Below are 144,179 nucleotides of genomic sequence, written 5' to 3'. Positions count from 1 at the left end.
AGGTTATATTGTTATGGATTATTTTAAGCCCCTCTCCCTCCCCCCTCCCCGCTCCCCCTCCCTCCCTCCCTCCCTCTCTCACTCACACACACACAAAGACTAACTTCGAGAGAGAGAGAAGATTGATACATCTAGAATTTCTCATTAGTATAGAAATTTGATGAAATAACGATTCTGGGGTGATGATTCTTAGCCAAATCAGACATTGATGTGCTCCAGTGGATTGTCTTTCCTAGCCATATATATATATATATACTTATATATATGGTCTGGGGCAGCTTGTAAAGCCTGCGAGTAGACACCTTTTGTAGAAGCGCATCTATGTGATGATAAAACAGAGAAATGGTATCAGACTGACCAGAGTTTTTTTATTTTTATTTTTAACCGATAGAAAACTGTAAATTATATGTGAATCCTGCAGTTAGTATTCTATTCCTAGTGTGTTATTGTCTCTTGTTCTAGTTCACTCGTGGTACCGTATCTTGTAAACAATTCAATTATCTCTGGGTAACAGGATATCACATCTGTTGTCTTTAACTAATCATTACACTCAAAATTAGGTTATGGTATTTAGCTCATATGTTCCATTGTGCCAATTAGGTGCGAATTGTCCCTTACTTTGGCACTAGAAATTAGTGAAAAAATTAAAGCTGTTATGATGAATTGTAATATTATTATTAGTTGAGACATGCTCATATTTTACACAAGAGTCCCATTTGTAAATTGCATCCTAAATGATAGTAACTGTAAGTTGATTTTACATTAGGAAGATACATTATCTGCACTTTTCAGCACATTCACAAAGATTAAGCATCTTTTGCTAGTTGCTTAGTTGAATCCTGCTTCGTTTTAATTTCTTGTCTGTTTACAGACTCTCCACCAAGGTTTTGATGTATTGGGTATTGCTGTATTGGGGATAGAGGCTATTTAGAGATATTCTGAGTGGGGCTACTAAAACCAAATGTTTTTAAAGATGTAGACTAAGTTAAGTTTCAGTGTATCAATATTTAAGCTTTTCCGAAAGTGTTTTGAAAATTTCAGACTTGACATTTCTTAGTTGATCAGAACTACATATTTGTTATCAACTTAAATTAAATAAATTTCAGTTTCTTTGCTAAATTAAATGAATGTAAATTATAATCAAAGTTTGTGGTGTCTGTGTTCAACATTTTAACAAACTCCTGTAGAATTATGACAATGCAACTGAAAGGGTGGTCTATTCTTTGTTTTCGCAGTGAATAGAAGCTTCCATGCAACAAGCGTAAAGAGAATGGGAGGACATGGACACGATGAACCATTCTACATGCATTCAAAGCACATGTATAACTTGGACATGATGAAACATCAAGCATTAAAGATGAGTCTTGGCGTGTTCACTGCCTTCAGCATTGGTGTTGGAGTGCCAATCTATGCTGTGATCTTTCAGCAGAAGAAGACTGCCTCTGGTTAACTCATCTTATCATTTTGGCTTCAGCTTTAATAACATACCATTTTGAATGCCTTGGATGGAAAGTAGGATTTATATATTGATTGAATTTTCAGTATTTGCTACTTTACTTGAATGACTAGTGCTTTGTTTATCTCTGCGATCCAACTCAGAGAAGAAGTTCATATTGCTTTTGTTTTAAAATAATATTTCTCGGCTGCTTGTGTTTTGATTAGTGCTTTGTTTCTCTCTGTGATCCAACTCAGAGAAGAAGTTCATATTGTTGTTTTTCCAATAATATTTCTTGAGGACTTGTGTTTTAATTATTCGTTTACAAGTGTTTTTGGTGAAATGAGGAGGAGAAGTCTTCTACTGTTGATTCAAACTAAATTGGCAGACCATAGTCTTTCAAATATGAACCAGATGGCCGGATTTCTTTCAAACTAAACTGGCAGACCATATTTTGTCGAATATGAACGAGATATGGTCAGATTCCTTGAGTATAGAGTACCGTGACTCTATAAGCCGTCGCTCTTTTGATTATGGATTGCTAATCTGAGCATCTAGTTTGTCACTTAATGATGCCCAATGATGGACAAAAATATCTTAGATATTAAATTCATTTGTAGAACCATGGCTGCAAAAGAGCGAGTATGAAAGATGAATTTTCAATCGTCGGCAAACAGCAACTGCCTCCAGAGTAGGGCTGCAAGCCGATTTGAATTATTCGGTGTGGCTTATATCAGACTCAAAAATATGATGCATGTCTTATATCTGTTCTGAGAACGATTCAAACCTGACGAAAAAATTATATTCGAACAAAATATGATTCTAGATATGAGCACTCGTATATCTGCTCAAATTAGGTATCATATTATTTTTCAATTCTACATGAATACCCAAATATGATTTATGGTTCATATTTGATTTGAACGAGTATATAGATTATAAAAAAGCCCTTATATTTTTAACCTCACGCATTTGTAACTATATAGTCATCATTTTATAACCATTTAATGATTTATTTAAGTTTAAATTTTCATAAAATATGAACTAATGTATATTATCTTCATATATACTTAATAAATTATATATACATACATATAATTATAAGCATTAATTTATAATTATTATATTATTATAGTATTATGTTTATTTAGACTAAATAATAATTATTTGAATAATTGAAATAAAAACGATATCTAATGTAACTGAATCATATTCAACTCATATTCGATTTAGATTCGAACCCTAAAAACACGGGATCAGTTAATATCTGAATAATATGATCTCGGACCCAAATCTAAACAACCTAAAAATTATATGATCCAATACTTTAGTATAGGGGTATTTGGGATCATCCAGATCATTTTACAGCCTATTCTAGAGTCTTGACAGTAAACTCCATTCATCCTTTTGTTAAAAATTCATACAACTAATAGTTAACTCTTTCAAATTACATTGAGAAGTATGAAGAGCTAAATGACACATGCATGACACATTGTTGGCCGCGCAACACCCACCAACTCCACATTAGTATGATATTGTCCGCTCTGGACCGTGGCCAAGCCCGCACGGATTTGCTTTCGGGGCTCCTCACAAAAGGCCTCATACTAATGGAGTTCTTTGACTGCTTATATTCAAGATAAATCTTCTTTATTTTTCCGATGTGGGACTTGGGTTGAACCCACTCAACAATCTCCCCTCAATCCAAGAAGCACTAATCTTGCAACCCTTATAGCGCTGCTACTCATCGGTTCCTCATCTTGCGGGACACGCCGTCCGACCACCTTAGTCGGAAAGACTTTCAACACAAGCCGTCCAAGACCTCCGATCATAGTTCCGGAGAGCCTCCCCCACATCACACAACTGCAGCCCGCAAACTGAGGATCAACTTCTTAACCATCGGCACGGATACCACTTGTTAGGCCGCGCAACACCCACTAACTCCACATTAGTATGATATTGTCCGCTCTGGGTGTTAGAAAATGGAAAGTTTAAAGCATATTTTTTAATATGTTCTTGATGTAATTTCCGGGACATTTTCTTAGTGAAATCCATTGAGAAATAGAGTTGAATACAGTGGCTTGAAAGAGCTTGAAATGAGAATGTGATTCATTTAATCTGGACAAATGAATCTAGTCAGTATATCTGATAGATACAGATTCATTGAATCTGGACAAATGAATCTGGCCAGTATCTCTAACAGATACAGATTCATTGAATCTGGACAAATGAATCTGGTCAGTATATCTGATAGATACAGATTCATTGAATCTGGACAAATGAATCTGGTCAGTATATCTGACAGATACAGATTCATTGAACCTGGATAAATGAATCTGGTCAGAATGTCCGACAGATACAGATTCACTGAACCTGGACAAATGAATCTGGTCAGAATGTCTGACAGATACAGATTCATTGAACCTGGACAGATGAATCTGGACAGTGTGTTGGTGGCTTGGCCTCACTATAAATAGTGAGCCTCGACACTTGAGTTGAAGCACGGGAAAAACACATACACCATTCTCATTCTTCTCTCTTACACTCTCACCATCTACTCCGATATATACACATATACATACTGTTCTCGGGCGAACTGAGGTGTTGATCGCTGTTGATCGTACTCGTGTCTGTGAGCGGTTCGGTCTGTGCTGTTTTATCCTGGGAGCGATATTGCGACTACCCATCACAGCGTAGTGGGGCAATAATCACTTCAAGAACAGTCTAGTCTTCATCGAAGGGCTAGGCGACTCAGCTGTTCTGTATACTAAATTCTAGCGACGGTGTAAGGTGCGCCTTTCTCTTCTTTTCTCGTAATTTCTCAGTCACTGATTATTGTATATACAATCTTCGTGCATGCTATATTGTTGTGGTTTCGTTGGCCTACTCTTGTTTATATAATATAACTGCTCTATACATTGTTGCTGTGATTTTCACTGTGACTCCCAACAATCTTGAAGTGATTATCTGTTATATTGTGTAGTAAGCAAGATGGTTAATGAGATTGCGGATTCTGTTGTTGGTGGTGGTGCTGGTTCTGGGTCTGGTGTTACTAGTAACATCGATTGGACTACGTATCGTTTTCCACAGCCCATTGATTTATCAGGTATTCCTGATAAATTCGGTGGGGGAGTTTCTTTTTCTCGTTGGCAGAAAAAGATGAAACTGTGGCTTACGGTTAAGGGTCTGTGGCCGGTGTTACAGTACGAGAAACCAGTTGTGGTACAGGAAAAGGCTGAAACCCTTAAAGCCTATGCTATGTGGGAGGAAAAGGATGGGGTGGCTAGGGCTGCTATTCTAGCAGCCTTAACGAACACTCTGTTCGATGTTTACTCATCTGACTCCTACACTGTTAAGACCTTGTGGGAGAAACTTGATCAGACACACAATACTGACTCGCAAGGGTTGGAAAAGTATTCTGTGGCTAAGTTCCTGGACTTCAAACTGGTGGATACAAAATCCATGACTGAGCAGGTGCATGAGTTTGAGACGTTGGTGCATGCTTTGAAGGAGTCCGGAATGGACCTTCCTGAAAAGTTTTTGGTTATGTCTGTGATTGAAAAGCTCCCTAAGTCTTGGGAAGAGTTTGCACTCTCCCTGAAAAGACAGAAGGGAGAGATCACTTGGACTAACCTGATGCTGGACATCTCTGTGCAAGAGCAGCACAAGTCCAAACAGGGACATGTGATGCCAACTGAATCTGGTAGCTCGAAGGTCAATGTAGTGACTGTGGGACAGAAAAGAAAGTCTGTCGCTAAGAAGGTGAACACTAAGCCCAAAACTGACAAGGGCAAGGCTAAGAAATCAAAGGCCAACAAACCATGTTGGTCTTGTGGACAGGTTGGTCATTGCTGTAAAGAAAGCAAAGAAAGCTGAGGTGGTAGCACAAGCAAATACTGTGCTTGGAACCACTGATGGGCCTGTGCTTAACATGGTTGTTGGTGAGGCTGTTGCTTCTGAAACCAATGACGGGTATGTTAAGTACAACCCTGTACTATTTTCCACTTATCTGTCTAATGAGTGGTTGATTGATACGGGAGCTAATGTGCACATTTGTGCTGATATTACTCTGTTTGTATCTTATCAACATGCTCATGGGATGACAGTGACGATGGGGAATGCTAGTGCGGCTCAAGTTCGTGGAATAGGAAACGTGGGCCTGAAGTTTGCTTCAGGGCATGTTCTATCCCTTACTAGAGTGCATCATGTTCCCGAGATTCGTAGAAATATTATTAGTGGAAGTTGTTTAGTTAAAAATGGCTTTGAACTTTCTTTAAAGTGTAATAAAGTAGTTATTACTCAGACTGGTGTGTTTTTTGGCAAGGGCTACTTGTCAAACGGCTTGTTTTTAATAAATGTGGAGCCTGTTTTAGGCGGTTTTATTAATGATATTGCTTCTCCTTCTGTTAATAATATTGAATCATCCGATTTGTGGCACTCTAGGCTTGGTCATTTAAATTTTGGTGCTCTAAAGAATATGATGAACTTAGAGTTGATTCCAAAGCACGCCATTGATAAGAAAACTAAATGTCAAGTATGTGTGACAGCTAAACTAACAAGGAAACTTTTTCATAGTGTGGTTAGGGATTCTGACTTGTTAGATTTAGTGCACTCGGACATATGTGAATTTGGTGGTGTGTTGACTAAGGAACACTGTAGATATTTCATTACCTTTATAGATGATTGTAGTAGATATTGTTATGTTTATTTGCTTAAACATAAAGATGAAGCACTTGAAAAATTCATTAGATTTAAAACTGAAGTTGAAACACAAACTGGTAAAGTACTTAAACGTTTGAGATCTGATAGAGGTGGTGAATATACGGGAAACACCTTTAATGAATTTTGCAAGAGCAATGGTATAATTCATGAGGTGACTCCACCATATACACCTGAGTCTAATGGGGTGGCAGAACGAAAGAACAGAACTTTTAAAGATATGATTAACAGTATGTTGATTAATTCGGGGTTGCTTAAGTACATGTGGGGAGAGGCTCTGAATACGGCTTGCCATATTCTGAATAGAGTCCCTCTGAAACATATGGACAAGACACCTTACGAATTATGGAAAGGCAAGAAAACTAGTATAAGGTATCTTCGTGTGTGGGGGTGCCTTGCTAAGGTACTTGTCCCTGAACAGAAGAGAAAGAAACTAGGGCCGAAAACTGTTGATTGTATCTTTCTGGGCTATCTCGAAACCACTACAGCTATGAGATTTTTAGTATTAAAATCTGACATAGATGGTATAGTGGCAAACACGATAGTTGAGTTTCGTGATGCAACATTCTTTGAGGATGTGTTCCCTATGAAGACTGGTATACCTCAAAGTTCTTCTAGTGATGATCCTACTCGCACATCTAGTTCTATTCCCGATCATGTGGAAAAGATGACAAATGTGGGGGCAGATCCTGCTAGTAGCTTTACTCCTAATGAAGTTGAGGAACCTAGAAGGAGCAAGCGTGCAAAGGTAGTTAAGGACTTTGGAAGTGATTTTATCACTTACAATGTCGAGGACGAACCTTTGACTTTCCGACAAGCCATGGATTCTCCGGAATCTAGGCACTGGAAAGGCGCTGTGAAGAGTGAGATTGACTCTATTGTTTCTAACGGAACATGGGAGTTGGTTGACCTCCCTCCTGGGTGTTCTACTATAGGATGTAAGTGGATCTTCAAAAGGAAGATGAAACTAGATGGCTCAATAGATAAGCATAAAGCTAGATTGGTGGCAAAGGGTTTTAGGCAAAGAGAAGGTATTGACTACTTTGATACATACTCTCCTGTTGCAAGATTGACAACAATCCGAATGCTTGTAGCATTGGCTTCAGTAAATGGTCTTATCATCCATCAGATGGATGTAAAGACAGCTTTTCTTCATGGTGATCTTGAAGAAGAGATTTATATGGATCAGCCTGAGGGATTTGTTGCATCTGGCAATGAGAGAAAAGTATGTAAGTTAGTCAAATCCATCTACGGCTTGAAACAAGCTCCTAGAGACTGGCACAAAAAGTTTGATGACACTGTTTTGACTTTTGATTTTATAGTTAATGATAATGACAAGTGTGTCTACTATAAGGTTAAAGGAAATGAACATATTGTGTTGTGCTTGTATGTGGATGATATACTACTGTTTGGAACCAATATTGAGATTATTAACGAGACAAAGAATTTCTTGAAAAGACACTTTGAAATGAAGGACATGGGTGAGGCGAATGTGATTCTTGGACTCAAGTTGACTCAGTCAACTGAGGGAATAACCTTGTCACAATCTCATTACATAGAGAAATCTATACTTGAGAAGTATGGTTATTCAAATTGTAGAATTGCTAGTACACCATATGATCCTAAAGTTGCTCTTATCAAGAATGCTTCAGGTGTACCTGTGTCTCAGTTAAGATATTCTCAGATTATTGGAAGTTTGCAATATCTTGCTAATGGTACTAGACCAGATATATCATATTCTGTGTCTAAGTTAGCAAGATATACAAGCTGTCCAAACAGAACTCATTGGGATGCTCTAGATAGAGTACTTAGATATCTGAAAGGCACCATATATCTTGGGTTGCACTACAGGAGATATCCGAGTGTGCTTGAGGGATATAGTGATGCAAGTTGGATAGCTAAGAAGTCTGGTTCCAATGGAGTGACTGGATATCTGTTTACCCTTGCGGGTGGAGCAGTATCCTGGAAGTCGACTAGACAGACTATAGTAACTCGGTCTACGTTTGAGGCCGAGTTGTGTGCATTGGATGCCACGGGTACGGAGGCTGAATGGTTGCATGGACTCATGTCTGTGTTACCTGTAGTAAGTCGTCCGCTACCGGCAATTTCTGTTCATTGTGATAGTGTTAGGTCCAATCAGACGTAGAAGGGGGGGGGTTGAATACGTCGTACCAATTTCTTCGATTTAATTTAATTGCGGATAATCTTTGTTTCAGTCCATGTTAAATCAATCGTAAATAAATAACTCCAGCAAGTCGGGGAATATTCTTGTATTAGAAATAATCCTCGGGTGCTACAAATCCCAACACAAGTGTCGGCTGCAGAGACTACAATCACTCTATTACAAACTCTCGATAAATACGATCTTCTAATTTAACTCTCGAGAATGTGTATAGTGTGTGCACTTACAAAGTGTGTAGTTGTTTTCAAATGAAAACATCAACCTCTATTTATAGGCTTTCCAACAACTAACCATGGTTAACGAGTTCGTCCTGGACGACTTGAGTTCGTCCTGGACGGATTCGATTAATCAAAAATAAACTAACTCCTTACAGTAGTGAAAGTGGCGCAAGTTCTATATACACACATATATATAACAAAGTTGCGCTTTGAGCACATATATATGTATATATATAGAAAGTCAAACATTACCAGTCAATTGTTGCGCCTTAACATGTCTTCGCTGTTGCTTTGTTTTTCCAGTACTTGGAGAAATTCCAAGTAATTAAAGTTGCGCTTTAGACAAGTCAAACTTGGCGCCAGGAGTCAAACATTGCGCCTCACATTGCACTCCTCTAGCTGGGACTTAGACAAATTCTTCACACACACACTGCTCTTAAATCATGGTTAGTGGCGCAACATTTGACTTGGTCAAATGTTGCGCTTTGACCAAAGTCAAATGATGCGCCTGAGCATCACTGTGTGGACTTAGCTTGATTTCCATACTCCACAATCACACTGTGATGAAGAGAGGCGCAAGTTTTGACTTTAGTCAAACCTTGCGCCACATCTCTTCATCAGTGTAAAGAATAGTGACTTAGAGAATTTTCACAAGTGTTAAACATGCACCACATATATGCATATATATATATATATATATGATTAATTGTGTTAATTTAATTACTTGAATATATTTTTACTCAAGTAATTCACAATTAAAAATATATGTATATATATATATATATAACACTTGAATCCCTGGAAGATTTATTCTGATCATTTAACTGACTTGATCAATGATTCGTTGATCGAATCCGCTGAATACTTTCGTACGTCCTGACGTCCTGTGCACTGGTCTGGTTCACGAACGACTCGAACTGAAATAATTCTTTGAATCCTTTGCTTGATGATATACTTGATCAGTCATTCCGGGTTAGGTGTTGCTTCGATAAATTTGATTATAAATAATCAAATTAACTATACTGGAATCTTCTGGTCTTTGATACTTGATCTTCAGGCAATCTTGATAGCAGACACATTGAACTTTATTCTTCACTGAGGCTTGAACATATTAATGAACTTCTTTCAGTGGACGGATGCTCGTCTCAGATATCTTGATTGTCTTTGTCTGTTCGTATCGAATCTCCAACCTGTAGATTCCTGTATTATACTTACGTATTGTTTCCTGTCTTTTGTTGTGTTGAGTTATCGTAATTACATTTACGTTACATTATGCTTTACAATCTCCCCCTATTTGATTGTTAGAGTTCGACAAACAAATCCTTTAAGAGGATAACTCAACTGACACAATGAAAAAGCATACTAATTTAAACAGGAAATAATACTAAGTACAGTCTGGATTATATCTTACATTTTCCAGAAATCAAAAGTAAATACAAGTAGCCATTTGTTCCTCTAGCCTGAACTAATCTGTCCTTGGTTTCTTGGCTCTCTCATTAAGCAGCTTTTGCTCAGCTTTCCTCTTTGCAGCTTCCTCTACTCTCTTCTGAGTAAGCTTGTTTTCAATCTCTTCAATCCTTGCTGTGATGGTACTCAGTGCCACTTGCTCCAGTGTATTCTCAGGTGGAGGTTGCTCTAGATTTTTCTTCATCTTCTCTAAAGTTTGCAGGTGAACCATGTTCTTCAACTTCTTAAAAGTGACATTCATCTCCATTCCTTCAATTTTCATAATGATCCTTGATGGATGAGCACGAACTCTAGAAGTGTTGTGGACAGTCTCTACAGCTTTTCTTATCTCCAGAAGATCAATCAAATCTTTGAGCACACTCTTGTCTTCTTTTACCACTGACCACTTAACAGCTGCAACTGCACGAGTGATTCTTTTGGAATTGAGTTTTCCAATCTCTGTGAGTGGTATAGCAGTGACTTCAGAGTCTTTCTTCTTCTTGAATATTACAGATGTAGGATTGTAAGTAACAACAGGTGCATTTGGATTTTCAGGAATTTCAGGGTTGAGTGGAGGCAGTGGATATGGTGGTTGACGATTGATGGCTGATAAGTCTAAGTCTCTCAGAGCAGCAAAGTTCAGACGATAAGCATATAACAATTCAGCAGTTAGTCTTCCCTTGCTAGTCCTTGAGCACTTCTCCCTGACTTGAGCTTCCAGATATTTCAGTATACGAGGATTGTATGTTGATAATGCTTCATCAGTGAGTCCAATACTCTGAATCATACCATCCTTGAAATACTTGATAACTGAAGGCTTGTCATGAATTTCAACTCCAATATCAGATATCCAACCTTCCACCATATCTCTGAATATTTCATTATGCTTTCTGCCGGTTGAGATGATCTTGTTTCTTACCACAAACAGCTCAGTTAAAGAAAGATCTCTGAGAAACTGACTTGACACATGCTTGAGTCCATGGCCTTCTCTCTGTAGCTCAAATGATATGTTCACCATCCATCCTCTCCTGGGAAGAACAGCAACAGACACAGTAGAAATGATATCATTTAACACCTCGTGATAATCATGTAAATCTTTGTAGTTGTTCCTGAAGGAGTCAAAGATATCTTTTACTTCGTCATCATCATTATCTTGAGTGACCTCTGGAAAATCAAACACAGATCTAGCAGCATCCCATTCAGCTCCTTCTTTATGTAAGTTGGCAAGTCTCCTTTCCCTTCGAATCCGTCTTTGGTTTTCTAACTTCTCCCTTGCTCTCCTTTGCTCAGCATAATCCCTAGCAACATTAGCAATGTTTTGTGGATTTGCAATTTCAAACTCTTCAGCAGGAAAGATGTCATTGTGATATGCAAGTTCATCAGCAAAGACTTCAGCGTCTGGGATTTCTCATTCTTCAAGATCTTCATTCTCAGCACCAACCATCCTAATCACCCTGTCATCCACAAACTCAGGGATGTATTCATCATGACTGTAACTGAATTGATGCCTAAGAGCAGAATCAATCAGTTCTTCAGACACCCCTGATATCACCCTCTTTCCCTTTGCTTTTTCTGCTGCTCTCTCCCCCTCAGTTGAGTAATCCTCTCTGGAAGGTTGAGATGCCTGCAACTTAGCCTCCAGGGCAGCCAACCTTTGTTCCATTGATGATTTGATTTCTACCAACTCCTCCCGTAGAACAAGATTCTCAGCTTCTAAGTGTTGAACTTTGAATTTCAGAGCTTCAAATTCTGTCACAGATACAGTTGGAATGGCAGATTCAATTGTAGGTTGGGATGTGGGGTTCTCACTAGCACGTTCTGTAGGTGTTTCCCTCGTTTCACTCAAAGCTAGAACACTCAGTGGGTCAGAGGGTTTCTGTATAGCAAGTTCTGTTGGTGTTTCCCTCTCACTCAAAGATATTCCAGCATCCTTAGATGTACCTGCAGAAGAAATCTTCTTAGCCTCTTCTAGAGAGGTCACAGAAGGTGCAATGAAGGTTCGTAAGCCTTCGTCCTCGGTTTCCTCGTCAGATGAATCTGAGTCATAAGAAACAAGTTGCCGACCACTTGAAAGTGGTGAGTCCTTTGATGGATCCTGAGTTGGAATCTCAGGGTGGGTAGACACAGGGCTCGAAGGATGTGATCCATGAATTGGCGAAGCACCCTGGTTTCCCACAACTGCCTTTGACGGCGAAAGACTTTGTGACAAGTCCTCTATAACTGGCACACTTCCTGATACGAAGGGCTCAGAAACAGATTGCCGTTCACCTTCGAGAGGTGAAGAGTCCTTTGAAGGATCTGGGAATGTTCCTCCCAGGGGGGTAGACAAGGATGTCAAAGGTGGCATTTCATCCAAGTTTCCCCCAGAAGCCTGTGAAAGCACTTGACCCTGAAAAGGATCAGAAACAACAGTGTCTATCCCTGACATGGACGACAAAGTGTTCGCAACCGTCAATTCTTCAACTGTGTGTGCAACCTCACTGTGCATTGGAATAGTATTTGGCTGAGGTGGTGAAGAAATAGACATATCTGCAGTTGTCTCAGGTTCTATTCTCCTTTCTTGACTAGGAGACAGAGCTGCAGTTTCAGAAACGATCTCCTTATGTGGTGCACTTAAGGCACTTTCTCCCTCTTTCTCAGAAATAATAAGTGGTTGGCTAAGGGGTAGAGATGTTTCTGCTTCATGTGTTTGGGAAGTGGTGCCTTGGTTATGAATTTGGGGGATTTCAAATTCACTGGCACGTGGAGGAAGTGGAGTGAGTGGATTAAGATCCAGTAAATTCTGGACCCAATCATCAGGTGCACTAAATGACAAATTGTCAGAGTCAGAAGGTATACCTGATGAATGCAGGGGATTGTATGTGTTGGTGAAGAGTTCATCAATGTCCACCATCACATCATCAGTTGGTGCAGCTACAGTGGATTGTACAGGACTATTTGCTTCATCCTCAGAATCAGTAGAGTTGTCCTGTAGTGAATCCTCTCCATCAGATTGATCATTAGCTTCAGAGGAGACATCTGCAGCATCTTCCACAATCACTTCTTCTTCTACAGGAATATTTTGAGCCTCAGGAACATTTTCTTGAATGAGTGGCTCATGAATTGGTTCATCATGTTCTTCAGGGACTTCTTCAGCAACAACAGGGGCAGCAACAGGTTGAATTGGTGGTGGAGGCACATTTTGATTCAGAAAAGCTTGCATGGCCTCAGTAATCACTACTGGTTCATTGTTGGTGTATCCTTGATGATTCTCCAGCATTGATATCACCCTTGTAGTCATGAAGGAACAGATGACATTGTCTATATTTGGATAGACAGCACGTTCAGCAGGTGTCAACATCTGATTCAGCACAATCTGGAAGAAACGAGGATATAGAAGTACATGTCTGTTCTTCCTCAGAGAGTCCTGAAAAGCTCCCATAATCAGATGTCCCAGATTGATTCTTGAGTTTTGAGCAATGGCAATCCCAATCTCCTGATTGAAGTTGGTAATCCCATGGAATCCTCCAGTTTTAGGGGCAAACACATGGGAGATGGAATTAAAGAAGAAATTCCATTCCCTAGGCAGGTGCTTGACATACATCTTCGCTGGAAGATCACCATTTGGCTCCCTCTGACAGTGGATAGCATAGAAAAAATTAACTCGTTCAGCTCTGTCAGGAACAGCTTCAAAATTTTCTCTAGGTAGCTGGAGTGCAGTGTTCAGGGTATTCTCAGTGATAGAAAGTGTACGTCCCTGAATTGTGCAAGTAAGTCCAAGTACTTGTCCTGCATTTATAACAGAAAGAGAAGACAAAAACTCTCGTAGAAGAGATTTGTTAAGATTAACTGATTCTGTCATTGCAAATCTAGCAAAAGAAAATTCTGACATATATCGAACCCAGCGTCGATAATTCGCTTGCGTAATTAAATTATTATTCTCAACAATTGTGAAATTTGTTTTCGGAATCTCAAAATTTGCAGCCATTTTTAATTAAAATTAAAAATGATTATAAATTTTGTTTCACGAATAAACACGAACAAATATTCACTTTATGTCACGAAAATAATTAATTAATAACGCTCCGAAAAACCCTAATTCCAAGAATTTCAGATTTCGATGAAATTAAGGTATGTTATACTGCTTGAAATTCTAAGAATAATGGTATCGGTTTCGCAAATTTTCGATGCCAAAAACACGTAGAAATCTGTCCTAGAATGTCAAAAGTTTCAAGAAACCCTCGTCGAAAAACACCAATGGATCGTTATAAAACTGGTATGGGTAGAAAGCTTTCGTCTCAGGGGTTCTAAAACTGGTCTCAGATCATAAAATGGACAAGGTTTGATTGTGTTTTGGTTCGATCAAAGAACTCGACTATTCGGAAAAATTTGAACAGGGGTGAGAGGTTTTGCGTGTGAGTATGCGTGTGTGTATATCAGTTGAAATAATGAATAAAATTAGAAAAGAAAACTGCTATATACGCGCATGACCAACAGAAAAACTCTAAGTGTGTTGTCCAGTGATACACAGTGAAACCCGAGGCGCAAATTGGTTAAAGACCAATTTGCCCTCCATAGCATGTGCAGTACAAGGCTGAGGCGCAACTATTGAATTGTCGGTTTTGCCCCTTATACACATACAGTGTATAAGTGGCGCAAGTTCATTTTGAACTTAGAAATTTCTAAGTTAAAAGAACTCAATACAGCCAATAGGTGTACTTACAAGGCGCAACTTGTAAAAAGACAAGTTTGCCCCTTATAATACACAGAAACATTGGCGCAAGTTCAATTGGAACTTAGAACTTTCGACAGAAAATTCAATAACGCATAAATTCAACAATTTATCAAATGATCTTGATCAAAACAAAATAATTCAATAAATTAATGAATAATTCACAATTAATTCAAATAATGTTAAACCAAATTAATATTAGTCAAACAATAATTAAATTATTATGCTGCAGGTATTTTAATTACAATTCAATTAATGGTCAACTTAAAATAATTTGAATTGCTCCAAATCCATTAATCAAATATAATTAAAATATGAATTAAATGAACACTAATATTCATTAATTGAATATAAGCACTTAAATAATTCAAGAAAATTAATTCTAAATATCTACCACTTAGCAATTAATCACATAATCACATAAAATCATGCAAATCATGGCAAATAATTAAAACTAATTATCAGATAATTATGTAAAATACTGGATGCACTTTGTAAATTCACAAGTCCTGAAAATATGTACATTTTAAAACTTGTGAACTTACGAACAAATTGCAGTTATTTCTTGTCTAATTAATTAGACATATTTAACATCCCAAGTTCACCAACCAGTCTAGAGAAAGTGGATTCGTCTAGTGGTTTAGTGAAGATGTCTGCAATTTGTTGATCAGTAGGTACGAAGTGTAACTCTACTGTTCCATTCATGACATGCTCGCGAAGGAAATGATACCTGATATCAATATGCTTTGTCCTGGAGTGTTGAACAGGATTGTTGGCAATGGCAATGGCACTCGTGTTATCACACAGAATCGGAATTTTATCCAACATGAGTCCATAATCTTGTAGTTGATTTCTCATCCACAAGATTTGAGCACAGCAACTTCCAGCAGCTATGTATTCAGCTTCCGCTGTAGACGTAGACACGGAGTGTTGCTTCTTGCTATACCATGACACCAACCTTCGTCCAAGAAACTGACAGCTTCCTGAAGTACTTTTCCTATCAATCTTACATCCTGCAAAATCAGAATCTGTATAGCCAACCAGATTAAAACCTGTATCTTTAGGGTACCAAATCCCTAGATTGGGGGTTCCCTTAAGATACCTAAAAATACGCTTAACAGCTATAAGATGTGACTCTTTAGGATCAGCCTGGAATCTAGCACATAAACAAGTTGCGAACATGATATCTGGTCTACTAGCAGTTAAGTATAAGAGAGAGCCAATCATACCTCGATACTTCGTGATGTCAACTGACTTACCAGATTTGTCCTGATCAAGTTTGACAGCAGTTGGCATAGGGGTTTTGGCAGTAGATGCTTCTTCCATTCCATATTTCTTCAGAAGATCCTTGATGTATTTAGATTGGCAGATAAAAATACCGTCAGGCTTCTGAATGACTTGAAGTCCTAGGAAGAAGGACAATTCTCCCATCATGCTCATCTCATACTTGCTCTGCATTAACTTAGCAAATCTCTCGCACAAAAGATCATTAGTAGAACCAAATATAATGTCATCGACATATACTTGTACAAGAATTATATCATCCTTATGCTTTTTATGGAAAAGAGTTTTATCGATGATACCTCTGGTGAAACCATTTTCAAGTAAGAACTTGGAAAGAGTGTCATACCAGGTTCGAGGGGCTTGCTTCAGGCCATAGAGTGCTTTGAAGAGAAAGTATACGAAGTCTTCAAATTCCTTGTCTTCAAACCCAGGGGGTTGTTCAACATAGACTTCCTCTTCCAGATCACCATTCAGGAATGCACTTTTCACATCCATCTGATATACTTTGAAGTTGGAGTGTGCAGCAAATGCTAAGAACATCCTGATTGCTTCAAGCCTAGCAACTGGAGCGTAGGTTTCATCATAATCAATTCCTTCTTCTTGTGAGTAACCCTTTGCAACCAGTCTTGCCTTATTCCCCGTAACAATACCATCTTCATCCAGTTTGTTTCTAAAAACCCATCTAGTGCCAACTATAGATTTTCCTTTAGGTCTTGGCACCAGCTTCCATACTTTCTGCCTTTCGAATTGATTGAGTTCTTCCTGCAGTGCAGATACCCAATCTGGATCACTTAGAGCCTCTTCAACTTTCTTTGGTTCTGTCTGAGACAAGAATCCAGCAAAGTTGCATTCATTCTGAGTTGCTCTTCTAGTCTGCACTCCTGTGTCTGGATCACCAATGATTTGTTCAACAGGATGGTCTCTACTCCATACCCTTTGTCTTGGCAGATTCAATCTTGATGATTCACCAAAATCATAGTTGTGTTGAGTGTGATGACTAGTAGATCCACTTTGACTTACTCCCCCTGAGCTGATGTATATCCTATTTGATGATCCTCCACTTTGACCACTGTGACCATGATGATCATTTGTATTGTTGCCAATACTTCCTCCAGATGGTTCAGGATCAGCATTCTCTTCATTTGCATTAGGATCTCTTATATCAGCTTCAGGTTCATCTTCTCCTAAGTAGATGTCTTCTAAATTCTCAAACTCCAGAGAATCAGATTCATTTTCCTTTTGAAGACTTGGGAGTCTGGTATCATCAAATCTTACATTGATGCTTTCAATCAGCTTGTCGTCATTGATCAGATAAACCCTGTAGGCCTTAGACTCCAAAGAATAACCCAGAAAAATGCCTTCTTCAGCTTTGGCATCAAACTTTCCCAAATGCTCTTCTTTTAACACAAAGCATTTTGCACCAAACACATGAAAGTAGCTCAGTGATGGTTTTCTGTTAGCCATTACTTCATAAGGAGTTTTATCCAAATCCTTGTTAATCAGGGTACGATTTTGAGTGTAGCAAGCAGTGCTTACAGCTTCAGCCCAGAAATAGATTGGAAGTCTTGATTGACTAATCATAGTCCTTGCTGCTTCAATCAAGGTTCTGTTCTTCCTTTCTACGACACCATTTTGTTGTGGAGTCCTTGGAGCTGAATACTGACGAGAGATGCCCTTATCAGTACAGAAGTCATTAAGAACAGCATTACGAAATTCTGTTCCATTATCTGATCTGATTGCCCTTACTGGCAGATCTGCTTCCTTTTCAATCTTCTTGATATGATCAATGATGACGAGTGCTGCTTCATCCTTTGAATGTAAGAATAATACCCATGTGTATTTTGAGTAGTCATCGACGATCACAAGAGCATATCTTTTCCTTGATATAGAAGGAATGTTGACTGGTCCAAACAGATCCATATGAATCAGTTGAAGGGGTGAACCAATATCAGTCATGCCTTTGCTCCTGTGTGATGCTTTCTTTGACTTCCCTTTTTCACATGCATCACAGAGTCCTTCTTGACAGAATTCTTTCTGTGGCAGTCCTCTCACAAGTTCTCTTTTGACTAAAGAGTTCATAGTCTTAAAGTTCAAATGTGAGAGCTTCCGATGCCATAACCAACTATCATCAGCAGAGGCCTTGGTGTAGAAACACTTGACCTCCCCCTTACTTGCTGAGTCTATGTCGGCTATAAACAAACTTGATTTTCTTACACCACGAAGTGTAAGATCCTTGTTCTTCCGGTTCTGGATTAAGCAAACTTCCTTCTGAAAGATTACGTCGTATCCTTTGTCACAGAACTGACTGATACTCAGTAAGTTGTGCTTGAGTCCTTCCACCAGAGAGATATCTTCAATGATGACATTTCCAACTTTCAGCTTACCATATCCCGTTGTAAAACCTTTGCTGTCATCTCCAAAGATTACAATTGGGCCGGTTCTCATCACCACATCTGTGAGCAGGGACTTTTCTCCAGTCATGTGTCTTGAACAACCACTATCAAGAACCCACACAACTTTACTTTTCCTTCCTGTGCCCTGCATTCACAAATGGATTAATTTTTCTTTGGTACCCAGACGTTCTTGGGTCCAGGTGGTTTAGTAGAAACAGGATTATCAACAGAAACTGGTTTAACATGTGCTTGTTCAGGGGTGACTGGACTCTTCTCCTTTTTAGTCTTAGCAGAAGTGCTTTTAGACTTGGAGTTGGGAGTTTCCTTCTTCTTAGAAGGACTAGCAGTCTTTGCCACAGGGGCAACAGAAGGTGCAGGCATATTCATATTCATGGTAGATGGTGCAGAAAAAGATGCATTTAACATGGTAAAACATGCAGACATCATATTCATAGCACAGAGCATGCAACCTACTCTACCACATGGCAAATGAACAGCATTCATGTTAACAGTATTAGGCATGCTAGAAACAGAATTATCTACTTTAATCACTTTACATGCATGAGTAAGATGATTAGTAGAATTGCAATTATTACACACCTTTCTAGCATTAGAATTCCTAGAGTTGGAGTTCTTAGGATCTAACTTGCCATTCCTGTTGTTCTTCTTTTTGTTGGAACTAGTACTTCCTAATCCAGTTTTATCTGAGTCATCTCTGACATGGGAATTAGAAGGTACTTCTTGTGATTCCTGTTTTACTTGAGGCTTAACAACTTCCTCATTTTTCAACTCTTCCTTGATGACAAGGTCTTCTTCTATCAGAGGTTCTGTTTGTGCCATTCTAAAGATAGGGGTCTTGGTGTTCTTCAGAATTTTAGGTATATTTGTTCCTTCAGGAGCATTCTCAGTTCCTGCTGAAACAAATATGCCTTCATTCTCTTTTCTCTTCTTTCTTTTGGCTCTTTCCAAAGAACTATAGTCAAGGCCAATAGCAACCTTCTTATCAACCCTTTGACTATCCAAGATCTCTTTCTGTAGAAAGGCAGAATTCTGATAGGCCCTAAGCTTAGTTTCTAGGTCAGCAATCTGAGACCTAAGGGACTCCTCAATTTCTGCACTACACTTCTCCTTATTCTCTAGATATTCAATTCTATCTTTAAGGTTAGTGTTTATGAGTTTCTCTAAAGCTAATTCATCTACTCTTTCTTCAAGTTTAGCTATCTTTAGAGAAAGACTACTGTTATCTGATTCTGAAGCTAATAAACTAGTGTGCAAGTTATACATCTCTTGACCTAGTTCATTTATAGTCTTTTTATAATCAGCAGTAGTCATGTCATCAACAGAAATTTCAGGAGATACCTGAGATGGAGATTCCTCGACAGTGTCAGCCATTAATGCAAAAGCATAATTGCTCTGGACAGGTTCATCATCAGAATCTGTGTCATCCCAGCTTTTTCCCTCAGCAATGTAAGCCCTTCCTTTGTGCTTGGCCACCATTGCTTCCAACTTAGCTTTTAGCTTCTCATTTTCTTTCTTCAGATCCTCATAAGAATTCTTCTTATCATATGAGTTGCTTCTGACAGGAGCTGCTTTGGGTTTCCTGCACTCTGTAGCAAAGTGCCCTAAGTCATTGCAGTTGTAGCATCTGACCTTGCTCTTGTCATACATGTTTGGTTTGAAACTGCCAGTACTCTTTGACCCTGACCCTGAGTATCCTCCTTTACCCTGAAACTTGTTCCCTGAAGCTTTCTTGTACCGGGAGTTCTTTCTGAACTTGATATGCTTGAACCTTGCAGCCATATAAGCCATTGACTTATCTTCCAGCTGCTCCAGCTCTTCTTGAGTGTAGAACTCATCCTCCGGTTCTTCAGAAACTTCATCAACTTCAGCTTCTACAATCTCAGTAATGGTAGAAGGATAGTCAGCTTTGATGGATGAACAATCACTCTGAGCAACAGTGTGATCATTGATACCATATTCAACTAATTGTTGATAACCAAAGTATGGTTGATCAGCAATCAGTGCAGTGGTCTTCTGTAAGGCCATACTCTTGGATTCTGTTGATCCACCACCATATATAATCTTTCTCTGTTCAAGTTCCATCTCAAACGTCTTCAGTTTTCCAAACAGCTTTTCCAAAGTCATAGTCCTGAAGTCGCTTCTTTCCCGGATGGTCTCTGTCTTAACAACTAGATGGGGTGGCATCACAAATGAGAACTTTCTGTTTATCTCTTTCTGTGGATAAGTCTTTCCATGCAGGGTGAGTTCATTCAGTAACAACATGAACCTCTCGTAGATTTGAGAAATGTTCTCTCCAGGTATTGCCTGAAATGCTTCATATCTGGCAATTAGCATATCGTATCTGTTTTCCCTGACTTCTTCAGATCCCTCCATCAATGCCTCAATAGTGTCCCACATCTGCTTTGAAGTTTTCAGACTTAGTATCAGATGTGTCATTGTCTGGGTCATTGATTCAACAATTATGAGTTGCAGATTATGATCTTGTGCAACATATTCCTTATCAGTGTCAGTGTATTCATTTTTCTCTTTGGGAACAGACTTCTATGGAATACGAACACCATTTTCAACAGATTCAGGAATAATCTTCATAGGCACAAATGGACCATTTTCCAGAATCCCAATGAACATGGGATTAGCAACTCTGATGTACAGCAACATCTTCATCTTCCAGTTGTTGTAGTCATCCTTGTCAAATGGAGGTACTTTGATTCCTAACTTGTGTGTCGACATTGTTATCAGATAAAATTACGATTGTACGGACAGCTAGCTTTTCAGATTGGTTACGGATCTCAGATCTGTATATCGATCAACCTGGCTCTGATACCAATTGTTAGGTCCAATCAGACGTAGAAGGGGGGGTTGAATACGTCGTACCAATTTCTTCGATTTAATTTAATTGCGGATAATCTTTGTTTCAGTCCATGTTAAATCAATCGTAAATAAATAACTCCAGCAAGTCGGGGAATATTCTTGTATTAGAAATAATCCTCGGGTGCTACAAATCCCAACACAAGTGTCGGCTGCAGAGACTACAATCACTCTATTACAAACTCTCGATAAATACGATCTTCTAATTTAACTCTCGAGAATGTGTATAGTGTGTGCACTTACAAAGTGTGTAGTTGTTTTCAAATGAAAACATCAACCTCTATTTATAGGCTTTCCAACAACTAACCATGGTTAACGAGTTCGTCCTGGACGACTTGAGTTCGTCCTGGACGGATTCGATTAATCAAAAATAAACTAACTCCTTACAGTAGTGAAAGTGGCGCAAGTTCTATATACACACATATATATAACAAAGTTGCGCTTTGAGCACATATATATGTATATATATAGAAAGTCAAACATTACCAGTCAATTGTTGCGCCTTAACATGTCTTCGCTGTTGCTTTGTTTTTCCAGTACTTGGAGAAATTCCAAGTAATTAAAGTTGCGCTTTAGACAAGTCAAACTTGGCGCCAGGAGTCAAACATTGCGCCTCACATTGCACTCCTCTAGCTGGGACTTAGACAAATTCTTCACACACACACTGCTCTTAAATCATGGTCAGTGGCGCAACATTTGACTTGGTCAAATGTTGCGCTTTGACCAAAGTCAAATGATGCGCCTGAGCATCACTGTGTGGACTTAGCTTGATTTCCATACTCCACAATCACACTGTGATGAAGAGAGGCGCAAGTTTTGACTTTAGTCAAACCTTGCGCCACATCTCTTCATCAGTGTAAAGAATAGTGACTTAGAGAATTTTCACAAGTGTTAAACATGCACCACATATATGCATATATATATATATATATATATATATGATTAATTGTGTTAATTTAATTACTTGAATATATTTTTACTCAAGTAATTCACAATTAAAAATATATGTATATATATATATATATATAACACTTGAATCCCTGGAAGATTTATTCTGATCATTTAACTGACTTGATCAATGATTCGTTGATCGAATCCGCTGAATACTTTCGTACGTCCTGACGTCCTGTGCACTGGTCTGGTTCACGAACGACTCGAACTGAAATAATTCTTTGAATCCTTTGCTTGATGATATACTTGATCAGTCATTCCGGGTTAGGTGTTGCTTCGATAAATTTGATTATAAATAATCAAATTAACTATACTGGAATCTTCTGGTCTTTGATACTTGATCTTCAGGCAATCTTGATAGCAGACACATTGAACTTTATTCTTCACTGAGGCTTGAACATATTAATGAACTTCTTTCAGTGGACGGATGCTCGTCTCAGATATCTTGATTGTCTTTGTCTGTTCGTATCGAATCTCCAACCTGTAGATTCCTGTATTATACTTACGTATTGTTTCCTGTCTTTTGTTGTGTTGAGTTATCGTAATTACATTTACGTTACATTATGCTTTACAGATAGCCGTACAACTATCGACAAGATCAGAAGTGCCAAGTATAATGCTAAAACAAAGAGACACATCCAAGTTAGACTTAAGTCTATAAGGGGTTTGGTGTCTGATCGGACTATCGCTATTGAGTTCATTGGAACTCAAGATAACATAGCTGATCCACTGACTAAAGGGCTTGAGCATGCTGTTGTCCTTAAGTCAAGGTTGGGGATGGGACTGATAACCCATCATGATTCATCTACAGCGGGAACCCAATACATCTGAGAGGAGATCCCTCAAAGTGTATTCAATGTGGTAAACAAGTTGTAAGGGTGGATCGGTAGTACCTTTAACTACAATGTAGATACTCATGCATCTGAGTCTATCCCCTGCAAACCTAAAAGGTACTGACACTGCAAGTATAGCAAGAGTTTTTAGAACTCTGAATGGGGTCAAGTCATTTGACGAGATGGTTGCAGTACATCTCTGGAGATGCCCAGCTAAGCGAATGTAATTGTGAGGTCGCAATTAGAGGAAAGGGTTATTCCTTGAAACATTCGACGAACAGGATCGAGACACGACCATTAATGTCTCAAAGCCGTAGATCGGCACCATAGCCTTTGACTTGTCGTCGTCTATGGAGTGTGGTTACACCCAACGGATAGAGATTCAAGGTGAAACAATCCATCTATATCCGGTAGCCATCGAAGTAGGGGACTTAGGAGGGTTCAAACCCGGAAGGGTACCTACTCTGAAAAACAAGTCATGATGAGGACTAATATGCATATCTATATGGATTTGTGGGGGATTGTTAGAAAATGGAAAGTTTAAAGCATATTTTTTAATATGTTCTTGATGTAATTTCCGGGACATTTTCTTAGTGAAATCCATTGAGAAATAGAGTTGAATACAGTGGCTTGAAAGAGCTTGAAATGAGAATGTGATTCATTTAATCTGGACAAATGAATCTGGTCAGTATATCTGATAGATACAGATTCATTGAATCTGGACAAATGAATCTGGCCAGTATCTCTAACAGATACAGATTCATTGAATCTGGACAAATGAATCTGGTCAGTATATCTGACAGATACAGATTCATTGAACCTGGACAAATGAATCTGGTCAGAATGTCCGACAGATACAGATTCACTGAACCTGGACAAATGAATCTGGTCAGAATGTCTGACAGATACAGATTCATTGAACCTGGACAGATGAATCTGGACAGTGTGTTGGTGGCTTGGCCTCACTATAAATAGTGAGCCTCGACGCTTGAGTTGAAGCACGGGAAAAACACATACACCATTCTCATTCTTCTCTCTTACACTCTCACCATCTACTCCGATATATACACATATACATACTGTTCTCGGGCGAACTGAGGTGTTGATCGCTGTTGATCGTACTCGTGTCTGTAAGCGGTTCGGTCTGTGCTGTTTTATCCTGGGAGCGATATTGCGACTACCCATCACAGCGTAGTGGGGCAATAATCACTTCAAGAACAGTCTAGTCTTCATCGAAGGGCTAGGCGACTCAGCTATTCTGTATACTAAATTCTAGCGACGGTGTAAGGTGCGCCTTTCTCTTCTTTTCTCGTAATTTCTCAATCACTGATTATTGTATATACGATCTTCGTGCATGCTATATTGTTGTGGTTTCGTTGGCCTACTCTTGTTTATATAATATAACTGCTCTATACATTGTTGCTGTGATTTTCACTGTGACTCCCAACACTGGGCTGTGGCCAAGCCCGCACGGATTTGCTTTCGGGGCTCCTCCCAAAAGGCCTCATACTAATGGAGTTCTTTGGCTGCTTATATTCAAGATAAATCTTCTTTATATTTTCGACGTGGGACTTGGGTTGAACCCACTCAACACACATATGACATGTTAAATACGGCAAAATAAGGATTTGAAATAAATGACATGTTTGCAAATTGATATGATGCATTATGAAACACAAGCATGTGTATGTGAGCTTTGAAACAAGTATAAACATGTAATGTTTAGAAATTACAGTTTTACGATTAACAGAAAGATGATCTACACTACCACACTTAGAGCAAGTCTTTCGGGGGATTTTTTTTTATCAGGGGTGTGATCACTCTTCTTGTTAATGCCTACTTTGGCATTTATAGAAGTCTTTTTCTTTTTGTTCACATATTCTATATTTTCAAACTTGTCATTTAATTGCTTGTTGGACAACTGTCCTATGTTTCTTCTCTATACTGATTTGATTTTACTACTTACACATATGAAGTTTTGCTTATGAGCCCAAATTTTTCATTAAACTTCTCAAGATTTTTTCATGAACTTCTACCTGATTTTTCAACGGGTAATTCTCACCCGCTGATGGATTATCTGTTAATGGATGATCATTATCCGTCGATTGATCAGTTTTATCTCCTAACATGTTTTGATTTTTACCCCGGGCTTGCTTACTCATCTTTTCCAGAATCTTAGTTGAGTGCATTCTCTCAATAACATTCCTAGAGTCCTTTCATTTAGTAATGCTTTCGTTTTCTCTTTTCAACTGTTTTTTCTTCTCTTTTCAGAACCACCACTATATCTTCTCTCACCTCTGACAATGCTAGAGTCCTTCTTGTACTTAAAAAATTGAAGCAACTCAGACTCTAGCTTGTCATTTCTCTCAACCAATAAATCATTAGCCCTTTTAATTCTGGTATTTTTTTTGGTTATTTACTAGCGGATTTAATCCTTATTTTCTTATTTCTTTCTATAGTGGAGATAGTCGCACATAATGACAGACACAGCCATATTATTAAAAGCTTGTAGTAAGAAAGGATTTCATTCTAGCGCTCGGAAATAATATTTCAGAGTTTTCGTATGTTCGATATATATCTTTATATAGTGATAATTTACGACCTAATATAATCTATAGGACTCGTGTGGATAAGTCCTATAAATTATATTAAGTCGTAAATTATCACTATATAAAGATATATATCGAACACAATCGAAATAATACTAAAACACAATTAAACAATTTAACTCAGCTTTTATTGATTTCGTCAAAAACTGAATACAGCAGCTTAAAAATAATCTCTTAGTGATTTATATTCTGATCACTAAGAACTGCTAGGTTACAAGATAAATGTACTCGCATGTCAACTCATCTAGAGTAAACCTAAGCTGTGTTTATATACACATTTACATGATATGTTCTAATTGATCTCATGATGATCTTCTTCTGATAATATATCAATCAATAACTATCTTCTGTTGTCCTGAGCTGTCCAATCTCCTTGAAGTATATCCTCCTTGAATAGTCCAGATCCGTTCCTAGAAATCAGGCACCTTTATCCTTTGATCAGCATAAACTCTGATATCGTTTGCAGGCCGTAAACTCTGATTTTCAGATAAACCCTGATATACATTTTCTGAAACTAAACAAGTTAATTAGCCAGGTGATCATCACATATGTAAATGTAACAACTTATGTTTTTAAATCAATCATTATCCAGAAACATGTTATTATGAAGTTATGTGACTAGAAATTGATTTTCAGATAAATTTTGTTTTTTCTTGTTGTAACTAAAACCAATTTTTTGGTTGTTTTTTAATTCGGACGGTGATCCAAAAATAATATACGAAAAATTCTTAATTTCAGAATTAATAGATTTATATGAAAAAAGATCATATATAACATTTTATAAAATTATCTTTCTTGTTTGGCATGGATATACTTGAAAATCCTTTTGTTTTTGGTGATAAAGTAATCGATCTTTTTCATGGGATCATATTACTTTCATTTATTGTAGTTCGCCTATATATTATTCTGAAGATAAATAATTTATTTCTAAAATAAAAAATACAATTAAATATTATCATGTAAATGAGAAATTATTTTCGGAAATTAAAAAGCGGTCGGATTAATTAAGTAGAGAAGAAGGCAGAATTTGAAGTTTGGCGCCTCTCCTCCCTCCCTTCCCCCTTTTCAATCACACAAATAAACACATTTCAAAAATTGAATTGAAATTAGGGTTTCAAATAATAAATATTCACTCTGGCATCACCATGGCCTCGTCTTCTACCATCCAAATCATCGACGATGACGACGATGTAAGTGTTTTTTATAACCACATCTACTAGTATCATCATCTCATTCATTTCTAATCATCATATTCATTTGCGTTTCAGGATTTTGACTGGGAAGCAGCTGTTGAAGCAATTGATACGGCTTGTCACACCACTGTTAATCCTGTTTCTAACAGCAATCCTATTCATAAACCACCCCCTGTTAACACTAAACAGTCCACTCTTGATAAGTTTATCGGGAATCGAAACCCCAAACCCTTGCCTAATTCAGCCTTTGTCCAACAAAGGGATGATAATTCTGGCATTAAGATCGATCCCGAAGCTGCTCAAACATGGATTTACCCAGGTCTATTTTTTCTCTTTCCATTCTCATTGTTTACATATTTGCATATGCTTGTTTAGTTCAGAATCTCGGGATATTTAAGTTACTGTTAGGATGTTTTGCTATGTGTTTAAGATGTACACGTACGCATGCCTTTAAAAGTAGAGCGTGTGTGAAGATTTTTGAGTGCATTTTGTAAAATGTAGTTACGACACAATTGTTTTACTAGTCCTTGTCATACTCACAAAGTGCAAGAGATACGTCTTTGACCAGGCAGAATTATTAAAGAATTCTTTATTTAACAGTACATTTTCTTCTACTGAGCAAATCGCTTTTGCATAAGTTTACTTCTAATGCTTCTTTACGAGTCTTGGTGAATTCGGACGGAAGCTATTAAAATTATGTTTTATCGTACCCTACAGATGTTACTGAAATTAGGTTATATCTTTGCAACTTGCAAGTATTTGCCCTTTTATGCCAGTAATCCTTTTGTGCAGCAGTAGATTTGGTATATGATTTTTTGCCAATAGTTTTCCTAACAAGGATACCCATATTTTTTCCACAGTGAATATTCCACTTCGCGATTATCAGTTTGCTATAACCAAGACGGCTTTATTCTCGAATACTTTGGTCACATTGCCAACAGGACTTGGAAAAACTCTTATTGCTGCTGTGGTTATGTACAATTACTTCCGTTGGTTTCCAGAAGGTACTTCATTATTATGACTTAGGGCTTTTGATCGTTGGTCGGAAGAGAATTGGAAATGGGAATGAAGGGTATGGGGTTGGGGGTTAATGGGAATAGGAATGATATGAAATGCCAAGGTGTAGTTGGGGAATGATTTACCCATCAATGGAATGTGTTTCCCATTTCAAGCAACTAAATTACTGAACCAAACACCAATGGGGTAAAGGTTCTGATTTCTGGTAACCGGGCTTATTAACAATGAACCAAATGCCCCTTAACATATTTGTATAGATATATAGTTCCAATGTAGCTCGTGAGAAGTTTCATTTGCTCATTTAAATATCACATATGCATTGCAATCAAATAAAATTTTAATTATTTTTTGGTCAGCATAGTGCTGTGTTCTTCGAGCAAGCATAAATAAACTTTCCGCCAATTTAGTAATGCATTACTATACTTTTAATTGATTGTATAGAACTCATATGATATTCAATAACATTTTCTGCTATATAAGTTGTCATATTGCATGTCCTGCATGCATTTGATTGTTATTATATTTGATTAGTATTGCTGTTACATACATAATTGAGTTCCCATATATCTGGGTCGCGTCTTTTGAGTGTTTGACCGTTTGTATGCCCCCTCAAAGTTTTCACCTTTAAGTTCCCAGTAATTTCGAAATGAAAATCCCAACCTTCAAGTGCTAGCTGCAATGCTATCTTGTATGAACCATCCTTTACAAGAAACTATCACATATTTACTTCTAACCATTAGTAATGCATCCTAGATTTGTTGGGGCCACTTTCGAAATCTAAACAAAAACTTTCTGAATGATATTAGTTCATAAGCCATCTGAATACTGAGTGTAAAGTATTGTTTTGTAGATAAATATTGAAACATTTGATAAATTGTTTCCTATTTTTCCCTTTCCAATGTCTAATGCTATTTTACAAATTATTTACATATCCTATGTTTTTTTGAACATAGAACTAGATATAATCATCTACTCTATGAATATATTTGCAAAATTTATTTCAATGTTAATCTACCTTGAAATGAGTGTGGCAGTCGGAAACTTTGACTCCCACCTTCAATTTAAATGATTATAAGAAACTGTAGCATAAAAGTAAAAAATTTCTTGTATTTTGTTGCCATTTGTTTTAGAAGTTATAGATCTTCTTGTTTGGTGACTCTATGACAGGTAAGATCGTGTTTACGGCTCCTTCTAAGCCACTTGTTACACAGCAAATAGAAGCTTGTCACAATATTGTGGGAATACCACAAGTAAGCCGCATATTTGAGTATTTTTGATGTCTTGTTGAAGTTGTTTCTTTACATATATATATATTGAACGATCCACTTTTAACCTGATTGCAGGAATGGACGATTGATTTGACTGGTGAGATAAGTCCCATTAAACGAGTCTCCTTCTGGGAAACTAAAAGAGTTTTCTTTGTCACCCCCCAAGTGCTGGAGAGAGACATTGAATCTGGTGAATTGCTTAAAATGATCTTTTCATATACTTCTTTATTCTAAAGAGTGGATCTTAAAACTTTATTTGTCATGCTAGTTAGGTATTAGAGCAAGTCCAGTGATGGATGCTAAATATGAAATATCTATGCTATTGCTATAATAAAGCATCGAAAAGTGTTTATTGATGTTAAAATAAAAGTTGCACTCCAATGCTAGTTTCATAACTAGTTTCAAATTTAGCTTTTTTTTTTTTTTTTTTTTAACTTTTACTAAATCTAATTTACTTTTGATATTTGTTGATGTACAATATAATAATTGTGTAACTTTTAATATCCATTCATAGTTGTTGATGATGTGGCAATGGAGGATGGATCCATCCTTGATTTCAAATTTAAAATCAAGGATGCATCTTTGCATAGATGCATTCAAATATAGCACCCCTTTGGAGTTGAGTTTTATAGCATTTGATGCTATAATATAGCAATAACACCAACTATAGCATTGCATTGGACTTGATCTTACATGTTTAATGTAATCTTGGCTGGCCGTATTCGTATAAGCTTAGTTTTAGGTTTTTTTACAAATATATGTTATTGACCTTTCCTAAATGTGACTTATAGATCAATGAGTCTTTTAAAACTTATTCTCTTAACTAGTTGTTTCCAGTACTTATATACATGCTATTTCCTTGTTAACGGTGTGAATAGTGTATGTGTTTTTTAGTAAGTTTTAATGACACGAAATTGGCACGTTTACTAACACAGAATCAAAATTTGACATCCGAAATTGCCACCCCCATGTATGGGTTTATGGCTGTCACCATAAGAATGTAGTTCTAGATCAATCCATAGTTCTTAATTGCGAGAACCACAATGAAACTCAGGGGTTTCCTGTTGCTTTAGCGCAATGTGAAGCGCGAGCTTCATCATGGAGTAGCACTGTAAATAAAAGTCAACATATACAATGACTAGATGCTCTATGCTTCACAATGCTGAAGTTATGACATTGTCTGTGACAAACAAATTTAAGTCGTCTGTAGTCGATGGTACACAGTTTGCTTTCATTCTTTATAAATTATCTTCTTCTAGAATAATCTCAATATCTCTTGGAGCATCCATGTTTCAGTTTTTGTTACTTCTCTTTGACAACATGAAAATATACGTCAGTCATGTGACCTTTCTTCTCAAAAGTGCAGTAGAAGCACTTAGCTCTACCTACTCATAAGCGGTGCTTCCTGGATTTATTAGAAAAGCACAAAACAAGGGCTTAAACTTGCTTTGTGCTTAAGAAAGTTTTACAAAATATGGCCCGTCACTTTGATGCGGCACGAGTAATCTTATTTAGTTAAGGTCATTCATCAATTTTACAAATTAAACTTGCATTTTCTAAAATGTCAAAAAAAAAAATCCCTATTGGAAGTTTATTGTATACCTATATGGCTATATCTATATTTGCACAAAGCCTGTCAGGGCCTCTGTTGTATCATCTGGTCCACTATTTTCTGGATTTCTCGGTACAACCACCGGATCAGCTATAGATACATTTTCCTTATACAATTATCTATACAAATTATGAAAGTTTGAGAGACAGAGCGCGAGGGAGGGAGGGTGGAGGGAGGGAGAGGGAACTGGGGCCTTTAAAATTTACTGGCAAAAAAGTTTTTATAAGCGTAAAGTAGTTAGTTGTGTTCACCATTATCAGGACACACAATTAGCTTCTTTGCTTTGACAACATGATGGTTCAAGCTTACGCAGATGTAAATCTCCACCTTTAAGATTCTTTTTTCATCTCCTATATCTTAAGTAGCCTGCCGGTCTTCTTTACCAGGATAGACTGATAGTTGTAGCTGCACATGCTACTTTGCATTACCTTTTTCGGAAGCTAGCTTCAAGGAGTTAGTCTGACACTTGGTATTGAAGTTAACCTATTTGTCTATTGAAGTCTAGATTTTGGACCATCCAAGACCTGCGTGCAAGTTGGTTTATATTTTCTTATAATGAAAAGAGTAAAAATTTGTGACAAAACTCATTCTTAATCTCAATGAGATATGTTTCTTGTTTAGTTTAATCTCTTGAGTTTAGTAATGCCATCATCTAATGGCCAACCACACAGTATTCATTTGTGTTGTTAGGTCGATATATGTACTTGGTATTATTTAAATGGTTCAGCTACTTTTGGTAACTTTTTGTTACCATTTAGTAAGGGCCTAGGGTCTAGGGTTAAGTAATGCCTTCAAAGCTTTCAACTGGAAGAAGTTGGTGGTACTATACGTAATAAGTTGCCATTTCTGATGAAGTGTAGTGGAAGTTGCTACCAGCTCTTTTTGTTTAGTAATAGGAACAAGAGTGGCTGCTAACAGGACCTGTGAATACATATTCTAATCTAGGCATTGTATTCCATATATAGCTAAGAGGCAAGAGCTAATAGGCCGCAGGGGAAGCTACTAGTTTATGCATTATCATTCCATGACTTTGTGGTTTATGAAGAACTTTTGTAAGCTATTTGCAGCCAAGTTACCCGGACTCGGGTATGGGTGTCGGATACGGGTGTAGATCCAAGTGTCAGACCCTTGGAATGATACCCGAGTTATTATAGTTTCCCTTCAATTCTTGGAGGGATTCGTGATTTCTATAGTTTTATTATTAAGTTATGTCTTTAGTATCTGTTTTATGATGGTTGTAAGTTTTTAATTATACTAAATCCATTAGCCTTAATAATGCTATCTCGGTTTGATTAATGAAGTGTTGTTATGCAGGTACATGTTTGGTGGAACGCATAGTTTGCTTGGTGATTGATGAGGCTCACCGCGCCACCGGGAACTATTCATATTGTGTAGTAGTTCGCAAGGTATGCGTTTATTATCTTTCCGGTCAACCCCATCTACGTGTGTTACCAACCTCCCCTTCCCCCCAACCCCCGGCTCCACCGCACAAGCATTTCCTTTTTTAGCGTGAGAACTTATCGCTTTAATGAATATGAACAATGCTTTTGGAGAGCATAGATGGAAAGCCGGTGAAGTGAGTTTTAAATTCATTGTAGCTGAGAATCTCAGGACATAATTTTTTTATTTTTTTTGATAGATAATTCAGAGCTCCAACATGTCCCTATCTCCTTTCGACCTTACAGTTTTTTTTATCTGGTATATGTATGTATACTTGAGAAGAGGTTTAGAAAGGGATATTTCACATATTAACATATTTACATCAATTTTTATTATATTGTGATATTGTAATTCTTTATGATATTTCTAAATTTAAATATTACATTGTTTGACAGTGATATCGAATATATTGAAATATGTATGAATGTATTAGAGTGACATGTAGCCATTTGTCTCAGCTTAAAAGAAGTACTTATTGCTAAGTGAGAAGTTACTTATAAGTGAAAAATAACTTTTAATTTATGTGTTTGGAAAATTTTATAATATTTACGAATTATAGATATAACAACTTGACCCTATTCTAATAATACAGTGTTAGGTCCTATAAACTCACTATATAATCTGATATAGTGATCACAATCTGTAACACAGTAAGACAATATAAGAGATTGAAAGTAATAAACTCTTATATTCACAAAGCTTTAATGGTTACAAAAACTCTCTCAGTGATTTATAATGTATCACTAAGAGCTGCTAGGGTTCTTAACAATGTACTCGATAACTCAACTCATATAGAGTAACCCTAATCTGTGTTTATATAGACACAGTTACAAAATCAATCTTTCAGCTTCTTCAAGCACCGTAATCATTTGTCTCTTGATCTCTCTCAGCTCTGGATCTGAAATTCCAGTTTGATAAATTGCAGCTCTGAGATCATAAATCTTGTTCTTCTTCAGGAAGAGCTAGAAGAAATTTGAGGTTTGAGTCTTCAAGATCATATTCCTTGTCCACCAGAGATAAGTCATTTAACAGTTTGACAAATCTGTCATACAGATCTGTCAGAGACTCACCAGATTTTGAGTCAAAGTGCTCATACTCCTGTGTAAGGATTGTTTTTCTGTTTTTCTTAATGGCCTGAGTTCCTTGACATCTGGTTTCCAGAGCATCCCAAATTTGTTTAGCAGTTTTGCACCCAATCACCCTATTAGACATTGCATTATCAAGGGCACTATGCAACAGATGCTTCACTTTTGCATCTTTACTGATAGATGAGATGTCCTCTGGAGTATAATCTTTCTTTTCTTTTGGAACCATCTTTTGAGGTTCATCTGCAATCCCAACAGAGAGCTTGGTAGGCATATGTGGTCCATCAAAAATCCTGTCAAGGTATTCTGGATCAACAGAGTCTAGGAATATAATCATTCTTTCTTTCCAGACTGGATATTCAGATGCTTTAAGGATTGGAACTCTAAAGGATGAAGCTTGTGATTTTTCAGACATGATTGTGTTTAAGATCTCACTGTAGTAATCTTAACAGACCTGGCTCTGATACCACTTGTTAGGTCCTATAAACTCACTATATAATCTGATATAGTGATCACAATCTGTAACACAGTAAGACAATATAAGAGATTGAAAGTAATAAACTCTTATATTCACAAAGCTTTAATGGTTACAAAAACTCTCTCAGTGATTTATAATGTATCACTAAGAGCTGCTAGGGTTCTTAACAATGTACTCGATAACTCAACTCATATAGAGTAACCCTAATCTGTGTTTATATAGACACAGTTACAAAATCAATCTCTGATTTGATATCCTATAAATCAGCTAATAAATCTATCAATCAAAGATTGCTCCAGTTTTCTGTTTAGTTTCCATAGCCAGTAAATCACTCCTCCTCTTCTATCCTTCCTTGAAGTATATCCGCTTCTGAGCTCTTTCCACGTGTAAACTCTGACGAGTCTTGACTATGTAAACTCTGGTCAGACTTTATCAAACTCTGTCAGACTTTATCAAACTCTGTCAGACTTTATCAAACTCTGATCAGCTTCCAGATTAAACTCTGATGATTCCTGTTCTAAAACAAACTTTAAGAACATTAGTAATCATCAATTATATCTAACATACAGTATTATAAATTATCTTCTAATGTGATCTTATACATATTTGTCAAGTCTTATTTCGAAATAAGATAAGTCACTAAAAGAAGTTAAGATTTTAACTTCTCAGATTCTGGCTTAAGAGTTAGAAGTTGGCTCATGACTTCTTTACACAAACGGTACGGGTAAACTGATTCTGACTTATAAGTCTGATGCCAGCAGAAAAAGCATCTGCCAAATAGCCACGTAAATTTTGTGTTCCAAATACTTTCACAAGAAAGTATACTATATGTTGACTGACTCACACTGTATTTCCAATTGTTATGTGGTTTCTAATCAGAGAGGTTCTCATTTATCTGAGTAACTGATATGTATATGTGCGACATAATGATGTAATTATCAGACTACCCTTGTCAGGACTTCTGTATTCTTTGCATAGAATGTAGCTGTCTTAGGGCAACCACAGCACACTGCTACTAAACACAAAGGAGGCTTCCTTTACTCTAAGATTTTTCTGTAATAGTTCCTATATTTTGTGACTTGTGTTTTGCTTTATATTTTAGTTGCTAGCTGATAATGTGCAGCTCCGAATATTAGCTCTGTCTGCTACACCAGGAGGTAAGTCTCATTTCAGCAAATACGACCTTACATAGATTAAATTTTGGATATTATTATTTGGATCCTTATAAAAGCTTTTCTTTAGCTAAACAGCCGGCAGTCCAGAAAGTTATTGACAATTTACAAATATCTACGCTAGAGTACCGAGATGAAAGTGACCATGATGTGCTCCCATATGTGCATGAGAAAAAGATAGAATTGATAAAGGTACTTTTCGTTCTGATATAAATGACATGGAGCACTCACAGTGTCATTTTGATGTATTTGATCACCAACTCTATGATGCTAGGTTGCTATGGGTCAAGATGTTGTTGATGTTGACAGTCTTCTCTCAGAAGTAATTCGTCGTATTTGCAAGAAGCTTTGTTCGTTGAAAGTGCTTCCCTATAGAGACTTCCAGACAGTTCGTTCCTTGTCCCTAGCGTTTTCTTTTATTTTTATATTCAGCGTGCATAGATACGACCCTTCATTAGTTCCTACTATTGTAGTTATTAATCTTTTATCCCGTGCTTTTGGTATTGCCAAAACTGAGTTTGTTTTTGCCGATTCAAGCAACTTGTTTATCTGTTATTTTGAAGGAAACAAGTGTATACCATGTGAATGTAACGTGCAAGGTAAAAAGTTAAGGAACACACATTTATACCTAAGACCCAAACCAAGTGGAAATGCATTCCTCTATGTGAATGGTATAAGTTTACCTACAACAGTATATTACACCATATTCTCCATCCAATTTTATAGGTCATCCCACAGGAAGACTGCAGTATCAGCTAGCTGCAATGACATGTTCTAACAAATATATGACTCAAATTTGAGGGTCAGTATATGTATAAAAAGTTAGTGGTGAGTAGTTAGTAGGGAGGCGGTCTAGGTTTGTGTTTCTTTTGCCATGAATGGCATAAGGAAGATTTCAATTAAAAAGCTGGGTGAGGCAAAAGAAAAAGTCAATCCGTTATTTGTTTGCCATAGGAGAAAATGTAATTTTAGCAAACTAAATATGTAGGTTTTGTGCATGTAATTATTTGGTCAGAACTCCAGCGTGTCCTTATTATGCTAAAATGTAAGTTCAGCAAAAACTAAATATGTTGGTTTTGTGAGTGTAATTATTTGGCCAGAACTTCAGTGTGTCCTTATTATGCTAATTTCCTTTCCTTTTATTTAATTTTTTAACTTTTGCTTGTTTATCTGTGTTGATATGTGATAATTTCTTCAAAAACTTGTGTTCCATGATCAACAGTTGAGCCCGTGCGATTTGTTAGCTTCAATGGCTAGATTGCATGAAGCCCCGCCTGGAAATGTGCCTCAGACAAGACATGGAGAGATATTTGGAGAACTTGGCCTTCTCCTCAAACTCATCTATATTCGGAAGTTACTTACAAACTATGGAGTTGGGCCAGCATTGGAGATGGTTGAGGATAATTTGAAAGAAAAAAAGTATGCTTGATTCAGACTGGCAATATGAATCAGTTTGTCGACATGCTAACATGCTCTGAATAACTTCACTACGACAAAGATAACATAGAATGATATTTAATTATGAAAATCGTATATTTGTGGATGCAACAGATTTAGCACATGCAAAATGCATACGAAGCATGAGAACTACATCTACCTAAACCTTATATTAAGCTTATAGTTTTCATTATTTTTTTCCCTTATTTATGGACACATGAAAATATATGTGTAGCTTAAAAGAGGACAGTAGCGGTACAGTTCACTGTATACTGCATGTCGAAGGTTTAGAACACAATTAACCTTGGCTAGGGCTTAGTCAGTAATCTAATTCAGAATATCTGTATGAATACCCTGCTTTAGGATGCAAGGATCAATATGCTGTTTCCTAGATCAGTTACAGTGCAAGTAACTTTTGATAATCTATCTTCAAGAGGAGAGGCAAGCTTATAAAGTCTAAACTGGAATCTCTCTAGTATAGATACTCGTTTTAGGTTGCATATTAGCTTGTTTACACATAGAATCCCGGTTGTACCCTGAATTTCCTTTTTGGACACCTCTATCATTTGCCTAATTCATACTTGCATTTTAAAATTTTCTCTGATAAAAATAAGAAATTTTTAGTTTTCCTACGACATGCCATACTGGCAAGATGTCCATGTGCATAAAAGACATTTTTCTTTAAAGTGAATTCTGTGTATAGTATTTGTGCTCTATATTCATGATTCTCTCTTGCCTTGGACCAATGAGAATTTGCATATATGTTAATCATTTACTATTTACTCTAATAGTATTTGTGATTAATTTTTGCAGGAACTCTCTTAATCGTTTAAATAAAAATGAAGATTTTCAAAAATTTAAAATTTTGATGCAGCAGAGCGTGTGTAGCGGTGCAACTAGTCCTAAACTGTCAAAAATGTTGGACATACTGATGGATCATTTCAGTATGTTTATTAAGTTATAGCTTCTCCATGGTTTTTATATAATTGCTGATCTTAGTTTTGCCTATGTTTATTGGTCTATATTGGTAATTAATGATTAAACTTATTGTCATGTTTGGCTTGAAGGAATATGAGGTAGGCCTTTAATTAATGAAGTAAAAGAAATTAGAAGTGGAACTAGTAGAGAAGAATGGAGGAGACGAGTGAAAACTGATACAAACCAAAAAATAGTTAAAATTTCATTAAATTCTCATTCGATTCTGTTCTTTCCATGCATATAGAGCTCAAGATAGCTTTTTTACTGCTGATTTCCTGTTTTTTCTCCTTTATTCTCCATGTTACTGTTATTTCTTGCTCCTCAGTTAAGAAAAGAGAGTAATAAGGTGAAAGTGAGTTGGTTGGGTGTTAATACGAACTAGGACCATGGTCACCATCTGTGCTAATAGATGTCAATATTTAGTCTTCTTTTCGTGAAACAGATTACTTGGTCTTAATAAGAGTTGCTGAATTCTTGTGAATCTAGGAACATGTGTTTGTGTGTGAAACCCTTGGTTAAAATGTGTTTAATACTCTCTATACAATTTTTGTTTGGATAGAGTAAATCCAACATAAGACGATATATCCTGCTCTCCTATCTCATATAAATATGTAGTATGTATGGTATATAGTAATCATGAAATATATTTTGAGCAATATACACACACATATACATTATGATAATTATAATTTTTGTTATGTTTATTATATGATAATTTGCATGTACTACGTAATGGAACAACATGATAGTTATGAAAAATAGCTATATGTTTATTATTCTTTATTTAAAGCTGAAAGGAACTTTCAGTCGTACAATTTTTGGTTATAACCAGTATATCTATTGTTTATAATAATTTTATAAGCACACACACACATACACAAACACACACACATATTTATTTATTGTAATTTATAATTTTGTAATCCTTATGAAATATATAATTAAATAGCAAAGAAATTAGCATCAAACTATAAGATATTAATAATGATACTTTATTGATAATTTTCTGTTAACCCTACTAAAACAACATATTATATAAAGGCTCAGCCTAACGAATATCGCTACCCGCCTACCCTAGTCCTTTATTAACGAGGGGCCGAGCCTCAATGGAGGAAAATGTTTGCACGAGTGTTAAAATTTAGAGCATTCTCTTTAGTACCATTGTGTAATTGACTTTTCCCACTTGTAGCATCACTTTATTTTCTCCCATCTGTTGTCGGGGTACATTTGGTTTCCCTTCTATTGTATCTTCTTGTTAAGCAAAACGTTATAGAATTGATTTTGGACTCTAACACAAATTGTAAATCATGTAAAACACTTTTTAAACTCATTTTAACCAAAGCTTGACCATGAATATCTCACTTATTTTAAGTCCGTTTTACAGGATTCAAGGGTCTATTTTATGTGCCTTCTCACAAAAATTTCAGATAGAAATTTGTTTTAGTGTCTTAAATCAATTTCATAATGTTTTGCTTGACAAAAGGGTACTATAGATTGATAACCAAATGTATAAGTTTATCACTGAATCCACTGATAGAAGCAAATAAAGTGATGCCGCTGGGAGAAGTCAGTTTTACAGTGGTGCTAAAGAGAACTTCCCTTAAATTTGTTGTAGTTCTTGCCAAAAGAGTTACAGATTTAATTATTACTTAAAAAGATATTTCTTCTATTATTTAAATCAAAGTCTTTCACTTGGTCATGTTTGTAGTTCCACGAGACAAGTGATTATTTTACATTTATATCTACAGTTCGTTACTGGTTTCCTGGCTGCATGCTAAGGTGGTAACCAATTTGAAAAATACTCCAATCTGTCCGGGCTTAGCATCATTATAGTGTATGTATATATATATATATATATATATATATATATATATATATATATATGGGAAGGTTCTGGTACAAACTTACAAAATTTTTTTGTTCAACACGTATATAACATGAGTTCAACATTTTCTTAATATTTTTTGTTGAACATCGATTAAAATTGTGTTGGAGAAGTACATGAAATAATTTTTCAATGTAAGAACTAAGTTAAACGTATTATATAACCAATATTTATGTTTCTATACCCTACTACCCTACCCAAACCCTAGAGGTATAGTTTAAACATCTTTATGAATATATTCAACACAATGATAATTAATGTTCTACACCCAATGTTGAACCCCGGTTACAAATGTGTTGAATGCACAATTTATTTATGCGTTATTTTTAAAATTGTGATGTTTTTTCAATAATTTTCAACATAAATACTTAATATAACTAAGGACTAACAGGTTGGGAGAATAAAAAAAATTCAAAAAAAAAAGTTTGTAAGTTTGTAGCTCAAAAAAGTTTTTATTTGATCCTATCCCTATATATATATATATATATGTATGTATGTATGTATATATGTATCTTTCTATAATAGATTAACTACTGGTAAAATCTCATATAGACATAATTTACAAGCAATGTCCTTTTGTTCACTCTCTGAAATATAGTAGCAACAACGATTTTTTCATTTTTGGATACAAGTCTGAAAAAGTAGCTTAATTCACATGCTAGTGTAGGCAAATGGCCCTTTCCACATATTGCCAACTTTTTTTGCCTGCATGTTTTTGCTTAAACCTAGTGCTCTCCAGTCCATGACTTCTTGTCACAACTTTTGCTCTCAGTTGTGGGTGAAATATTAACAACACAAATAACCCACTTTAATACAACAGAGAAACCCTTACGCCATGTTTGTTTAATAGGATTATTAGCCTATTTACTTTAGCTTTCTTTTCTATTTAATCCTTTAAGTTATCCCATGGCCATGGACAAAAAAATACAAAATTCTCGTTCATTTCCATCAGATTACTCTTAACCATATGATATATAAGTACAAATTATTGATTATCCAGAGATTGTACTCAATTGATTGTCTATGTTGGGTTTTTGCTAGTTAAGACCTGATGATACCACAACTTCATTTAAACATACATTTCAAACATGTTTTTGTGTATATATATATCTATATCTAACTGCCAAATTTGCTCTCTGGTGCAGAAACAAGTGATCCACTAAACTCAAGAGTTATTATTTTCTCAAATTTCAGGGGAGGTGTCAGGTATAACATTTATTCTGAATATTTTATTGTTTTTAAATTTGCTGGAACTGTGTACATATCCTGGCATAAATAGGAACTTATTGCTTATAGTTTGTTATTTTTTTATCTGGAAAATACATGAATTTCAGGACCATAATGGATGCACTGGCTAATATTGGGCATATAGTTAAGGCTACCCAATTTATTGGGCAGAGCTCAGGTTAGTAAAACTTTGTTGTTTGTTCTTTTGTTTTTTTTGGTGCATTGAACTCTCTTTGCATCTTTATTCTCTCTGATCTCAATGTCCTGTAATTCGTCAACTGTTGACATAGTTAATCAGGTACTGAAGATATTTCTTGACTTGTGAGTAGGTAACTTAATTAGAGCCTGATCTATATATAGTATACAACTTGGTGGACTAGTACCTTTAGCCTTGGTATTTAAATCATGAAGTGCATGTTTTTCTTTTCAAACAAGAATTATGGATTCGGTCTATATTCCTTCAGTTGAAGGATACAAAGCATAATCATTGTCTGTTTGTTTCCCTCTTGTTTACACAACTATTTTGTCTGTATGGATGAACACAACATGAACAGTCTTAAGATACCTGTCTAATTCGCTAACTCTTCTTTTGACTCTTTGCTTTGGAGTATATAATTTTCAACATAGGTATCGGTTAGCATTTTCCTGTTGAAATAATGTTTAGCTTGAGCTTTTTGCAGGAAAATCATCGAAGGGCCAGTCCCAAAAAATTCAACAGGAGGTTTTGCAGGTAAATTTATGAATAGTTAATTCTTCCATTTCTGTAGTGGCCTTACTGGTTTTTACCTACAGAAATTTCGTGCTGGTGGGTACAATGTAATCGTCGCAACATCAATTGGGGAAGAAGGCCTTGATATTATGGAAGTTGATCTGGTCCTATGTTTTGATGCTAATGTCTCGCCTTTGAGAATGGTCCAGCGCATGGGGAGGACAGGAAGAAATCATGCAGGTCGAGTTGATATCCTTTTGTAATAATTTAAAGTCCTAGGGGTAACTTATGACTATTTACCGGATTTTATCATTATGGCTTGTGTAGCATGTACTGCAAGGATTCTGAGCTGTTGATACTGCGATATTATCCTTTTCGACATTATAGTGGCTTTTCAACTGAAAGTCCTTAACAAATTTTACTAGTTTTGGCTTGTGAAGGGCCAGAATATAATGGCTACTTACGAAAGCGACAAGGTTGCAAGAACATGAACAAGCACCTGCGAAATGGCGGAAGAACAAGTTTTAATTTTTATACTAGTCCAAGAATGGTAACTATAAGATAGGTTATTCTTTCAGTGATTGTTACTATCTTGTAGATACTGTCCTGTGAAAATCCAAATCTGTTTCTATTGCAGATACCACATATTTATAAACCGGAAGTTCAGTATGTTGAGATGTCAATTAAACAATTCATCCCTCGTGGTAAAAAGGTGCTAGATGACCACAATGTCCAATTGCCGATATCTGAATCTAAATTGAACGACAATGAGATGGAACTGCTCAAAAAGTTTTTTCAGCCTAAAGATAACTTATGGAGACCTTCCCTTATTGCATTTCCCCACTTCCAGGCATTTCCCTCCAGAGTGCACAATGTCATGCATTCATTCCGATCAGAAATGTTGATTGATACAATGCAACGTTTACAAGGATTATCATATTCAAGGGACAGCAGAGCCTGCTTGGATCAGGTCTGCTCTTGAAATATGTGAATGCATGCTAATTTTATTTAATTTTCTAGTTGATTGTATGCTAGTTTAATCTTATTCTCCAAAGTATTATTCTTACCTGCTTTTTATTTGTTCAGGTTGAAGCCAATTCAGATCTGAGCGTCAGTATTGAAACTGCTGTAGGGTATGATAGCATTATAAATGGTACACTAATCCTTGACATCTCAAACTTTATATTGTGAGATAGTATTGCGATGTATATCTTGTTAGCTTACGAAAGGATAGCTACTTCTTTTGGTGCCATGCTTTCAGAATTTTATCTGTACGAGCGCCATATATACTTTAAAAACCTGCATCAGAAATCTCAGACTTTTACAAATTAATGTTTTTCTTACAAACGGTTTTTCTATGGTGTGCCCATGGGCACATGCTAAGCACAAAACCTTATAAGTTTGACTCCTTTTGATTGGATCCTATTCTTTAATAATGGTGGACCCCCCTGCATATACAAAAAACACATCAATCAAAATGAGCCAAATACATAAAATTTTGTGCTTAACATGTGCCCCTGGGCACACACTAGACAAACCCTTTTACAAATTATCATTACTATTTCTTTATTATCGATATATTATAATCTTTGTTATAGCAATGGTTTCATGGAACTTCTGGTACACAGAGAGTGTCTACTTTAGGTGTCTTGGGGCTTCACTGCAAAGATCTTTTCTTCACAAAAGCACTATTATATCTTTAAACAGAGTTCTTCGATGAACTAACCTTCTTATAGTTTGATAAGAAGGTTCTTGTATGGACCAGCCTATTTTATTTTGGATACTTAGGCTTTTCCATTTCCTATTGCTTTTGTAAGAAGGCAAGATTTTTGAAGCAAAAGGAATACCATTGCGAGTCTGAAAACTAGAATAAATGTCACCTTGTAACTGTATTCTTTTCATTTTGGGGTGTCAGCTGTGTGCATAAAAGCAAACCTAATCACCCCAACTTGTAGAGTTTAGTGCTATGTCTATGAATACTATATACTGATAAGTTGACGGAATCAAACTTAAAGCTAAAAGTTTCACATTTATTGGTTGGTCAGTTTGTTATATAACCTCAACTCTGTTCTATATGAAGAATAAGTTTATTAGATAGAAACAATAGAACACGAGGGCTCCTCCTGAGAACCAAAAAAACTAATCAGACACCAAAATAAAAATTTCTCCACTCCTGACACCAACAAAATTATATTTATTCCAGGGTCTTCTGATACTTAAATGGTAGCTAATTATGAGCCAGAAGCACAAAGTCCTAGAAGAGAATTTTTTTTTTGGGTGCTGGTATGCAGGGAGTATTCTTATGTTAATATGTGGAATTGTGGATCGTTGGGGCTCTAAGATATCTTATATTTTGCTATGTATGTACATGGGTCAACTTATCAAAACAGGTCAAGGTATCTTGACACTACACTATTGATCATAGTCATATTGGGCTTATATGTCTCAGCTCTGATGCAAAATAAATCCTCTAACTACTTTTATGGTCACATGCATGCTTACGTGTATTCTGTATATCAATTTTTTTGTGCGTTCTGAGTAATGTGACTTGACCTTTTGCGTTGATGATAATCTTAAACATCTAAGCCTTTCTTCTTCACTTTTACATATTTCTTTTCTCTTATTATGTTTAAGCTGTGACAGTCTATTACAAATTAAATCACATATGTGTGTTTGGATTGCATTTCCAGAAGTGCATACTTACTACGATCGAAGGAAAGAAAGCTCACAAGGAGAACTACCAGAATCACATGTATCAACTTTGAACCCTTCCAAAACAGAGGAGAAACTATGTTCTGCTTGTTCTCAAGGGGCAAAAACTTCTGTCCACTCCTACTTGTATGGGTCAGATTTTGTTTCCGTTGATGTTCTCGGCAAGGTCCTTGTTCTTTCTGTTCCACTACATCCTTTGAAAGATGTTCATTCTAAATGTACAAGTGCAAGCAATGCTGGCTTACAAAACTGTTACAAGGAAGATGCAGCTCAGGCCGGGGATTCACTTGCAGAGTGCGGAAGAGAGGCTAGGCGAGAAAATTACTTCAATGCTACACCAACAGTACGGGAGGGTATTAATAGTGTCGATGTGGAGTTTTTCCACTCTGATACCCAACAAGGAAGGTCGGTAGATGCGGATTGTAAAACTTCCAAGACCTTGATTTGCAGCAGAAATTTTGTCATAAAAGAAATCAGTAAGGCGCTACCCGTTGGGGAAAATAAAACAGCATTGATATTAAGTGATGACTCAGCCAATGAAGACGAAGATGCTGAGCTTAGTCCTCGGCTAACAAGCCTTCTTAAAAGTGGTGTTGTTCCAGAGTCTCCTACAAATGATACTGGTTTGTACCTATCTCCGTATTTTGTTTGATTGTTTTGCATCTATTGTACCTCTTTCTGAACATTTTTCAATATTGTAGGAACTTCAGGAGGTAAATTAGAAGAAGAGATGTTAAGTCAAGATTGTGATCCAACTTCTGAACTGCACACTGAATCGATATTACAACATTCTGTTATTGTAAGGAATAATATTGTTATCGAGGAAAATAACACCGGTGAAGTACTCCCTTCATTTGCTAAGGATGAGTTTCATTCATCTGCAATTAACAGGAACAATGTATCTGCTGTTGATTGTTCTGTAATTCCAGTTATGGAAGAAATTGAATCTCCAGCGGAAAATCCATTACACAATAGTTGTAGTGAAGAGTGGCAGTCTTCTTTTGGAGCAAATATAGAAAATGTTAATCATAAACAGAAGTTCAAAAGATTGCGCAAGTACGGAGATCTTCCAAAAAGGCGTCCAAGGGAAACTAATGAGTATGAATGTATAACTGATGCAGCTGAATTAGGTAGGGGTGCACTATTTATATTACATAATGTGAATTTAGGTGTTAACCTTGTTGTTGCACATGTGTTTTGCTCGATTTGGCATACTTGTAATGTGATTATGCATTTCTTTTGATGCAGCTGAAGTGGGAACATCTGCCTGGAGCAACGTGCATAAGCATAGTAGAGGTACACTATCGTTTTTGTGAATTTTAGGTGTTAACATTGTCATCGTGCGTATGTGTTTTCCCTTCTCAGACTTGGCTTACTCATGTCTATGTGCTGTAGTTATGTAGTTTCGAGCTCCAATTAGTTGCAATTGTTCTATGGAACAAGTTTATGGTTTAGTGTTCCTCAACTTCCTCTTCATGTTTAGGTAAGAAGAAGATGACAGAAGATGTTAGAGTCTTCATTGAAGATCAGGCAGAGTAAGTTGATTAGAAGCTAAGCAAATTATGATTAAAAACTCCATCAGACACATTACAATAGAATCAAACACATTGCAATAGAATGCAGTTAGACATGTTAAAGATGCTGATTTTATGATTCTGTGATTGATTATGCCAGGGTATCTGGAGAAATTCCAGTGTCGGAAGATGAAGATGATCAGGAAAATGGTTCATATAACAATAGTTTCATTGATGATAGGAGTAACCCAACACCAGGATGTACTTCAGCTGAAGATAGTGGAAGAGATATGATGGCTATTTACAGGTTCTTAATCAGCTTTACCCTGCAATCTGTGCTCTTTCATTGTTATATTTTATATTGTTTCTGCTTTCCTGCTATTCTCGAGTATTTTGATTGTGTAAATTTTAGATGGGCAGCACTTGTAATGATCCAATAGTTGCTAAAATCAATTCATGATTACATATGATAAAAAGATGAGTGAAAAAAAATGAATTCAATTCAGGTAATAAAACTAGTTCACACTACTGATATTAATTGTTTATCCTTATCATCCCAAATAAATCCATCGATCTTTGCCTTGTCACTTTTGTCAGTAATCATGTCTTCAGTAAAGTTATGAACTCGTAAATTTCATCTTGCCATGACAAACTCTTGGTTATCCTTGTACTGGAGGATGCATCACCCTCATTCCCGCTCAGCTGATATGTGATTGGACTGATGTTTAATAAATGAATGAAGATTGCCACATCTAATTTAAATCTATGTTTTTTATTTTTCCACATACACCTTATATATTTTACTAATCAACACATTGTGTAATTTGCTTTTCAGCTCTGTGATCATGAATATTCAGTTATTTTGGGAATCATGCTTTTCGAAAGTTTTGCATTTATATATATATATATAGGTCAATGATCAAATACAAACCAATTCTACAATCACTATTTACAACTAACTACAGGTTTCACGAGTTTATACTGCATTAATCACTGTCTCAATACTAGCAAAATCATCAATATTTATTTTTCATAATTGATAAAATTTACTTATGTTAACTATTGATGGTCGATTATTGATGATCAATAGTAGTTGTTGACGGTGGAGGTGTGTGATAGTGGTAAGTAGTCTCTAGTTGTGATAAGTTATAGTGGCAAGTAGCGGTGACTATTAGTGATAGTATGCAATGGTGGCAAGCCATAAAAGGTGTTTGTAATGGTGGCATGAGTCCATTGTTGCAGTACGATGATCATATACGTTGTTATATATATGTATGTATATATTTGTATTTGAGAGATGTTTTATATAAGATAGTGATTAGTGATGTACAAACCGGATTTCTGTAGTAGGCTAATTTGGTTTGTATTGGAGTAAGAATATAAACATACATACATACATACATACATACATATATGTTTATATATATATTCTTTCGATGAGATAAATTGTCTTCTAATTTACTGCTTAATTCAAATTCTGTACACTGATGAATCGGGTAGGCTCTTAAAACCTTAGACTTGGGAAGTCCTTGAAGCTGGCACTTGGAACAGATTGGAATTAAGCTAAACTGAAATGCCTTAGAACAAGAATGTGATGTGATGAATAAACAAATTAGTTTTAAGGTCAAGGTTAGCTACACTTTGAAGGAAAGAACATTGGTAGAAGAAAACTTTATCAAGCATGGTTTCATGCATCTATTCTTTTCAAGTAGATTGGCAGGGACTGAATTGCTACTGCATTTGCAGGCGTTCTTTACTGAGTCAATCACCAATGGGGAGGCCACCAATTAGTTTCATGGACTGGAGTCCAGATTCTCTAGTTAATAGGACCCAAATAAATTATAGTGGCAGGTCAGAAGGGACAGATCAGTCTCTCCAAATACCCCAGGCTTGTTCATATCTTGAATCTACTGGTCGGAATCCAGCATCCTCCCGGTTGAAATGTGAAAAGAATGCAGAGTCCATGTCTAACAAAAGTCGTGATACCCAAAAGGAAGTCGAGAGCATTGCAGGAAGTCGAAAAAGGAAGTTGAGTCCTTGCCAAGTTGGTCCTCTCCCTGTGCAAAATCTTGATGGTAAATTTTTGCTTCAGTCTGAAGCCCAAGCCAAAGACCGGTCTCATTGGATGAACAAAGATAGTCCAGTAACAATTGAATTTGATGATGATGATCAGTTCTATGATGGTATTGATCTAGATGCACTGGAGGAACAAGCTACTAAATACCTTAGAAGCAAATCCAACCTGTCAATGCAGAATCAAATGAAGAATCTTGATCCCAATAATCATGCTGATTTGCGAGAAGAACCTTCATTTGATCTACCTTCATTTGATCTTGGAATCTGAGGACATGTAGTGTGGCCATAGGAAATATCATCAATAAATGCCTTGTTTCTTTCTACAGTATCGGTTGAAATTTGGGTTTCGTATGTATGGCTTTTGTGATGTTATAGTAAATTATTCATAGAAAGCGTGGCAAAGGGTCTGTTAGTATAGGCATCAATGTATCATTTTTGGCATGAGACTGCTTCTACTGTAATGTAATTATTGTATCGACAGTGGAATGATTGTGCTTAAAAATTGCAAACTGTAAGTACTACTCCCTCCGTCTCTTAATACTTGCGCGTTTGCCAACATACATTTCTTATCTTTAATATTTTTAATTTCGTATTAGTATTAAATATAAAAATTTCACTGTATTAAAGTACTCATAAATACGAATCAAACAAGATCACTCATGACTATATTTTATCTTATAAATTATGTATAAATTAGTAGTCAATTGCTTACAATAAACAGTGCAAAAAGTCAAAACAGGAAATGTTTTTTGGTACGGAGGGAGTAGGATTTTGTTACCGGTTAAACATGTTTGTTGACTGTAGACTTCTTTTTCACCAATCTAGCCTTGTAAGATAGAGATTTGACCAGTAACAACCGAGAAACATTAGGCCCCTGCAAAAACATTAGCTACTGGGACTTTATATCCTTTTTCTTTTCATATTAGTCTATCACCAGTTATATTTGTTTCGTTTTTAAAAGTTTGATTTTATAAAAATTATATAATTTACACCCATGTTTATACACTTGCTGATTGCTAATTTTATATTTATAAAATAGTATTTTTAGTTTTAAAAATTATCTTATTTTCAAAACATTTAAATAAAATTTGGGAATGAAATTAATTTAAAAAAACTGTATCATTTAATGTTAGATATAATTGATGATTACTAATGTTCTTAAAGTTTGTTTTAGAACAGGAGTGATCAGAGTTTAAGTTGGAAGCTGATCAGAGTTTAATAAAGTCTGACCAGAGTTTGATAAAGTCTGATCAGAGTTTACATAGTCAAGACTCGTCAGAGTTTACACGTGGAAAGAGCTCAGAAGCGGATATACTTCAAGGAAGGATAGAAGCGGAGGAGTGAATTGATGATTATGGAAACTAAACAGAAAACTGTAGCAATCTTTGATTGATAGAATACATAGCTGATTTATAGGATATCAAATCAGAGATTGATTTTGTAACTGTGTCTATATAAACACAGATTAGGGTTACTCTAGATGAGTTGAGTTATCGAGTACATTGTTAAGAACCCTACCAGCTCTTAGTGATAATATATAAATCACTGAGAGAGTTTTTGTAACCATTCAAGCTTTGTGAATAAGAGTTTACTGCTTTCAATCTCTTATATTGTCATTCTGCTTTATTGATTGTGTTCACTATATTAACTTATATAGTGAGTTCATAGGACCTAACAAGTGGTATCAGAGCCAGCTCTGTTAAGATAACTACAGTGAGATCTTAATCACAATCATGTCTGAAAAATCACAAGCTTCATCTTTTAAAGTTCCAATCCTTAAGGCATCTGAATATCCAGTCTGGAAAGAAAGAATGATCATATTCCTAGACACTGTTGATCCAGAATACCTTGACAGGATCTATGATGGACCACATATGCCCACCAAGCTCTCTGTTGGGCTTGCAGATGAACCTCAGAAGATGGTTCCAAAAGAAAAGAAAGATTATACCCCTGAGGACATCTTGTCAATTGGTAAAGACTCTAAGGTGAAACACCTTCTGCACAGTGCCCTTGATGATGCAATGTCTAATAGGGTGATTGGGTGCAAAACTGCTAAACAAATCTGGGATGCTCTGGAAACCAGATGTCAGGGAACTCAGGCCATAAAGAAAAACAGAAAAACAATCCTTACACAGGAGTATGAGCACTTTGACTCAAAATCTGGTGAGTCCTTGACAGATCTGTATGACAGATTTGTCAAACTGTTGAATGACTTATCTCTGGTGAACAAGGAATATGATCTTGAAGACTCAAACCTCAAATTCCTTCTGGCTCTTCCTGAAAAATGGGATTTGAAAGTCACTACAATAAGAGACAATCTTGATCTTGGAGAAATGTCTCTTGATGATGTTTATGGAAGACTGAAGACTCATGAACTTGAGATGGAGCAGAGGAGCAAACGTCATGGAGGAAAATCAAAGTCTGTTGCTCTGAAAGTTCAAGAGGAAGCTGCTAAGAGCAAAGGAAAAGCTCATGTCACAAAGTCTGACATTGAGTCATCAAACTCTGATGACTCAAACTCTGATGTTCCCTCAGACTCTGAAGAAAGTGATGATGAGATGATGCAATTAGCAGCATTGATGGTGAAAAGCTTCAAGAAGTTGGCCTACAAAAAGTTCAACAAAGGCAAAAGTTTTTCAAGGAAAGACAGAAACTCTGACAGAGTTTATGACAAGAAGAACTTTAGGAAGAATGAGAGCAAGGAAGGGAAAGCTGGAAAAGCTGACAAGTATACCTGTTTCAACTGTGGTGAAAAGGGTCACTTTGCATCTGAATGCAAGAAAGCCAAGAAAGAAAAGGAAAAAGCCTTTATCACCAAGAAAGGAAACTGGACAGATACATCTGATTCAGAAGAAGAAGTCAATTATGCTCTGATGGCAAACACTGACAACAACTCTGAATCTACTGCTAAGGTACCTCATTCTACTCTTGCCTTTGATACTGAAGATATAACTGAGTTAAGATCGTTCCTTAAAACTTTGCATATCAGCTTTAGAGATCAGACTTTAGAGAATGAAAGATTAAAATCTGAAACTCTAAGTGTAAAGAAAAGGAATGATTATCTAGAAAAAGAATTAGTTCAGATGTTAGAAGTTCAGAAAGAGAGAGATGATGCTGTCATTGTCAAAGATGAATTATTAAAAAGGTATGTATCTCTTCAATCAGAACTTGCTAAGGAAAGGGATATTATTAAAACATGGACTAATTCAGGCAAAACTACTCAGGATATCTTAGGTAGTGGAAACTGGAAGAAGGGACTAGGTTACACTGATAACACAGAAGCTGAGTCATCAAAAACAGAGTTTGTTAAAACTCAAAAACCTAAGGTTAAACCTGTTAAATTTGTTGCTGAATCCTCTAAGTCTAAACAGAGTAGACCAAAATCAGAGATTAACAACAATTTAAAATCTGATAAGCCCAAACAGGTTAACATAGGATTGATGACTCAGAAACAGCTTAAGCACAAGCTTAAAGAAGTAAAGTCTGATAACAAAGACAAGGAGCCTAGGAAAAATAGAAATGGCAAGGTTGGAATAGACAAGAGTAATAACTACATGCCTATTCCAAATGCACCTAGGAAGACATGCCATAACTGTGGAAATACTAATCATCTTGCTAATTTTTGCAGGAAGAACAAGGACATTAACTCCTTGCCTACAAAGTCTAGAGTTAGAAAAAGTAGTATTAGATATAAACCACAAGATCCATGTTTTCATTGTGGTAGTTTATGGCATTCTATTTATACTTGCAAAGAATATCATAGTTTGTATTATGATTATTATCAATTGAAACCTTCTTTGAAAAAGGTTAATAAAAATTCTGCAAGTACAAAATCTGTTTCTAGTACAAACTCTGTTTCAAAGTCTGTTAGCTCAAACTCTGATAATGATAATTCCGCTGCAAAAGCTAACAAACTTAATAAGGCCAAGGGATCCAAGCAAGTCTGGGTCCTTAAAACTAATAATTAGTGGTCTTTGTGATTGCAGGGCAACAGGAAGAATATCCTAGTCTTGGACAGTGGATGTTCAGGACACATGACTGGAAATAAGGCCCTGCTGTCAGAGTTTGTGGAGAAAGCTGGCCCAAGTGTTTCTTATGGAGATGGCAACATAGGAAGGACTCTGGGATATGGCAACATCAATCTTGGAAATGTCATCATATCAAATGTAGCTCTTGTTCAAGGGCTAAAACACAACTTACTCTCTGTCAGTCAGATCTGTGACAGAGGATATCATGTTGATTTCTATGAAGAACACAGTGAGATAGTAAGCAAGTCAACAGGCAAGGTGGCAGTGATTGCTCACAGACATGGAAATATTTATGAAATCCACTTGCCTACAAACTCTGAAGGAAAAGCAATTTGCTTATCTACAAGAATCTCTGCAGAAGAAAGTTGGAAGTGGCATAAGAAGCTCTCACATCTCAATTTCAACTCCATAAATGAGCTTATAAAGAAAAAGCTTGTGAGAGGACTTCCTGAATCACTACTCACATCTGATGGATTATGTGATTCATGTCAAAAAGCCAAGCAGAGAAAGACATCCTTCAAGAGTAAGACTGAATTCTCAATAAAGAAGCCATATTATCTTCTACATGTTGATCTATTTGGACCAGTTAATGTACCATCCATTGCAAGGAAGAAATATGCTCTTGTCATTGTTGATGAGTATACCAGATACACTTGGGTATATTTTCTTCACTCTAAAGATGAAACAGCTCTGCATCTGATGGATCATGTGAAACAACTGGACCATGGATCTGAAGACAAAGTAAAGATCATTAGAAGTGATAATGGAACTGAGTTCAGAAATTCAACAATGGAAGAGTTCTGCAAAGAAAGAGGTGTAGTGCAACAATTTTCTGCACCTGGTACACCACAGCAAAATGGTGTAGTTGAAAGGAAAAACAGGACTCTAATAGAAGCTGCCAGAACTATGCTTGATGAGGCTAAATTACCTACTTATTTCTGGACAGAAGCTGTTCAAACAGCTTGTTTCACTCAAAATGCAACACTGATTAATAAGCATGGCAAGACCCCATATGAGATGGTGAAGAAAAAGAAGTCAAATCTGAAGTACTTTCATATATTTGGGTGCAAATGCTTTGTATTGAAGACTCATCCAGAACAGCTTACCAAGTTTGATTTAAAAGCTGATGAAGGCATTTTTGTAGGTTATCCTCTGACAACAAAGGCCTTCAGAGTCTATAATCTAAGAACCAAAGTGATCATGGAATCCATACATGTGTCATTTGATGACAAAAGAATTATGGGCTTAGCAGATATGGATGATCATGAAGAATTGCATTTTGAGAATGAGGAAATATTCTCTGATTCAACAAACTCTGATGAACAGTCAAACTCTGACTGTGAACAAAATACAACAAACTCTGATGAAAATTTACAAGTTCATGAAGCAAATGTTGAGGGGGAGCATCAGAATGTTTCAGACTTTACCCAAGACTCAAACTCATCAGAGAATGCTGACTCAAACTCATCAGAGAATATTGATTCAAACTCTGATAGCACAATTGTAGGGGGAGCTACAGAGAATGATCAACAGAATCAAGAGAGCATGGATCAAGGGGGAGGATCCAATGATGAAAATGGTCAACTTCCACATGCTAGGAAGTGGACAAAATCTCATACACCTGATTTAATAATTGGAAATCCAGAAGCAGGTGTGCAAACAAGGACAGCTACAGCAAATGAGTGTTTACATCATTGCTTTCTGTCACAAACAGAACCTAAAAAGGTGGAGGAAGCTCTTCAAGATGCTGACTGGATTCAAGCAATGCAAGAAGAGCTAAATGAGTTTGAGAGAAACAAAGTCTGGACCCTAGTACCAAGACCTAAAGATAGATCTATAGTTGGTACAAAATGGGTTTTCAGAAACAAAACAGATAGTGAAGGTGTAATTACAAGGAATAAAGCAAGACTTGTGGCAAAAGGGTACTCACAACAGGAAGGTATTGATTATGATGAGACATTTGCTCCAGTTGCAAGATTGGAGGCAATTAGAATCTTTCTGGCCTATGCTGCACACAAGAAATTCAAGGTATTTCAGATGGATGTCAAGAGTGCTTTTCTTAATGGGAAACTAGATGAAGAGGTATATGTTGAACAACCTCCAGGATTTGTGGATCCAAAGCATCCAGACTATGTCTACAGATTGGACAAAGCACTTTATGGACTAAAGCAGGCTCCAAGGGCATGGTATGAAACTCTGGCTCAATTTCTTCTTGAGAATGGATTTACTAGAGGTACCATAGATAAAACCCTGTTTTACTTGAATCATGGTAATGATCTGCTTTTAGTTCAAATCTATGTTGATGATATCATTTTTGGTTCCACTAATGCTAAACTCTGTCAAAGATTTGCCAAGCTCATGCAATCTAGGTACCAAATGAGCATGATGGGGGAACTCAGTTACTTTCTGGGTTTACAAGTTAAACAGACTGAAGATGGGATTTTCATAAATCAAGCCAAGTATACCAGAAATCTTTTGAAGAAATTTGGTATGCAAGACAGTTCAGCTGCAACTACTCCTATGGCAACAGCAACCAAGCTAGACAAAGATACTGGTGCATCAATGGATATCACAAACTATAGAGGAATGATTGGATCTTTGCTTTATCTGACTGCAAGTAGACCAGACATAATGTATGCCACATGTCTATGTGCAAGATTTCAGGCAGATCCAAGAGAGCCTCATCTGATTGCAGTAAAGAGGATATTCAGATATCTCAAGGGAACCACATCATTGGGATTATGGTATCCTAGAGAATCAGATTTTAGTCTAATTGGATACTCTGATGCAGATTTTGCAGGTTGCAAAATTGACAGGAAAAGCACAAGTGGGAGTTGTCAATTTCTAGGTGGAAGACTTGTTTCTTGGTACAGCAAGAAGCAAAAGTCAATTTCAACATCAACAGCAGAGTCAGAGTATATAGCTGCAGGCAGCTGCTGTGCTCAAATTCTTTGAATGAAGAATCAATTGTTGGACTATGGGTTATCCTTTTCTAAAATTCCTATTTATTATGATAACCAAAGTGCTATTGCTATGACAGGAAACCCAGTTCAACATTCTCTGACAAAGCACATCAGTATCAGATATCATTTTATAAGGGAGCACGTGCTGGAAGGAACCATTGAACTTCACTTTGTTCCCACAGAACAGCAGCTAGCAGACATATTCACCAAACCACTAAGTGAAGCAACCTTTACTAGGCTGGTGAATGAGCTAGGAATGATATCAGGAACTGAGTAAACATAATGGTCAGGTCTTTCAAATTTAAATTGTCAAATTACCATATGTATTGCTCACAAACTTGCCATGATATACTCTGATTGTTAAACTCTGATGACATTCTCTGATGATATACTCTGTTTGTTATACCCTGACGTCATTCTCTGACGATATTCTCTGATGTTTGTAAACTCTGAATCTTGATAAATGATCTCATTTTTATTTCTTTGAGACAAATAACCTGTGAAGATACTATGAAGCATGATCTGAATTAGTAATCATGAATCTCAGTTAAGTTCTTAAATCTTGATCTCAATTTTGTGCTACTATTTAACACTATATGCATGTTGATATCATTGAGACTCTATTACTTCACATATCTTAATTATAAGTGAGACTGATTAATTTGCATTTTCTCTCAGTAAAATAGACAGTGATTATAAACTCTGATGCTATACACACCCCTGCAAATAAGCATGGTACTCCTTTGAGATCTTAGATGTCTATATGATAGTGACTGGGAAGACCCAAACATTTGCTGGTATTAAGTAATTGCCAAGATTTTATAATCTATGGTGACCAGTCACAATCTCTGATTACTGGAGAAATACTGTTGCAAAATTATATTTAAAGGTCGTGATTCATTTACACTGAAAAGCGTCCTGAAAAAAAAAAGGGTTAGTTTATTTTTCTTCATCAGAGTATGTCTGTTGTCTTTGTCTTAAGAGTTTAAATAAATTATTTTTGTCTACCTTATAATTACGAAATTGTGAAATTCTTTAGTCTCTGATTTAATATGTTAAATCACACACATTATTTCACAAGCACATTATTGAGCTATGGATTTTATGACAAACTCTGATTTTTGATGAATGTTCTAAACATTATGTCTTATTCTGAGGTACTTAGAAATTTATTTTCTTTGTTTTAAATCTTAGAGTTTAAAAGTCGAGGAATTTAATCTTGATTTTTAAAATCTTATACATTTCAGGAGTTCAAATATTCAGAGAATGTGAAAAGAGTGTTCCAAACGGATGTATTGTTAGTGGGTTTACACGAAAAACATTTTAATAGGAGAACGTGTAATCAGCATTTAAAACTGCACATGTTTTACTGCGCTCATGATTATTACTCTCTTTTCTCCATGCCACTAACTCTCATCTACCAGTTAAAATCTGACAGGTGTACAGCTGAACAAAAACCCAAGCGTGAACAGCTAAACAAAATCTGAAGAGTTTATCACATCAGATTTTATTGCTTATTATTCACTTATACACCTCATTTTACACACACTCTCTCCACAAACTCTTAATCTTTTCTCTCTGCAATTCAAATCTTCTCGTACACACTTTCTCAAACACCTTCCTCCTTTACAAACTCTGATCTAATGGCTACTTCAGCTTTTACCTTTGTAGGTGTGGAATTTGTACCAAACAATCATGCAGCCATTCTTGACACCACTGATGTTCCAAGGGATTATCATCCCATTCAGCAATTCCTGGCACATAGTGCCCTGGTCACTGCCCTTACAGCTCCTGCCAGACTCTCAGGAAGCCAAATCATCACCTTCTGGAGAACAGGGCATTATGACAATGGTGGTGAAGCTGGGTCACCATCCATTGTATTTGAGTATGACGGAGCGGAGTATGCTGTCACTCCAGCCACCGTCCGAGCAGCTCTCAACCTGCCAGAGCATGCTGCTTACATTACCAATGGAGATGCAAATCTCAGAACTATGATGATTGATTTGGGCTACTATGACTCTCTAGATAAATTGGGTCAATTAAAGCGTCCAGGACTCAGAAAGGAGTGGAGCTTTTTATTTGACTGCATTACCAGGGCCTTCCAGAAGAAATCTACAAACTGGGATGCCATACCAATGGACATGCTGCAGATTGGGTATTCTCTGATCTATTCTACTAATTTTGATTTTGGTAGACTAGTTATTAGAAATATTGGTGAAAGAATGCATGAAAATCGTCAGATTATATATTTTTCACGATTCTGCCAATTGCTGTTTAATGCCACTGTTGGAGAAGTGGCTTTTGATGCTGCAGATGAGATCAAACCTTTTAAACTTCATAAAAGGGTTTTCAAAGATCTCATATCTAAAGATAAGAAGAGACCAGTTCTCAGGCCTCTACAAATTCCAGCTCCATTGAGAGCTAGGCTTCAAGCACCACAACAACAGCCTCAACCCCAACCACACCATCCAGTATCTCCTACAGCCACCAGACAACCCAGATCATCAACACCAAAAACATCAAGGGCTACAAAGTCTGATGCAGCCCCCTCTGCTAAGAAGACCAGAACCTCTGTTGCTACACAAGTTCTGAAGTCAAACTCTGATGTGCCAGCAAACTCTGACAGAGTTCCTCCTGTAAACTCTGATACAGTCTCTAAGACTTTAAACACTGAAGCTGCTTCTCCACCAAAGCAGAAAAGAAGGAGACTTGTTGCTGCTTATGATTATGAAGATCTGGAAGCCCCTCCTGCAACAAACTCTGAACCTTTCCAGGCTAGTCCTAAAACAAAGACAGCAAGATTTAAGAGAAGGGCAAACAAGCCTAAGAGGGCAAAGGTACCCATAACTGAGATCACAGATTTTACTCTTGAGGAAGAGCAAGCACCATCTACTACACTTCCAGAATCTTCTCAAGCTCTGATGGTGCATCCACTTCCAGCTGTTCCAATCTCTGCTGCTACAGCATCCTCTACTTCATCTGAAGTAGATGAGGAAATAATATGCAAGGAACAAGCTGAAGCTGAGACAACAGTGTCTGATTCTCAAATTCCAGTATCTGATCATGGACCCTCCACTCCAATTCCTCACTCTCCATTGAAGTTTCCTGAGGGTGCCATTATTCATGATACAGCTCCAGAAAACTACAAGTCAGATGCTGTAGTTGAAGAATCTGACAAGGTAGCTTTGGAAGCACTGCAGTCCCTTGCTAAGGCTGGTGGAGAGCCTAGCAAATCAAAATCTGAAGTTCAAGAAAAATCTGTTCCAGATCCTGTTGAGAATGTTGAAGATCCTGTATCTGATGATGATCAGGATGGTGAAAGTTCAGATGATGACAATGATGATGAGGATGAAGTCCCTTTATCTCATCAACAACAAAAGTGGGAGTCTACTAGCCAATATAATGCCAGGCTGCAAACTCTGAACACAAACTCTGAGCCACTTCCCAGGGATCTTCAGGTTGATCCACCTCATGAAGTATGGGATAAACTCTGGCTGAGTCACCAGCATTCTCTGGAGCCAGCAAAAGCTGAAGATTTCCTATCTATGGCAGAGAATAAAATCACAAACTCTGATGTCATGTCAAGCCTCAAAGCTACAGTTCTTTATCTGAAGACATTTCATCCTGCTCATGCTCAGACATCTAAGTCTGTAGATAGTCTCAGAACAGAGGTAGCCAGTTTCAAGGAAACTCAAAATATGGACAAGAAAAGGCACTTGTTACCTCTAAAGGAAGACATGAAGAAGCTGGTGTCTGCCAATCAATCTCTGGAACAGAGAATGTCCACCATTGAGTCTACTCAAGAGAAAATGTCCAAACAGCTTGAAGCCATCCAATCTTCACTTTCTCTGATAACTTCAATACTGATTCCTGATGAGGATGATGTCAAAAAGGGGGAGAGAGTAGCACAAGTCAAATGCAAGTCTACTTCTCAAACTCTGAAGAGAAAGAAAAACGATGATGATGATGATGTGGATGACTTTACAAAGAACAAAAGATTTCAAGCTGCAACTGGTGGAAGTGTTTTAAACTCTGACAGTTCAAAGTCTAAGCAAAGCTAAAAGTCTGCTCCAGTTCCAACACATAATGTCACATCTGGATCAAAGCAAAGACCAGTGGCTGGATCAGATAAACCAATGACTGATGAAGAACTTGCTAGACTGATATTTGAACAAGAAAATCCAGAAGCCAAATTGGATTTGGAGTTGATTGCTGCAGAGGAAGCAGAACTGAAGAAAGAACATGTTGAAGCTATAAACTCTGGAAAAATTCAAAAGCCTGCAAAATCAACTGCCAGACCAAAGGAGAAAGGGATACTGATCAAGGAAGCTACTGTTGCTGATCAGAGTTTACCAGTCAAAAAGATATACTCTGAAGATGAGTATACATCCAAGGGAAAAAGCAAAGTAGATGAACACCTAGAAAAAGGGTTGACTAAGAAGAAGCCTACAACCTCTGACAAAGATCAAGTTGTAAAGGGAAAGAAAACAGAAGCTGCAATCTCTGACAAAGCTCATGTTGCAGAATCACAACAAGAAAAATTAACCTCTGACACAGCTCAAGTTAATAAGGGAACAAAGAAAGACACAACCTCTGACAATGCTCAAGCTGTGTTCAAACCAACAACAACTCCATTACCAGGATTTGCAAAGCCAAGTCTGATGACTGAGATAAATTTTGAAAAGGGCTCAATTCAACCAATCTCTCATCGAAAAGCAGGAAGAGATAAAGGAGGATTGGGATCTAAATATGAAAAATTTGATCAGAGTATAGGATCAATGCCAACAGACCCCTCATCTCTCTGTGCTCCCAAGACTGGAGCATTGCAAAAAAGAATGGACAAACTTGATTCAGTCGAACTGGTGAAGAATGACAGAGGTGATAACATTCTTATCTACTTCATGTCTGATGGAACAGTGTTTGGAGTAATTGAAGCTGATCTCTATGCTAAACACTGGGAGGAATTGAGATATGTCTCACACATATTTCAAGTAAAGAACAAGTCATGTCAACACATCTCTAATCTGCTCAAAGATCAAATCAAAAGAAAGATGGGTATTACAGGAAACAAGAATGCTGGACCTTTTATATCTAAATACTTCAATCATCAAGGACAGCTGGTTGAGATGAAGAAGAATTCAGCAAAAATAGTAACAATAGCTGGAATCAGTACTCTTGCATTCAATGAAGAGTCTGATAAAGCTTACAATATCAGGCTGGATAGAGACATGAGAAGAAACAAGATCTATGATCTCAGAGCTGCAATTTACCAAACTGGAGTTTCAGATCCAGAGCTAAGAGAGATCAAGAGACAGATGATCACAGCACTTACAGAAGCTGAAAGAGAATTCCTCAGAGAATATCTAAAGACAACAAATGGTGTCTATGAAGCTAAGGAGTAAAGTATCTGTAAGTTTTAAAAGTTTTCTGTTATATAACTAAACTCTGTTGCATTTGACTTATCTGTTTTGACATCATCAATTATCTGTTAACTTGCACATAACATATTTATGCACAAGTTGGGGGAGATTGTTAGATATAATTGATGATTACTAATGTTCTTAAAGTTTGTTTTAGAACAGGAGTGATCAAAGTTTAAGTTGGAAGCTGATCAGAGTTTAATAAAGTCTGACCAGAGTTTGATAAAGTCTGATCAGAGTTTACATAGTCAAGACTCGTCAGAGTTTACACGTGGAAAGAGCTCAGAAGCGGATATACTTCAAGGAAGGATAGAAGCGGAGGAGTGATTTGCTGACTATGGAAACTAAACAGAAAACTGTAGCAATCTTTGATTGATAGAATACATAGCTGATTTATAGGATATCAAATCAGAGATTGATTTTGTAACTGTGTCTATATAAACACAGATTAGGGTTACTCTATATGAGTTGAGTTATCGAGTACATTGTTAAGAACCCTAGCAGCTCTTAGTGATAATATATAAATCACTGAGAGAGTTTTTGTAACCATTCAAGCTTGTGAATAAGAGTTTACTGCTTTCAATCTCTTATATTGTCATTCTGCTTTATTGATTGTGTTCACTATATTAACTTATATAGTGAGTTCATAGGACCTAACATTTAAATTATAAATAAGATTAACCAACTAATTAAATAACACATATTCTTGATTAGAAACTTCATTTGATTAAATTCAGAAAATAATTTATTTACAATACATAACTATTATGTAAAAATTTAGCCATTAAAATTTGAAAAAAATAAAATAATAAGTTTAAATAATATTATTATTTTAATTAATTAGAATAAAATATATATTTATATACAATGCTTATTTGACTGAATTTATAAGAAAGATATTTATCAAACTTATTCACAATAAATAAGTATTATTTAAAAATATAACTGTCAGAATTTGAAAATTACAAAATAACATAATTGTAAATATAGCTAACCATTGTAACTAATACTACTAGAGCAAAAAGCTTACTACTAGAGCAAAAAGCTTACGAGTTCAGCAAATTTTTACCAAATCATCTGTATATATACTTTTAACTAACCATCTCCCTTGGAGATGTTCTAACAAGCTAAAGTAGGTCTTCTAGGATAATCAAATTTATATACAGAGGGACAGTACAACCATTTGACCATACCTGCCTCTAACCAAGGATCAGTAAAATTCCAGTAAAGAGGCAAGTACATGCATACATGGCTCGTATGATGATCACAGTCTTCAAGTATCATCGAAACTGTAGATACAATTTTTACTAAGAAGGCAAGCATGACATAGTTCGTCTAAAATCTAAGGAATTTAGTGTTGAATCAGTGAAGTGCTTCCCATTTGGCATCCATAGTCCACCATGATTGGGAATCAGTACAGGTGGTTGGCCACTCTTAGTTGCTCCTGCTTCACCATCTGTAGCTTCTTTCTTTTTCTTTACAAATTGGAAAAAATCTGCAACTTGACAAGCATACCTTCACAAAAGGTAGAACAACAATAAATAAATAAATGAATAGGACACACATCATGTTGTCTAGCTCAACATTAAACAATACTAACTATATTAATGGTGGACGACATGCGAGTAAAAAAGTGGCAAGTACAAAAAACTTTCCTCTAATTTAAAACTTAAGCAGCAGACCGCATCCATAGATACTACTAACCCAACATGTCAGCCAATCTTCTAAAACATGCACTTACTTGGTTGATACAGGATATAATATATTCCTGCTTCGGTAACCAAAAACAATAACCAGAAAGCAATATAATAAAATGGCATCACAGTTTTTCCTTCTAGTTGCTTTGCTAAGTCATCATCCCATCAATATATTTTCAACAGGTTCTAGAAGTTACAATTTGCTGCTGATGAGCATCATCTATATTGATCTCAAAACCACACTAACTGTTCGGTCTTGTGCTAAACTAAAGTAAGAGTTTAAGATCTCGTGAGTACGCAGCATCTCAGTTTGAAAGGCTTGTTTAACATTAACATTTCACATGTATTTTTCTACTGAAGGGTGACTTCGGCTGAATCTGAAACAATTAATTACAATTAAAAAATCTTGCTATTGATTCAAACATATCACTATAGATGAAGAAGAGATTTCCTTCCACTTCTAGTTCCTATCCTAAAAAGCAGCATATAGATGTTTGAGCTTTTAAAGGTTAAATCATATTGCAACAACACTACTTCTGTTAGAGTTGTAACTTGTAAGCTAAGGCATTACTTCGCTAACACAATAGAAACCTCACTGACCAAACCATGACAAAATAAGCTGATGTAAACTTGATATCACAAAAAAGGGGAAGCAATCTTACTGTCGTTTTGCATCAATATCCTTGTTGAAGTCAATGTTGGGCTCGCAGTCGAGAACCAAAGCAGGAACCTGCCCAGATAAAATTGAAAAACAAGGCAAATAGTTTTAAAAAAAATTTTGTTTATCAAGAAGGTAGAAGTGGTAAGAGAACTAATAAGTAGGTACCTTTTGAATGCTTGAATGCATATGTTCACCCTCTAGATAGAACACACGGTCTCTAATATTAGAAGGCAGAGTGTGATCGCCATGGAAGGGTGGCTTACTTACAGAAAATACACCATGATTTCCACTAGTGGATGGAAGAAGCCAGTTTTCATGTTTTTCATGTAAACCACGCAGATAGTCGATGCTTACACCCCCTTCCTCTGCTCTCTTCCGATGCATCATTCTCTTGTGGCATGTATCAGGGCTCGCTCTAAGATAGATGAAGGCATCAGGAATAAGTCCAGGCAAAGATGACACAAAAGGGTCGAACCAAGAGTCGTATATGCTGATTTCCATTTCGTTCATCCACTTTGCTTCATGTACAGCTCGCACAAACACCTTGTAGATTTACAAGGAAAAAAAATCAGCTATACAATTCTATTATTAAGTACTCATAAAGTGGGAAATGGGAATCACAAGAAAGAATAAAGACACCAAGCATTATCACTCCAAGAGTCCAAGTCGATCACATTTTCTTCTGTTATGCATATTTTCTAATAAAGCCTATTCTGCATCGGATGTAATTATATCTAATACGTGCGAACCCAAAGACAAGGTTAAACATGGGAATTTTACAGTTTACAGAAAATATTAATTTGAAGGTGTAACTCATACCATTCTATCACTAAAAACACTTCGCTCCATCAACCTGAGGGGCTTTATTCCACCGAAAGACTCCCTCTCCTGCATTACCCTTGTGGAAAACACGAAACTCTGGAAGGTATATGCATACCTCTCGGGATCAGCATAGAAAGCATCCAATATATTGAAGTGATCCGGTCCAACATCTTGCCACTTGCTGACAGGCTCTGGAACAATTTCAACAAGATCCTGTAGCTCAAGTGTTTCATTACCTATTCTCTGCAAAAAAGTCGACTTCCCAACACTGATGTTTCCTTCAACGCAGAAGGTAAGCCGCTTCTTTTGGGTTGGTTTTGCATCGAAACTGGAAGTATCCTCCTTCAATTCCTCATCTACACTTTCTTTTATGTAAGTAGTTATACTTTCAGCATGATTCTTGTGAATTATTCCAACTGAACCTCGTAAGAACTCAACCATCTTTTCACTATATCTCCCAAAAAACTGCAAAAGCATACAAATATTAGGTGTCACAAAGCGCGTCAAGTCAATGGCCGTGTTTACAAAGATCCTCCTCTGTAATAGAATCCTTAAAGGTGATGACAAAACACTAGAAGCTTCTATATCAAACTAAAAAGGAAAGAAAACAGAACGGACAGTATGAGCTATCTGCTGCACACAGTACACATCTAAGTATGTAAACTATACCATCCACATCAAAAAGCATAGAAATCTAGCACAATAACTAAAAACATTGATAGCTAACTCTGTTCCATTCGACGTCTATGCTTCCATAACCCTGGCAAAGTTATTTTCTACACCTGCGGGGTACTCGATTCAATTACTCAACAAGTAATAATTACACAAGCACAAGAATTAACGACAATCATCAAATTAATCCACTAACCATTCCAACCTAAGTTGCATTTTTCTGACCTTGCAGTTCAATTCAATTACTAGTCCTCCAATAATCAATATAATCACTCAACAACAACAAAAATTCGATAAAGACTCTGACACTCATCTTTCTAATTTCAACAAACGCCAACATTAATACTAGTAACAAAATGAAGGAAAAAAGAAAAACAAGTAATCCGGCAGGACACCTTATTTTTATAAATCTGTTTAAGGTCAGCAACACCACCAATCCCTTTCTCCACAAGTTTCTTGAGATTCCTCGGTCCAACTCCGGGAATAGCCAACAAATCAGGACTCGACGCAATCAACTCAGGCATACAAGTCCCAATTCCCCTCTGCCTCCTACTAAACCTAAGCCGACTACTAGACTGCTTCTCCAACTCCTTGTTCACCACATTGTCACCATCACCACTCTTGCACGCCTTATTATCATTTACAGTCGCGTCCGTACAATACCAAGCCCAGCGGGACCCAGTCCAAGCCCTAATTGGACAGCTAGTACTAGTAGTCTTGATCGAACAGGTACAAATTCTGCAATTGTTGTTGAACGACGTCGTTTTGAATGGAAGTGGCGAGTATGGAGCAGTGGACATGGAGTTTAGAGAGAGAAAAGTGTTTTTAGAGAGAGAAGCTGTGGTAATAGTAGCAGGGGCTAAACGTGTGAGTTTATGCATTGTTGTTGTTGTTGTTGTCGGATACTAGTACACTACTAGCAGCTCAGAACTGCTGGGAAGAGAGATTCTTCATGTTTATTTGCCGGTGTATATAAAGAGGAGAGAGAGAGGGAGAGAGACAGAGAGATGAAGTAAAATGGGCGGGAAGGAGAGGGAAGGGAGGGTGGGGTATAAAACTAGGAAAAGAGGGGTTTTAGGGTTAATGATGAAGAGGGGCAAGGGTTTAGTACGGAACCTTTGCCTCGTTTGGCTTTCTTCCCTTCCCACACATTATTCTCCGCACTTCACTCATTCCCGTTTTGTTTAAAAAAAGAAGAAGAATGAAAGTATTAATTGCAATTCGTACCCTTTTAATCTTAGCTAATTACGTTTTATACTTAAATATTTAAGGATATATATTTTGCAATTGTTATCTATTAAACCCGTCACATTTAACACCCTTTTTGTTATCTTTTGCTGTTAACGTTAAATTATTCAAAGGCAAAATTGTCCAAATATACTTTCTGTTTCAGTACTCTCCATTCATCTAGCTAATCTTCTCTTATCAATACACAAGTAAAACCAAAAGGTCTGTTGTAGCTAATCTTCTCTTAGAATTTCTGGTGTTTTTCATGTTGAACGAGATACATACAACCATGATATATAGGTATAAACTGATACATAGCCGTTGAAATACCTTTGGACATTTTTGTCATTGTATTATTTAATGTTAATAGCAAAAGATAACGGAGAGAGTGCTAAATGTGACGGGTTTAATAAATAAGAGTTGCAAAATGTATATCCTTTAAATTTTAGGTGAAAAGTGCTATTAGCTAAAACTAAAGGAGTGTGAATTGCAATTAAGTAAAAAAAAAAAAAAAAAACTTCCATCATCCCCGTTTTGTTTGAACTCCTTTGATTGACGCAGAAAGAAATGTATTTTTTTTATGAGAATGCATAAAAGAATGTTTAATTTAAGGAATGTATTTAATCAAGATTTAAATTTAATAAATTATATATATTTAGTTGAGAAGTTGTCCTATGCGGCGGTCACTAAAAATATATTAATAATAAATAAATATTTATAAAATCAATTTTGATTTTATAACATTTTTTATGTTGATATTAACATAAAATTGAAAAAATTGGACTATAATTAATGATAAAAAAATTGAAATATATTTTTATATAATTTTAAATCTTTATATATTGTTTTTATGAGTTCATAATACACATGAAGCATTTATATTATAATAAAATATCATGTTTACAACACATGTGGTAGTGTCAAGCAAAATGTATTTAGATTTCGTTACTTGTATTCCCACTTGTAATAATATAATGATCAGTTAAAACAGTCAAAACATATTCATGAGCTAAATATTTATATGATAAAATATTATATTATACTTGCAATTAAAGAAATAAATCTATGTGTATACAAATTAGAAGAATGCACCATCCTGGATCATATATCCAATCCTACACCACCAATCAAAATCATCTCATCTTAGACTCCAAAATCCTCCATTATTACAATCTGCCCAGACCGATAATCAACTGTTTTGACCCCCAAAACGACATTTTCTCGAAAAACTCAAACCATAAAAGTTGTAGAGGACGAAAAGACCTTTTTGAAAAGGTATGGCTCATCAACATCAGAGTTATAAAGAATCGAGAATTAAATAAAACGCCTGCTGATCCAAAATTAAAAGAGGAAAACGGGATTTGAATACGTTTTGTAATTTTGAGAACAGTTCGAAACAGGATCTGATAAAAAACATTGTGAACGAAAGTTGTAGAAAATTGAAACTAAGAGCTTTTTGGAACATCAAGAATCATCAAAATCCAATCAGAATTGAATTTACTTCGAATTTTACAAGACAATTGATTTGTGTGATTAATACCCTACGATTTTTTTAATAAAAACGAAGAAAAGTATTATACAATGAATGAGGGAACACAATCAATATATAAGAGTCTCAAAACCCTAATTCTAGACCTACCAGCTATCTGAATACAAGTATGATCCATATTATAGGCCTATTATCCTAATTCAATTTTAAATCTTAAAAATAATTCAATTTTAATCCTTTATTAATATTACTGATCAACTAATATTATTCTAAAAATTACAGAATATTATGATAGAACTTTTGTTCTTGATTTACTCATTCATACTATATTAACTTATTATCACATTGTAAGTGAATCGAGGGGACAGTCTTTCATATTCTTTTCTTTACAGGTTCGATCGAACATATTTAACAATTTGGTCCATATTTATTATGGCCATTGGAGTATTGAGAGGACCGTTCCCTAGTACAAGAGGACCTAGAAGGTAGCACCTGTAGTGTACCAGTTATCATATCCACAATTAATATTTTGTAGCCAAGTTCGAAATTGATAATTATTGAAATCATCTTAGCAGTAAACTCACTCCAAGATGAGTCCTCACCTCTTTTGGCTTCCTTGAAACCTCCTCTAGCACAACCAATACAGTAACCGCTTCTCTGCCCCTGCGGGGATGAAGCGATAGAAGTTTTATGAGTAAGAGGAGGTCACAAAGAGATGAGTTGTTTATCATTATGATAGTTGTGAAAGTGCGGTGATGTATACAGCTGAGGTATCCTAACAAATCGGGAGGCTTGAACCTTGTTCCTGCATGACCTGATCAATTTGAGTCGAGTATTGGACATCTAATTTCATTATTCAACTCTATAATAATACGAAGAAATTATTGTTCAACTCTTTGTCAGCATGAAAAAAATCAAAAGCTATGCACCTCTACCTATCTAACGAACACCTCTGATCAAGGATAGAAGAACAAAACCCTTGTTGTCCCTCTAGTCAAGAACTGAAACTTCACGGTCACTAGTCAATATGCCATTTACTTCGTTTAAATATTCGGTTAAGAACACTAATTTTTTTTAATGCTTTTTAGCACTAACAAAAAAGCGTTCAGGTTCTACTGAATCTCGTTTTTAGCAAAAATAGAAACTTGGTGGTTTGATTTCGTAACTAAAAAACTGTTTTTTAAAATTAATAATAGTATAGAAAATGAAAAACACGCTAAAATTGTTCCCTACAAATGAAAAACACACTCAAACTGCACCCTACTTAGGAGAGACCTGAATCCCAAACTTTCCTAGTTGTTCCTTCAGAGTTCAGATCCAAAATGTAAACAACTTGTGTCACTTTACTAGGATGCATTGCATCGAATTCCATTCGAGATTTATTAATCTTCTGCTTCTTGTATTGAATATATATATGTACACAACTGTTTCATCCTAGGACTAGTAATAAGGTTCCTTGAAGATGAGCACATAAGCAATAGAACATATCGAAAATATAATAATTAAAATATCAAATGTAAGAGCTGACTTTGCTTGGCCACTAAGCTCCATATTCCTACCCCCAAGCCGATCCACCATGTCTGGAACAGACTCAAAATTCCGAATTTGTTGCATATAAGGATCTTCAAGTTTGATCCTCATTTTCTCTGCTTCGCGGCTGGCGGTTTCTTGAGCAAGTGTCCAGTCGTAGAACCTGCGTTTCTCTTCGTCGCACAATGTGTCATAAATATCTCTTAGTTTCATGAACTTCTCTGATGCTGCTTTCAGGGGGAGCGAAGTTGTGTCAGGATGATACTCTTTTGATAGTCTCCTGTATGCCGATTTGATTTCTTCTATATCGGCTTCAGCTGATACTCCTAAGAACCTGAATAATAGGCATGCCTTTACAATCAGATTTTTTCACTTCTTGTTCTGCAGATGTAAGCTGCAAAATCCTTCTATTTCAGAAGGCCGAGAAAATAAAAAATAAAAATCGTCGTAAAGGAATTTTTTTTTTTTTTTTGGCCACAGTCGTAAAGGACTTTAGTTATTAAGCAACTAACTAAAGACTCCCGCGAGACCAGTTCTCCTAAAAAACCTTAGAAAAATACTTACTATGATCATATTGTATTCAAATAAAAAAATGTTTGGTACACAATTGTGTACATAATGACATGTGTTGGGTTTTAAATTTTAATTGGAATGACCCCTGTATTTACATCAACAATCCCAATTAAAACCCACCACATCAATTGTCATGTCATTATGTATAAATTTGTGCACCTAGCACTACTCATTCAAATACTTAAATCTGTAAATTATCCCGACATATTAATTAATTATGCAGGAAGGCTTACTGATAATGAGAATCAGTTGAACTGTTAAGCAAGTCAGAGAAGTTGTCATCCAGCAAATTCCGCTTCTTCTCTTCAGGTTCCAACTTTTTTCGAGTTTGGCTATAGCCTCCACCAATCCAGCCTTCATCTTCATTTTCCCAGTGAATCCTTGTGTCCTCCCCTGGCTTTGGCTTTGGCTGGCCACTGGTAGTTTGGGTTGCGAGAAGGCGAAAACATCTACGGTTGGATGATAGTGATGGTATAAGTAGTGGCTGCAGCAGCAGCAACCTGTCACTTGTTAATTTCTGGCCTCTGCTAAGAGGAGAGAATGAATATTGCAATGGTGCAGCAGCCATGGGGAATGTTTAGTACGATTTGAAGAGAGTTTGCATTAGAAGATGGCATTCTAATTATAGTCACACTCACCACCTCTTGTTTTTCTGTGGTTGCTATTATATTCAGTCACTTTGATATCACACGGGTGTAGGATTGCTCTATATATCTTTTCACAATTTTTGGTTGAGTTTATGTTGTTTTGATTAAACTAGTTTTGTGCAAATGTAGTTCACTTTTTATATTTAAAAAATATGTGGCAACCTTGCATTTGTATATAACTGTATAAAATAACATGATTGTCAGAAGAAATAAAAATCGTCGGGATAAATATCAAGTATGTCACTCGTTTCGTCCAAATGTATCAATTGAGTCACTGATTCTCAAATTGACTCAAATAAAATACTCATTAGAAAATTTTGTATCAAAAATATCAATCTATCGTTAGTCGAAATTTTAAAAATATTATATATTGAGTTTCGAACATTTTTTATGAATGGTATTACATCTAAATGAAAGATTCTGAGTTCTATTATTTTAGATAATATTTTTAGATTTTCAAAAATTTATCTATTATTTTTTTTTATTTAAATCAAATAAAACAATCAAAAAATCAAAAATAAATAGTTGATAAAATTTTAAAAATATAAAAATATTAGCAAAAATAGTAGAACTCGGAATCTTTCATTTGGATGTAATATCATTCATAAAAAATATGCGAAACTCAATATATAATACTTTCAAAATTTCGACTAACGATAAAGTGATATTTTTGATACATTTTTTTTTAATTAATGTCTAATCTGAGTCAATTTGGGAATCAGTGACTCAATTGATACATTTGGACGAAATGAGTGACTTACTTGATATTCATCCTAATAAAAATCGTTAGATTTGTTTGATAAAACGTCAAAATTATATGTTACTGTAACATATTAATAATAACTAGCTTATAACATGTCATAATAATATTTATAATATTATCATATATATTTTATCAATTAAAATTTTTTTCTCTCCAATTTATCCTCACTTTGAAAATTGGATTTTCGTTATAGTGGAGTCTCACATGAATAAAATATCATATAGAGAAGAAATACACAGGAGTTCATTCTCCGAACTTTGTACTAAATTGGTAAGAATCATATTTTTTTTATATTTTATTTAATTGCGTTATACGGAAAAAGTATCCAAGTCAAATTCATCGTTAGACACATAAGAGCAAGTCCAACACTATGCTAAGAGGTTCCCTAAAAATATTATAAAATAATATGTCTTAGTGATTTAGCACAAGATTTAGCACATGAGCTCCAATAGTACTCCCTATATCCATTCCCTATTATTATAATAATATTAAATAGTGGAGGAGAGAGGGAAAAAAGAGAGGGAAATGATGTGAAGGAGAGAGAGAAATGAATATTTTAATGATAAAAATAGTTTAGAAGTGGCTACCATATTCTAAAAATAGGGAAGGGAAGGCTTGTGCTAGTGATTTAGCACATCACTAGCATAGTGTTGGAGTGCAGTTTTATCTCATATTGCCTATTTCCCTATTTTTGGATTTAAGACTTGATTTAGCACACCTATTGGACTTGCTCTAAAATCACCGATGTGTTCTGTACAAGTTTAATATTTTCTCTTTTTTAGTAGAAAATCGATTCAATAATAAATGTCATAAATTATGTATAAAAATAGTCATGTCGAACAAATATAAAAAAATAATGACCGATTAATCCATTCTTATTGAAATCACGCGATTTGTTGAAAATGAGATATTACAAGCAACATTTTCTCCAGATCTGGTTGGAGTTATCGACCATCTAATAAACGCTTGTTTGACCAACTATGTATAAATGACTCTTTTATATACTTTTTGTTTTGTAAGTTAGGTTGAGTTTTTGACCCAATTTTTAAGTATTTTGACTATAAAGTGAAATAATTTTTTTCAATTTTTTTCTGATAATATATAATATATATTAGTTTCATAAAAAATTAAAAATAATACATCATCAAAACACTTAAAAATATGTGTCAAAAAGTCAAATAATTTATAAAATAAAATATGGAGATTAATTGTTTATATTTATATTTGAGAAAAAGAGAAAAATTAATTTAGTACGGGACCAAAATTGTTTTGCACTTGCGCTACTTGTAATTTGTAAATGTGATTTGCGAATTTAGCGAGAAAAAAAAGAAGTGATTTGAGAAGTTTGCATCCCGCGCTGCCCTAATTTCAAAATCGGTGGAGGTGAAAAGAAGGGGTTTCATTGGAGAAGAAGAGAAGAAGATGGTTGGTACAAGGAACAAAACGAAGCAAAATGAAGCACCCCCCGTCTCTAATTGCATACCCTCTCCTCTTTTCCACCTCTTCCATACCCTAGTTTCTGCTGCTGCTGCTCCTCCTCCCAATGTAATCTCTCTCTCTCTCTCTCTATATATATATATATATATATAAAAGTAATTACATACTTGTTTGTTTATTTGTTCATGTATTCTTAATGAATGACTGATCTGAGCATAAGATGTACTTATACATTTAGGGTCTGTTTGGGAGTGCTGTTAAAAATTGCTGTGCTGTCAGAAAAAGTGCTGGTAAATAAGTGCTGTTGTAGAAATCAGATAACTGTTTGGTAATTTTTTGATATTACTTATTTTGAGTTATAAATTAAAAAAAAATAATGTTTTTGGTGAGGTTTTATAATGAAATCTATAACAGCATTCTGCAAAAGCTGAAAAGCAGCTTTTTCCAAAAGCATGGGAGGACCTGCTTTTTCTAACAGCAGCTTTTCGGCTAAAAACTGCTGTTCAGAAAAGCTGCTTTTTGATTTACCAAACAGTTTTTCACCTGCTTTTGAGCAAAAAGCTGCTGTTGCAGTCTGCAACAGCAACCCCAAACAGTACCTTACTTTGATTATGTAGAGGCCCTATTTTTGAGAAATATTACCACAGTAGAATAAAATTACGAAGTCGTTTGCAGCAATTGGAAACAATTAGATTATTTTTAAATGCTGTTCACTCTTTATCCCTCCAATTTTGAAGTACGTCGTTTGGCAGGGCAATAACGTCAAGAACATTTGTGATATTTCTGTACATAAATTTGATTTGTAGCACAGATTTGAGATATTTATGGTTTTATGCTTTGATTTGGTCATTTTGATGTAGTCCAATTATTAATCTTTTTATTTTATTTTATGATATGATGTTCTTATATTGCAGGGTCTAAATCCATCATTCTTGAGAAAACTGTATTATCTTTTAGTCGAGCTGTCTAGAAACCGATGGTCTTGCATGAAAGTAGGGACTGATTTGGCTCAGCTGGATTATGAAATTGTTCCAAGTGGAATGAGAGTGACAAGTAAAGATATGTGTAGGCTTTCTGACATACTATTTAAAGAATTTTGCAAGCGTTTTAAGCAGTTACACTCTGATTTATGTGTTAGTTCTGCCAGTGAGGGTAATAAACAAGCAATTTCCCACCCGGATACGTTGGCTTCTGCTGCAGAACTTTATGTCCTATTAAGATGTTGTTTGAAAATACAGGACCTGCTTAAGCGGCAAAATATTCATGATGAGAATGGACAATCTCTTTTTATGATTGCAAGAACATTAAGTCAACTTGTATCAAGCGCAGAAAGTAGCACCAGCTTTGGGAATTCTTATTCCAGTATTAATAATGGCAACAAGGGGTCTGCCAATTCATTTGCCAAAGAATTTGTTGCTTTCATATTTTCTTTAAAACTGACAGATTCATGCATCCCCGTCCTGTCATCAATCATCGAGGTAAATAATAATCGCCCCCCACCCCCTGCCCTGCAGAAATGGTCTATTTTATTCTCTCAGTATTAAAATTTTTTCCTCTCACTTTTAGGAATATTATTTTATTATATAGATCAAAGAAAGAGAACAACTACTGATGAATTAGTTTGTTGTATATATGTTGGACATATGAACAGAAATGAAATATAGAAGAAATATCACGGGGATGCTTGATAGGTTTATGGGAATGAGAAAGATATGGAATTCCATTAGGTTACAGGGGGGTTGATTTAGCTAGTTCATAGGTCTAACCGTATATGTTCCTATTTTAACCAAGCAAAACCCCTATTGAAACACTAGCAAATGAAAATAACATTCTGATTCTTGTGAACAGGATTCAAATATCAAGAATGAAATGGCCCCTGCATTTTTCGATTAATAAACACAATCTAATGAAGATTTAAAACCAAAATTGCCAATGAATATGAAAAATATTGTTTAAGTAATTATCCTTTTAAATTCCTTGAAACCATATGTTATTACAATTTTTTATAACTATATATCATTAATTTGAATGCTCAAATGTTCTCTGAGTGAGTCTACAAATTCCTGAATACTATATACAAAATTGCATTTCACAATTACACTCTTAGTAAGGGAGTAATAAGTAGCCTCCATAAGCTCTACATGTGACCTTGGGTATTAGGACAATTTTCTACCATCTAAGTATTATAGTGTGTACCAGAAGTTCACCATAACTGTAACTATTTGAAAGTGAGGAATTCTAAGAATTTGGCTTAACATCCAAATGAGGGCAATTCACAAGCTTATTGACAGTAGTGACTATATTCATTGTAGATTTATGAATAATATTTTGTCTGAAGTATGTTTGGTAGTTTGAGTCCTGCGCATTAGAAACTAAAAGTAAAAGACTGTCAGATAAATAGTCTTGATAAGTTGTTCTCTGTAGTCTTCATACACATTCTTCTACTTAATGATCTATAATGCATAAAATCTTTTGCCTTCCCTTTATAGGCGACAGTTGACAAGGTAACTGTGGTAGGAACCTTAATATGCTTAAAATCAACAAAATTGATTAGCCTTGCTGAATTCTCATTGAACCTGTGTACCACTGAACACTCCATCTCAGTATGTGCAAAACAATTAGTGAGTTACTTAGGCTTAGGCACCATTTTAGCTAAGATTATATTAGCTCTTTTACACATAATCAATTAGGCACATCACATGTATTAGTCTTTTGCAACCTAGTTTACTTGCTGCCCTGCTTGCAGGAGTATCCTTGAAATTAACATACAACTTGCTCCAATTGTCATTTGGATTTTCTACTGTTTCTGTAGCAGTCATGTATGTTCATAGAAGTTTGCTGCACAGCTGCCTAATAAATTTTGTCCTCAGGTATTTGTTGATGAACTATCTCTCAGCGGACAGCTTGAAGGCTACTTTAATAAAATTGATTATGTTTCTTCAACTAGCTATGAATTGTCTATGGATTATTTGGGTGATGGTAACCTTAAGATAATGATGGAGCTGATCTGTGCTCACTTTTTTCTGTTCATTTTCAATGAGCAAAATATAGAGAATTTGCTTGCTCGCTTATCATGGCCCCTTGAGGACTTAATAGCTCCAGGAATGAGTGTAACTGCCGCCTTGTCGTTGCTACACAAACCTCATATGTTATGTCTACCAAAACTTATTCAAACGCATATGATTTCACTAGTCTCTGAAGCCGTTGGATTTAACTTGGATTTTGATCATTCTATACCAGATCTTAAGCTTATTGATCATTACCTATTAACATTTAGAAGGTCAATAATATTGTATGCCGATCACATTGCTAAGCTGCAAATTGATGGCTGTCCTGAACATAATAAATTCTATTTTCTTAATTCAAATATATCTGGGCATTTTTTCCCAGTATTTGAATCATGTATTCAGCCTGCGACAAGAGAGAAAATTAGTAATTTGAACACCAACTTCAGTGATTCATGGGATTCACATTACAGAGAAAGGTTTTTAAGATCAAAAGATGATCTTTCAACTTCTGCTATTACATACATGGAAGATAATCTATGCATTCTTGACAGATCTTGCAGAGATGAGATTCTATCAGTCCTAAGCTGCATAATAAGAAGAGTTTCTGATGATATTGACAGTGTTCTGTTTGATGCCTGTGATGATGCAAGTATACACGATGTTTGTTTTCTCACCTCTTTGGTAAACTTAATGAGCATATCGCTGTTACAGTCTCTTTGGTGTTTACGGAGTAGGTGTATAGGTCGTCTGAAATCCGAAAACCTCTCATGTAAGGAGTATCAATGTATTGCCAGTATCGCAGACTCTTTCACCGCACTAGATATCAACCTACCAATCACAAATTCGGTTTGCAACCTGATAGAATCTCAACTAACAAAGCATAAGAAGTCAAAGCCGATGCTTTTTCACTTTTTGCGTTTGCTGTCGTTCGGTTTTCTAAGCGGGGTCGATTTCTTAGTAAACGGCTGCATATTGTGCATAATGGCAATCATGAATCTTTTTGTGTTTGAAGAGGGAAACTTAGAGGCATTGAAATTGGTAGTTGATATTGGATACCAGTTTCCTCAACAGGCAAGATCTTTTCTTTTTTGCCCTTCTCGCGGTTAAATTTGTGATGTGAATTAACTTTTGGTTTATGCTGCAGGCTGCAAGACGCAACATATCTACTAGCCTAGTTGTCGCTACTAAGTTTCAGAAGATACATTCCTTGTACTTGAGGTAAATTATTTTCTATACCACCACCTATTGATTGTCAGCTTAACCTATTGATCATAACATTTTCCTGGATATCTTTATTTTGAATGCACTTTGTAACACAATTAGATTCAAGCCTTGTGACTACAATAGAAAATATATTGTGGTGGTTTATATAGGGCCTGTTGTATTGTCACAGCCACTGTTCAGTATGGAACGAAAATATTTCCTAGCCCTTAAAAAATAGATTTCACTTGTGTAAATACTGTTGTAGGTTTTGGCACTCTTAGATAGTTGGCCAAAAATGTCTTTATATGTGAATACTTTTTGAGCAAAAAACGATCAAACTATTTATTCTAGATAGAAATCAAACCAGATTGAAGTTCAGGTGCATTTTCAAGTTCTTGTTTAGTATCAACATGTTGCAAGTAATTTATATAGTTTTTGGAACATTACTATTTGTTTTTTTTCTGCAGTAAGATTCCTCCTTCCAACTTTAAGCGAATTGGCCAACTGGAAAATTGTTCATTATCCACCAATCATGATAATTTAAATGCTGTTGCTACAGAGGAAACCCCCCAGAACACACCCAATGGGGTCAATTATCTGAGATGCATTGGAGAAATATCAGCGGTTGATGATTTGGCAGATTTCATTGAGTGCAAAGAGGGAAAAGATTACTCTTCATGGTTAAAAAATAGGGATAGATACAGAAAGTGGAAACATGAGAAACATGCAGCATTAGTGTTAAAGAAAAAGAAGCGTGCTAAAGGTAAGAAGATTTAAATATTTTCTTATATTTTTTCTATGGCTATGGCTAGCACTGATCAATTCTCACATGGGCGGGAAGATCACATCTCTATGATGGCTGATTTTATCTTCTTGTGCTAACATAGATAAGAAGTAATGGTTCATTGCTGATGCGCGGACATCAAAAGAAACAGATTTAGATCTAGTCTTCTGTTGTTGGTTTACTTAGTGATTGCACTGCGACAGGAACCAGCAGAGGCAATGTTTATGTTTATGTTACAGAAAAATGTTTAGATAAACAGAAAAATTTTAGTTACAGGTGTTTATGTTTCGATTTGCTTTTGATTTAAACGCTAGAATCCTTGCAGTGGTAAACTCCACAAAAGCGAAAAGCAGTAACAATCACTTAGACGTAGCTTTATCTTCCTTCCTGGCAAGTAGGTGTTAGAAAGAACAAGGTAATTGAGCTGTTAAACCAAAACTTTTCCTCGGGTTAGAAAAGTTGTGCAAACACGCAGGGATTATCAGGTTTTAGTAATGAGAGTCTAGAACCCTCATCTCTCAAACAAGTCTACAATTTTCAGAAACGATGACAGAAGCAGAACGGAAGATTAAATTCAAGCATTTGGCTACTCTGCCCCTAGAAGATGTTTAAGCATCAGGACTTTCCCTCACATTGTCATATTTTCATCTACAATTGTTGTTTCTCACATGATTAACAAATATTTCACCATCAAACAATCCAAGCCACCAAACTTGATGACCAAAATCGCTACTAGACCGTGACAAATCTTTCATCACAGTCCTAGTAACGACCATAATTCGATATTGGCAGATATGAAAATAATTACTGGTGAATCACCTGAAATAAGTTCAAATTCGCCGCGTAAAAGATTCGTCAGAAGCGAATGAAAAAACTAAGATCCAGTCCTTGAACGCATCAAAAACGTGGTGTGTCTCCTATTCCGATTTTATCAAATTTGATTTGACAAAAAAAAAGGTAAAAAAAAAAATCATCAAATTAATTATCATCCGCAGCATGAATACATTAACAATAGAACACCAGGAAAAAACATTAATAATACTAAAATGATAATTTTCATCTTCTAATCACTCAAAATGACAACTATTAACGCAGTCCCGTACAAAAATATGATTAATCTTAGGGTCCTGGTCCCCAGCAAGTGATTGCTGGGAGACCGCTATCTGGCATATGATTTTTCCACCGTTGGATGACTGGTTGGACGGCTGGGATTAGAAGTTAGATTCGCCACATCTAACGGTTTTTAAGCGCTAGCGCTATACGTCTAGCGGTTAAAAACAGCTAGACGGTAGTTTTTTACAATTTTACCCTTAGTACGTCTAGCGCTTAAAAACCGCTAGACGTCTTGCAGCAGTTAAAGGAAACGAAACCAAAAGCGCATAAACGGTCGAAACATAGTTCATTCAAACACATTAAGCGCAACAATCCAAATAACCACAACCACAAGCCAAGCTTTTTCTGATTTTGCTACACCTTATTCCGTCTTCAAGACATTCACAAACACATAGATATCATATCCAACATCGAAACACATATGAAACACATAGATATGCATATACAGTCAAAAACACATAGAAATACATATACACATAAAATCGCTTCATCTCTGTGGAACCAGTTATAATCGATTATACTTGAGTAGTCAAGAAACGTGAATAAAATTGCTTGCTTGTGATCACCAGAATCGCACTTGATCTCACTTGATCGCCCTAGTCAGTTCAGTACTGTGTTTCGACCGTTTGTGCGCTTCTGGTTTCGTTTCCTTTAACTACTGCAAGATGTCTAGTGGTTTTTAAGCGCTAGACGTACTAAAAGTAAAATTGTAAAATACTACCGTCTAGTGGTTTTTAAGCGCTAGACGTCTAGCTATTTTTAACCGCTAGACGTGTAGCATCTAGCGCTTAAAAACCGCTAGACGTGGCGAATCTAGCTTCTAATCCCAGCCGTCTATCCAGGCATCCAACGGTGGAAAAATCATATGCCAAATAACGGTCCCCCAGCAATCACTTGCTGGGGACCAGGACCCTCTTTCTTAACAACAAATTACATCACCACAGGGTCAAAAAGGGTCAAAGTTCCACCAGAGGATAACGTGCTTTGGCAAACTGCTGCTTTTCATTTCTGCAAATGTATTTGATGTCTAAGAGTGGACAATGACTGTATGAATGACTAAAAGAGCATTCTGCATGATTCTCCTTGTTATTGCCGATGTTAGGATATACTCACTCTGTCCCCCTCATTTCTTTACATTACTATTTTGGGATGTCTCTCTCATTTATTTACGTTACTATAAATAGTAAGTTTTCCTCATCATTACACCCATTATCTTCTCCTACTATCTCATATTTAACAATTTCCTCCACTATCTCAGATCATTATTAAATATTGGTAGGTCCCACCAGTTTATCCACTTTTCATCTAATTTTACTCATTTTTCATACATTGTCTTGGTCTCCGTGTCCCTCGCCAATGTAAAAACAATTGAGGGGGACGGAGGGAGTATTAAACTTGGATGTGGTCATGGCTTGTGTAATTGGCTACTGCGTTTATGAACAAATCAATTCATTTTTTGCATTCTAAACGTAGTTTCTCTTTTACTGCATTTCTCTTCTAAATCAGATTACCGATTAATCAGCTTTCGTTTGCAACACTGAAACATTTTCGTGGCCTAAAAACATGTAATTTATATTTATTCTCTCAAATATGAACTTCAGTCCCCTACTCCCATTTGTAGTCTGATTATTCACCAAATACATGTATCAAATAAGGATACATAAAGTGGAATCACAGTCCCTAATACTGTAGTCTGGTGATACTCAATTTCTCTTGGTAGAGATTACAGATTAAGTGCTCATTTTACAGTAGAGGCACATGCATGCAGGTAAGGCTCCTTGTGAACCCTTACCCCTCCCACTTGCCTAGTGGCATTACAACTATAGGAGAAGAGGGTGGTCCTCAAATCTTATGTAACTTGTCCTGTCCAATAATCCATCTCGTCAACTGGGATGGGTCCCCATATGAAGCTTTACACGACCTGGGGATAATCCCAAGATCTGCGCCAATACTTTGATATTCCTTGAGAGCTTCTTCCATTTCTTTTTCGGCAGTTGTATCATTCAAACCATCATATGTGCCAGTTTGGAGAAAGTCGGCATAGAGTTTCTCATTCTGAGAATCATTCTGAAATGGTTCCACTGCAGGACCCTGCTAGTGAGGCATTCAGTTAGATGAAACTTGACAAGACAAATAATGAAGGAGCACATGTCCATGACGCTTCAGAAAAACAAACAAAAGTGTTTAACCAATATTAGCAAAATATAAAAATGAGTAATGACAGCACTATTAAGATTTTGATTAACCAAGTTATCCTTTACAGGTTATTTTCTTATAGCCACATGCTACTACACCATGAGGCAGTGTCCAACTATATTAAAACACTTGTTTGCAGTTTTAACATTCAACAATAGCAGTTATATGGAATATAAAAGAGAACACTTATTTGCAGTTTCATAGCGTGAAAAGAATTCCATAAAAAAAATCCTTTATGGCTGGATTTCATTTGAAATCCTGGATTTGATCAAATTCATGTTTGGATGCACAAAAAAGTTGGATTTGAATTTGATTTGAAATCTAGCACACTCAAATACTAGTATAAAGCTGAGAATTTGAAATGAAACATCAAATCCTGTCATTTAAAATGAAATACAATTTCCCAAACGCAATCTTAATTTATTTGAATTGGACTGCATCTAGCATACCCTTTATAAATGATTTTATGGCATAACTCAAACAGACATCCTCGTATTACCTGACAAAGTTCAGCATAATGCTTGTAAATATCACTGGTTTCATCTTGATCACCAAGTAATGTACCACCATACCACCCATTAGCTTCATCAACCGAAGTCATTGCCAGATATCTGCAGAAGGACAAGTCTCAACATTAAAAAAGGGTCATCTGTAAGGTCATCTTCCCACAGTTGTCTAGTGCATTTGTAAACAACTCTGATACAGCAGAATGCTTTATTTTTGTTTGGCTGTCAAAGGACTGGAAGTAAAATCTATATGCCTAGATTTGTGAATTCGAAAACCTAATCTGCAAGATGCCAAGATCACACTACATCACAAACCATCTAAACACTTCTGACGCATTACTGTAAAAAAAAACCCGCAACATTTTCAGTTTCATGTCAAAACAAATTTAATTAATTAAAATCAATGAAGCTATGACCATTGTAACTAGCCTATGAAACACTATAAAAAAAAATTTCATCTGTATAAAATATTCAAAGAATTACGTTTTTTGGACTTAATACACCATCACAACTCCGTTAGTCAAAGGATACAAGGACAGCTGTCAAACTAAGTCAAAACCATGCTTCAGTGACAAAAAGTTTAAATGTGTCCATCTCAGTCATACATCCCAGTCATACCAGATGAAACTGGGTGTATAGCGGACCGGAGGCATTTTGCTTCCTAATGGAGTTGGGATAATCAGCAAAACTTTTGCTTGCATGCCTATCTTCTAACTATACAGTAACATCTATTTAAAATGAACAACTTAGGAAAAGGAAAGGTGCTCGTTGAGTTTTTCCTAACTATAACAGCACAAAATCAAATTTAATCAATAATAAAGTTTTTTAAAGAAGAAATTCAAATACGAAAATAAATGCAATATCATCCTTTATATAAGGTTTGCAATTTAGCTTAAGGATAAAGTTATTTAGTATTATTAATGTCTTGCAAAGTTTACATCAAGCTGTTTCCTAATGATTTCTCATCAACAATGTTTAAAGCATTTATTTAGAAAGCAATTTAACCTGAGCCAGTGCAGGTAGGTGCACGTGCATAAATTACAAGGAAAAGAAAATTTCAGAAATTATAAGAATAAAATTCACAATATGTAAAAACAAAAAGGGCCACAAATTGGAAGGAGGGTGCTGGTCTAATTTAGCACAATTTTAAGTAAAAATGTCGAGAATAGCACAAGTTAAAAACTTGGCCCTCTAGCACACTAAAAATGCGTTTACATAACGTGTTATTGCATTCAGTGTAGAAAACCAGCCAAGTCCACACATTCATTGTGTACGTCATGAATACTCATGCTTATGTTATTTGCGCTTCCCAATTTTCATGCATGTATTAATTTAATTGTCATATGCAGAACGTCATTTTCACTTGCGTTGTTCTAAGAAACCAACTGCTTGATCATAAAGTTATAATTGATGTACAGCACTACAATCTCTCACCACATTGTTCAAAGAAGCACATGATGAACTGATGACATCTCTGTAAAGTACGTTTGCATGTAAATAAAGAAGAAGAAAACACAAATATTGTTGATACTAGATATAAAGTATATACAACAACATTTTTTTGAGTGCTAGACAAGGGCCAGATCACTGAGCTCTGCTATTTTGGGCTATGATGCTCAGAATCTTTAAGAAGGATCGACACGGACACATATCAAAGTGTCCGATTCTTTGAATTCTAATATCAAAGACTAGTGGACATGTTTTATGAGGATCCGACACTTGGATTTGGACACGACAAATATTATTTTTAATATAATATGATACTTTTTATAAATAAATATCTATTATTTCATATAAATTACTACATAGACTTTTGGAAAACAAGGGTAAAATAGTATTTATCATATATATAAATTTATAATAAGGACAATGTCAAAAGTTTGAAGGTTAAATTATACTGTAAAACAAATAATATAGGTTATTATATATTGTCTAAGATGAAGTGTCCATTTTCCAGATGGTATTAGGATCCGGATCCAAGTGTCAATGTCAGTGTCGTGTCGACACGGGTACGGCAGGGTTTTTGGAAGAGTCCAAGCAACACAGGGTACCTAATAATATATATGTGCCTTTTTGGGCATTCTAAACCACTTAAAAAGGCACTCTGGTGCCTACGAAATTATTATAGAGGACTCTAAATGAAAAAAAGCCTATAAAAAAGCAAAGAAATATATCTCAGACTGAAACACTAGGACTATAAACCTGAACACTACAATTTTTGGGTATCCTTTTTATGTTCATACACCCGCCACAAATTGGGGGGGGGGGGGGGGGGCGCTAATATCATCCCAATTACAAACTTACCTTTGGAATACATCTTCTTCTTTACTGTTGCCTATATAAGAGAGCCAATCCATGTCAAGTAAGTTATAGAGTCTGTTATCATTCTGAGACCCCTGGTTGACACAAACATCTGAAGCCAACTTATGTGCCGAGCTACTATCCTCCAACTTCCTCTGACCAAAAAGCCAATTTGGGGTTTTAAGCTGAATTTCTCTGCAAGATATGTGGGAGAGATTTAGTTCCAGTGAAAGAATAACAAAAAAATTCAACAAATCAATGCACCTGCAAGAATCCAATAAACACATGCAAACTTAATCACAAAGGGGAAAATATCTATCCTTTCATGATGAGAGGGCTGATATGATATCCTTTATTGGAAGAGGAAGAAAATTTACTAATAGATCCAACTCAAGAATGACTTCCTTACACCAGGTTAGATGGACAATCTGAAAAATAAGCACCTAACATAGACACAGAAGAATATGAAATAACATAAAATAGAAAGTATAACTTGTAACTTAGTTTTCAACTTGAGATGGTCTCAAACCATAGAATAATCCCTCTAATACCTAGCTACGCATGTATCAAGCCAATTTGCTCCCAAATATTCAGTTTTTTAGATATCAAAAAGGAGAGAGCAATTTGAACTTAAGTAAAAATAACTTAACAAAAGTAATGTAAATACTGCATGCAAGAACCCGATATGCCCTTCCTCTGCAGAGACCTTCCCCAACTCCACACAAAGTGCCTATATATTTCCCGTTCTCAGAACTTAATATGACTACAGAGTTCTCAAACAAAGCTAAATACTTTGTTATTTGGAAGTTTCAGGTAGTAAGCTATCAAGAATCTTGAACATTTATAGGTTCAAGTGGTTCATTGGATGTTTTCCATAAATGCTTTTATTAAGGAACATATTTTCAATCAATCCAACATCTGTTACAGTTTTGACCCGAAGTCACCAAAACTTATTTAATTGAAAATCAAACTCACAAAACAGTCATCACTTCATTACTTTTACATTTGTCAACAGATGACTCTTAGATGCACGCCTAATGATAAATTATACCATTTTGCAAGAATTCCAAATCAAGTTGAAAACAACAGTAAAATGATACTCTGTATATGTAGAAGAAGAAACATAATATATCTCATGTATCAAATATTACCAGATAAAGCAAGAATATTTTTTAGTAAAGCACACTACAATATATCTACAGCTTTGGTTAACAGGTATTATATGCACATGCTAGATAAAGAACTTGGGAGTACAAATAACGTCAGTATCAAGTTGTCGCTGCCTCAAACATACAGAACAAAGATCGACAAAGGAGCAAAACTTAAGATAATTCATACATGCCTGCCCAATAATCTAATGTAGAGCATTGGAATCTTTTAAGATATGTAAGATGGCAAACACAATAAAGAGGAAAAATACGCTGCATCAGGTGCCATTCCAGAAATTCCAGTTCTTTGAGCTGGTTCTGTCCAAAGCCGCACATTCTTTATTGAACTGCATGTTTGTTGTAACAATTTGTCGAATGATGATAACTTTATCCGATAAAAATCCTCTTTCCAAGCAGGAATAGGAGAAAGCGCAGAAACACACATACCATCTGAGCACCTAAACCAAGGTAAAGGTGAAAAGTAAATCAATAGAGTTATGTTAAAAAATTATAACTCCATAACATGGGTCAGCACTCAGCATGTATGCACATTTGTATGTAATTGATATGGACATGTATGTATTTGTGATGCTACAGCTAAAAATACATACCCTAATCTGTATGTAATACTTGCATTCAACAGTAAACTAAGAAGCGAACATTATTGTCCTAGGCTATAGTACCAAATTATTTCCCTACGGAACGAGAAGTCTAGCAATCCAATAGAAGTACTAACTCTAATTCCCTGATCAAGATAATTGAAGGTGAGACATAGATCGCTACAATTACCTCTTCGCTGGGATAACATCCTCTCCAATCCCGGTAACATGTAGGTAGTAATCACAATCCAGCTCCCAAAGAGCAGGCTTACCTTCTTGTGGTTTGAAGTATCCCAAAAATCTAGAATGCAGCAAATAAACTATACTAAAATATTTATTTCAAGAAATAAGTGCAGCAAATTTAGAGTATATGAAATTTCTAGAGGATGTAACAAAGCAGACAATTACAGATTTATAGCATCTTGTTTCTCGCCATCAGTATAAGCATTGCTGTAATATCGTTTGATAGATTTTATGAATTCCCTAGACTGCGTCGTTGCTTTCCACTTTCCCTGCCTCTCAGTAAACACCTGCAAATCATAACATAATTAAGAAGATAATTCCCAGGGTATATGAATAATCTCTTGATCATATGAAAGAAAAAAATGACCTGTTACACATTTCAAATCATTGTGTTCGATAAAATATAAATATTCAAGACTTATAAGATGAAGACGTTATCAACTTTGTTACCCAGACTCGGCTGGAAGTTTCCAACATGGATATGTATCCAAGTGTCAGACTCAGCAATTTTTTTAAATAACATATATGTTTTGGCCTAAAATAACTGTCTGAGTGTCGAGTGACGGGTATTGGAGGCAAAATGAAGAGTCAGGGGAACAAAGGTTATCAATCTGGTACTACTGAAAATGAATAATCACGAAGTTTTCTGGGGAACATACAGTATTATGGGCTGCTGAACCACCATACTGGTGGGCTAGAGCATCACCCATGCTCTGGTACATATCCATCAAAGCCTGAGCCATGCTGCTATCAGCATCCACTTTAGGTTCATCCGTCAAACCCATAGCATGGAGTTGGCGTCCTAAAGCTGCTAAACCATAAGCATATTGGGCAACATTTGTACGATCCAAGCAATCGATACAATTAGTGCGCAGAACTCCATTCTGAAACCTTGGTGCCGCATTACCACAGTTATGATTTGCAGGATGTCGAGGTCCCCCATACTCTCTGTCTTGCATTAATGCTAAATTAGTATCAATATTACTACCAATTCTTGCAAGATCTCCCGAATTAGCTCGTAGATCTCTAAGAGAAGCATCCCTGCAACACAATAATGACAGCTAGAACTTTCAACAGATGCTAATACATACCATTATTCAACACAATAATTTGAAGCTACTAGGCTTGTAGAAACAGTTTCAATCAGGTATATATAGTTCTATCTAATTGCTATTCTTGAATTCCCATTAAGTAGTGGCACTACACTTGCCGCCTAGAATCTGGGGAAACAAAAAACTAATGTGGTTGGTCTCTGAAATTCTTTTAGTACATGTATAAAGCATAATTGATTTCCATCATTGTTTTCCTATATGACCAATTTCATTGTTATGGAAAACTACTATAAAAGGAGATTAGCATTAGTCTCAATACAAAGTTCTCGCAGACCTTGTAATCTTGACTTACACCATATAGCTTCAGCTTTAGTTGTAGATATATCAGAACTGATCACATAACCTGTAGTCCCCGACTATCAATTATATAAATATCAGACAGAGAGATTGAGAGATGAAGAATGCAGAATTCTCAGTGTTCTATTGATCCACCAGGACCCTCGTATTTATAGTGTACAACACAGCCTACATACAGATTCTAACAGCTAGAAATCCCACAATTACATCCATGATAAACTCCCTAATTACAGCCCCAAGATCAGCCTTAAGATATATCTAGATATAACATTTATACAGCAGGATATGGACATATATATTAAGGACTAAATTACTCTATTAATTAATAACTTATCAGGGTATAAAAATGGAAACAAACGGATATCTAACCAGTCGTTGCTGCACGAGGCAGTCTATGTTACTCGGACTCTTCATTTTGCCTTGAAACGCCTATGTCAGACACTCACCTCTCGGATATGGACACTTATTTTAGGCCAATAACATATAAATTTTTCAGAATAATACCGAGTTTGACACATGGACATGTATCCATGTCGGACACTTCTAGTTGAGTCCGAATAACATAGGAGGCACTGTATTATAACAGCAGGAGAAGTATTTGATCTCTGGGATAACTAGAAGTCGGACCTATATGTTAGGAGAAACATAAAATAGTCTAGGTTCTAGCAGGTATCAATTTATATGTTACCCGGACTATAATGGAAGTGCCCAACATAGATATGTGTCCAAGTGTCGGAGACTCGGAATTGACCAACATTTTGAAAATTTTGCATGTTTTTAGCCTAAACGTTAAGTCAGTGTCGACTGTCCATATGTTGAGTGCCAAACACAGGTACAAACATAAATTTACTAATAAGCATTAAAATCAGCCAACTCCTTGCCTCCATATTTCCCATTAATCTATGTTCATTTCGAATCCTAAAATGCATAAGGTTAGCTATATTCCTGTTAAACTGACAAGTAGCACATGCATTTATTAAAGAATTTCATAATACAAGCTGTATGTATATAAGAGCTCAACAAACTCAAGGAACAATTCGGAAAAGCATGATACCTTGACATACTGGTACGACTTATCTGGCTGGCTTTTGTTTTCACAACTAAAGGCTTTCCACTATAGTAGAACCCAGTCATGTCTAGTGCTTCACTTGCCACACCACCTAAAACTGCCAAGACATTGGCAGACTTGCTTGAAAATGGCAGATGTAGTTAGTGGTTAGCGCAAACGAAAATATTTTACTGCATAGCACAGCACAGCACCATGGGGTAATATGGTAATACCTCTTCGCAAACTTGTGAAAGTCCCAATGAATAAATTTCAGCTGCTTTTCTTCTGGAAGTATCTGATTTAGATATCCAACTGCACTAGTAAACTCACGCCTTAGCATCATTTCTCGGGGTCTTTTTTCAACAGTCTACAAAATTATATGAATCAGCAACAGAACCATCTAATGAACAATACAGTTATTAAGCCTGTACATTACAATTGACGCACATTAAATTAGGACTAGATAGATATCAGAGATTGCAAAAATACATGCATATTTAGCAATATACATTATTAAATTCGGAATTATAACCTTGTAGACTTATAGACAGCTAAAAGAATGTAACTGAAAAACAAACCGTTTATGTTATTTCATGTACTAATAGTTGCTTCCCTCAATAGACCTATTACTAGTAGCTTACAAGAGGGTTGCATAGCACAAAAAACCTCAAGATGGTTCCCTATATACCTTTTTTTTTACAGAGATAGTTCCACTATACTTATTCGACATAATGTTTATATTTAGAATATACGTCTTTATGAATTCATACTAATATGAATGCATAATAGAAAATGTTAGAGCTAGATGGTTTATATAGATCAGAATCATGAAATTTTACACACACTTATGGTGCAATGAGAATTGTGCATCTAGAAATGTACGCCTTAAAGCATACAAACACAGTTTAGCTATACAAAATGGCATTAGGAGGTTACCAATTTAAAGCTATATATATATTACTACAGACCAAAGATAAACTTGATTACTAGAAATAATAATGACATGTCGAATACCTAACTATATTATCAAAGAAACACTCGATCTTAAATCTACAACATCTTTTCCTTGGACATGGCCAACATATTTGCAACGTGGTTGCTTTGATTTACACATTCTTTAGGAACTTACTGATCAAATGGAGCGTAAAAAGAAAGTACGAAGACTTGGTAACACACAGAGCTGAACAATGTTGAGGCCAGTAAAACAGCTCTATTAGGTAGAAAGGTTGAAATAGACAAGGCTGTTAACAGCAGCATAGCTCAAATGACACGGATTTTGTGGTAGTATATTGATGGGTTCTGTGGTCTGGAGTATCAAAAACCAATTAAATCTAATTTAATAGAGAACCACTTTCCTGTGGTGAATCTTTATAAACTCGGATTTGTTGTGCCGTGTATGGCAATCTGATGAGCACAAAAACAATTTAATAGAGACCACTTTCCTGTGGTGATTTTTTATGAACTCGGATTTGTTGTGCAGTTTATGGCAATCTGATGAGCAAAAAATTATATCATATTGAATTATATCATATTAGGTCCAATATGAGTTGCCATGCATCTTTATGTATGAAAAGTTTTTTTGGTTTGCACAGCTACTTGTCAGCACAGCAAATGGTATTACGAGAACATGAAGCATAATTTTTAATCAAGAGCCGTGATACGGAGCACGGAATTAAGAAATAATTGATCAAGTATTGTGTGTTTAATTGTAAACAATTTTTTGTAACCATAATTGTCAAAGTATATTAAAATTAATAATTGTTTCCCTTACTTTACATGAAAGTAGACAACAATTAATAGTTAGTTAGTTACCAATCAGAATTTATTTCCTTCCTAGTATTAATAATATTAATAGTAGTTATTATCATATGAATGAAGATAATAAAATTTTATTGTACTTCTTTTCCAAAATTTTATAAATCTCTATCAGAATATTGCAGTTTCAGTTCTTCTTAGAGTTGAATTATATAAATTGAAGAGTAGTTCAAAATGAATTTGCTGTGTTATTTATGTTGCCGATTCTGTGGAAATAGGACATCATTCCCTTGTTTTTAACACCTTTCCCATCATTGTCCCACATCAACCCACACACATGATATAGAGAGGAATAAATTCTTTAAGCCACACCCACACACATGATACAGAGAGGAACATCGCAAACACACACAATAACTGAGTATCAAATTCTTATAGTTGACCAATGAAATTAATTCAGATATACCCAACAGTTCACAACTGTCTCCCAACGACGACTATATAAATGAGTAGGATAAGAATGATATCCTAAGACCATGATTTCCTAGAACAAAGTTGACAATCCTATAAGAGAAATACAGGGAAAAAACTGAACTTCTAGGTATAAACTTATGGGTTCTACCTAGATTTCTAATAACTCAAATAACACGAGAAGTCTTTATGTGAATAATTGGTGCGACTTAAAACAAACTTGCTACAATGTGCCAAAAGAAAAACAGCTTAAACCTAATAATGACTTCAAATAGAAATTTCGAAATTACCAGCTTAAAGATGATAACTTCGAAAAAGATCATTTTCTTTAAAGAACTTAAAAATCATTAGTTAACAAGAAAACACTAGTGGCACTTATACTGTATAGGATGTTTATATATAGAATAGACAGCAGTTTATAAAGATTGAATGCAATAACAAACCTTAATAAGGTTAAGAACTATTATTGGGTTGCCATATCGCTCTGCCATGTCCTCAAAATGCAACTTTGTTGACTCATATGTGGGGTCATACCTTTGTACTGAAGTTTGAAAAAAACAGGCATGTCAAACGTCTACTCAAAGAAATAGCAAAATTTTTAGCTAAACTCAGATATGAAACTACCCGGAAAAAGTAAACTCAGAACATAGAAAGTTTCTTACAAATTATGTCAGGCTTGGGACTAAATCTCGACGCTTCTTGTGACCAGAAAAGTGGAATTGAGCCCCTCATCTGAACAACAGAACTCATTCTTCCTTTGCATGAACCTACTTCTTCATCAAGAATAATTTGTTCTGTTTCAACATCATTTGCAACCCTACCCCTATCGTTTACTCCTCTTTTCAGAAAACTGCATCCCCCAAAGAAAATAGATGTAGCAAACTGTCTACCAGTTATTACACTAGAATAATCTAGAGTTACAGGAGAGAATATATTAAATTGCAGTTACTTAGTTAGTGCTAGTTCTAATATTCGGAAGGTAAAGGTGAGCGATATGAAGTTCAAAATTACTACATATTCTTGATTAAATGCAATAAGCTAGAGTAACATATTAGTCAAAGTGCCAGGAACTCTGCCAGAACAATTTACAAGTAACAAACTAACAAAGATATAACTCTGACATCATTTATAAGCCTGAAACTTCCAATCCTACCTCTGTAATCTTTCACTTTGATGCAGATCTTATCAGGTTAATGAAGAAATAAACTAAAATTAAAATTCAGAATCAACTCAAGGACTAAAGGTTAAAATACTTAGTAGTAAAGCATACCGTGTCCCAGCAAAATGCCGTGAGCGCCTTGAAATCAGTGTAACACTAAAGTCTCTTCCAAAGACTGACAGCCTAATCTGCATTTGTCATGAAACAAAGTATCAAATAAAGTCTCTATGCTAGACCCCATCCTGGACTATTTACATTTCCGCAAATATATAATGCATTATAGTGTAGAATGCCTGATAATTTCTGGCAGTTAAAATTATTTGAATTATGCTTCTAAAAGCCCATTTGACAATTCTTATGCAAAGATGTATGCCCATGGGATGGTGGAATGCTCTAACAAGTTCAGGCAAACAACAAACATGTGTTGATCTAGTGTGTATCTAAAGCATCTACAGGTAGGAGTATCAGGCACAACACGGATCGAGTGTCAGATCCTATATTTCGGATATTGGTCACACTAGGATTTAATCCTTATATTGGACAGCGATACAGGACCGAGCGGCCGCGACATAACTTTTTATACAACTAGTCTAGTGTTCGGACCAGATTAGCATTGGTGTTGGGTAATAGATATACTAAGGGTATATGTCTCGTCTACCTCTCGCTAGAAACTTATATCTTCTTCAACAATATATCTCTGCATCTCTCTACAACTCTATTCTTACTCTATTTCCCACTTACATTCTGCCCTACTCTCCTTAATTTCTACCTGTTCTCTTCCATATCTATCTGTTATACTCTATTTCTGCACTTTAACCTATAAAAAACTACAAAAGCATTCAGAAAGCTCAGTCAGGAACCTGCAGTTCCTAACATATAGTATTATAGTGTATAAGATGTCATAGAAGAAATAAAGAATGAATTTCAAAAGGAGTTTTCTATATATTGATGGATTTTATTACGTAAACCTATACTACTGGAATTATGTAACTAATACACTTCTTCACATGAGTAACAGGCGACGTCTTATTCTCCTAGTGTACTTATTTCTCCTTATCCTTTATCCCCTCATTTTCAATTCGTATCCCAAGTTCATCTCACAAGTGGTTTTATGGTTCGTCAAAGTATCTAATTATCAGTCAAACAATCTGTCACTGTCACTTAATAAGTGTGATGCCAAGTGTCATCTTGTGTGACATAGGTACGAAGAAATCAAATAGTCACAGCGCCCCAACCCTACAACAGCACATGCTTATGGGCTGATCCTGCTACCAGTAACTGCATCGTCATTTAAACAAACATGTGATAGCTCATCCTGCCTTAACTAATTATTGTGTTTCATGGATTCTTCTATATGGTACCTTGACATTGTAAAATAATATAAAAATTATACACCTTCTGTCCATATGAAACACTATTGGTACATTGGTCAAGAAAATAGCGTCGAAAATAGGAATAACAGTTTTACAAAGATATAATAAATAGTTTAGTTTCAAATATGCAAGACTAAAATCTAGTTCAAAGGGGTAATGCATAACAAATAGCTTCCAAAAAATATATAACAGGAATATACATAAAGGAGTAACAAACCAAAAACAAGAACTGACATTTTAATACCTGCTTAAAATTCCCATGGACCAATGCAATTGTCCAGATTGTGTTATTGCATCTTGATCGAATTGATTCAGTTAAGAAGGCATTCCACACAAATATATTCTCGTATGGCATCCTTTCATCTGCTATTGATATCACATTCTTCTGCAAACTTTGCATTATAGGGTATGTGTAACTATAGAAGAAATCTTTAGTTAAGTCTACACTGGATAGGAGTTTCTTGTACCTGCAAACATACAGTTATAAACAAGAGTAAACCAAAATTTCAGTTAACATTACCATGAATCAGAAGGTTTTAGTGAGAAAATATATTGCTTTCTGGAAGGGAGCATGTCTTTGTGACTGTGTGTGCACGTGTGGGGTGAACCAGCATAGGGAAAAGAATATAACTGCAAGCCAACAAAGTTGTTCCACAAATGAGCATCTGCCACGACATTGAATAGGAGAAAACGTGAAAATGTTGGATAGGAAACTGCTGAAACAGATTCAACCATTATCTTCGGCATTATGAGTTTACCCAGGTGCCTCAAAATTTTATTTATATGAATGCCAAATTTATATAAAATTCATGAACCAAGACTGGTCCTATCGTAGGAAATTTTCTTCTCTATCTTGATGTATTTCCAGGATCTATTTAAATTACATGAATCCTTCAGAAATATACTGATTCTCCCTCTGCATGTCTACATCCGTATTATGTAACTGAATGAAGATTGCATATTCAAACTGCTTCAGTTCTTACTATCTGACTTCTGACATGTATTGACAATACTGAACACTGCTAGTATGGCCTCTTCAACCAATTCGACTCAGTGTTGTTATAATTGTGCTTCGTGAGTAGGCGAAGGTCTGCAAGGAGCAATTTAGCGCAATAACCGAATTGGCATAAAATCACGCCGGACTTGCGCTTACTCGCAGTAAAGCGCAAAACTTGCAGTAAAAAGTGCAAAAAAACTTGCACTATGTATAGCAACACTAGAACACCCTTAACTTAAAATACCCTAAATGTCTTTGTAACTGCTAATTTATCAACTGTAAATACTACTTTTGATGTGCTTTAAGTTCTGCCCTCATAGAATAAATAAATACATCAACCGATAGTTTGATACTTTTATGTCATATTTCTTTTATGTTGAAGACTCTTTCTTATGCATAAAAAATATTTTGTACTATTCTATTGTAAATATCACAACAAATATATTAAAAAGTATATATGTATTTAGATAATTATGCGCATTTGACAACACTCATTCGGCTTCGACACACACACACACATATAGGGTTGCACCCTAGAAAGAACACTTTAGGAAAATAGCAACAAAGAACACTATAATAATACTTCGTTTTTCATAAAAACTGATTTCAAAAGATTGTAATTGCATAGTTAACCGCCAATTAAACTTGATATATGAAATCTAACATATAAGCTCATCCAAATTATTAATATGAAACATTATAGAATCTATAACAGAATCCAGAATAGATTTTTTCAGTTATGAACAATAAAATTGTTGATTTTACTCTATAAAATAGTGATTAATGAAGGATAAAAGAGTGGTTCCCGTACTCGTAAATAGAGATTGTGGATGTGATTTTTTGTTTATAAACACACACACACACACACACATATATATATATATATAGAGAGAGAGAGAGAAAGTCTTATTCAACTACAAACCTCCTTATTCTACAAACTAAAAACCCAGCTGCAATATCACTGAAATCTAAACACGAAATCACTAAATCTCCATCATCTCAAGCTCAGCCTCCACTTCCGTCAACTCCAGTCCGCAGCTCCCTGCCACCTTCTCTACGTTTGTCGTCCCTCCAGTGCGCCTCCTCCACGTCCGCCGTCCTTCCAATCCGCCTCCACCACCAACATCCACTCCACCTCCACTATCCCCTCCACCTTCTCCTCCTGCACCACTCCAACTGCGTCACCTCCTCCACCTTCGTCGTCTTCATCTTTATCCTCTCCGTTGCTTTACTGCCAATTTAAAAGCATTGCTCGATTTTGTTTATATATCAGATATGCCGAACACTCTTGCTGAAATTGTTGCTCCATTAGCTCCTTCTATGTCCAGCACCTTCATCTCCACCCCCACCTCTACTATCTCCACCACCGCCACCGGCACCAGAATCGAGTACAAGAACAGATCCACCGATTTTCACCAATTCCTGGAAATTTCACCAAGTTTGCAACACAAATCACTAAATTCTAAAGAGAATATCACTAATTTCTGAAGCGGATATCACTAACTTGTACAACAGAAATCATCGATTTCTGTAAATATATCAACAGGTATATCAAAGCTTTAACAATGTTATAATCCATGACAGAGTCTAGTCGTTCACGAGATTTTTTGTTTTTTGACAGTAGTCGTTCACGAGATGGAGAGAGCGAGAGATAGTCGAAAAAGATCAGTGAAGCGGAAGGGAAAGGACGGAGGTGGTGATGGCGGAGAGCGGACGAAGGTTGTGATGGTGGAGAGACGGCGAGAATAGTGATGACGGGGACAGGGAGGGACAGAGTTGGTGAAGATGATGGTGAAATCAGGGCGGTGAGGTGGGTGGTAGTGTTGGCATGGCTGTGACTGCAGGCGTGGAAGGAGGGAAAAGACCTGGGGCAAATCTGGGTGGGGTTTTGCTATACTGGGTTATAAATGTAGGTGAGTGCCTTTAGTAATTTAAGGAGTTTCAGTAGTGGTTTTTAGTTTTTATTTTAAGACTGGTTTGTATTTGATCATGAGCCTATATATATGTATGTATTTACACACACATATACACACACACACATATGTATTTATGTATTTATTACATATGTATGTATGTATGTATGTAATATGTATGTATGTATGTATAGGGTCCTCTTTCATTACAAACCGTCTTAAAATAAAAAAAATTCTAAATCACATCGAAATATACCACATATGATATGCAAATTGACATTTGGGAATGAAGAAAAATACAGTGAAGTCAGAATTCAACAAAAGTTCGCCAATTGACAGGAAAAATCAAGTTGAAAATAGATGCACGTGAGAGAGGCATTTAAAAAAAATATTGAGCCTTAAAAACAAGTTATTGTGGCTTTCTAAAGGTGGGCCGTGTCCATGGCCATGTCACCCCTTTGTTGAAGGCGAGTCGATGGCCGTGTCGGTATGCCACATTGGGAGTCGAACGTACTCAACTGAGTCCCTAAGTCGGGCACACAAACGCTTACGACTCCTATATTGAAGAGTCTGAGCTTTGATACAACCAATAATAGTTTGTTATCTATAAAAAAATTATTGGGTACTCCCTTCGTCCCACCAGATTCTTTACAGTTTCCTCTTTGGGATGTCCCATCCAATTCTTTACATTCCAAAACTTACCAAAAATATTCAATGGGTCCCACCACTTCCCAATTTTTTCTTCCTTTTCACACTACTTTTACTTCTTTTTCACACTACTTTTACTCCACTATCTCTCTTTTATACATTAAAAATTAATGGGTCCCACCACTTCATCTACTTTTCTTTCTCTTTTCCACTACTTTATACATATTTGTTAACCTGTGCCCAAACCAAACATAAAGAATTGGCTGGGACAGAGGGAGTATATAGTTTAATTGATAAAGTGTAACCAACACTAATAAAGTGAACTGAGAAAATTCATCAAAGGGTTGTATATGAATTAAGTTGAAACAAATGATAATAAATTGTGATATTGGCATTGTATCTGTTTATGTAACTGCTGGCTTGCTCGCTTTTAGCTAAGTTCCATACGGAAGCAAAATTCCGGATCTAATGCATGTTAGGCTGTTAGCATATCTATAAATAAGGAGTTGACCGCACCAATTTCAACTATGTGGAAATAGCCCACTTACCTTATAAGCAGTCACTTAACTATTAGATAAAGCATCATGCACTATATTTCTTACTGAGAAAACTTTCAATAATCCTCTGCAATAGGATTGGCTGAAAGCTCATCGTCATGTACATGATTGTGGAAGTTAGCAAGTTATTCATGAGACCTTTTTTTAATATGTATTGTCTATAGTTTCCACTAGCAAAGAATTAATAGTCGCGTTTGTAAGCAACTTCCCTCAAAAAAAACATTCTCTTGTCTAACAACATAAGTATCTTGCTACACTTATGACAATAATCTATCAGGTGCATGCATAAAAAGAAGTTAGAGTTATGGATTACCTCAACTCAGTTTTAGAATGAGCAACATCAGTTTGTACTGAAACATGGGGGATAGTAATTATTTGGCTTTCTTCTATACTGTAAACTTCATGACCACATATGCATCCGATTTGCCTGCGCTTAGTTACCAATATAAGATAATATGATTCCAAAAATTTGATACAACCTACACAAACAAAAAATATTCTTCATAAGAAATTAGTATTGATACACAGTGTCTGTATCACATTTAGAAAATCCTTAATAAAGCACAAGCCAACAAGACTTTATATTTTAGAACGGGTGTGATATCATTTGATGGTTTTTCTCGATTTATATTTTAGTTTTTATTTTAGTGGTTTGTATTCGAGCAATTGTGAAGGTACGCATACCCACCTAATTCTACAGACTCGTAATTACTGATTCACTAAAACACATAATACATGTTACCAGCAATGCCATAAGCTTTGGCAACAACACTCAAACCACCGGTGGCACGATTGCCCTCATCAATCCGTTTTAACAAACTTTTAACCTCCTGAGACGAATAAACCACTGGATCTTCACTTATATTCAAATCCGATGTTTCCAGTCGATCAATTTTCAACACTCTGAAGGATCTCTTATTACGATCACTCCCAATCAAATAAAATCTCTACAAGATACAATAATATAATAATTAAGCTAAGCGAAATGAAACAAAGATTTTGAGAGAGAGAAGAAAAGTTACCGCTCGAGTTTCGTAGAGTTTAAATTTCTGGAGAGAATAGGAGTCCGGATCCAATTCCAGATCGTTCCAGGCCTTGCGTTTCCCATTCAATGCCTGCGCCATTGTATCAAATCTGCAGCATATGAATCCGGCAGGTGTGATGGAAAGGATGGGCTCGTTTTCGCCGGAGCTGTTTATCCTAAACTACCGCGTTTCTGTTCAATCGAAATTTTCTAGGATATTCTTCGTTCTTTTCTATTATTTTGAATTTTAAAAAATATATTAAAATTTTGGGTATTTAATACGTTTTTAAATTATTTTAAAATTTTAGATTTCAAATAAAATTTTAATTTACATTTAAATATTTGATGATGTTTGATTTAGAATTAATTTCATAGAGTTAGGTTCCTTGGAAACTTATTTCTTTGGAGTATTTGAAGACCAAGTTTAACACCATTAGATTAGATTAGACTAAACGGTGGATCTACAAGACACGTGGCATTTGTTTTTAATTAAAAAACTACTAGATATCTTCAAAGTACAGGGTTGTAGTGTACAAGATCATAACCAACAGTTCCCCTAGACTTTCTCCTCGTAATTAGTTTCAAATTTCTGAAAAACAAACACAGAATTGATGAACAACTGCCACCAATTTGCTAAACAACCGGAATCAAATACAGTTTTCAGAACGACGTCTTGAGCACTGTTCCGACATCCCTCACACTTTTTAACTCGGTTAATTGACTGAATTGTGTACTGCACTTTGTCAAGATTAGGCAACTGGCATTAGACACAATTCTGCACTTTTTAAGTGCCAATCTTATAGATCTATTGTGGACACAGAATTAACATTGTGATTCATGTCATGGAATTCAATCATTTTCTCTCCTACTAGCCATTTGATGCAAGCACCGTGCATATCTTGATTATTACATTTGCAGAACAATTAAAATGTTCTTCTTAAACTACCATTTCGTGACAATAATTGAAAATACAGAGGACAACATTTAACAGAACAGGTGGACGATTTATCGAGATACAAGAAAGTGGTGCTCCTCTTGTAACTGCCAAACAAACAAAATAATTATAAACCAATATTTTAATTATAAAATGAAAGTATATCAGCCATCAGATCATAAAAGAATAAAGGGTCAAGATGTAGGACTCCAAGTCTCTAATAATTTGGGGTCTCCACTAAACTTAGGCCATTTCATATATTAGTTGGTAAATATTATTCAAAATATATTAAAATATAATGATAAAAACTATTTCAGTATATTTTAAACATTTAGAAATATCTTCATTACCCACGAGATTATGTTTCTACGTTGTTGGGTAATGTCTGGCGTTGCTATCGCATCAACTTTTTGTTGAAAAACAGGTGAAAAACTGTTTGATAAATCTAGAAACAGCTTTTCAGAACAGCAACATTTAACTCAAAAACGGCTTGGTTCCCTATGTTTTTGAAAAAAGCTGATTTTCAGATCTTGCATGAAGCTGTTTCAGATTTCACTATCAAAACTCACCAAAACATTATTCTTTTATATTATAAACTCAAAATAAGCCCATATAAATAAATTATCAAACACTTATCTGATTTCTAAAACAACACTTTTTTTACCAGCATTTTTTCTGATAGCACAGCAATTTGTAACAGCACTCCCAAACAAAACCTTAGTCTGCGTAAAGCATAATTTAGCTATAATTATTAAAAATTTATAAATTTCTAGTATTTTTTGCCCACACACCGCGCACGGGCATCAATTATTTATTAATTTGTTTTGTTATTATTTAAACAAATAAATTTAATAAAAATAATATTTTAATTTTCAAACCATCAAAATTTAAATTTTCAAATGGGATGAAAAACTTGTGTTAGACATTATTTTGTAATAATTTAGTTTATTATATATCAATAACATTAACGTGAAATTCTACGTCAAACTCAACATCATAATATCATATTAGTCTCTCCGTCTCTTTTCAATTGTCCACTTTTGACTTTGAACAGTCAAATTGACCAGAGTTCGACTAAACTTTGTATATATTGCATAGTTAAAAATTACTTAAAAAAATTATATCATTATAAAGTAGAAACAATATATTTTAGAATGCAATTTTCGATTTCTTAAAATAATTAAAAAAGCGTCCTTTTTTTTTAATTCAAAAATGGCTAATTTGACCATTTAAGGTCAAAAGTGGACAACTAAATAGAGACAGAGAAAGTAATAAAATTTTGAAACTATACGCTAAGATGAACAAATAAATCTGAATGGTTTATATCTTTGTATGATGATGGTATGATGATAGTTATAGACTCGTACATTTTATTATTATATAGTTTTGTAAATAATAAAATATTACATGCATTAATTCACATTCTTTAAAATTTTCTCATCAGAGATTAGGCTTCAATACATATTTATCATGATCAAACCTCAATTAGATAAATGAGTTATGTATTACTTATTGTCTCTACAGATTATATAAGTCATGTTAATGAATCAACAAATCAGACATTTAATTTGGATTAATATAAATCTTTGGAGCTAAAGTATATTGATAAAGGAATGTTAGGTCGCAATTTAATCAATAGATTTGAGCGGAATTTATCTATTGTTAAATCGAATGTCGAATATACTAAGATTAACAACCAATCGGAATCTATATCAATTCAGCTCTTATTGATAATTTTAAGAACTGTTACAAAACTTTCTCAAGAAATACAACCGTTTCCAAGAGCTTCTAGGTTACACACATATTACTTGTGTTGTGTTCCTCACTCATATATTAGCAAGACCTAATGTTCTGTGTTTATATATTACTCAGCTACCTTAATTACCAACTAGATATATTCTACCAAAAGTATAGCTCTTTACATATAAGCTGTTTCGTATCAATCTTCTTTCTTTCCTTATCAAACTCAATATCCAGATACTGATTGTACTTGATACTGATCAAGTATCCGCATACTGATGAGGTTCCATCAGTTTCTGATGCGATCATCAGTTTCTGTCAATTGCATTGTTCCTTGTCGCTTCATTGCGATGATCTCCTGATGCATAAATGAATCTTCCTACGTAACAGTCTACCCCAATTTATACTTTGTAAAATAAAGCATAAATTCAACTGATTCATGATGCCAAAAACTTTTTCAAATATTGTGAAGTATATATATCATCATCATGAGTTTGAATTCTTGATACCTGCTTGTTCCAAGATTGATATTCGTTTTGCTTTCCATTAGCTTGTTTATAGCTTCTTATGTTAGTAATTTCTTTTTCTTCTTCTGAAAACTTTGTTCTCAGCTTCTTCTGCTTTCTGATTACCGTGTTCAGTGCTTTCAGTCTTTGTTTCTGATCACTATCTTTAGTCTTCAGCTTCACTTTTCTGATTTTAACTTCATTGAATCTTTCAGAATTAGAATTTTCAATCTTTGTGCTTCTTCTTTGTTTAGTTACTGTTTTGAGCTTTAGATAATTTTGAACATCTTCTCCCCTTTTTGGCATTAATTAACCAAGTTGGTTGTCCAATCATTAGTAATTGAAGAATATAACATGTAAACAGTTTGTAAAGAAAATTCCTAATTTTCTCTCTATTCTTTTTAAGTGATCTCATCACTTCTCACATAATTCTTTATACCACTGTAAAGAGTGATAACTAACTATCCTTTTTTCACTTTCTTTTCTCACATCTACCTCACCTTTTGCCAGTTCAAGAGACTGCCTCTCTAGAATTTTTTCACTAAATGATTTTCACACATTCTCTCATAAAAAAGGCTCAGCCTCTCATCAAATCAAAGAAATAAGAGATGGATAAGAAAGTTAAAATTAGTCATATAAATAGGGGTTTCTTTTATCAAAAAAAAATCTATTTATAATCATTCCGAGAGTATAGTAATGTACTTTTGTGAGAATAATTCCAGACTTGTCATCTAAGCAGTGTTTGAATTTAGTTCACCACTTCTTTGTCTTGTGTTTATACAGTATCTGGCTTCTGTTCACTTAGAGGATCAGGTTCTTGTGTGCCTTGGAGTGTAAGATTAAGCTGTTGTTTCACTTTGAGAAACATGTTCTTGTGTGCATACTCCAATTTCTGCTTGATCTGCAACACCACTTTGAGACGTAGGTTCTTGTGGGATTTGAAGATTGACTTGATCTACTCCACTACTTTGAAGTGAGGGTTCTTGTGGGATTTCCTCAGTAAGTAGTCTGTATGTGATAACATTTCTTTATAGTATTCCATAGCATTTGTCATGCAATACTAGCTATTCTGCTTCACGCAGTCAGTATCATTGATCATGTGAAGTTTCACTCGTTCATTGTTCTTGAAAGAATCAGAATCTTCATTGTATAATGTTATTATTCTTTAACATTCAGTTGGAAATCATCAGTATCAGTATTTCCATCAGGATTCGTCAGGATCTGATATTGTTCATCAGTATCTGATCTTCTATCAGTGTTTCATCAGTATCTGATAATCCGTGTACATTTTTCCATCTACATGCAGATTTCGCCTTGTAAAACTCTCATAGCTCTCAACTCCCCACCGGAAACACGTCCCCGAGTAAAAGGAACATCTCATCAAAGGCTTTATCACTACATTGGTTATGACTCTTCCAATGTAGTAATTTGGAAATATACTTCAATTATATGCACTTTATATTGCCTGGATATATTGGCTCCCAGAAATTGTTCACATTGTCTAGAAATTTAGTTGCTTGCTCGTTCGGGTCCTTGGAAATGTTATTCCCTACATCCAAAGTGTCCGGCCTAAAAACATCTCTCAACATCTCATATTCATCATCGTGATCATTCATTTGTTCATTTCTCGACCCGCTAGATTCGCCATGATAGTGTCATATGGTATAACACTCGAGAAAACCGGTTGAAAATAAGTGAACTTAACATCAGGAATTAGTTGATGTAATTGATTTCTAGATGTATTGGAAGGATGTCTAATAAGAAGTTTTGGATCATGCGGTTCTTTAAATTGCTTCTCGCAAATGCCAAAAAATATTTAAACCCCTCATTATATTCATTCGTAAATCCATAACCACCGGGAATTATTCTTGAGTGATCTAAATTCGATCATAAGACATCTATATATGCATGAATAATATCCATATCAATTTCAATATGCATATAAACAAAAATACATACTAACACAAATAAAAAAACATATAGATATTAAATGACTCATATTAATGCACATATAATTAAATTATAAACGAATAAGTAAATATTTATCATATACTTACATTGATTAGAGCGATGATCGTAGTTATATTATATTTTGTGTGAAATCGTTGAGAAAATTATCTTGCTTTGGTAGAAAAGTGAAGTTTAGAAGAGGAAGAGGAGATAGTGGTTGCTGCTTGATTATTCAGAATAACTTACGATGGAAAGAACATAGTTTGTCGTAAGTTCTGTGGCTGGTGGTATTAATTACGGTTGGTGAATAAAAAAAATTAAATTCATGGAATTTACGACAGACTATGTTCTTTCCGTCGTAATACTTTACGACGGAATATTTTCACTGTCATAAGTTCAAGCAAAACGATCTCTGTATAAGAATTGGTACTTTTTGATTTTTTTTAAATTAAGAGAAAATATTTAAATCATCCAATTTAAGACGGATATGTTTTCTGTTATAACAACTTATCACGGATATTTATTTCTGTCGTAAGTTTATGCGCCCTGCAGGTCCATCGTAAGTTTTTTTATCCGTCGTAAATGACCCTGTTTCTTGTAGTGGATTGCAACATATTTTTCACAAATTAAAAAAAAAAAAGTAGTGCTACATGCACAAGAATTGGGTATAAAATTTTCACAAAATAACATGACATCTGAAATGAGAATAAAAATGCTATATATATGAATATAGGGCCGGGCATCAATTAAAACTGAACCTATATTATTTTGTGTAAAAATTTGCACACAATTTTGTTTATGAAATATTTTATTTAAAAAAGGACTATGACCCTGTTTAGAAGTTAGAGGTTTAAAGCAAAATTAGAGGTTTGAGGTGTTTTAGAGGTTTGACAACTAAAATAAGCTAATATTAGTGTTTGGTAGTTAGCGGATTGAAATAGAGGTTTGGATCCAAAAAGCTAATTTTGAAAAAGCCACATTGAGGAGTTTTTTGGATTAGTAGTTTTGGTTTGTATCAGAAAAAGATAATTAATCAGCTATTTACCAAACAATTTTACGAGAAACAGTTAATTCAATCAGCTAGTCAAAATATCTAATTCAATGAGCTAGTCAAAATAGCTAATTCGATTCGCTCCCGGGGCCTATATAGATGGGATTAGTGCTGTAATCCGATCCGGGCAGCTCGCGAGCTCGCCCGGCTCGAACTCGTTTTGATGGGCTCGGCTCGGCTCGTTTAGTTAAACGAGCTCGAGTCCGGGTAGAGGTTTTGGCTCGTTTCGTTAAACGAGCTGGCTCGGCTCGACTCGTGAAAATTAACGAGTCGGATTCGGGTAGCGTTTTAGACTCGATTTAGTGTTAAATTAAACGAGCCGACTCGCCCGACTCGTTAAACTCGGCTCGTTTAGCTAAACGAGCCGGCTCGACTCGACTCGTGAAAATAAACGAGTCGAGTTCGGTCAAAGATTTAGGCTCGTTTTCTTAAACGAGCCGGCTCGGCTCGACTAAATAAAACTCGGCTCGAACTATGCCTGGCTCGAAACTCGGCTTGCCCGGACCGAATAACAGCCCTAGATGGGATGGCAGTTTATAGTAGGTGGCTAGTCATTTGTTACATGATTAGTACTCCCTCTGTCCCATTTAATTGTATACGTTTCTTTTCAACTGCTCGACACGCATTTCAATACTCTTATAAAACATAGTTCCGTAATTTATTTTTGAGATTTTCTTTTTCTGAATAAAAATATAACATCCAAACTTTAATTCAGAAAAAGAAAATTTCAAAAATAAATTACACAACTACACTCTACAGGAGCATTAAAGTCCGTGCCGCGTCCCGGTCCCCCAATGTATACAACTCAGGGGGACGGAGGGAGTAGTTGGGTTGCGCTGGGTCCAATCTTGTATTGAGGTCAAGTAATAAACAAGCAAAAGTAAAGTAATGATTTCACTTGCCCAACATATTAACAGCAGAGCGATGATGATGAAGCTGTAAAATACAATAAACTAAGCACTCTGTAATCTCATATATTCGTTTTGCTACTAAACACACAAATAAATATGAGTATTATTATGGCATCATAATTCATATAAATTTGTTAAAACTAGTACAAGAAATCCCCAGAAGAAGACCAAAAGTAAAATCTTGTTAATCATATGTATTAAGTCGCCCCCTTTATTTAATATCCAAGTCAAGGCAATATATATATTATCATCCCACCTAATATAGAGAATAAAATAATTCCCGAAAAAATGTGAGGCACATGAAAGGATTACTATAAGATTCACGATCATTCTAACCACCCCTGCATCTACAATTCTCCTCCAAACTTGTTCCAAAGTAGTTCATCTCCCATATCTTCCTTTACCCTTAAGAAAGTCTTATCACATCCATTTTCAGATCTCATTCAACAAAACAACATGAAACTACCCAAAACCCAGACCCCTCTGGTCAATCTCAAACTCATTCTTACCGGCTCATTCGTGCTCTTGCTCCTCATATTGATTCTGAGATCAAAGTCATCATCAACATCGTTGAATAATTATGTGCCAGCTGCAGCTCAAGATATTCCGACAAAGTGCACAAAAATTCCACCGTCCCTGTCCCAAGCACTAGTCCACTACGCAACATCAAACATAACACCCCAACAAACCCTAGAAGAAATTTCGGTCAGCCTGAGGATCCTGGACAGGAAATCCCCATGCAACTTCCTCGTATTCGGGCTAGGCCACGACAGTCTCCTCTGGACCTCACTGAACCACGGAGGCCTCACCGTCTTCCTCGAAGAAGACGAGTCCTGGATCAAACAAATCCAGGCAAAATTCCCTTCCCTCAAATCCCACCATGTCATCTACGACACTGTTATGACACAAGCAGATGATCTCCTCACTGCATCATTATCAGACAAGGAATGCAGCGCGGTGACTGATCCTCGGGACTCGAAATGCAGGTTAGCTCTGAAAGGGCTGCCGAAGCAGGTGTATGAAGTGGAGTGGGATGTGATCATGGTGGATGCACCCACGGGGTACCACGACGGGGCTCCGGGGAGAATGAGCGCGGTCTACACCGCAGGACTGATGGCGAGGAACAGAGAACAGGGGGAAACGGATGTGTTTGTGCATGATGTGAATAGAGTTGTGGAGGATAAATTTTCTAAGGCCTTTCTGTGTGAAGGCTATTTGACACAACAGGAAGGAAGGCTCAGGCATTTTAGTATTCCGAGTCATAAGACTCGTTCCAGGCCCTTTTGTCCTTGATTATTATTTCCCCACTTATTTCTTTTCTTCTTAATTGATAATAATGAGGAATTTCTTCTTGTTTTTTTATATTCTTTTATAATGTGTGGCGAATTTCGTTCTCAACCAAATAGAACATAAATGTATCTTTACGATCTGTTTGATTTATGGTATTCCTTCCAGAGGGCTTATGGTAGTAAGTACAGTTGCATATATAAATCCATCTGGATTTCTATATTGTTATACAGTGGCGGAACCAGAAGGGGGTTAGGGGATGCTCGAGCCCCCCTAACCTCGAAAAAACAGTATATTTTTTTTTCAGCCCCCGCTGGGTTAGTGATGTCAATATTTTTTTTTTAGCCTCTGCTGAATTATAAATGTCATAGAGATTGACTTATTGTAAAAAAAAAAAAAAGAGAAGGAACTTAAGGGTGTATTCAATTGGGATTTTAATGCATTGTTTTAGTGTATTGATTTTAATGCATTGTTTTAATGTATGGATTTAAAATCCCAATTCAATACCACCAGATTCTGTAGCATAATTTAAAATCCAAATTGAATACCTCAAGATTTTAATGGATTTCAAACACTCCCAATTGAATACACTCGGATTTCATGAATGAAAAAAATGCCTTCTTAGTCTAGAGAGAGTCTAATTAACAAATACATTCCCTACTTAGAGCTTGAACAAGCTCCTTCACTTTTCTCTAAAAATAATATAAACAATCAACTCTTAACTATTTAAGAGCTAAAATAACACAATATCTCTAACAATATTCCCTACATACGCTGCATTGGTTTTCATCTTCCACCAATGACTTCTAGAAATTTGCTCATTGTTGGTTCTTGTATCCTCAAGCTATATGCTATTATGTATTGAAAGCTGAGCTCTTGGCTTAAACAATACATTGCTGAGCATACTGTTATAGTAGTAGATAGAACTTTTAAATCAAAAGTTTTCTGGTCTGTGACAAATCTTTACTGTTCCCCAGAATTATTGTAGCCTGAATTCTGTCTGTTTGTTGATTTTAATAATTTTGCTCTAGAATTTCTTAAACATCATGGTCATTGGGTCTAAGACTCTAAGCCACCATTTAAGGTTCAGGAGTTGTGGCTTTTCCGAGGTAAAGAGACTCCTCAATTGTCATTTGGAGTTGTATGACCAGAATCTGGTTAGTTCACTTCTTTTCAATCATGAAGCTCCCAATGAATGTAGCAGCCAAATGATAAAAGATCGTGAGCCTCTTGCCTCTTGGGGGTGACAATCTTTCGGATGCCAAGTGTTTCAAGTAGAATACCAGTAGAGGCAGAAATTATCAGTTTTGAAGACTGGCATAATAGTGCCTGTAGTAGAAAGGTTGATTACGTACTGTAATAGAAAATATATTTTCCTCAAAAAACGAGGAGCAATGTGCTTCTCAGTTTTACAGGCTTAAAGAGAACTTGCTTGTATTTAAAACAAAAAACCTAAGAGCAGAGAGAAGTGCCTAACTTGTAGTTAAAAAACCAGTACTACTAAAGCCTTAACCTTAAGGTGTTAGAAGTAACGAATATTATGTTAAGTTATCAGTTCTCCTAAAACCTCAAAGTGGTAGAAAGAGGATTTAACCGGATCATATATTATATTTTAAAAAGATAATTCTCTTAAATCATAACAAATGTTATTCAAGTTAAATTCTGTCAAAACTGCAGGTCCCCGAGCTTGAGTGAGTACTATAATCCAATGCACATGCATGTTGGGACAAGAATTGTATGGCTAACAGTAACTTGCTAGCTATATATTGTTTATGCTAATAATTTATATAAATCACAACCCAAGTTTTTGTTACATGTCACAAGCATCTTACCAACCAACGAGGTAAGCGGTTCGCCAGTTTTCTTCTAAACCCTGTTGGCGACCCTTCATTTTACAACTGAAAAAGAGAATTCTGCAGTGTAAGGAACAATGGGAGAGGTGAGAAATCTTCAAGTTCCTCTTATTACCCCATACAAAATGGGTAACTTTCACCTCTCTCACAGGTATATTTTTGTTCTTATACTTGATAATGTGTTCAAATGTGTCATTCATCAATATACGGTTGAGCCTATTTTGAATCTTATAATTTTAAGTGGACTACAATGCTAACCTATTTGTGGTTTTATACAATATACTGTATTATTCTTTGTTGTTAACTATAGGTTGCATAGTAAGTTTTATCGGAACATTTAATTAGAGTATAGTTTGATTTTCCATGAAGTTTTTCACCCATTCTTCATTCTGTATTAGTTAATGTGATAATAAATTTAGAATTATCAATACACCATTAAGAGGGCGTTTGGATCGTGAGAATGGAAATCAGGAATGAGAATGAAAGGTATAAGAATGAGGGGTATGTGAATGGGAATCCTAAACAGAGTGTAAGGAATGATTTACCGTCCAAGTGGAATTGAGGTTCTCATTCCATGTCACAAAATTGCTAATCCAAACAATAATAAATGAGTTTGAGGTTCGGATTCTCGTTAACCGGGCTCATTAACAATGAACCAAACGCCTCATAAGTTATCCATCACTACAAACTTGCTTAGGAATTTGTTATACTAAGAACTTTGGTTTATTATTGGTATCTGTTTCACCTAACCAATCTGAGGCATAAAAGAAAAGGAATCAAGAAACCGATCCTTGACATTTGTATAGTTGATGTTAGGAGTTGTCTCACATCAGTTGTGGGAGGATCAAATAGCTTGAATATAACTAGTCAGAATAACTCCAATAGTACGAGGCCTTTCGGGATGAACTCAAATACAAATTCATGTGGGTTTGGTCATATTTTGTATTTTTCCAATGGAGAGATAAGTTTGACATGAACTCACGGTTCTCTGATTTTTTTTTTCCTTAATAATTAATTCAGTTTTTTTCAGTTAAAGTGAGACTCATATTCTTGTTGTAACAGAAATCTGAAAAATATATAATTTCATTTTTGTGTTCTGTTTCTGTAGTGGTGTGTGAATTTCGGTCCAACAAACAAAATGGTTCTACTTTTATTTCCTCTCATACAACACACAAGTGCGATCCATCATGATTAACCCTTTAGTTCAGTCTGTTCTTCCCAGATTATATGTTTATATATTTGAAACAGAGCTTGTGGCTTGAAATCTACCTTGTTGAGTACAGTGTTTCAGCAATTAGCACTTTACAGTGATAGGGTGTTCTGATTTGCGGAATTATTCATCATTTCCTGCTATGTTACCTAAAATTGATGGTGTCTCAATTTATGCTCTTTCGAGGATCAATTTCAGCACAAGAGTTTGGACTATTGCCCGTAATATATTTGCCCTCTGATTCCTGCAGATTAGTTTTGGCACCCCTAACAAGAATGAGATCATACGGAAATGTTCCTCAGCCACATGCTATATTGTATTACTCCCAAAGAACCACAAAAGGGGGCCTTCTTATTGCTGAAGCAACCGTGATTTCTGATACTGCCATAGGGTATATAATTATATCTGTGTTTGTTTTCAGTCTTATAATTTGGTGCATGGCAAATATAAATGCAGGCATGTATATATTGGTAATATGTGAAAATGGTTATCGAAGGTACCCAGATGTGCCTGGTATATGGAAAAACGAACAAGTTGAAGCCTGGAAACCTATTGTGGATGCTGTTCATGCCAAAGGTGGTATCTTTTTTAGCCAGATTTGGCACACAGGGAGAGTTTCAAATACAGGTAATATGTTTGACTGATTATTTCCTTTCAAGAATAAGTTGGAGTTGACCGTAACTATTGCCAATCTGAATTTTAAAGTAAGAACGATATTAGGAAGATTTTGCAACCTGATATCTTTTGTCAATTGGTATCTTGTAGGATTCCAGCCAAATGGACAGGCTCCAATCTCTTGTACTGACAAATCCATAGGCCCTAGTAGCAATGGTTCACATTATTCGCCTCCTCGACGACTCAGTACCAAGGAAATACCTCAAATCATAAATGATTTTAGACTTGCTGCTAAGAACGCCATGGAGGCTGGTATGTACGTCTTCAAGCTACATTTGATTTTGCTGTAGGCAAAGTGGCTCTAAGTTATTTATAAAAAAACAATTGCTATAAGTTTAAAGAATGCAATAAGAAGACAAAATAAATCCAGAGGTTTGCAAATTGAATCAAATTTTGAAGTTGTAAACCTGAAAGGAAATACTTTTCTTCTATGTTCAATCCCAACAGTTAAGATGGTTACTTAAGCAGTAACCTGTATGGGATACTGCCGCAATTTCCCCTTCACATGTCTGGTTCGGCAACTTGCTTTCCTATATTGATGACATCTTTTTCTTGCTCAAAATGTAGGTTTTGATGGAGTTGAAATCCATGGTGCTCATGGATTTTTAATTGATCAGTTCATGAAAGATCAAGTCAATGACCGAACAGATGAGTATGGAGGCTCCTTAGAGAACCGTTGCAGATTTGCTCTGGAAGTTGTAAAAGCTGTGTCAGAAGAGATAGGAGCAGACAGAGTAGGCATAAGGCTTTCGCCTTTTTCAGATTACATGGAATCAGGTGACTCAAATCCAGAAGCTTTGGGACTCTATATGGCTGAATCCTTGAATAAATACAGCATCCTTTACTTGCACGTGGTTGAGCCGAGGATGAAAACTATGGAAGAAAAATTCAAATGCTCAGAAAGCCTTGTGCCAATGAGAAAAGCATTTAATGGCACTTTTATTGTCGCGGGGGGTTATGATAGAGAAGACGGTAACAATGCAGTGGCTGAGAACCATGCTGACCTTGTAGCGTATGGTCGTCTGTTCCTAGCAAACCCTGATCTGCTTAAGCGGTTTGAGCTTGATGCCCCCCTTAATAAATACGATAGGAACACTTTCTACACATCTGATCCAGTTGCTGGCTACACTGATTATCCGTTTCTTGAAGAAGCAACAAGTGCCTAACCGTAGAACATAAGAAACAGAGTGTCTGTTGTTTTCTTTGAGTCGGAGGTAATAATTTTATAACAGTTGATGCTTATGATTATCTGTCCTTGCGGAAACCTGGTTCTACAGAGGCACTCACAAATTTATTTAGCCCGCATCGAGTAGCCTAATTTTGATTGGGTTGTTAATGTGCGCCAACTAGATTTGTGAAAAAAATTTGGGTCCGTCTTAAGAGTGAGCGAAGCTGTCATCTCAAGAAAACATCTAACAATGGCCTTGGGAGAGGATATGGATTAGGTGGATAGCTTAGGCTTGAAACTTCTTGAGTTGTAATGTGTGAAAACGGTGATCATTCATTTTACAAGGCTACGCCTACTTCCATTCCTCTTCCAACTGCACATCTCACTTAGTTGCACTCTGCACCACATAATTCCAATTCTTTTACTTGATTATAACTTATCTATCCTATCGCATTTATGTCGTGACAACCTTGAAAATATTGTCCATGATCGCAGCTCTTTGCAATTTTTTGATGTGGCCACTTTTAAAAATAGTGTTGAATGATGACCCGATAAACATATCTGTGCTGGGTTAATTATCAAGTTGGTCACTGAAGTGGGCTTAATGTATCAAGTTGGTCACTGAACTCAAAACGGTATCAAGATGGTCACTGAAGTGGCCATAAATATCAAACAAGTATCTTGAAATTTAAGTTCAAGCAGTAAAAATATTATTTATAAAGTTTTACACATTATTTTTGAATGTTACCACAACCAACAAAAAGGTTATGACTTCTAATATTTATGATAATATATTTAGATTTTATCAAGTTTATTTATTATTTATTTTTAATTAAAACAAAAAAATAACTATATAATAAAATATAAATAATAAATAAACTCGATAAAATCTAAATATATTATCATAAATATTAGAAGTCATAACCTTTTTGTTGGTTGTGGTAACATTCAAAAATAATGTGTAAAACTTTATAAATAATATTTTTACTGCTTGAACTTAAATTTCAAGTTACTTGTTTGATATTTATGGCCACTTCAGTGACCATCTTGATACCGTTTTGAGTTCAGTGACCAACTTGATACATTAAGCCCACTTCAGTGACCAACTTGATAATTAACCCTATCTGTGCTGATCCATACTAAACTATATTGATGGGTCATTTTTTCTATCTTTCTAGAAAACGTATAAAAAAGATAAAATAAAATAAAAGAGATCCAAACCAACTTGTCTTGTTTATGTGATACGTTCTTCCCTTCTTTTTTTTTCCACGTTGAGCGAATTTCATTAATATTTTGAAAGGAACTCAACGAGGACAAACCCCCAACTAATTATATAATTATATTGAAAAACAAATAAACAAGCTAACCTTTGTTTCCAGTTTGCTTAACTAACTGAATACAAATATTCTGAAAATGAATGTTCTAAGATAAAATGATTATGCAGGCAATGTTAGCTTTAACATGTTAACTCGAGATAAACAAGAAACTAATGTAAAATAAATAATTAACTTTTCCTCACAAACAAAACAATAAAAGTTATGAATTAAATTATTAAAAATATATTAATATTAGAAAAATATTTTAAATTAATGATAAAAACAATATTATTTCACTATTCCTTACAAATTAAAAAATATTGCAAAAAATGAATTTCTTAAATAAGATGATGGTTGATATTTTATTATAAAATTTCGCATGCTAAACAAAGTTGGACGTCCAATAATAACAAATTATTAATAAAATGATATACACATGTCAATTTATGTACTTTAAAAATTAACTCATAAAATAATCGAAATTAATAATGACTCTTTCAAAAATTGTATTTTGTATCATTTTGTTCACAGACATTTGGAATTTAGTATGTATTTTACCTATTCCAAACTCATACATCTAATTTAGAGACATGAATTTTTTGATATCCAACAAATCAGGTGGGGATAACGGCAAGGTATGAGAATCAGTTTCATATTTAAACTTTTTTCTATTTAAATAATTAAATATTTATATTTAATACAAAAATATTCAATAGGGAAAGACATATAATTTCGTTTATATTTTTAATTAATATAAATCAATAACCTAATTTTTTCAAAAATAAATATATTAATTTCAACCGTCAACCAAATATATAAATATTAAAAAAATAGAGTCAAGTTCTTTGGAGTACAAAAAATATTGGAGTATTGGAATACAAGATTCATACAATATAATTTAGTCATTTAAATCTTCATTTTTTTTGTTCTACAATATTTGTAAACATCCGAGAACTTGCAGATTATGTTCCACAACATAAACATTGTAATCAAAAGATAGAACAATTACTTTTATAAATCGTAGGACATTATATTCTGCAATATAACTTATAAGCCGAACAACAATTTTAATGCTTGTTAAAGTTGAAAGATATTAATGATTAATTGATAATTATGTTTAATACTACTTATAAATGATAAATTATATATAAATTTGGATAATCCGAGATATTATTTTTGATTAAACCAAAAAATTATGATTTGTACTCCAATGATTTTATGTATTCCATAGAACTTAACTCTAAAATAATATCTTAAAGTCATTTATTCCGACCGCGAACCAAACGAGTAAAGGACCTGCGCATGGGAAAGAGTACAGGTTTTTTACTCCATTACTTAGTGGGAAGAAGAAGTGGGCAAGTTGAAGTGGAATTGAGTTGGTGTCACCATACAGGCCTCTGAGCAAATGCTGAACGTAATTGTTGAAAGTTTGATGATTGGGCACATCTCAGCATCACTAGCCCATTGTGTATATCTAGTTGGGTGGGGGTGGTTGTGATCACTCATCATCTCATATTACAAGTGAAAACAGAGATTTTTGAAGTGTAAGATATCATGGGGGAGGAACAAAACCTTCAAATAACTCTCATGTCTCCATACAAAATGGGTCATTTTCAGCTTTCTCACAGGTTTGCTCTTTTACCTTGCCAGCTTTCTTGTTTTCATCATTTTTTACTTGCATTTCTTGAATTCCTATGTTAAGTTTCAGAAAGTTCTTGTTATCCGGGACTGGTTTTGGAATAGAATTTAGTGCTATGGTTCCTCTGTATAACCATCATATATTCATATGTAATCTGTAATCAAGTAAGGAACTTACTAGGATTGCTCATCCACGGGTTACGGTCTGGGCATGAAAAACTTCAGGGGTGCTCCAACTTTTTACAGGGGTGCGGATGTACAATTGATTCACACTAGCTTTCATTTGTGAGAGCATCTCCGATATATTAGCTATTTGATGTACTAGGCTATAATTTTGAGAAGTATGGTTGAAAACATAACTCCAATAGAGTCCCAAGTAGGGATGAGCAGAAACCGAACCGAAAACCGAAACCGAACCGAAAACCGCAAAAACCGCACGAAACCGCACTAAATAAAACCGCATCGAATAAAAACCGAACCGAATAAAAACCGCACCGATACTTTAGTTTTGGTTTTGGTTTCGACAATTTTAAAACCGAATACAAACCGAACCGAACCGCAATAATATATTTATATTTATTTAATTATTTATTTTATATATTTATGTGCAACAGCCTCTTTTATAGTCTTTCGATGTTCTGTAATTTAAACTATATGAATTCTGTAATTTAAACTATATGTTCAATATTCTAAATTCTTCAGTGTATTATGGATTCTACAGTTCTTATTTTCATGTTGGGTTCTTATTTCTTATTGCTGGTCTCTTTTCTCGTTTGCTCATAGCTGTGGCCATAATTTTCACAGGTTAATATATACTTTAGTCACTAGTCTGTATCACATTTGTATTGATATAATAGTGAATGATGCAATGAGAAAATGCATCTCTGGTGGGCAGAAGAAGCTTGTTACCACCTGTATATCAACTGTTTTGACATTAGCATGTGTTTTTAATATTCAGACTATTTCTATTAGACTATTACACTTGCTGATATGACAACAATGTATTATTCCTGTTATACTTTTAATTTGCTCGAATTTAAATAATTAGCTCAGAATGTGGTGATACTTTTCTTACTGGTGATGTGCCGCGGAAATATTAAACGGAAACCGAACCGCACCATATGAAACCGAAACCGCTAATGTTATAAACCGAACCGCACAATGGTGTTTGGTTTGGTTTCGGTTTTCAATTTTTGAAACCGCACCTTCGTGGTTCCGGTTCCGATTTTAGGTGCAAACTGCACCAAACCGCACCATGCACATCCCTAGTCCCAAGAGCATCTTCAACAGTGTGATTCTCTAAATATATAATATTTTTATAAAGTGATGAGGACTCTATATTAAATGACTACTCTAACAATAATCCCTATTTGTGTTTCATATTATTATAATATTAAATTCATGATCTATTAGCAAAAAGATACAATAAAAGATGTGGGAAAGAGTGTGCAAAAAGTGAGAAGTGAATATTTAATCATTAAAAATCAAATGAGGAATAGGTTAGTTACCTGTTTATGAGGAATGAAAAGTGGGTCATAAGTGTTTAGGGAATGACTAAGACTTTGTTCAAGTGGATTTTTATAACATATTTTTCAAAATTATAGTTAAGGATATCAAATAGCTTAGCTAATCTATTGGAGATGCTCAAACCATTCCTAATCAGGACCTCCTCTCAATCCTCATTTATAGGTAATGCCAAACCAATCCTCATTTTACTTTAAATAATAAAATATTCACTTCCACCATTTTTACACTATTTCCCAGTTTTATTACATTATCACCTCATTGATAGATTTTGAATTTAATATCATAATAACAATAATAGGGAACACATATAAGATGGTTGTTGCAGTTGTCATTCAATATAATGTAATAACTTACTAGAAATTGAATTGTTTATAATATATTTAGGGAACCCACTAAAATACTATGATCATTCTTCTTCGATATCTTGTCGTGCATTAACTGGTGCACGGTATTGACAGGCAACAACTCTTCAACATGTTTAGCTCCTTATGTAAAAAAGTGTAGAAATAAATTTTTTGAATGAATTTCACCTTTCTTTAACCCTTGTACTATATTTACGACCTTTCCCATGTTCTGCTCATTTTTGGAACTGTTTTTCTTTTAAAGTACATGTTTAAGACTTAATATATAGCAGTGGAGCTCATAGTATAGAAGAGACATATCTGAGCATAGTTTAGTAGCAGATGGAACTTTGGTGTAAAAAGCATTCTGATATGTAGAATGAATAACTGATTTACCATTTTGTTTTACCCATAATTTATGGTACCTCGAGTCCTGTTTGTGTAATATTTTTTTTCAGCAAAGAAGTTTGGATTCTTTTTCATTATAATTTCGCGTTTCTCTTTCCACAGAGTAGTTTTGGCTCCTCTCACAAGACAAAGAATGTACGGAAATGTTCCTCAGCCCCATGCTATATTATACTACTCCCAAAGAACTACGGATGGTGGCCTTCTCATTTCCGAAGCCACTGTAATTTCTGACACTGCCATAGGGTATATATGGATGATGTGATTGTTAAATGAATATAACTTCACATAAAATTCATTAGTATACAACAAATGTGATTCTTGGTTGAAGGTATCGAGACGTGCCTGGTATATGGACAAAGGAACAAGTCGAAGCCTGGAAACCTATTGTGGAGGCAGTTCATGACAAAGGTGGTATCTTTTTTTGTCAGATTTGGCACACGGGGAGGCTTTCAAATACTGGTAACTTTTTTGACTGATTTCAGTTGAGTTTAAGTTTTGTAAGTGTAACATGTGAAGCAAGATTTATGTCAAATAATTTTTGTAACTTTATATGAACAGAAAATGGATTCTTTTTTCTAAATATAAACAAAGATAGTATTTCTGTTCAAACAAATGAAATTACCTTTCTACCAATGATATCTTCAATCAATTTCAATTCTTGTAACTGGTTTTCAGCCAAATGGGCAGGCTCCAGTATCTAGTACAGACAAACCTTTAAGCCCCAGTAGTGATGGGTCACATTTTTCGCCTCCTCGACGACTCAGTACCGAGGAAATTCCTCAGATTATAAATGATTTTAGACTTGCTGCAAAGAATGCCATGGAGGCAGGTACTTCATTAAGCTACAGTTAGTTGCGCTTAACACAAAGTTCCTTTAACTTTATAGAAGGTCATAAGGACAACTGATATATCCATCAGCTCACATAATTAATTACCAATGAAGAATCCTATTTATAGAAGGAAACTTTTTCTTTCATAGTTAATCCCAATACTCATGACGGGTACGTGAGTAGTTTCATTAATGTTTTTTTTCCTTTGAATCAAAATATAGGTTTTGACGGAGTTGAACTTCATGCTGCTCATGGATACCTTGTAGACCAGTTCTTGAAAGACCAAGTTAATGACCGAACAGACAATTATGGAGGCTCCTTGGAGAACCGTTGCAGATTTGCTTTGGAACTTGTGGAAGCTGTGTCAGAAGAGATCGGAGCTGATAGAGTAGGCATAAGGCTTTCACCTTTTGCAGATTACAATGAATCAGGTGATTCAAATCCGGAAGGTTTGGGACTTTATATGGCTGAATCCTTGAATAAATACGGCATCCTTTACTTGCACGTGGTTGAGCCGAGGATGAAAACTGCTTGGGAAAAATTCGAATGCACTGAGAGTCTTTTGTCTATGAGAAAAGCATTTAAAGGTACTTTTATTGTTGCTGGTGGTTATGGGAGGGAAGATGGTAATAAAGCTGTGGCTGAGAACCGTGCAGACCTTGTTGCTTATGGTCGTGTGTTTCTGGCAAACCCCGATCTACCAAGGCGGTTTGAGCTTAATGCTCCCCTCAATAAATATGACAGAAACACATTTTATACATCTGATCCAGTTGTCGGCTACACTGATTATCCGTTTCTTGATCAAACATATGATAAGGAAACATGAGAAACAGAGGTTTATGTTTTATCGTTTCCTGTCATTCACAAGCGTGAGTTGGAGGTTATTGCTGTGATTGCCTAAATGCCGAAGCAATTATTAGTTCTTCCCTTTTGTTTATAAGAGTGCTTGGAAGGTTGTCAGTGTGCTGAGGCTTTTTATTGTGTTATGATCATCTATTCTTGGTAAAACCTTGATCTACGAAGGGGGTCTCAAAATGTCAAGATGCATTTCGAGTATCAGATGCATTGTGCACTACTTGTATGCTTCCTGATGAAAAAACTGCTGTATATTGCCTTCTGTTGGTGATTGCTTCTCCATTTTCCCAGAACAAGTGCAAATTGCAACCTTCATCAGTTGGTGACTGACTTGCAAACTTTTTTTACAAGATTATCTGCTAGATATATTGCCTTGTGCATCACCAAGAATGATGTTTTATATATTTGATCCCTTTTTGGTGCACAACTAATAGGTTTGCGGATGAAACAAGTATTGCATACATATCAGTATTTGGCCCTCACTGACTTGTCGGGGGCCATTATAATAAAATTTCAGGAGTGTTTAGTACTTTTTCTTCTCTATGGATGGGATTTTTGCCCATATTTGCTCGTTTTGAAAATATTATGAAAATGATATCAATATGTCTGGTAGATCTTTTATGGGTAAAGAGTTTGTATGGAGTGTATATTAGATACTAACTCCTTGTTGGGCATACAAAATGATCACTGAATTCATGATCAATTTATAGTTGGGACACTGAAATTAAAAAACTTGTGAACGGATTACAGAATTAAATTTAACTTGTAGTCAAATAACTCAACTAATAAAAACTTACATTTAAATAACTACAGTTAGCACAATTGTTAAGTCTCAGTTGAAATTTAACAGAATCCTTAAAAAAGTAAAGAAATATGATGAAAATCCAAGAAACTAGGAATGACAAAAATATTAAAAATTCGAACTTTTTTAACAGATTATGAACATTTCAAGAAATCTGAAAATTTTGAAAAACATTTAAAAATATGAAATTTTAAAAAAATATATGAAATAATATAAAAAATTTTGATTTTTTTTAAATTTTGAAAAAAATCAAAAATTTGGAAAAAAATAATTTAAACTTCAAAACAATCTGAACTTTTTTAATCAAGTCATATAAATACTATCTTACACTATTATTATGACTTATCAGTATTTATAATTTAATAATTTTGTATTTCAGTTTAATCAAGTTTTCTATCTTTTAAATAACGGAGGACACTACCTCATATAAATTTTATAAGTAAAAAGGTATTTTACAAATAATTTGAGAAGACTCTTCTCTAAAAAATAAAATTACTAAATTCTTCCTCTGCCTTCTTCCATTATTATTTTATTATGGAATAAAATAAAATTAATGAATGAAAAACAGAATTATAATAAATAAAATAAATATAAACATATTTCGAATTATGTAAATTAAGTTAAATAAAAGCCAGAAAAATAGAGTGATCACGCATTGCGCCCATCCCTAGTGAGAAACGAGAGAGATTGAGGGTGTGATCACGCATGGACATATGACATGAGTTGGTCACTATTTACGGGCAACAACAAAAGTATACTCGTCCGTGCTATTCATCTGTATACAATTTCTCATCAATTATATATATTTTAAAAATAATAAATTTTTACAAATATAAAATATGTTTACACCAACTACTTTCTTTTTCCTATCTCCATTCGATAATAATATAAATTCTATTACACCCACTACTTTTTCCCACTATTTCAAATTTATTATTAAATATATATGAATCAAACCACTATACTCACTCCTCATTTAACTTTATTACTCCCTCTGTCCCATTTAATTCTATACGTTTCTTTTTAACTGCTCGACACGCATTTCAATGCTGTTATAAAATACAGTTCTGTAACTTATTTTTGAGATTTTCTTTTTCTGTATAAAAATATAACATCTAAATTTTAATTCAGAAAATATAAATTTTAAAAATAAATTGCACAACTACACTTTTCAGGAGCATTAAAGTCTGCCTCGTTCCCCAATGTATACTACTCAGGGGACGGAAAGAGTATTTTTTACACTTTTTTCCGATCTCATGTCCCATCCAAATATGAAATATATACAATCAATAAATTTTCGCATACATCCTTATACACTACTAATTCACTACCTATAATTTAGGAACAGTTCTAACTTCTACCCAGATCTACGTCTTTAGGATTTCTTTATTACTTCATGTTAAATTTATCACTTCATGTTAACTGTAAATTAAGAAATACACTTACAAAAATTATAACTTAAATCTTTTTTTTTCTATTTTATTTATTTACCTTATGATTACATATTTAACTTTTATTATATAACTTTTATATAATTTAATGAGCCTGATATATCTATAAAACAACCTATATTATAAAATTTGCTTAGGTGGGTAATAAAACAATAAATACTATATCATTCATCTATTTATTAAAAAGCTAATTTATTTACTTTGCCGCGCATTTTGTTTTTATTATGTAAATATGATGTTTATTATGATAATTTTTTTTAAAAATAAAATTATTCCAAAATAAATATTTTTAGCATGATTTGAAATAAAATTTATTTTTATTCATTCAAAAGACTGAATCCAAAAATTATATTAATTTTTTGTATAATTATTTTTGAACATACCTATGTCCGTAAAAATTATATATTTTATGGATATATTGATTTGAGAAATGTTTTTAACACATATTTATATATTATATTATTTTTGCATAGAAATATAGAAAATATAATTCAGTGTCTTATGACAAAAAAAAGAAGAAAATGAGATTTACAATTATTAAAAGTTTGCATTAATAAAGAAATAATGTATTTACATAAGTTTTTGATATCAGTTATACGTTTGTAGATTGAATGGATACACATAAGTGAAAGCTAAATGTGTGTTTTAATCTGCTCCTAAATTTTGGATCGTGAGTTAGTATTGCGTAAGGATGTACGCGAAGATGTCTATATACAATAGGACTGAGGGAGTAGTACAATAACCAAGACCCGTGCAACACTCGCGGGCTGGTCCTAGCGGTCCGAGCACTGGGGCTGCTCCTCAAGGTCGGATCAGCTCAGCAGCCTTTAGTCGTGACTGTTGTGCGTCATTACATACGTGATTGTGAGTCTGTGATTGAGCAGAAGTGATATATTATTTAATTGTTTGGTTTGACCAAAAAGGCAAATATGAATTATAAACTTATTGATGCCAAGTTGTTCAAATTTGGTTGTTACTCTGTTTTCCTATAAATACCCAGTAACCAAGTCCAATATTTTATTACACACAACACATTTATACACACACAAAATATCTGCACACCCACTTTGAACAATAATGGGAGAGGAACAGAGCGTTCAATCACCTCTTCTCACTCCATACAAAATGGGTAACTTTCAGCTTTCCCACAGGTATTCTTATGACCTTTATCTATTCTGTATGTTCTGTTTCTTCAATTTCAGTGTAGGCTAACTGTTTGATGAAGCACATTCGTGATTTGTTTGATTCTACTGATTTTGGTGTCTTTGTAATTAAGTGATCATGATTAGCACATTGTGATTAAGTGTCATTGATATATTGTTTTAGCCCTGCTTATCTCGAAATTCTGGTTCTGAGTGGACTTGTATATATCTGTATCTTTTTATGAAAATTTGATGCTTATGCAATCATTTTCCAACAGTTTAATATTTTTATTTGGACATAGCGTTTGGTCTAAAAGTCGGTGATTAATCGTCATGGCAAGTCTGAAATCACTTAAAAGTTGGAGTATGGCATTAACTTAGAAGTTTGAAGTGATCTTGGAAATAGCCTCTTTCAGCTCACTCCCCACATCCTAGCTCAACTCTATTTACGATTAGTCGATTAGTGAGATATAATGTGTATGTTTGGTCTACTGGATACATGTGCATAGAAATTTTGAGGACGAGAATAGAAGATGTGAAATTGAGGAAAATGTGACATTTTAGCTGGATATAAGGTATGCTAGTAGTCAGGACTGATTTTCTGCCTTGAAAATTATGTAACTTAGTCCAAGATACTGAGCTTATGTCTTGATTTCTGTGCTTAGTGTGATAGTGAATGACATAAGAGTAGCAGTAAAATTTAATTTTATGTTCATTAGCTGAAAAGGGGATTGTCTGATATGCTTCCGAGAATTTGTGTAAGCTTTGTGCTAATTGAAAGATAATCTTCTCGGCAAAGGAACTTTTGAACTTTGCTCCTTATATAATTTACATTCCACTTTCTACAGACTAGTTTTGGCACCTCTAACAAGACAAAGATCGTACGGAAATGTTCCTCAGCAACATGCTATATTGTATTACTCCCAAAGAACCACAAAAGGGGGCCTTCTTATATCTGAAGCCACTGGAGTGTCTGACACTGCTCAAGGGTATATATATATATATATAGATACCTGTGATTCTTACTATTCCTGTATTTTTTAATGCAAAGACAACGTGTAAATGCAATTATTCAATTTTTTTAGTATGTAATAAGATGATCTTTGATTGAAGGTATCCCGATACACCTGGTATATGGACAAAGGAACAAGTTGAAGCCTGGAAACCTATTGTGGATGCTGTTCATGCCAAAGGTGGCATCTTTTTTTGTCAGATCTGGCACGTAGGGAGGGTTTCAAATACAGGTAATACTTTTGCTTGATAATTCTTTTAGATTTTTAATTGGTCATGGTTATAGTTTAATTATTGAATAATTTAAAACTTGTTGCAAGAAACAAAGAAAGAAATTTTTTTGAAGTTAATTTTGATATTGAAAATTACCTTTTGGCCTTTGTATTGAAAAAATGAAGATAATTTCCTTTTTTTATTTTTAAATTTGCAACGTTCTTGCAGGTTTTCAGCCAAATGGGCAGGCTCCAGTATCTAGTACAGACAAGATGATAGCTCCTCAAATTCGAAGCAATGGCATTGATGTTGCACGATTTTCGCCACCTCGACGACTGAGTACCGAGGAAATTCCTCGATATATAAATGATTTCAGACTTGCTGCTAGGAATGCTTTGGAAGCTGGTATAAGTTCCAGCTAAATCTTCTATATATATAAAGTAATTGGGGCATGAAGATAGTCTTATCACTTTCAAATGCCATTTTCCCAATTAAATCTTTTTTCTTGCAAAATCCAATTGAAATCTTATATATAAAAGTACGTATTTTTTCTCTGTTAAGTCTTAGTTCTATTGATCAGCTTACCTGAATCCCAGTAATGCCATTGTGATATCAAATTATGAAATTTTTGGATTTTTCAATTCAATTTTATGATGTAAAAAATGAGTGTTCTTGCGAGTTATTCAGTTTCAAAAAATTTGTTATGCTTAAATATATACAGGATATGAATTTGTCGCACTGATTTCTTGTTTCTGTCTGCTCTAAATGCAGGTTTTGATGGAGTTGAGATCCATGGTGCCCATGGCTACTTAATAGACCAGTTTATGAAAGATCAAGTCAATGACCGAACTGACAAGTACGGTGGCTCCCTGGAGAATCGGTGCAGATTTGCTTTGGAAGTTGTTGAAGCAGTATCAAAAGAGATAGGACCAGATAGAGTGGGCATAAGGCTTTCACCCTTTGCAAGTTACATGGAATCTGGAGATTCAAATCCAGAAGCACTGGGACTCTACATGGCTGAATCCTTGAATAAATATGGCATTCTCTACTCCCACATGGTGGAGCCAAGGATGAAAAAGGTGGGAGAGAAGGCTGAGACCCACCACACTCTGGTGCCTATGAGAAAAGCATTTCACGGCACCTTTATTGTTGCTGGGGGTTACGATAGGGAAGATGGTAATACTGCTGTGGCTGAGAACTGTACTGACCTTGTTGCTTATGGGCGGCAGTTCCTGGCAAACCCAGATCTACCAAAGCGGTTTGAGCTCAATGCTCCTCTAAACAAGTACGATAGAAACACATTTTATATATCTGATCCGGTCGTTGGCTATACTGACTATCCCTTTCTTGATCAAACAATCAGTGCTCAAACTGTAGAAGCATAAAAACAAGGTTTGTCCTAGTTATTGTTTTCCCTCATTGCAAGACACGAGGGAGTTTTTGTGCTCTCCTGAATGCTATAACACCTACTGTTCTTACATATATGTTATTTGTAGTTTCTTTATGCGGTTATAAAACTTTTACATTATTACTTTGATGATATAAATTTCGTGAAGTTCATATCATTACATTGTTGATTATTATTTCATCGATTGTGTGCGCTAGTTTCGAATCGATGTGAGTGCACTAACGAAGAATCTTGTTTATCATTGGCGAGAATCGTTCCCGCCTCAAACTTTTTAAACACATTATCACATTAACTTTATCATACATTTCGATCTAACAATCTCCAGTTTAGGCCTTTACTTTCAAGACCTAAATTCAGCTTTCCCTGCACTTGTACACTTAAGTAACCGAATGGGGAAGACCAACAATTCAAAAGATGAATATTTATTAGCAAGTACTAACTATTTCCCAACCTATAGATTTATCGATCCTATTACTAAAATAAAATATTAAGATAAACAAATGATGTCATCATCTCTCCGGATGACGCTAAAACAACTTCATTTATTCACAACTAGGTGTATAACCCGCGCTTCGCGCGGGCATTGAAAATATCTTGGAGAATGCAACTGTTGCGCGTGAGGGCAGCGATGAAGAGAAAATAATATAAGCGCCCTCCATAATCTCATATTGTTAACTTGTTTTATTTTGAAGAAAATGAGTATTCGGGAACTACATAGCACTTAATACATTCTTTATATAATCTATAATTTTTGTAATTTTTAATATCGTATTTATTGTTGAAATATGAAAAAATATTGTTAGTTATAAAGAGTGCAAGAGAGTGTATCAAATACGCAATCAGTAAAACCACCGCCTGCACTAATTATATATAGCAAATGCTTAAATTTTATTGTGTGTCACAAGTGACAACTGAATAGATAAGACCAAGCAGAACAACAGTTTCTTTTAAGTTTTGAGCACAACTCCACGGAGGAATGGACATGATTAATTAGGGGGGAAAAAATCTCATTATCAACACTGCACTTCCACTCGATTGAACATCGAGGTCTCAAACCACAATCAGAGCCTCGACTACAACCATCACTACAAGAACCAATCTGACCACATACAAAATCAAACATTATCAACCACAACACAATAAAAACCAAACAAACACCACCAAATCCAAAATTAAAAGTACCATTAACCATAAATTTATCCAAAAACAGTGTTCCACAATGTGAGAATCCATAAGAACCATTACAATCAGTATAATCCATTTCAATTAAAACAGAAACCAATCCTAAGCAGTAAGCACAACAGCGCCGCCCATCTCAATCTTCTTCTCCGCAATCTTCGACACCAGCTTGGCCTTTACCACAATCGGCTTCATCCCTGAGTCCTTCCCCGGCACCTTAAAGTAGCCAAACTGCGTGACAATCAAGCACATGCGCCTTGTCACCAGTGGTTTATAGTCCGAATCAAGTATATAATAAAGCAAATTCTTGATAATTTATTGATTTTAGTACTTGCAAACACATATATCCTTCCTGACTAATACTCCCTCATATCCCAGCACCTTATAGCTATTGTTTCTAAAGTAATAAAAGAAATATTTGAATACCCGAAAGTCTGAAAACACTTGGGGAGGCAACGCAGAATTGGAAATAGTATAATAGAAGTTTAAGGGAATAAATTTACCCAAATATTACCTTGTCCTCTACCTTTTCATCTACAACCGTCTCCACTGATTTAAGATCGAGCTGCTCAAGCTTCTCAATGAGAACTAAATTCCTCAGGAAATGCTACAGAAACACCAGAGCATCAAATTAAATAAAAGCCGGAACATAATCTGGCAACATCAATGTAGAAATTTAGCAAGATCACAAATGTCCATATTTCATAAAATAAAATTACAAAAAATAAAACTCGCATTCAGTGTAGCTCAAACTATATATATCATGGCATGGAAAGCAAAAGGTCATGGGCTTGGGTAAACCAAAGTTCTGTAACGGAAATAATTAACTGAAAGAGGAAAATTGGGGCAAGGATAAAAGGCTTGCAACCATGGCACATATACACATGAAAAGCGAAAATATGAATAAAACTTGGAGGCTTAAGAAAACAGGAAAATATGAGCAAAAGCAATTAAAGAGTATTATAACCCTGTTGTATACAGTCAGTCATTGTCTACATAGTGCATAAGGAACACATACATGTCGAGGGCCAAGAATGAGAAATGCGCAGAAATTAAACTCCCTACCCCGTAATTTGTCCCAAATATTTCTCAATAAGTATGAATTGCGTACTTGCATAGCATCAGCAGTAGGATGAGGAGCATTTTCCTCAACCAGTGTAGAAGGCGAAGTTTATGATATTTAATGTAGATGATACAAAATTACATTGCCTAGTTACATAACCAGACAAAAGAATTCCTAAATATTGGTACCTTAATAATTTATCTTCGTTCTATTTATTTTATTCAATTGATCATTAAGATACTGTTTACAGCACTTTTAAGCTCATATCAAAAAATTTACCCCACCTTAATTCTTAGTTCAACGGATCTCTACCTATCCAGATTCCAGAAACTTATAATATACATCAAATCACGACATCAACAAAAACATTTTTAACAAATTTGTAAAGCCCTGATTTACTTTAACAATAAACTGCAGTATTGCCTACCATTCTTTTACATTCTACTCCCTCTGTTTTGAATATAGGTTGTTCGACTTTTTGACACGCACTTCTAAGTCCCTTGACTGGATAGTTAAAATCATTATTTTTTTTAAAAAAATTTCAAATAAAAATATGTGATTAATATAATAATTAAAAAAAAGAAAATTTTGAAAATAATGATTTTAGCTATGAGGTCAAAAGTCTTAGAAATCTGTGTCAGAAAACAAGCTTTTCGCTTTAACGCATCAACCAATCCAATAAAGCAAAATTAACAAACACAACAGGCAACAAACAATCATATATCAAGAAACAGAAATATACAAGTGTGCGATGATAATGCAAGTAAGGGAGCTATCGAAATCCCCGGTTCTTGAAATACGAGAGAAATCGGGGTATCTCTGGTGATCATGATGACCCATATGCTTCCCGCAATCGAACATAATTTTCTTGCCATTCATGTTCACCACCACACAGCTCTTGCCCACTTCTTGGCCTGCCCCTGCAAACAAAACACCAAATTAGGACATTAGTATGCATACAATGATCATATAAATGTGCGCAGACATGATTTTATGTGAAAATTAGACATACCCAGAACTAAACAATCGATCGCCATGGGGTTCTTGCAATCTGAGTGGAGAAATATGGTTTGATTTTTGGGGGTTATTTTCGAGTAAGAAATAACCAAGCGAAAAGAAACGATTGCGGGAGGATGATTTATAACAAACTGTCGAAGGAGATGGCGAGGCTTCAGTTACGAAACCGATCAGTCAGGAATTAAAAAATAAACAAAAATTAAATAAGAAGAAAAGAGGCAGAGGAGCAACTGAGATATGTTGAAAACTGAGAACAGAGAATTCAGTCTAAAAGCAAGGAGGGAAGCGCCACGTCAGCCGCCCTGGATTTTACTTTATATAGATGTATAGACTGTATGTTTCTTCCTCTCCTTGTATGTATGATACGTGCAGGGCCGGTCTCGTAAGAAAGCGTATTTCTTACAATTTTTTTTAAGAGATAGTTTATTTCGCCGAATGACATGAGATTGGAATGAGAAATGATGTCGGAGAGGTGTGAGTTTAAATTAAAGTTATAACGGTTTTTCTATGGTGTGCCCATGGGCACACATTAAGCACCAAAATTTATGAAATTGGAGGGTTTCTATTGGCTTACCTTCTTTATTAATGGTGGACCCCCTGCAGTTACACTACTTAGCAACAACCACACCAATCAAAACCCTCCATTTTTATTAATGTTAGTACTTAGCATGTGCCCATGGGCACACACTAGCCAAACCGAAGTTATAATATGTGATTCATACTCCCTCCGTCCCACCAGATTCTTTACAGTTTCCTTATTTGGCCGTCCCACCCATTTCTTTACATCACAAAACTTTCCTAAAATAGTTAATGGGTCCCACCACTTTCTCACTTTTTCTTCCTTTTCACACTACTTTTACTTCACCAACTCCCTTTTATATATTAAAAATCAATGGGTCCCACCACTTCACCCACTTTTTCTTCCCTTTTCCACTACTTTATACATATTTCTTAACCTCCGTGCCCAAACCCAATGTAAAGAATTGGGTGGGACGGAGGGAGTATGTTTTGGTTGAGTGTTGGAATTAATATATTCAATTTTACAAAAAATTAAGTTATTAATATATATTAATTTAAAATATTAATAAAATTATTATATATTATATATTTTTGCCTTATTGATTATTCTTGTATTAAACATTAAGATTTAGTTACTTAAATAGAGACAAAAAAAATTAAAAAACAAATTAATTCACATATCTCCATCTCATACTCACTTCCCTCTTGCTAATAAAAACCCATACATCAGGGTTTGAGGTATGAATTTGAAATCTTGTTTTTTCGCAACCAAACACCAGCATCGGGTAAGGGTGAGCATTCGGTTCGATAAGCGAAGACCCCAAAAAACCGAAATAATCATGGATCGGTTAACCGATTTTTATATTTTTGGTTCGGTTTTCGATAGTAAAAAAATCTTTTTTGAAGTTATTCAGTTTTTTTAAATTCGGTTAATTGATAACTGTTCGATTAGCCGAATTATTTCATATGAATATTAGTAAATAACATAAAGACATATTATGATATTAGTACATTACTTTATCGTCTATATTTTATAGTTTACTGCAGGCTCCTTCAAATTACTGACCACCCTGAATCAATTCTTTACAAAACTAACCACCTTTTTTTTCACTTCACAAAACTAACCACCCTAATTCATATACACCAGGGGCGAACACCACAGGCAGTTTTTTTGCAGCAGGCCCCTCCCAGGGGCGAACAACAAAGATTTTGCCTTATATGTTCGCCCCCCCCACGGGCGAACATAGAAGGGAAAATCTTTGTGGGTTTTCCTCAAAAATTCTTCACTTTTCGGTTCGGTTATTTAATTTATAAAAAATTCAAAAAAAGGGGAAATTGTGATATATTATTTATATTATTATATTTTATAATATTATATTATATAATGATATAATATTACAAAATTATTTTATATTAAAATATAATATTTTAATATTTAAGGTCATATTTAAGCTCATAAAAGATAAATAATATTATTATTGTTTTATTTTTGTTAATCCGAAAACGTCATGTATTATCATATCCCGAATGCATTTGATCAAACACAGCAATTTTATTCATAGAAGATATTAAAACAACGATAACACGACTTAAATTGAAAAGCAGAAAACAATCACGACGAAACTACAGACCACTTAATCGTCCTCGGACGACATTACACTATCAGAATAATAATCCGGAGTGGTGACCAATGCAAGGTATTGTTGTTCCTTAAACCGGTCCCCTTCTTCCCGAAACATCCTAGCATCATCGTATAGACTCTAACGATGCAGTCGCAGATTCATGCGATTCTCCTCTTCTCTCGCTCTGAAGAGGGCGGCCTCCAGCTGCTGCGGCGTTTCTCGAGGCATAGTACGAGCCCTTTGTTTAGGAATCGGAATCCCAGCTAGTGCACAACGTTCCATGCACACTTCATGCCTACGCACACGCCACTCCCACTCATTCAACATGGTGGTAATCGACTGAGGGGAGTATCGTAAATTAGGGTTTAAAGAGTACGTAAAGTCATCATCACACCACCATTTTCTACCCATGGCAACAAACAGATCACCTGGTGTGTAACTCATGATTTATGATGAACTATATCTTGTGTGAGGTCTATGGTTGTGTGTGCATTGTGCATATTGTATGTGAACCTATTTATAGGCATAGCATAACATTGCAACGAAATAATGCTGATATTCACATGATCAACAGTTGTATCCCATAATGCTGATATTCACATGATCAACAGTAGTATCTCATAATGCAGAGGTTCACATGATGAACAGTATAACAATGGTGAACGATGAGTTCCAGCACATTGTTAGTTACAGCAAAGCGTGGAGGGGGAAGATGGCTGCAATGGAGACCCTTTATGGCAATTGGCAGACTACCTATAATGAGTTACCACGGTTCCTCTCTGTCATGGCAAGTACAAATCCAGGGAGCGTAATGGAGATTGATGCGGTTCCACATCAAACTGAGATTAGCAAATCTGTATTTGTTCGCGCATTCTGGTGTCTGAAGGCGATGATTGATGGCTGGCAGCACGCTCGCCCAGTCATTTCAATTGATGGTACATTCCTCAAGGGAAAGTACAATGGAAAGTTGCTGGTTGCGGTGGGAGTGGACGCTAACAACCACCAATATCCAATTTGTTTTGCCCTCGTGGATGAGGAGACTACGGAGAACTGGTCCTGGTATCTACGTCTTCTACGAATACATGTATGCCGAGAGAGACTTGGCGTTTGTATTATATCGGACCGTGCCCCCGGGATCCTCGCTGCAGTGAATGACGAGCGCAACGGCTTCACTGAACCTTTTGGTGTTCACAGATACTGCCTCCACCATGTGAGATGCAACTTCTCCAAACATCACCCGGGAAATGACTTGAAGATGTTCATGTGGCTAGCAGGCCGAACACCACAAATAAGAAAGCACGAGGCTTACATGAAACATATTGCCCGCATTTCTCCCCAAGCGGTGACATATTTGCGGGAGATAAATCCTGCCTTGTGGACCATCTGTCATGACACAGGCCACGCTCGTTACGGCCAGGCCACTACCAACGTGACGGAGAGTTTCAATGGCAACATTCGACAAGCTCGCTTCCTACCGGTCACCGCAATGATGGAATTCCTCTTTTACAAAACTGTAAGGACGGTGAACAAGGAGAGAAACGCTGCTCTAGAAAGCATGCAAGAAGGTCATGAACTCTGCCTGCAAGCTAGGAGAATGTTGGAAACCAATACTGAGAGGGCTAACGCCCACCACGTTGAAACATTTAACCGGCAAAGTGGTTTATTCTCCGTAAAGACGCGTAGGTACAGGTTGAAAGGTGTGGAAAAGGGCGGAAACACACAAGTCGTGGACATCAGAAGGGGTACTTGCACGTGCGGGAAATGGGCCTGTCATCGCCTTCCATGTTCTCATCTGATTGCTGGGTGTAATCGTAATTCCATAAACTGGAAACAGTGGATCGGCCCTTACCACTACACTCCCGTTTTGCAAAATATGTGGGAGCCTATGATATATCCGTTACCAGCAACCGGCTATTGGGATGTGCAACTCCCATTAGCATGGCAAAGGTATGGAACCGTGGTGCCGAACGAGGCCATGCGAAAGAGAAGAGCAAAGCGAGGCCAAAGGGGGCAGTCGGTGAGAATACGGACCGAGATGGACGGTTCCCGAACGGGACACAAATGTAGTCGGTGCAAGCAAGAAGTTCATACGAAGCGGAACAAGAAGTGCCCCATGTACAATGCATAATACATTGTACACATATTAGATGTTACTATGTATTATTTTGCCTCAGTGACTTAGTAAGGCAAGAAAAAGTCTTGTAACATTTCTAGTTGATTTAATGAATTTTCCCGGCTTTAAACATTTAAATCGCATTATATCCATAAGGGCATTTTTTGAAATTCTTGAAAATGCAAAGAACTACCATTTTCCACGAATATATTGATTTTTAAGACCACTTTCACGAGTCAAAAAAACATATTTTCGGATACCATTTCTTCATGAAATTTTTTCCTACCATAGTCTTCACACCCTATTTTGATGGGAAGCAAAAAATTTCATCAAAAAATATAGGGAAGGGAGTTTTGTAAATGCGTCAAAACGCCAAAAAATAAGCTAATTTGAGTCGAAAAATGACTTTTATGACCATTTTCTGGGGTCGAAAAATCATAATTTGGAGTGCTTTCACCCCCAATTTTGTTGGTTAACAAAAATCAACGTAAACATAAGGGCATTTTTTCAAATTCTTGAAAATGCAAAGAACTACCTGTTAGGTCCAGATATGATTGTAGAAGGGGGGGGTTGAATACAATCAGTACCAAATCGTCGCGGAAGTGAATCTGATTGAATATGATTTGTTAATCAGATTATAATTAATTAATATAACAATGTTTGAAGTCGTTATATAATTAATATGGTTCAGTTTTAATGTCCACTAAAGTTCGTAGAATAAATTCGACAGGGTATATTCTAGATTTAGTGATTAAAACAACCGGGTTATCAAAGCACAGAAAACTGTGGATATAACGAACAAGCAAGTTACTAACAACTTGAAAGCTTTACAAATGCTTTGAATACAAAGTGAATGAACACTTTCAAATGAAGAAACCAAGCCATATTTATAGGCAAGGCTTTGTACATGCAAGACAATCACTAGACAAGACAATTACAAGCTAGCAAAGACAATTACAAGAAGGGTAAGACAATCTAGGCTTGGGCAAGACAATAAGGGGCAAGGGAAGACAATCTCAGATTGTCTACCAAGCTTCAACCAAGTCAGTAAGACAATCAAAAGGGAAGGGAAGACAATTCCTTTGTCAGAAAGACAAACACTACAAACGGCAAGACAATGGAGGATTGTCTTGCACACCTTAAGCATTCGGCAAGACAAGACAAACAGATTGTCTTGCTGGAAGTGTGTCTCTCGGCAAGACAAGACAAACAGATTGTCTTGCAGACTTACACATGCCTTCGGCAAGACAATCTTCAAGGATTGTCTTGCACACCATTGAAATGAATCGGCAAGACAATTAGAGATTGTCTTGCTGATTCAATCAAGGCTAATGCAGACAATGAAGAATTGTCTTGGAAGCATGATGAATCCACTCGGCAAGACAATCCAGAATTGTCTTGCTGAGGTGATTTTTGTGATTAAATAAAGAAATAAAATGGTATATTAAAATAGAAAATTATTCACTTAATTAATTTAATCATATAAATTCATAAATTAAATTAATTCGAGAGTGAATTAATTTAATAAATAAATTACATAATTAATATAATTATTTGAGAAGTGAAATAATAGTCTATTAAAATATTTAATCACACAATCTTCAGTAGAACAACTTCCGGTCTTCTTTAAACTTGAATAATTTCTTCTTGATTTGTCGAACGAGCGAACTACCACTTCTGCTTGACTTCAAATATTTAATTTGGATAACTGATACATAGATGTACTGTCTGGTTCATCTGTATCTAGTTAAATCAAATATTCTTCGTCAAATAAACAATAAGAATTTGGTTAGTTCGTCGAGTCTTCGTCTTGTACGTACATCTTCATTAAATGGAATCTTCTGATGAAATAAAGTATAGAAACTTTATGTCTTCTGAATTCCTGGACGTGCCACAAAAGATTATTTGTGCACTGAGGCTTGAACATATTAATGAACTTCTTTCAGTGGCGTGCAGCAGCATCCTGGAACTTATCTGACATATGATTTCCATAAATCATTTGACGTTCTTCGTACTGATTCCGATGACTTGCTATTTACTGAGCTTTCTTATCTGAGTTGAGTTGTACCTCTTTAAATACAAATAGGCTGAACATATGCCTTTCAATCTCCCCCTATTTGTTTGTTAACATAACATGCAAATTTCCTAGAGGATAACTCAACTAACAGATAAGACAAAGATTTAAACAATAGAATGTAAATAGCAAAAGTTTATGGCTTGCATTAAACATTAAACCATGATCACAAATAGATTACAAAAGGATGTTCCTTGAACATATCTAACAAATATCCTAATCAATCTATTCACTCAGAATGAGTGACTTCTCCTTCTTCAGCATCAGAATAGTGAATAATTGGAGTAGAAGGCTCATTCTGAGTAGGCTCTTCAGCTGCAGTGGATTCTCCACGCTTCTTTCTTTCACGAGCCAGAGCTAGCTGGTGAAGAACTTCCAGATCCACAGGGTCTTCACGGAAGTCAGATGGCTGAGATTTTGTTACACCCTTCATCCTCCGAAAGTATTGAGAAATGTTTCTTCGAGTGCAGTAGGATGAGATTACATCATCAGCATCAGACTTGGCTTTAGATGCGAAGCCCTTGGTCCTTAGTAAGGTGGATGCTAGAGCCAGACGTTTGGCAGGGTACTTTGGCAAAGCCTCTTCATTTAAATAGACAGTGCAGAGGATTTCCAAGTGAACAAACTTGACACAGTAAGGGTTCTTAACAACCTGAGGACTGTTGAAAACAGCACAATCCAACAGTTTGTCACGAAGAAGTTCATTCAAGTTTGAGCAACGCTTGACTTTGTTGCGAAGTACCCAGAGCTCAGATACGGAGAATGATTTGAGAAATTCGACAGATAGTCTGAATGAACCATTTCTCCGTGTGTAGACAATCAGCTCCCATTCTTCTAGCAGTCCCCTAACAGCAGTAGTTACATATTCCAGTTCTAAGGCAAAGGCATGCATAAACACATCCTCATCAGGGTTCACCTCTCGAAGGTCATATATCAGAGATAAGAACTTCTTATCATCGAAAGTTTCCCTTTGAGGTCCATTGAATATTCTCCTAGCAATGTCCCAGCCTTTTCCTTCTTTTCTTTTAATTTCAAGATTCTTCTGCTTGATCGCAGCATCATAGATTTTTTGCTTTTCAATCTTGATTTGTTCCTCTGTGATCAACTTGTCTTCCAGAAGTTTCTGATAATCACGAAGCTTACGCTTCCTGGCTTCATTTTCTGCTTTGAACTTCCTGACATTCTCCTCGTGTTCAGGATCAACAGGTTCTTCCTGAAACAAATAGCTTTCATCAAATTTACCTTCTTCTTCAGCCTGACGATAGGTAGCATCGAATACGTCATCATCATCCATGTCTTTGGGATAATCATCATAATTGTCAGTGTTGAAGACATTTTCAGATTGATGTAGTGGTTCTTTGCCTTTAGACCTTTTATAGCTTTTATCAGCTTCAGAAGTTTCTTTGCCACTTGCTCTTTCTCCACCCTTATCACTCCTGTCAGCATCATCCTTATTACTCCTATCACCAGCATTGCTGTGATCATCTTTGTCCTTATCTTCCTTATCCTTCTCCCCCTTAGTTGAGGGATCCTCTGGAGTGGACTGAGCTGTTGACGGATTAAGCTTTAAGTGATGAATAACTTGAGCCAGAGTTTGCTCCAAGTTTCCAAGCTTTGTCAGACAGAGCTCCTGAGATTGATCAAACTTGTCCATCCTAGAATGAATACCCTTGACATGAGCATCTAATTCCTGTTTGAGAGAAGAATATGAAGGATCAACAACTTTTTCCTGTAGAGTCACCAACTCTTCACTTCTGAATCTGGCATTCTCAGCATTCAACCTTGAAATCTCAGCTTTCATAGCAGCCAATTGTTCCTGTAACAGATCAGTGTTGGTGTGTGCACTCACCTCACGAACACTCAAAGATTTATCACTATCCTCTCGTGCATGTGTTTCGCTCGGTGTTTGCCTGATTTCACTCGTGTTTGTCACACCGTCACCAGTACCTGTATAGACAACCATAGTACCATAAGATGGAACTGTAGGTTGTGAAGGAACAAATTGTCCTTCAGATGCCTGTGAAGGCGGATGTACTTGCAGGTTGCCAAGTATAGCCTGATCCAAAAAGAAAGATTGATCAGAAAGTTTTTCATATGACATTTTTTGAATATCTGTGCTCTCTCTAAGTGAAGAATCAAAAGACAAAGGTTCAACTAGCGTGAGTGCTAGTTGCGTGCTTGACTCTTTACAGGATACCGCGGTCGGACGGCCAATTTCAATAAATGCATTCTGTGGAGAGAATGAATCTAGAGACTGTATATTTACCATGTCAGTGTCCAAATCCTTTTGGGAGGAAATGGATGCGGCTGCAGTTGTCTCCGGTTCTGCCACCCTTTGCTTCTTATGAGACAGAGCTGCGGGTTCTCTCAGAATTGCACTACCACTCCGTTTCCGGGCTACCTTTCGAACAACTGGTGTTTGAGTAGTGTCGGTTGATGTGTTTGACGAAGAATCAGTTGTTGAAACGAAAACGTCAGCTTGGTTATGAACCTGGGTGTTGACAGGTTCAATGCTGGGAGTCTGGAAATCAAATCCAATATCACAATCAAAATCTGCAATATCAATATTAAAGGTATCAGTGAGATTAGAAAGTACCTGAGCTACCTGTAAATCTGTCCTGAAGTCCTGTAGCTCTGGATTGATAGCAGAATCAGCAGGCAGAGGCTGAGAGGTGGATTGTGGTGGAGGAATGGTATGTGGATGTGTAGGTGAAGGTATTGGTTCAGATTGAGAGGGAAGAATGGAGGCTTGTTGGTCTGGGAAGAAGTTGTATTGTGGAGGAGATTGGTGTTGAGAATTGTATGATGATTGGTGAGGTGATTGTTGTGGAGAATTATAAGGAGGGTTGTAGGGAGAGTAATGTGAGGATTGGCTGGATGATTGATAATCTTGTAGAAGTTGAAGTGGTTGGAAGTTGTGAGGAGGAGATTGTTCCTGAGGTTGGTTATCTTGAAGTTCAGGTTGATCCGGTTGATATTGTTGTTGTTGTAGTGGCTGAGGAACTTGGACAGGTTGAAGGGGAACATTAAACTGTTCCAACATGTAAGGAGTCACAACAAGAGGCACATTCTCATGCTTCTTTTGATTAGCAAGTCTTGATTGAATCTTGGTGCAAGTTCTTAGAATGGGCACCACTGCAGAATCAACGTACATTGCTCTATCAGCATCATTCATCTTGTCACTTAAGAATAGCATTAAGAACCTTGGAAAGTGACACTCCACTTTGTCATTTTCATGAATGGATCTCTGAGAGACAGAACCCATTTTTCTGATAATCTCCTTTAGTAATATCTTCCCGAAGTTAATTCGACGATTGTAAGCCACGGAGAATCCAAAGATTTGTAGCATGGAAGATATATTGTGAAAATTCTGCCTCGTAGTTGGAGCAAATACCTTTGCCAAAGTATCGAAGAAGACATCCCATTCAGCCTTCAATTTGCTTTTAGACATTCTAGGGAGAAAAATCTGTCCCTGGTAGTGGATGTCTTGGAAGAATTGAGTTAACTCAGCACTGGTTGGTTCCACTTGAAAGTTATTCCTTGGAAACCCTAGAATTCTGTTCACATCATCAACAGTTATAACAATCCTTCGTCTATTTGGTAGATCACCAATCAACTTATAATTCTCGAGAGTTGTAGAGTTGACGGCATTAGAGTAGAAGTCGAAGAGTGGTTGCACTTGAATAGGAACATCAGCGGTTAGTGCAGTACTGACAAGACTTTGTTGAGTCAGAAAGCGAATCCATTTCTTGAAACGATCAGAACAATCCTCGTAGTTTAGGTTAGCACAATAATTGGTCTCAGCAATCTCAAATTCTCCGGCCATTTTTAGTAATTAAAAATTGAATTAAGCGAGAAATTTTCAAATAAAAGATTAATTTTCAATTATCTCGCAAAGTTCAATTAATAATTAAACTTGATTAATTAATTATTAATTCGAAATATTAGAATAATCTCGAATTAAAAGTTAATTAATTAAAATGGAGCTTAGTCAAATAATCCAACTCAGCCAAACACTCCCTTAAGTTCAAACACCACAAACTCACAAAATCAGCCAAACAGTCCCTAATTGAGAAAATCCCCAAATTAACCAAGAACCCTAACTCCAAATCCTTTCAAATCAGTTCGAAGGTCACACGAATAACACAGATTAATCGAACTCTAGTCAATCCACAGTACAAACTCAGTCGAAGAGCTTTAAAAATCGACTAAACTTCGGCGAAAATCTGACTAAAATCCGGCAGAGTTTCGTTTAAACAAGGACGAAATCGAGTAACCAGCAAGCGTGAAAGCTTGTAAAAACCAAACCCAGCAAGTTTTTGATGATAAAACTTGAAAAACAATGAACGGAAATCGTGTATAGGAGAGGGCAGATGGAGAAGATGAAGTAGGATCAGCAAGACAATCGAATTGTCTTGCACGATTGTCTTGTAGATATATATATACACGTACGCAGTAAGACAACGGGAGAGTAGTCTCGATAAGACAATTCAAAATTGTCTTGCCGAGACCAAGTATAACAGACAAAAGGCTGTGTCAGTAAGACAATCTGATTGTCTTACTGATACGACAACTGACTTAAGACAGACTCGGTAAGACAATGGGATTGTCTTGCCGAGTTGTTTGAAAATCGGTGAAAAACCGGTTCAGCAAGACAATCTAATTGTCTTGCCGAGCCTAATTGTAGACAAAACCATTGTCTTGCCGAAAATCAAATAAAAATAATAGGATTTTTGATTATATTAAAAGATAAAACATTTTGCAATTAAACTAAAAAAACTATAATAAAAACAATAGTATATAATACACGAATATTTTGTAAATTTCAACTTTAGTTAAATATAACTATTTACGACTTTAACTTTAATTCAATAAAATGAATTAACTTAAAATCAAATATTTATACTTAATTAATTTTGAAAAATACAAAATAATTACAAATAATTATCTAAATGCCTAGAGAATATTACAGGGGAGTGTATGAGCATTTAGAAAATCATTTACTAATTTACAGGCATGCATAATTAATTAGAATAATATCAGATAATATACAGAAAATCATATAAAATCTAATAAAATAGATATAATTATACAGAAAATTCACAAAAATATACAAAAACATATAATGCATATGAAAAATATATACAAGAGAACTATGTCATATTTAACATCCCTAACTCACAAACCAGCTTAGAGAAAGTGGATTCATCCAGTGGTTTCGTGAAGATGTCAGCAATTTGCTCAGTCGTGGGTACAAAATGTAACACCACTGTACCATTTATGACATGTTCTCGAATGAAATGATACCTGATATCAATGTGCTTGGTTCTTGAATGTTGAACCGGATTGTTGGAAATGGCTATGGCACTTGTATTATCACAAAATATAGGAATTTTGTTTACTACAACACCATAATCATTCAGTTGGTTCTTGATCCACAAGATCTGAGCACAGCAGCTACCAGCAGCTATATACTCAGCTTCAGCAGTAGAGGTAGACACAGAGTGCTGCTTCTTGCTATACCAGGAAACCAACCGACGTCCTAGAAATTGACAGCTTCCAGACGTACTCTTCCTATCAATCCTGCATCCTGCATAATCAGAATCTGTATAGCCGGTTAAGTCAAAACCAGTATTCTTAGGGTACCAAATACCTAAACCAGGTGTACCCTTAAGATATCTAAAGATTCTTTTGACGGCTATAAGATGTGATTCTTTAGGATCAGCTTGGAACCTAGCACACAAACATGTTGCAAACATGATATCTGGTCTACTTGCAGTAAGATAAAGTAGAGAGCCAATCATACCACGATAGCTTGTGATATCAACTTTCTTACCAGATTTATCCTGGTCAAGCTTTGTGGCAGTGGCCATGGGTGTCTTTGCCGGTGAAGAGTCTTCTAGATTGAACTTCCGAAGAAGATCTCTGACATACTTGGATTGGCAAATGAATATTCCATCTTCCTTTTGGCTTACTTGAAGACCAAGAAAGTAGGACAGCTCACCCATCATACTCATCTCATAGTTACTCTGCATCAACTTAGCAAATCTCTTGCACAAGTTATCGTTAGTAGAACCAAATATAATATCATCAACATATATTTGTACAAATATCATATCTTTATCATGCAATTTGTAAAAGAGAGTTTTGTCTATGACACCTCTAGTAAAGTTGTTTTCTATTAAAAACTCAGAGAGAGTGTCATACCATGTCCTTGGTGACTGCTTGAGTCCATAGACAGCTTTGAATAGGAAGTATACAAAATCAGCAAACTCTGGATTTTCAAAGCCAGGGGGCTGTTCCAGATATACTTCTTCTTCTAGCTTTCCATTCAGAAATGCACTTTTCACATCCATTTGATATACCTTGAAGTTGGAGTGTGCAGCAAATGCAAGAAATATTCTGATGGCTTCAAGACGAGCAACTGGAGCATAGGTTTCATCGTAATCAATTCCTTCTTCCTGAGAATAACCTTTTGCAACCAGTCTGGCTTTGTTTCTTACAACAATGCCATCACCATCTAACTTGTTACGGAAGACCCATCTAGCTCCAATGGTAGATTTTCCTTTTGGTCTTGGAACCAGGGCCCAGACTTCTTGTCTCTCAAATTGATTGAGTTCTTCTTGCATGGCAAGAACCCAATCAGGATCAGCAAGTGCTTCTTCTATTTTCTTTGGTTCTAGTTGAGATAGAAACCCAGAGAATAGACATTCATTTGTCGTAGCACTTCTAGTCCTTACACCAACATCAGGATCACCAATAATCAAATCAAAGGGATGATCTCTGCTCCAAATCCTTTCCCTTGGAAGTTGTGTCCTTGATGATTCAGCAGTATTATCATTAAGCTGAAATGTGTGACTAGTTGATCCATCAGCTCCCCCTGAGTTGTTGCCAGGTTGACTTGATGATCCACCACTGGCATCAGTGGAATCTCCAGCATTATTGCTATTTCCTCCACCATTGCCTGGATCATCATCATTGTTGTCATCTCCTGTTGCAACCTCAGGTGGAACATCATCATCTGAATCAGAATCTGGATAGTTGTCAAACTTCAGAGATTCAGATGAATCAGCAGATTGTATACTTGGAAGTTTAGTGTCATCAAATGTAACATTGACACTAACTTTCACTGACAGAGTATCAATTATAAAAACTCTATAAGCATTATTTGTATAACCAACAAAAATTGCTTCAGAAGCCTTTGGTTCAAACTTGTTCAAGTTCTCTTCACCATCCTTGAGAACAAAACACTTGGCTCCAAAGACATGAAGATGTTTAACATATGGTTTCTTGTCTTTATACAAATGAAATGGAGTTTTCATATGATCCTTGTTGATCAAAGTCCTATTCTGGGTATAACAAGCAGTGGCCACAGCTTCAGCCCAAAAGTACAGTGGAAGCTTTGATTCAGCAATCATAGTCCTTGCAGCTTCAATCAGTGTACGATTCTTTCTTTCGACGACTCCATTCTGCTGAGGAGTCCTTGGTGCTGAATACTGCCTTCTAATTCCCTTTTCAGAGTAAAAGTTGATTAGAGTTTGATTCTTAAACTCAGTTCCATTGTCTGATCTTACAGCTTTTACAGGAACACCTTTTTCCAACTCAACCAACTTGATATGATCAATTACTGTCAGGGGAGTTTCATCCTTGGAAGAGAGGAAGTAAACCCAAGTAAATTTCGAGAAGTCATCCACAATGACTAAGACATATCTTCCTCCATCAATAGATGCAACATTCACGGGGCCAAACAAATCCATATGCAACAAATGAAGTGGATCTGTAATGGTATTGATGGTTTTGCCTTTGTGAGATGCTCTCTTCGCTTTTCCTTTCTGACAAGCTTCACAAAGATCATCAGTTGAGAATTCCAGGGAAGGCAACCCTCTCACTAGATCTCTCTTGACTAGAGAGTTCATGGTTTTGAAGTTGAGGTGTGAGAGCTTCTTATGCCATAACCAACTATCTTCAGCAGACGCTTTGGCGTAGAAACAGTGAACTTCGTTTCCTGGTCCTGAAGACAAATCAGCTACGAATATATTGCCTTTCCTTATGCCACATAGTGAAGGACGCTTATCCTTGATATGTTTGATGATACATATCTCCTTTTCAAAATGAACATAATAACCTTTGTCACAGAATTGACTGACACTCAGGAGATTATGTCGAAGTCCTTCAACTATTGCAATATCTTCTATGATGATCCTCCCAATTTTGTACTTGCCATATCCCACAGTACGACCTTTGCTATTTTCAGCAAAACTGACTGTAGGGCCAGCTCCTTCTCTTATGTCCTCCAGCAGGGATTTGTTGCCAGTCATGTGCATTGACGCTCCACTGTCAAGCACCCAGGTAACACGAACAACTCCACTGGCACCCTGCAAAAGACAACTTGATTAGACAGTCTTTGGGACCCACACTTGATTGGGTCCGGCAGTCTTAAAGAACTGATTTCTATCAGGTAATACAACAGAGCCTCTTGGACTGATACTTGGTTCAGATTTGACTGAACTTACTTCCTTAACAACAGCCTTATAAACCTTGGTTTTAGGCTTTGGAACATAAGTCTCCTTTCTCTTGTGAGAAGGACTAGCAGTCTTTGATCTAGCATGCTTGTTGTTTGTGTGTTGTCTAGGTGATGTGTTTTCATTTTTAGCATGCAAATTTTTAAAATAAGCAGACATCAAATTGAAAGCACAAGTCATACAATTATCAACACTACAAGATTTATGACATGCATCAAAAGCAGGAGCAACAGAAGTATCAGTCACAGTAGTAGGAACATCAATAGATTCTACTCTAACCTTATTATCAGATTTAAAGTTCTCAGTAGAATGACATCTATTGTTCTTGTTCTTACTATTAACAAAATTATTGGGCTTGTTGAATTTAGTTCTCTCAGAGTTGACACCTAAACCAGCTTTAGGCAACCTAACATTGCCTTTCACTTTAATTGGTTTCAGGTTTGTCAGAATCTCATCTCTCATCTCATTACTCTCTTTCATTTTAAGGTCTTCCTGTTTTAGTTCATATCTAATGACAACAGGAGTCTCTAAAAGAGGTTCAGCTTCTGAGGTTTTAAACAAAGGTTTAAGGGAATCTTTCAAAACAAAAGGAATCCCTCTCTCTTCAGCACTCTTCTTAAAAGGAGTAATGTTACTAGCCTTACCTACAGATTTGTTATAGTCAAAGCCTATTCCAACAGTTCTCTTGATCTCTTGTTTATCATTGAGTTCTTTGACTATCAAGGAGGCATCCTTAAAGGCTTTACATTTCACTTTCTCTTCGTCTAGCTGAAGTCTTAAAGCAATCTCACCTTTCTCTAGAACTTTGACTTTAGCACATTGTAATCCTAAGTCCATAGTCAATTGTTCTATTTTAGGTTTTAATACTTTCATCTCATTCATTTTATAAGCATGAATTTCTAAGACTAAAGTATCAATTTTAAGATTAGCAGCTTTCATCCTTTTAATAGCATCATCTCTTTCAAGTCCTAATTGCATAAACAGTTTAGGGCATGTAGGATCTACCTGAAAGCTTCCAGCAGGAGGAGGTGAAGATGATCCAGTAGTAGCCATGAAAGCAACATTCCCTAGCTGCTCCTCTTCATCACTATCTGTATCATCCCAGCTTTTGCCTTCTGCCAGATAAGACTTGCTTTTGAAACCTTGACTTCCAGAAGTACCATGATGCTTTCTAACCAGTGCATCATACTTCTGCTTCAGCTCATCATACGAATCTTTTCTTTTTCCTTGAACCTTGGGCTGTTTGCATTCAGTTGCAAAGTGTCCAGGTTCACCACAATTGAAGCATTTGAACTTGCTTCTGTCCACCATCCCAGTTTTATATCCTCCTTTACTTGTAGAAGATGAATAGCCTCCCTTCTGAAACTTACTAACAGTAGGTTTGTATTTATAGGAAGGGTTCTTCCGGAATCTCATGTTTCCAAACTTCTTGGCAAACAGTGATAGAGATTGATCTTCTAACTGTTCCAGCTCTTCCATTGTATAGAACTCTTCATCACCACTGGTAGAAGCAGTCTGACCCATCTCAGGTACAACAAATTCCTGAGTAGTCTCAGAAGGAACAACAACATCCTTCTTCTTTTCTTCCAGTACAGGTGACTCAACAACTAGAGCTCTCGAATGGTTCTGTGTTTTACCCCAGCCATATCTCTGTTTACTCTGAACTTGCTCCAGTTCATAAGTTTTCAAAACTCCGTAGAGTCTTTCCAGAGAAATCTCATTCAGGTCTCTGCTTTCCCTGATGGCAGTGATTCTGTGTTCCAGATGTTCAGGAAGGGTTAAGAGAAACTTCATGTTGACCTCTTTCTTGTCGTAGAATTTCCCATTCAGATTTAAATTATTTATCAAATTATTAAGTCTGATAAATACTTCTGAAATCCCTTCACCGGGATGAGAACCAAACTGTTCATACTGGGCCATCAGTATCTCTTTCTTGTTTTCCCTAACTTCCTCTGAGCCTTCATTGATAATCTCTAATGTATCCCAGATTTGCTTGGCGTTCGTACAATTTACAACAGCATTGTACATTACTGGGTTTAGAGATTCAACCAAGATTAGTTGAAGAGCATCATCTAAGTTCATCTGATCACTCTCTTCGTCTGTGTACTCAGAAAGTTCTTTCGGAATGACCTGATGAGGTATCAACACACCATCCTCTTCGTGTGCTAATATGACCTTCATCGGAGTAGTAACACCTTTGTCTAAAATCCCGATGTATTTTCTGTTCGCAGTTCGGAGGAATAAGAACATATGCCTTTTCCATAGGCCAAAGTGTTCCTGGCTGAACGGTGGGATTTTAATGCTACTGATCTTTTGCGTACTCATTTTTTAGGAATTTAAAGTGAATAGTGTTTGGAGAGATTTAGATTTTTGAAAGAAAAATATTTTTAATCAAAATTAATTTTTGGAATAAAATTAATTCGAATAAAAAATATTTGGACGTTACAGAGTGTGTATAGGATCTGATACGGAAAAATGGTATCAACCGCTCTGATGCCAATTGTTAGGTCCAGATATGATTGTAGAAGGGGGGGGTTGAATACAATCAGTACCAAATCGTCGCGGAAGTGAATCTGATTGAATATGATTTGTTAATCAGATTATAATTAATTAATATAACAATGTTTGAAGTCGTTATATAATTAATATGGTTCAGTTTTAATGTCCACTAAAGTTCGTAGAATAAATTCGACAGGGTATATTCTAGATTTAGTGATTAAAACAACCGGGTTATCAAAGCACAGAAAACTGTGGATATAACGAACAAGCAAGTTACTAACAACTTGAAAGCTTTACAAATGCTTTGAATACAAAGTGAATGAACACTTTCAAATGAAGAAACCAAGCCATATTTATAGGCAAGGCTTTGTACATGCAAGACAATCACTAGACAAGACAATTACAAGCTAGCAAAGACAATTACAAGAAGGGTAAGACAATCTAGGCTTGGGCAAGACAATAAGGGGCAAGGGAAGACAATCTCAGATTG

The 144,179-nt window shown here is 35.7% G+C and overlaps 10 protein-coding genes, 1 long non-coding RNA gene and 1 other non-coding gene across 23 annotated transcripts in view; 8 read left to right on the top strand and 4 right to left on the bottom strand.

Annotated features, from left to right (window-relative positions):
• The window catches only part of LOC108211412 (uncharacterized), a 2,509-nt gene extending 848 nt beyond the window's left edge, over nucleotides 1-1,661 (top strand). Inside the window, exon 2 of the mRNA XM_017383009.2 lies at nucleotides 1,236-1,661. Coding sequence (XP_017238498.1) covers nucleotides 1,236-1,450 — 215 coding nt within the window. The 3' untranslated portion in view covers nucleotides 1,451-1,661. The remainder of the gene's footprint in view (nucleotides 1-1,235) is intronic.
• Nucleotides 175-362, top strand: LOC135151869 (small nucleolar RNA snoR127). The gene has a single exon (XR_010290777.1). It is a non-coding gene; the product is annotated as a small nucleolar RNA snoR127 (small nucleolar RNA).
• A 25,050-nt stretch (nucleotides 1,662-26,711) lies between the features above and the next one.
• LOC108210739 (DEAD-box ATP-dependent RNA helicase FANCM) lies at nucleotides 26,712-48,390 on the top strand. Of its 4 annotated transcripts, none has more exons than XR_010290004.1 (25): nucleotides 26,712-26,857; nucleotides 26,936-27,179; nucleotides 27,721-27,864; nucleotides 29,045-29,127; nucleotides 29,221-29,335; nucleotides 32,072-32,163; nucleotides 34,863-34,917; nucleotides 35,003-35,124; nucleotides 35,207-35,320; nucleotides 36,155-36,351; nucleotides 37,183-37,313; nucleotides 40,378-40,438; nucleotides 40,567-40,637; nucleotides 41,140-41,189; nucleotides 41,252-41,417; nucleotides 41,591-41,718; nucleotides 41,806-42,138; nucleotides 42,255-42,321; nucleotides 43,859-44,503; nucleotides 44,591-45,010; nucleotides 45,129-45,176; nucleotides 45,364-45,415; nucleotides 45,555-45,701; nucleotides 47,141-47,985; nucleotides 48,231-48,390. XR_010290004.1 is itself a non-coding variant. In XM_017382129.2 (24 exons), the coding sequence occupies exons 1-24, from the start codon at nucleotides 26,813-26,815 to the stop codon at nucleotides 47,736-47,738; spliced, it is 4,137 nt and encodes a 1,378-aa protein (XP_017237618.1). In that variant the 5' UTR covers nucleotides 26,712-26,812; the 3' UTR covers nucleotides 47,739-47,992. The 4 variants fall into 4 exon arrangements, 2 of the variants coding, with proteins under 2 accessions (XP_017237618.1, XP_063945384.1); XR_010290003.1 differs by having other exon boundaries at nucleotides 44,582-45,010; XM_017382129.2 differs by lacking the exon at nucleotides 48,231-48,390 and having other exon boundaries at nucleotides 44,582-45,010; nucleotides 47,141-47,992.
• Nucleotides 48,391-60,908: 12,518 nt separating this feature from the next.
• On the bottom strand, nucleotides 60,909-64,904 carry LOC108211591 (uncharacterized). The gene is made up of 5 exons (XM_017383228.2): nucleotides 64,129-64,904; nucleotides 63,059-63,526; nucleotides 62,405-62,782; nucleotides 62,241-62,308; nucleotides 60,909-61,396 (listed from the first exon to the last, which is right to left on the bottom strand). The coding sequence occupies exons 1-5, from the start codon at nucleotides 64,612-64,614 to the stop codon at nucleotides 61,189-61,191; spliced, it is 1,608 nt and encodes a 535-aa protein (XP_017238717.1). The 5' UTR covers nucleotides 64,615-64,904; the 3' UTR covers nucleotides 60,909-61,188.
• Nucleotides 64,905-67,791: 2,887 nt separating this feature from the next.
• Nucleotides 67,792-69,206, bottom strand: LOC108213174 (NAD(P)H-quinone oxidoreductase subunit T, chloroplastic). Its single transcript, XM_017384943.2, has 2 exons — nucleotides 68,786-69,206; nucleotides 67,792-68,313 (listed from the first exon to the last, which is right to left on the bottom strand). The coding sequence occupies exons 1-2, from the start codon at nucleotides 69,118-69,120 to the stop codon at nucleotides 67,890-67,892; spliced, it is 759 nt and encodes a 252-aa protein (XP_017240432.1). The 5' UTR covers nucleotides 69,121-69,206; the 3' UTR covers nucleotides 67,792-67,889.
• Nucleotides 69,207-71,230: 2,024 nt separating this feature from the next.
• On the top strand, nucleotides 71,231-77,187 carry LOC108213140 (uncharacterized). 3 transcript variants are annotated; one of them, XM_064089313.1, is made up of 6 exons: nucleotides 71,231-71,507; nucleotides 72,314-72,877; nucleotides 74,270-75,478; nucleotides 75,552-75,625; nucleotides 76,078-76,373; nucleotides 76,720-77,187. In XM_064089313.1, exons 1-6 carry the CDS (start codon nucleotides 71,385-71,387, stop codon nucleotides 76,797-76,799), a joined length of 2,346 nt encoding a protein of 781 aa, XP_063945383.1. In that variant the 5' UTR covers nucleotides 71,231-71,384; the 3' UTR covers nucleotides 76,800-77,187. The 3 variants fall into 3 exon arrangements, with proteins under 3 accessions (XP_063945383.1, XP_017240371.1, XP_017240369.1); XM_017384882.2 differs by lacking the exon at nucleotides 76,720-77,187 and adding an exon at nucleotides 76,498-76,683; XM_017384880.2 differs by lacking the exon at nucleotides 76,720-77,187 and having other exon boundaries at nucleotides 76,078-76,683.
• A 1,865-nt stretch (nucleotides 77,188-79,052) lies between these two features.
• Nucleotides 79,053-97,068, bottom strand: LOC108214658 (phosphatidylinositol-3-phosphatase SAC1). 2 transcript variants are annotated; one of them, XM_017386786.2, is made up of 16 exons: nucleotides 96,853-97,068; nucleotides 96,573-96,777; nucleotides 96,144-96,309; nucleotides 91,960-92,182; nucleotides 90,454-90,530; nucleotides 89,846-90,033; nucleotides 89,627-89,724; nucleotides 87,191-87,324; nucleotides 86,964-87,098; nucleotides 85,160-85,541; nucleotides 84,666-84,787; nucleotides 84,448-84,558; nucleotides 83,931-84,116; nucleotides 82,514-82,705; nucleotides 80,203-80,314; nucleotides 79,053-79,598 (listed from the first exon to the last, which is right to left on the bottom strand). In XM_017386786.2, exons 1-16 carry the CDS (start codon nucleotides 96,952-96,954, stop codon nucleotides 79,350-79,352), a joined length of 2,682 nt encoding a protein of 893 aa, XP_017242275.1. In that variant the 5' UTR covers nucleotides 96,955-97,068; the 3' UTR covers nucleotides 79,053-79,349. The 2 variants fall into 2 exon arrangements, with proteins under 2 accessions (XP_017242275.1, XP_063945382.1); XM_064089312.1 differs by lacking the exons at nucleotides 96,144-96,309; nucleotides 96,573-96,777; nucleotides 96,853-97,068 and adding an exon at nucleotides 93,635-93,745.
• A 7,213-nt stretch (nucleotides 97,069-104,281) lies between these two features.
• LOC108213229 (glucuronoxylan 4-O-methyltransferase 3) lies at nucleotides 104,282-105,303 on the top strand. The gene has a single exon (XM_017384999.2). The coding sequence runs from the start codon at nucleotides 104,403-104,405 to the stop codon at nucleotides 105,237-105,239; it is 837 nt and encodes a 278-aa protein (XP_017240488.1). The 5' UTR covers nucleotides 104,282-104,402; the 3' UTR covers nucleotides 105,240-105,303.
• A 1,747-nt stretch (nucleotides 105,304-107,050) lies between these two features.
• LOC108213246 (12-oxophytodienoate reductase 1) lies at nucleotides 107,051-110,560 on the top strand. Its single transcript, XM_017385018.2, has 5 exons — nucleotides 107,051-107,237; nucleotides 108,547-108,687; nucleotides 108,793-108,923; nucleotides 109,062-109,223; nucleotides 109,539-110,560. Exons 1-5 carry the CDS (start codon nucleotides 107,164-107,166, stop codon nucleotides 110,135-110,137), a joined length of 1,107 nt encoding a protein of 368 aa, XP_017240507.1. The 5' UTR covers nucleotides 107,051-107,163; the 3' UTR covers nucleotides 110,138-110,560.
• A 2,219-nt stretch (nucleotides 110,561-112,779) lies between these two features.
• LOC108211390 (putative 12-oxophytodienoate reductase 11) lies at nucleotides 112,780-123,238 on the top strand. Of its 6 annotated transcripts, none has more exons than XM_064089311.1 (5): nucleotides 112,780-113,083; nucleotides 115,472-115,612; nucleotides 115,698-115,824; nucleotides 116,033-116,198; nucleotides 116,421-117,585. In XM_064089311.1, the coding sequence occupies exons 1-5, from the start codon at nucleotides 113,010-113,012 to the stop codon at nucleotides 117,023-117,025; spliced, it is 1,113 nt and encodes a 370-aa protein (XP_063945381.1). In that variant the 5' UTR covers nucleotides 112,780-113,009; the 3' UTR covers nucleotides 117,026-117,585. The 6 variants fall into 6 exon arrangements, with proteins under 6 accessions (XP_063945381.1, XP_017238467.1, XP_063945378.1 ...); XM_064089308.1 differs by lacking the exons at nucleotides 115,472-115,612; nucleotides 115,698-115,824; nucleotides 116,033-116,198; nucleotides 116,421-117,585 and adding exons at nucleotides 121,298-121,438; nucleotides 121,563-121,693; nucleotides 121,902-122,078; nucleotides 122,445-123,238 and having other exon boundaries at nucleotides 112,964-113,083; XM_017382305.2 differs by lacking the exons at nucleotides 112,780-113,083; nucleotides 115,472-115,612; nucleotides 115,698-115,824; nucleotides 116,033-116,198; nucleotides 116,421-117,585 and adding exons at nucleotides 120,298-120,458; nucleotides 121,298-121,438; nucleotides 121,563-121,693; nucleotides 121,902-122,078; nucleotides 122,445-123,238.
• A 1,010-nt stretch (nucleotides 123,239-124,248) lies between these two features.
• On the bottom strand, nucleotides 124,249-126,721 carry LOC108213226 (uncharacterized). The gene is made up of 4 exons (XR_001805249.2): nucleotides 126,336-126,721; nucleotides 126,066-126,243; nucleotides 124,775-124,867; nucleotides 124,249-124,491 (listed from the first exon to the last, which is right to left on the bottom strand). It is a non-coding gene; the product is annotated as an uncharacterized LOC108213226 (long non-coding RNA).
• A 2,415-nt stretch (nucleotides 126,722-129,136) lies between these two features.
• Nucleotides 129,137-130,609, top strand: LOC135151570 (uncharacterized). The gene has a single exon (XM_064090114.1). The coding sequence runs from the start codon at nucleotides 129,137-129,139 to the stop codon at nucleotides 130,607-130,609; it is 1,473 nt and encodes a 490-aa protein (XP_063946184.1).
• The last annotated feature ends 13,570 nt before the right edge of the window (nucleotides 130,610-144,179 follow it).

Source organism: Daucus carota, chromosome 3 (genome assembly GCF_001625215.2).
Source record: "Daucus carota subsp. sativus chromosome 3, DH1 v3.0, whole genome shotgun sequence".
In the NCBI taxonomy this organism is placed as follows: domain Eukaryota; kingdom Viridiplantae; phylum Streptophyta; class Magnoliopsida; order Apiales; family Apiaceae; genus Daucus; species Daucus carota.
Note: the sequence above shows the minus strand (reverse complement) of the source record. Positions and strands in the feature narration are given on the sequence as shown.

What these genes read in the sequence shown, in the direction of transcription:
- LOC108211390 (XM_064089308.1), top strand. Translation starts at nt 113,010, where the DNA reads ATGGGGGAGGAACAAAACCTTCAAATAACTCTCATGTCTCCATACAAA. An exon ending in CATTTTCAGCTTTCTCACAG is followed by an intron (nt 113,084 to 121,297) that starts GTTTGCTCTTTT and finishes CACTTTCTACAG; the next exon opens with ACTAGTTTTGGCACCTCTAA. An exon ending in TAGGAATGCTTTGGAAGCTG is followed by an intron (nt 122,079 to 122,444) that starts GTATAAGTTCCA and finishes CTCTAAATGCAG; the next exon opens with GTTTTGATGGAGTTGAGATC.
- LOC108213246 (XM_017385018.2), top strand. Translation starts at nt 107,164, where the DNA reads ATGGGAGAGGTGAGAAATCTTCAAGTTCCTCTTATTACCCCATACAAA. An exon ending in AGGGAGAGTTTCAAATACAG is followed by an intron (nt 108,924 to 109,061) that starts GTAATATGTTTG and finishes GGTATCTTGTAG; the next exon opens with GATTCCAGCCAAATGGACAG. An exon ending in TAAGAACGCCATGGAGGCTG is followed by an intron (nt 109,224 to 109,538) that starts GTATGTACGTCT and finishes CTCAAAATGTAG; the next exon opens with GTTTTGATGGAGTTGAAATC.
- LOC135151570 (XM_064090114.1), top strand. Translation starts at nt 129,137, where the DNA reads ATGGTGAACGATGAGTTCCAGCACATTGTTAGTTACAGCAAAGCGTGG.
- LOC108210739 (XM_017382129.2), top strand. Translation starts at nt 26,813, where the DNA reads ATGGCCTCGTCTTCTACCATCCAAATCATCGACGATGACGACGAT. An exon ending in TCTGTCTGCTACACCAGGAG is followed by an intron (nt 34,918 to 35,002) that starts GTAAGTCTCATT and finishes GCTTTTCTTTAG; the next exon opens with CTAAACAGCCGGCAGTCCAG. An exon ending in AAATCATGCAGGTCGAGTTG is followed by an intron (nt 41,418 to 41,590) that starts ATATCCTTTTGT and finishes AACAAATTTTAC; the next exon opens with TAGTTTTGGCTTGTGAAGGG.
- LOC108213174 (XM_017384943.2), bottom strand. Translation starts at nt 69,120, where the DNA reads ATGGCTGCTGCACCATTGCAATATTCATTCTCTCCTCTTAGCAGAGGC. An exon ending in TCAACTGATTCTCATTATCA is followed by an intron (nt 68,314 to 68,785) that starts GTAAGCCTTCCT and finishes CCTATTATTCAG; the next exon opens with GTTCTTAGGAGTATCAGCTG.
- LOC108211591 (XM_017383228.2), bottom strand. Translation starts at nt 64,614, where the DNA reads ATGCATAAACTCACACGTTTAGCCCCTGCTACTATTACCACAGCTTCT. An exon ending in AACAGATTTATAAAAATAAG is followed by an intron (nt 63,527 to 64,128) that starts GTGTCCTGCCGG and finishes ATGCTTTTGCAG; the next exon opens with TTTTTTGGGAGATATAGTGA. An exon ending in GATATTGATGCAAAACGACA is followed by an intron (nt 61,397 to 62,240) that starts GTAAGATTGCTT and finishes CCTTTTGTGAAG; the next exon opens with GTATGCTTGTCAAGTTGCAG.
- LOC108213140 (XM_064089313.1), top strand. Translation starts at nt 71,385, where the DNA reads ATGGTTGGTACAAGGAACAAAACGAAGCAAAATGAAGCACCCCCCGTC. An exon ending in TCCTGTCATCAATCATCGAG is followed by an intron (nt 72,878 to 74,269) that starts GTAAATAATAAT and finishes TTTTGTCCTCAG; the next exon opens with GTATTTGTTGATGAACTATC. An exon ending in GATACCAGTTTCCTCAACAG is followed by an intron (nt 75,479 to 75,551) that starts GCAAGATCTTTT and finishes TTTATGCTGCAG; the next exon opens with GCTGCAAGACGCAACATATC.
- LOC108214658 (XM_017386786.2), bottom strand. Translation starts at nt 96,954, where the DNA reads ATGGCGCAGGCATTGAATGGGAAACGCAAGGCCTGGAACGATCTGGAA. An exon ending in AACTCTACGAAACTCGAGCG is followed by an intron (nt 96,778 to 96,852) that starts GTAACTTTTCTT and finishes TGTATCTTGTAG; the next exon opens with AGATTTTATTTGATTGGGAG. An exon ending in GTTCAGCAGCCCATAATACT is followed by an intron (nt 84,788 to 85,159) that starts GTATGTTCCCCA and finishes TATGATTTGCAG; the next exon opens with GTGTTTACTGAGAGGCAGGG.
- LOC108213229 (XM_017384999.2), top strand. Translation starts at nt 104,403, where the DNA reads ATGAAACTACCCAAAACCCAGACCCCTCTGGTCAATCTCAAACTCATT.